Source organism: Myiozetetes cayanensis, unplaced genomic scaffold (assembly GCF_022539395.1).
Source record: "Myiozetetes cayanensis isolate MyiCay16 unplaced genomic scaffold, myiCay2020 scf16, whole genome shotgun sequence".
In the NCBI taxonomy this organism is placed as follows: domain Eukaryota; kingdom Metazoa; phylum Chordata; class Aves; order Passeriformes; family Tyrannidae; genus Myiozetetes; species Myiozetetes cayanensis.
Genome location: NW_026087270.1, coordinates 12,601,408 through 12,744,864, shown reverse-complemented (window position 1 = coordinate 12,744,864; position 143,457 = coordinate 12,601,408). Strand labels below are relative to the sequence as shown.

General features: G+C 43.4%; 3 protein-coding genes across 5 annotated transcripts; 2 read left to right on the top strand and 1 right to left on the bottom strand.

Annotated features, from left to right (window-relative positions):
- Window positions 1–24,775: 24,775 nt before the first annotated feature.
- On the top strand, window positions 24,776–49,985 carry LOC126637714 (hepatocyte nuclear factor 4-beta-like). The gene is made up of 10 exons (XM_050311121.1): window positions 24,776–25,004; window positions 31,248–31,419; window positions 33,322–33,416; window positions 40,861–40,967; window positions 42,469–42,624; window positions 43,101–43,188; window positions 43,999–44,151; window positions 45,975–46,211; window positions 47,038–47,151; window positions 48,045–49,985. Exons 1-10 carry the CDS (start codon window positions 24,890–24,892, stop codon window positions 48,179–48,181), a joined length of 1,374 nt encoding a protein of 457 aa, XP_050167078.1. The 5' UTR covers window positions 24,776–24,889; the 3' UTR covers window positions 48,182–49,985.
- A 937-nt stretch (window positions 49,986–50,922) lies between these two features.
- ZDHHC7 (zinc finger DHHC-type palmitoyltransferase 7) lies at window positions 50,923–72,033 on the bottom strand. 3 transcript variants are annotated; one of them, XM_050311124.1, is made up of 8 exons: window positions 71,892–72,033; window positions 66,192–66,281; window positions 63,665–63,987; window positions 60,511–60,635; window positions 56,875–56,971; window positions 56,508–56,589; window positions 55,192–55,322; window positions 50,923–54,189 (listed from the first exon to the last, which is right to left on the bottom strand). In XM_050311124.1, the coding sequence occupies exons 3-8, from the start codon at window positions 63,968–63,970 to the stop codon at window positions 54,013–54,015; spliced, it is 918 nt and encodes a 305-aa protein (XP_050167081.1). In that variant the 5' UTR covers window positions 63,971–63,987; window positions 66,192–66,281; window positions 71,892–72,033; the 3' UTR covers window positions 50,923–54,012. The 3 variants fall into 3 exon arrangements, with proteins under 3 accessions (XP_050167081.1, XP_050167083.1, XP_050167082.1); XM_050311126.1 differs by lacking the exon at window positions 71,892–72,033 and adding an exon at window positions 71,493–71,526; XM_050311125.1 differs by lacking the exon at window positions 71,892–72,033 and adding an exon at window positions 67,440–67,509.
- A 5,898-nt stretch (window positions 72,034–77,931) lies between these two features.
- LOC126637715 (uncharacterized) lies at window positions 77,932–88,094 on the top strand. The gene is made up of 11 exons (XM_050311123.1): window positions 77,932–78,204; window positions 80,303–80,437; window positions 81,658–81,782; window positions 82,074–82,142; window positions 82,323–82,436; window positions 83,114–83,229; window positions 83,524–83,579; window positions 85,010–85,062; window positions 85,844–85,971; window positions 86,548–86,704; window positions 87,606–88,094. The coding sequence occupies exons 1-11, from the start codon at window positions 77,992–77,994 to the stop codon at window positions 87,655–87,657; spliced, it is 1,218 nt and encodes a 405-aa protein (XP_050167080.1). The 5' UTR covers window positions 77,932–77,991; the 3' UTR covers window positions 87,658–88,094.
- Window positions 88,095–143,457: the final 55,363 nt, after the last annotated feature.

Genomic DNA, 143,457 nt, shown 5'->3' with positions numbered 1-143,457 from the left:
CTAATCCTTGCTACGTTACCAAATGATGGAAACTTGAGAGACTTCCAGGGAGAACAGGGACCAAATGAGTAAGCATTCAGTTTTTGGGGGAATGAAACTACCTATCTCATGGGAAAAAAAAAAAAAAAAGCAGCTCTCTAGCTCAGTGCTATATCTGGCTATATCTGTCTCTGAAAGGGTTTTGAGTAGACTTCTAAAAATACTCTCTGAGTCAGTTTATGGTGATGGTTTCTGAGTTCTTTCAAGTGTTTGCTTTGAAGTTCTGTGAGGATGGATGAGACAATTCACACCGAGGGAGCCCAGACTGGGAAGCAAGAGGACATAACTCAGAAAGGGCTCTCCTAGCCACTCTGCAGAGATTATTTAAAAAAACCCAAAAACATTCCTAATCAATCTGAAAAATGATACAAAAGGTTCACAACAACATCTAGTTACAGGAATGTACTTCGAAGAACACGTTGTGCTCAACTATTTTCTTTTCACTGCAAAATATTTTGAAATGAAGATTTCCTGCAGGGTTATTTATCCAGCCTGTGTGCTTTAGGAGCTCTGCAGAAGGTTTCAGGTGGTACCTCCTGCCTTACAGGGGCTTGGGATGATGAGCTGGATCTCCTAAGCAGACAATTTAGGCACTTTGGGCTGAAGCCACAAATGGAAAATGTTGTTTGATCAAGGTTTAGCTCAGCAGGTCTCGGTCCAAAGTATAGATCCTTAACCTCCCACTCTTTGGCTTGCTGCCTGGTTAGAGAGGCTCTGGAAATCCATTTCCATCTTCATTTCCACAAGGAGGTTCCTGGGGCATCAGAGTGTCTCTTTCTGGGACCCTTCTGCCAATGTCTCTGGGCAAAGTGACCGTCACTGCCCAAGGAAGTGGAAGCAGAGGAGTCCATCTCTGAGATTTGAGTGAGGATTCTGCCTCAGGGCATCTATCCAGCCATGGAGATGGTCACAGTGACACTGGGAGCCAGCACCTGGAGCACCTAATTCCCTGCAAGGGCTGTGGCTGAAGGCACATTTCTTCCCTTGGCATCTTCTCTTGGCCAGCAGCTCCTTGATTCCCATGCCAGCTATTCTGGGGCCTGGGCCAAGGTGTCTTGCTGTCTCCACAGACTGGAAAAGGAGCCTTGGCAGCAGCTGTCTGCTCTGCACCGTGGGATGTCCTGGCTGCCCTGGCTCATTGGGAGATTTAACCCTGCCTGGTTTGTCAGTGTGCAAGCTCTGTTCTTCAACCTGTTCTCAGCTGACTGGAGATGCTCAGCTCACTACTAATTCATGAGCAAATCCTTCTTGCCAACCTTTTCATCATCACAGAAATCAATCAAGACAAGACTTGCTATTCTTCTCCCCACTCCTTTATCCCATTAGTTTTTAAAGTGTGGCAAAAAAGGCTGTTTTAATTACCTTTCTCTTAGCTGATGAACTGTGAAGGAATAAACTTCAGAAAGTACAATAAGCTTAATAAGAAAAAATCTGCCTTGAGTCTAGGTGATGTGTTCACAGCATCTAAGAGAATAACTATCCCAAGTAACTGTGGGATTAATTTGCCCTGTGCCATTAATTATATCTTATCTCAGTGGAGAGAATGGGATTCTCATTACTGCAGCGAGGTTTCCTAACAGCTCATGTTAATGAAGAAATGATTGAGGAAAAGGAAAGTAAAGCAAAGAGCAAGGCCAGTGACAGAGGAGGCACAGGGTGTGATGTGCTGATCACACTCAGGGCAATAAATCCCTGAGGGTTGTTCAAGGGGCACTGGGGAACACAGCAATTTCCTGGGACTCTCCACACCTCATGGGATCAGAGGTTAGGGGTTTGTGTGCTTGATAAGAAGGAAAAGCGTGACCTAAACTGCCAGTGGGCAGGTAGATGTCGTTTCTCTTCACTGGGCTGGATGCCCACGACCTGATTTGAAAATCTGTGTTTGTTCTCCAACTCTTACCAGCCCCTTTCCTGTTGACCCTGTTGAGCAATTTACCTGCCTGGTGCCAAAGCAGAAGAGGAGGAAAGAAGATGACATTAAACCTTCCCACCTCTCCCACATGGGAGAGAAAAAAGGTCTCAGTGCAGAGAGGCTGGATACTGTCCTCGGATCCAGGGAAGGTTGTTGTCCCTGATTTTCTCAGTACTGATGAAACTCTAAAGTCTGTGAGGACTCTGATACTTTGAAGGGACTTACATTAAGGGTGGTAAGTCCCAAACTGTAAGATGTGTCACTGCATCAATGACTGAAGTACTATCCTTCTGTAGAGAAAAGGAAATGCAGATATTTCCTTTCCTTTTGTGAATTTTGACTAAGCAGCAATATGAAAAGCAGAGTAACAGGAGTGGTACCTGAAATTAGGATGCCCCAGTGACCCCTCAGTTGAAAATGTGCAGTTGGCCCCTTGTTTATGGTCCTTTTTCTGGCCTGGTGTAGATTGATTATTTTTTTTTCTACATGGTGTCAATTGGAAGAGTCCAGAACACAGAAAATTATGTGATGCACCTGTGGGCAGAAAGTGGTGCTTGTCTGTTGGTTGTGGAGAGAGCTAAAAGAAGGAGCTCAGTTTCCTGAGCGAGTCAGGAAGGACAGTGTGTAAGGCTTGCTGTTATTTCCATTATGTGCACTTGGAAAGTGGGCTTAAACCCTCTGCATCCATGAAATGAAATGAGAGACTTTTATTGACATTTCTCTTTCACTGGCTTGAGTTTTTCTCCCGAGGCTTCCATCAGGGACACCATTCACTGCTGCGAAGTCCTCAGATTTTTGCAGGGTATGTGACCTCAAAGTTGCTGTGATTTATTGACTTCTCTGTTCATGGAATAGCTGTGGGAAGTCCCTAAACCACTGACCAGTGGCCTCAGGGAGGGTTTACTGGGGAAAGACCCTGCACATCCCACCCCTTCCCCACCAGGGGCAGGAGCCTGAGCACTGAGCTGGGTGAACCTCTGCTCTGAAGCTGAAAGGCAGCTCCCATAAGCAACAAACCAACATCTGTCAGGCACTTCAACCGCAGCTCATAATACTTTTGTTTTTCCCTTTGTTCTCTGCCTTTTATCCTTTGATGACTTACCAAGGCCACCCAACCCAGAGGAGGTCCCTGGGTCTTCAGAGCAGCCTCTGGTGCAGGAGCACAGCACCAGGACAGAGAAGTGCTTCTAGAGAAAAGGGTAGGAGCAGTTCTCAGAAGGTTTATTTAAACATGGCTGTTTATTTTTGCTGGAGATTGGATTAGCTTCCTTTATAGGAATAATGTTTTTGGAATCCTCCTTGTTTCACCTGTAATAAATCACAGTTGTCTGAAGAAAATGAGCGAGGGTTCTTTGTCATTTTGCTTTGCTTTTCCTCCGTTGGCAAGAGAAGGAAGTGCCTCAAGAAGAGTAATTTATTATGAGCTTGCTTTTGGCATTGTTGGCAAGTCCTTGGCATGTGGCTACATAAATTACTGCCCTATCTCTGGGCAGGCAGAGCACAAAGGCACAGCTCTCTTGTTTCCAATTGTAGGTTGGCAGGACCTCTATGCTATCAGGCAACACAGAGAATAAAGAGGAGAAGAAGAAGAAAGGCTCACAGCTGGATCTGAGCTGGGGTGGCAGGGCTGGAGGGGAGGGGACTCCAGGTCGTGTTATGACTTCAAGCCATATTTTGTCCCAGCAGTTGCCAACAACCACACAGACAAAGTTTTCTTGCTGGTTTTGTGGCTTCTCACGAATCACGGGCTTCGTTTCTCAGAGTGGGGGAGCAACAATGCAAAGCTGCACCCAGGGCTCTCTAAGTCTCTGTGAGGGGATAGCATTTGGGCTGAGGCACAGCAGAGTGACCTCAGGGAAGAAGAGACTGATGGCAAAGAACTGAGACTTCAAAGAAGTTCTGAAATGGCTCTGAATCTTCTCATCCCTTCTTTTTTGATCAGCTTTTCATTGAGATTTGCTGCTGTGGGCTAAATTGCTTGGAAGTGTTTGGCTGATAGAACAGCTGGAACTGGTAATGTCCAGCATCTAACAGGCTCTGTTATGATGTTGTTTTCCTTGGTTTTCCCCATGAAGTTCCGAAAAGCTTTTACAAAGAATGACTATTCTTTGCATAATCGTGACCGTGTACAGCTGGAGAAACTGAGATTATACAAGTAGGACAGGATGAGATGGTGCATCAACAAGTGGGCAATAGGAGAAGGAAAAAAAATAGTGTGAAAAGCTTGGAACTTCTATAATTTTAAGTGCAATTTCCTAGGGAAATTTTTTTTACAGTACCCTTCTCTGCTGGGAAATGAGACACAGCTACAAACAAATAGCTGCAAGGTGGCAGAAATGAAGATGTTTCTTAGGAAAAACAACACCTTCCCAGCACTGATCACTGTTAGTGTGGTAGAAATGCCTTCACTGGGGAACCTGGCAGGCTACTGTTTGATTTATTTGAGCTGAGTTCTTTCTGCTGGGTAGTTTTGTTTCAGTTTCCTCTGTTTGACCCCAATATTATCAGATTTTTCTGAGTATTTTGGTGCAAAGGTGTCGTGCTTTGAATTACATTTTTCCATCATTTCTCAAAATGACGTATTTTGTTTTTTCTGTAGTAAGCTTTGAATGCAGTCGTACTGCAGAGCTGACAATATATTCTCCAGAAAATAAAAATGGCATGGTTATTTTAGGCTTTACAAGGCAGGAAACAGGGAAAGTTGTCTTTATTTTCAGTCTCTATCTCTCCTTAGTGGGGTTTAGGATTTACAAGAACTTGGAGGGTGTATAGTTCAGCAAAAGCACTTCCCTAGATTAGGTGATGCTCATTCTTTGGTCTCTTCTAAAAATATTGAAAGAAATTTCATCAGACCATGAAACTCAGACTGTCAAAGGAGAGCCTTACACAAATAATCCAGGTTTTGGGGATCTTATCATGCTAAGTGGGTTCTTTGGCATCGCCTGGTTTTATTATGGATGGAGCCACAGCAGAACCACATTAGAAAAGGATATTGTTACAACACTTTCAGTATCAACAATGCTACTTGAAGAGGAATAATCTATTCCAGATGGCTATTAAGAGCGTCTGTCCTTTCATTTTTAGAAGAGATTTTTTTTTTTTTTTTTTTTTTGTTTAGTTCATTTGTTCTAATAAAATTGGGATCATTTAGATGTCTGTCAAACAGTCAGTAAACACAAAGATAATGTGATTCACAGAACGGGCAGTCTGAGAGGCTACTTCCATTTAATTCGATTAGTTGGGATTTCATATTGGGTTTATTTTATTTTGAGTATTATAGCAATTCCTTTGTGAAAGAGAAGACAGAGCACAGTTACTGCAGACATCAAAACTGCTGGGTTAATTCCAGGGGTTTTCCATGCCACGGGCAAGTCATGGGACTGCACTTACCTACATGGGTGTAACAGCAGCCACTGATATAACAGGTGAGATTTGGAGGAGCTTGGAGAATAAAAATCTATTTGTTACACATATCACACCAGCATTTCTCACCAGACCCGTGGGCAAGTCAGGCATCAAACTGGACCTGAACTGTTTGAAATGAAACAAAAAAGGTATGAATTTACTTCTGTGCTGAACGCAGCTGAGGGAAGTGTAGGTGCTGATAGGTCAAACTAAGGTTCCAGTGAGCTTACAGGTGTGAACAGGCTCTGACCCACCCTGTCTCTGTGTGCTCCTCCTTTGGCTGGTCCTCTGACAACACCCATGGTCTGTATAACACTGAGGAGGACACTCTTAGTATCTCCTTTCCAGCACTGACGTCCTTCTGGACCAAATCATCCTGCACACAAGGAGCAGGAGGCAGCACAAGGCTGAGACCATCCCTGGGTAGTGTTCAGGAGCAGCACTGCATATAAAATATTCCCTGAGCAGTCTTGCATGGGACAGTTTTTTAATCTCACTCTGTCTCTCTGGTTTGGCAGGGACTTCCACTCGCGGTTTCATGCCTGTCCCCAGGCACAGCAGTGTGAACAAAGGCTGTGGTGATGTGCCTCAGCTTTTTATTGTCTGTCCTTCTTAAGACTTGCTGTGTTTGGGCTCTCTCCCAGCTTCTCCTTAGGCCACTGCTTAGGCCCCTTGGATCAGGTATTCACAGGCCCCCAGAGCTCTGGGACAGCAGTGGGGTTTGGGCTGGCTGCATCCAGATGCAAAGCCCTTGGTGACAACCAGTGATAACACTCAACTCACACCCCTGCTCTCTGCATTCCCAGCAGCGCCCACACATCTCTCCAGCCACTGGATTTTCCCTCTGAAGAATTCATTTTGCTTTTGAGTGTTTCTCCAGCAGGCAGTAGTTAAGCCTGAAAGGCTTTTGAAGATGTTCCCCAGAGCTGAGGGCTGCTGAGCATCAAGCAGTGGAAGAGCTTGAGGAGGTTTGTTAGTCCTGGATGACCAGAATCCTGTTTCATTTTTGAAACAGATCTGCACCGGGTTGGTTAACAAAATATTATGCTCAGGATAACTACCTGAGCCACCTTGCCAAGCCAAAGAGTCTTAGTAGGGTGCCAGAAAAGCCAGTATTAAATCCAGAGGCATCAACATTAGTGAAGTAGGACTAAATTATCTCCAGCTGGTGCTGGCTCTCGCCTGAGGCACAGAAATAAGTAGCTCCCTTGAAAAGAAGAGAAGAAGAAGGCTGTGCTAATGAGGACCATAACAAAGCTTGGACCTCAGGTCACATTCTGTTTCCAGTCCCATCAAGTTCAGTGAATGACAATTTCTCATCTCCCATCATTTGCCCATCAGTCCCTCCACCAAAGCCAAATTCCTTTGGCAGTGAGGAAGACAAGCAGTCCCACTGCTGGAGCATTGGAGACATGAGCTGCCCCTGCTTCCAAGCCTTGGTGTAGGTGACAAGCAGAGGTCCCTTGGAACATCTGTTGTTCTTGATTCAATTTGCTGGTTAGAACTGTTAATTGCATGTTAATCATGATCAGAACTCACTACCAAGTGCTTCTGTCCTCACTGACCAGCACCACTGAGGGCAAGTCCTTAAATTTTTGGGGAAAATGATGACTAAACATGGACCACTGCTCCGTGTTAAATGTGGCTTAGAATAGCAACATATGAGCAAATTAAAAATCAGCATTAACATAACCTGGATATTCAGAAAGCTTCCCTGTGTCTTTCTGATCAGTTCTTATGACAGAAGTGAAATGGGGATTTCAGACATGAACTATTTACTGCTGTGACTTATAAGCTCTGCTCTCACATGTTCCATCCAGATGCCACTGTTATTTTGAATTAAGATCTCTGGATTCTCTGGAAAACCCTACCTGCCATATGAACCTTTGTATCTGAGCAACCACGTTGAAAATACCTGTGTTTGCTGTTACCAATTTACTGTTACTACACTTATGATTAGAAATATTTTTTTTTTTCTCTCTGTGAGATTCATGAGTCCAAAAGGTCCAACCAGGGAGTTGCCTTGGGGGAAGAGCTGTGAGAGGTGTTAGTCCTGAATGATGGAATGAAGACAGCTAGGAAAACCTCCTAGAGGTGCAGAATCATAAAATGGTTTGGGTTGGAAGGGACCTTAAAAATCATCTTGTTCCATTCCACCTTCCACTATCCCAGGTTGCTCCAAGCCCTGTTCAACCTGTCCTTGAACTCTTCCAGGGATGGGGCATCCACAGTTTCTCTGGGAAAGAAAGACATAGGGATTTATTGTCGTGGTTTTGCTCAGCAGCCCATCCTTGGGGCTGAGGATGGTTTTGTCCAGGTGATTTCCGGACAAAAAACCAATCAAAAAGTTCAGTGACGCCTTTGCTAATTACATCTTTAAGAAAACGGAAGAGAAGGTTGGTTGTGTGGCAGTTGAAATTAAGAACAGCAGCCATGTAGAAGGGTAGTGGGCCCAAGGAGGGTCAAGGCCCCCTCCTCCCCGGCTTGGGCCAGGGGGGGCAAGTGCAGCACTGAAGCCTCCCTTCTCTCTTGTGAGAGAGTGAAGAAAAAAAAAGTTTAAAAGATGAACTGCTTAGATGAGAAACCGCTGCAGAAGAATTCCAGCCATGAGATAACAGGATTTTTCAAGGTCGAAACTGGCAGCACAGGAGAGAGAAGAAAAGTTCGAAGGGGGGAGAGCTGCTGTTTTTCTCCCTTCCGCTCTCCCTCCCTTCAGCAGGGTAAAGACTGAAAAATAAAACCCTGCCACCTGTAGAAGTTTGTTGGGGTGAAGAGACCCCCATGCGGCTCACAGAGGAGCTTGTGGATGCACCAGAGATTTGTGACTTTAACAGAGAGAAAGCCTTATGCTGGAACAGGAGCGGCTCAGATGAGGCAGAGTCCTGTTAAAGACTTTGTGACCCTCGAAGGGATCGATGCTTATGCTGGAGCGAGACGGCTCAGATAAGCTTGGGATCTCAGTGAGAGATCCATACTGCTGCTGTTGAAGATTTATGACCCTGACGGGTATTAGAACCTACGCTGGAACACAAAACGGTTCAGGTAGGGATGTTGGGATCCATGTGTGGGATCCGTGCTGCTGGTGCTAGAGAGAACCTACGCTGGAGCAGAAAATGGCTCAGGTGGGATATTGGGATCCGAGTAAGGAATCCAGACTAGACCCATGCCGAAAAGTCAATCAAGGACTGTTCTCCCATGGGGAGGGACCTCCATAGGGAAACAGGGGTGAACTCTTAAACCATTATCCCCTGTAACCCTGTGGAAGAAGATCCATAGTAAACAAGTGTCCCCTTGCAAGCCTATGGAAAGAAACCCTTCAGGACCTGAGCAACCCCCAGCCTTCGGTTTTAGCCAAGGAGGGGGGTAAGCCCAGCCCTGGAAACCAACACAGAATGAGAGAGAGATAAAGAAGTTCCAACTGCGACGAAAGTGCTACAGAGTTACTGGAGAGAGAAAGAAAGCTGGAATTCTGAGAACAGAAAAGGACTGCTTCTCCTCCTTGGACTGATATAAAGGGAAGTGGGGGAGAAGTATCTTTTGTAAATACATAATACCTTTTACTTAAGTAGAATATAATTCTTTAGTTTTAGTTTGTTAATAATAAATACTCATACTTTTTTTTTAATTCAGTCTCTTTTTGTCTACATAAACCTTCTCTCAACTAATAGTAATTGTATGTAAAGGTGTAAAAGTAAATTGAGCCAGGGCAAAACCACGACATTTTTTGGTGGAGAATGCGGGCAAAGACTACCCAGAAAGGCAGTGGCTGAATCAAACCCCAACATTTCTAGTACCTCATGTGAAGAATTGGTCATAATGATTTTAAAATAACTGAGAGAAGGGTCTGCAAACAAAAGTAGACTAATCATGTGTACTGTGGTTGTAGTAAAAAGAGAATAATAGAGTTAAATATTATAGTGATGTTGTTTTAATTTTTAATAGAGTAATTTTTAGTTATAGTTTGTTTATTTATAATTGTATGTTAATTGTAGAATTTAAGATTTCTTAAAATGTAATTCGCAAAGGCGAAGGGGGGAAGATGTCGTGGTTTTGCCCAGCAGCCCATCCCTGGGGCTGAGGATGGTTTTGTCCAGGTGATTTCCGGACAAAAAACCAATCAAAAAGTTCAGTGACGCCTTTGCTAATTACATCTTTAAGAAAACGGAAGAGAAGGTTGGTTGTGTGGCAGTTGAAATTAAGAACAGCAGCCATGTAGAAGGGTAGTGGGCCCAAGGAGGGTCAAGGCCCCCTCCTCCCCGGCTTGGGCCAGGGGGGGCAAGTGCAGCACTGAAGCCTCCCTTCTCTCTTGTGAGAGAGTGAAGAAAAAAAAAGTTTAAAAGATGAACTGCTTAGATGAGAAACCGCTGCAGAAGAATTCCAGCCATGAGATAACAGGATTTTTCAAGGTCGAAACTGGCAGCACAGGAGAGAGAAGAAAAGTTCGAAGGGGGGAGAGCTGCTGTTTTTCTCCCTTCCGCTCTCCCTCCCTTCAGCAGGGTAAAGACTGAAAAATAAAACCCTGCCACCTGTAGAAGTTTGTTGGGGTGAAGAGACCCCCATGCGGCTCACAGAGGAGCTTGTGGATGCACCAGAGATTTGTGACTTTAACAGAGAGAAAGCCTTATGCTAGAACAGGAGCGGCTCAGATGAGGCAGAGTCCTGTTAAAGACTTTGTGACCCTCGAAGGGATCGATGCTTATGCTGGAGTGAGACGGCTCAGATAAGCTTGGGATCTCAGTGAGAGATCCATGCTGCTGGTGCTGAAGATTTGTGACCCTGACGGGTATTAGAACCTACGCTGGAACACAAAACGGTTCAGGTAGGGATGTTGGGATCCATGTGTGAGATCCGTGCTGCTGGTGCTAGAGAGAACCTACGCTGGAGCAGAAAATGGCTCAGGTGGGATATTGGGATCCGAGTAAGGGATCCAGACTAGACCCATGCTGAGAAGTCAATCAAAGACTGTTCTCCCATGGGGAGGGACCTCCATAGGGAAACAGGGGTGAACTCTTAAACCATTATCCCCTGTAACCCTGTGAAAGAAGATCCATAGTAAGCAAGTGTCCCCTTGCAAGCCTATGGAAGGAAACCCTTCAGGACCTGGGTAACCCTCAACCTTCGGTTTTAGCCCAGGAGGGGGGTAAGCCCAGCCCTGGAGGCCAACACAGAATGAAAGAGAAATAAAGAAGTTCCAACTGCGACGGAAGTGCTGCAGAGTTACTGGAGAGAGAAAGAAAGCTGGAATTCTGAGAACAGAAAAGGACTGCTTCTCCTCCTTGGACTGATATAAAGGGAAGTGGGAGGAGAAGTATCTTTTGTAAATACATAATACCTTTTACTTAAGTAAATATAATTCTTTAGTTTTAGTTTGTTAATAATAAATACTCATACTTTTTTTTCAATTCAGTCTCTTTTTGTCTGCATAAACCTTCTCTCAACTAATAGTAATTGTATGTAAAGGTGTAAAAGTAAATTGAGCCAGGGCAAAACCACGACAATTTATAGAAGCATTGCACTTGTGCAGCACGTTGGGGCCTATTGCTGGGCAGAGCAGAGCTGGGTGTAATTGAGGCATGGAAAACATAAATCCAGTTGGCTGGGATCACAGGGTGAGTAATTATCCCTATGGGAAGACAGCAGGTGGATTAGTTACCGGGCTGCATCTGCAGTAAGCAATTAAAGAGAAACATCTGTTTCACATCATCCATTTCTTCTTTTCCAGGATACTCCTCCCGTTTGTCTCTCTGATACTGCAACCTGGAGACAAGTCATTTCTCTAACGAGGCTGTGCAAACATCATGTGTTCCTCTGTGGAAAGAAGGGGAGACGCCAGGAGCAACAGGACACAGTAAGTAACATCCGGAATCATCTCCCGACTCTCTTGTTTTATTTTCTATTCGGTTCTGCCTCCTTCCAATCCCAAATGAAACTGTTTCCAGTGATTGAGAACAGTCCCCTTAGAGGTGCAGAAAATACAGCCAGGAGCCAGCTCTGCTCAGTGACTCATAATATCTCTGCTGCCATCTTGAGTAAGAGGAAAGTCTGAGCATCAGAGCAACCTTTTCCTGTTTGATCAAGTTGTTTCGAGTGGATTCAGTTCAATTAGCCAGGCCAGGCTGATATCTGGTGTGCAGTGTGTTGGAAAGGCTCTGTTTGCCCCAGGAAAGGTTTCCATGCTCAGCAGTGCTCCGGGGTATCCATGGCTGATCTTGAGTGTCCTTGTTCTCATCAAAACTGACAGTGAATGAAATGAAATGAAATGGGTTTTGTGTTACCAGTGTGATTCCTTTATGTTTTAGGTGGATTTAATTGAGTTGAATTCAGTTCAAAATGAATATTCAAGCCAGAATAACCTAGCTTTAGGTGAACTGGTGTAGATTTACACATATATAGGTAAGAGAATGGTTTCCCCCCTAGTTTTGGGTGTTTCTCACTGGGGTAAGTCAGCCAGTAGCTGAATCTGGTTGTCAGTAGTTTACCACAATGTGCAGGGATCTGACTGCTGACAGAACATAGACAAAAAAGTAAATTTTGAAGGTGAGGACTTCATTATTTAATTTATCCATCTTATCTTTGATTTGTCCATCTTGCCTGAGCAAGTACTGCTTGCTCTGAGAGCCTCTTATCCTTATTGCTCTTGTCTGGGATTTAGTGTTCAAGCAGGGATTAGAATAAACTTCTGTACAAAGATTTAATGTACTTGATCAGAAGAGTGGGGTTTAGCCATGCCTGAGTGACATTTAGTGTGCACACAGCAAGTGGTGGGTGGTTTCTTAATACCTTGATCTAAACTCATTAATACACAACTGGAATATACATTTGGTGAAGAAATGAATCCACCCTTCTTTACTATGACACAAAAGTAACAAATCACATGCTTTCTATAATTTACAGTGCAGTGAAATTGTTGCTTAGCATGAAGTGCTTAAACAATATTAGAAACTTTTGCCTAATCTCTCTTTTATAGATTCAAATACAAATATTTCCAGTGCAACAAGAATTTATTAAAGCAGGCTGTTGCCTAGGGAAATATGCCTTTGGATGTGTTTCTATCAACTCTCCTGGATAAAAAAATGAATGTAATTAGTGTTGCATAATCTTCTAAGGAGAAAAATGGGCCAGAAACTAAGTGCATAAAGAGAATATTGCAACTATGGAGTGTAAAATGCTTATGGTTCTCAGGCTGGTTATTCCTGGGGGCCAGTGCAAGTTGCAAAGTCCTAAATGGAATCAAGCAGTGGGGCTGGAGGTGTCCTGGAGAAAGATGTGATGACCTGTTGTATAAAATTGGGAAAGCAGAGTGCTAGAGTGACAATTAATTTCTTTACATACTCCTTGTACACACATCAGTGAAATTCAGGCCAAACTGGACTGATTCCAGTCCCTGGGGATGGTGTTTCACCCTAAATTGGTGGACAGTCTCTTGGCTTGTAAGATGTTGCTAAATAACTTCCAGTAATTGCCATGTTCGTTCTTCTTTTGCATAGAGGAATCAGTTCTGTGGATCATCTCCTTGGTGCCTCTTGAAATTAAACCAATTAGATGCATAATTAAAGTCTCTCCCACGCAGTGAGATGAGTTTTGGGTGTATCTCACAGTGCAGTGACTTGATCTGGTGGGAAAGATGTGCATCTAAGACTGAGTAGATCTGTTTTTCCTCCTCATTTTTCCCTCTTACCTCTTTTCTACTGCATTTATTATCAGCAGGGATGGTTCTTTCTGCCTTTCTGAACAGCACCTGGTCTAGAAGCATCCACCCCCTAAGTGCAGCTGAGTATAAATAAGAGCAATAAAGAGCCTTTTCCCTCTGCTAATATTTCATTGGTGTTTTTATGCAGAATTCTGGCCTGGAGCAAAATATAATTGGCAGCTTTTAACAGGGGAGGCCACAGTGACCTATTTCAGCAAGAGGCCATGGAATAACAAACCCATGTTGTACTCTAAACAGAACTGAAATCAGAAACACAGCTTGGGTTTGAGGGCTCCTCCAGGATTTAAGGCTGGTTTCCCCATCCCTTCCCTGAAATATCAGGGGAAAAAAAAAAACAACAACAAACAAACAGGAGGACAGAGATTGGGTTATTCCATATATGGCAGTGGAAAAATAGCTGTAGTTTGAGCATATTATCTCATATTGCACTTTAGCTGTGCCCCCACAGATCATTCTCTTAGCACGGATGCTGCCCCTCCTTCTCTCCTGAAGATGATAATTATAGTGCTGGGAAAGACCTTCTATTTGTCTTTAATTTCTTTTTCCTCTGTTAAATCTTTCCTTCGCTCTTTCAAAATCTGGTGTAACCTTAGGAGGCAGGTTAGATAGAAAACCAAGCAAATTGGTATTAAGCATATATACAAGATATACACATGGTATATATTCTATAAAATACATCCAAACACCCATATAAGCCAGTAGCTAATTCTCAAAGCATTGTAAAATCCCAATTCCCTAACATGGAATATGCTCTTTTCTCTCTAAAACTATATTGTAAATGCCACTGCCTTTTTTTATTTTAAATTTCTTTTTTTTTTTCTTCAGATTTACAGCAGGTAAACCAGTGACACTGTTTTTGTGAGATTGGTGGGATTTTTCCAATGGAATTAAATTTGCACAAGCAGAACCACCAGCTAAAGTGTGACCTCCCTGACTGTCCAGGTAAGCAAATCAAACTTTCTGGGATATTTTCTTTATGGTGAGTGAGTGCAGGACCAAAGCTGGGGACAGGAAAAGAGGAAAGTAGAAAAAATGGTGGGGTTTTTTTGTATCGTGCTGTTCACTGTTTAGCAGCATCAACTGCAGAGTTGTTGGTGTTCAGAAATTGAAGTTTGGCCTGAGACGTAATTTTTAAATCCTCCTGTTACTTTTAGGCAAAGGCAAATGATAATGCAATGATTTACAGAAGAAATTCCTCCCTGAGGAGGTGAGGGTGGCCCTGGCACAGGTTGCCCAGAGAAGCTGTGGCTGCTCCATCCCTGGAAGTGTCCAAGGCCAGGTTGGACGGGGCTTGGAGCAACCTGGGATAGTGGGAGGTGTCCCTGCCCATGGCAGGGTCTGGAACAGAATGATCTTTAAGGTCCCTTCCAACCCAAACCTTTCTGTGATTCTATGACTCAGTTTGAGAATGGCTTTGGCATCTGGACACTTGCAGATGGTTATTTTTGAGCAGAGATCTGGCAGGAGGGGTCTGCAGGCTGCTCCATATTTCATTCAGTTCATCATTGTGGTTGTATTCATTGCCATCATAAAAAAAAAAAAATAAAAATAATCCCTTTCCAAAGAGGTCTGTGAAGAGCAGAGATGAGCTTCCTCCTTTGTTATCCCCTTCTCAAACTGCCTCCCAAAACTCTGGGAGCCATTAGGGTAAATATGGACCTCTGGAGGGGCTCAGGTCTCCAGGTTAGGAAGGATCTCGTGTGTCAGAGGATGGCACAGGGCTCAGGTGTGAATGATGGAGGCTCTTGGTTCATGTCCATGAGGTAGTTTTGATAAAATGAATATTTTTGTGCAACTTGCCAGCTAGATTTAGGCCAGATCCTAATACATTCTGAATCCATATAATCTTACTGAAATAAGTGGATCAGATTATGATCTTCAAACCCTCCTATTCCCTAAATAAAAGGAGTGTTACAGTGTGACCTCAGGTCATGTAAATTGGTATATGGTGTGAAAATGCATATCAGGTCTGTCCCTGAGACTGTGACATTTACTACACATTTGGGTTCAGCTGATTTGCTAAAAACTCTGCCCTGAGGGAATTTTGGCACTGTGGCAACCCATGAATGGATAAAAAAAAAAAAAAGGAGTTTACAGTTTGCTGGTTAACTGCAATTTCTCAATGATTCATTTGATGTCACATATTCTCTAAGATATGAAATAATTCTAATTAAAGACAGGCATGCAAAATACAGCCTATATGATGGATATAAGGAAAACATACTTTTCCATGTGAGTGGCAAAGCCCACAGCCACAAATACCTCTCCAGTTTGGTAGCCTCAAAAATGTGTCCACAAATATTACTCATCTCAGTGGCTCTGCAAGGATTTATCAGGGGTTTCAGCTTCCTGAAAACATCTGTGAAACCCAGAGGTTTGTATATGTGTGTATTTGGCACTTGGCAAACAGTCACTTACTTTTCCTATACCCACTAAGAGAGCAGCAATTATGAGGAAGGCAGTCTGGAAGGGACTGAAGTGTTCAAAAAGGGATATTATGAGGAAAATATAGCTTGATGTTTACAATAATTTCTCCAATTTAAAGTAATAAAAAGCATCTTTCCACATGTCAGTATGTCTGCTTACCACTGTTTTTTTCTTTTCTGTTTTTTACTTTTCTTTTTTGTGTGTTTTTTTGTTTGTTTGTTTGTTTTGGGGTTTTTGTGTTTTTGTTTTGTTTTTTGTTTGTTTGTTTGTTTGTGGGAGAATCTTTTAGAAAGAAAAATCTGTCTGAATTTGCCCCAGATACTTTAAAAATAGCTTGTCATTTTGGATGATGAAGGATGGCCTGGGTTGGAAGGGATCTTAAAGATCTCATTCCAACGCCCTGCCATGGGCAGGGACACCTTCCACTATCCCAGGTTGCTCCAAGCCCTGTCCAGCCTGGCCTTGGACACTTCCAGGGATGGGGCAGCCACAGCTTCTCTGGGCAACCTGTGCCAGGGCCTCCCCACCCTCACAGGGAAGGATTTCTTCCTCATATCCAACTTAAACCTACACTTTTGCAGTTTAAAACCATTACTCTGGTCCAATCACTACATGACCTCTCCAATAGATGAACTCAGCAATCCTGAAGCTCCAGGACTTGAGTAAGAGGCATCTTATTGATGAAAAACCACCACTTACTTTATGGACATTGTCAAATCACTGTTATATCTACAATTCCATGATTTCTTCATGGTCATTTAGGTATTTTTAAAAGATATCCCTACTAGGATTAAGAAAAAAATGAAAATTCCCCATGGGATATGGGACTGACAGCTTGTTAGAGATGAGAATTACATAAGAATGTGCTGAACACTTTAAAGGTACAAATATGAACCCAAAAAACACCAGCCTTTCTTTCCCACATTATCAGAGACTGGGGTGCCATTAATGTTCTTCACAGCTTTGCTTTGTGAAGGAACACCGGGAGAAGTCACTGAATGACAGTGCTGGATTAAGTATTTGCAGATGATTCTCATTTTCCATCTTTTAATGTCCAGCTGAGATGGATATTTTTTAATAATTACTTCTGGGTACAGAGCTGTAGAGCAGAGACGAGCAGTAATTCCCAAAATTACTGGGTTTTCTCATCTCCTGTTTTAAAAACAGATAAAATGGGGGCTGCTTCTGTTGCTCAGTTCTCCAGACTAAACTATTGGGCTCAATGATCCTTGTGGGTCCTTTCCAATTCAGGATGTTCTGTTACTCTTTATTCTATGATTTTATGATCTTTTCCTATTGTTTTTCTCATTTTTCTTTTTGACTTTACTCCTTTGATGTTATTATGACTCACAGATATTTTCTCCAAAACCTCATCCATTTCGACACAATAAACATTTCAGATAATCCATCACTTCAAAGAAAAATTTAAGAATCAATATTTCTTTAGGTTTGTGCCTGTTTCAGCTTTCCAGTCCCCTGCATAAATGGAAGATATTTCTCCAGAGCATTCAACACATGTTGGTGAAGATATTTCCTTCTTTTTTTGTGTGTGTGCAAGAGCTGCAAGGTCAGATGTGCAAATTTGTAATGGATTATTGCAGCTAAAGTGGACTTGACCTGGGAGTTTTTTGAAGTGTCTTCTTTCAGAGCTTTTTATATTTGCCCTTGATTTACTTAGAAGACAAGAGTGAAAGGAGTAATTTGGAGGAATCCCATTTTGTCCTGAAATTTGGAGGAATCCCTTATTTATCTGGAGAATGGCAAAGCTGGAAAATCTCAAGGATTAAAAAACAGAAACTGAAACTACCAAACAAAATGCTGCATTCTTTTACTGGTAGGAACATTGCTTTCATCTTCTCACTTTACTGTAAAGCAGATGATGATTCGTATGATGACAGCCAAAGGTCGACTCATTCTCGGTGCTTCTCTGAAACTGAGATAAAATCTGTTGTTTTTTCTCATATAACAAAATTATACTGTGAAGACACAGAGGAGAAAGTCTTACAAAAGCTTACAACTACCAAAGGTGGATTTAGGTGAAATTTGAATCTTCATAGTGGTAAAGCTGGATCTTGATTCCACCACAGATGTCTTAAAATACAGAGAAAAACCTCAAGGAATAAGGTAAATGCTTTTGGACCCAGAACTAGGAATTTCTAAGAAACAAATCAAAATCTAAATCCTGGGTTAATTTTTGAGGATGTTGGAGATTATGTTTTAAGATATAAGAGGATGGATTTGATAGAACCCCTTACAGTGATGTTTTATGGGATAGAAAAGGGCTTGTAAAATAACAAAGGCATCCCCTAAAATAGAAAGCCCAACATCAACACAAAACACTCATCATGCTTTCAGTGTGAAGTGAGGCTTTGCACTCCCAACCTCCCACGTTGGAGCTGGGTCTTGAATAGCTTTTCTGTTTCCTCCTCAGCTGAGCTAATGACAGATCTGCAGAAGTGTCAACACTGCAGCCGAGAAAGCTCGAGGTGGCAGGAACCTTGTTCAGGGGAGAGGGGAGTCACAGCAAACACTCCTTCCAAGGTTGGTGACTCCTGCCTAAACAGCATCTCATTTTCAGCCAGAAAAGCCAAGAACTTGCCCACAGGCAGTGGAGGGTTCCAGATGAGCCCCATGTTTCCTCCAGGCAGCAGTGGGTGAGGTAATGCTGCTCCCTTCTCCCTGGCTCCCCTCTCCTCTCCCGCTGCCAGCCCTGCTTCAGGCTGGAGTATTTGCTTTAGTCAGGGTCAAGAAATCCAGCCTAATTCTTGCTGGCTCTGTGTGTCATTTTCATTCTTGGCAGGGGGAATTTGTCTTATGTGACTTCACCTTCCATAAAGTTTGCAGGTGGAGTGTAACTAACTCACCTCCACTCCCCACGAGCTCTGTTTAGAGAGACTGGCATTGCTCTGCAGTTCCTCCCTGGTGTCTTGGACACCTGTCTGAGTCTGGGATGAATCACCCTCTGGACACAGCATGAGAGGAAACGGCCTCAAGTTAAGCCAGTGGAGGTTTAGATTGGATAGTAGGAAAAATTTCTTCATGGAAAGGGTTATCAAGCAGTGGAACAGGCTGCCCAGGGAAGTGGTGAAGTCACCATCCCTGGAGAGTTTTAAAAAACCTGTAGATGTGGCACTTGGGGACACGGTTTAGTGGTGGGCCTGGCAGTGCTGGTTAATGGTTGGACTTGATCTTAGAGGTCTTTTCCAGTCTTCATAATTCTATAATTCTATGGCATGCCAATTTTTCTTTAGTGGCTGCAGGAATACTGACCTTTCCAATCCATATGTGAAGTTTTAGTTTGGGATAGTGAAAAGTGGAAGAACTGAGTTGCCCATTGTGGCAGACACTGGATGATTTGAAGCAAACCCACATTTCTCTGGCTGGCATAAATCTGGACTAATACATGGGGAACCTCTCAACCCGAGGGCACAGGGAGATGGGAGGATGAGGGAAGAACTGGATTTTCTCCATTGATTTTCTCCATGTGTTTTGGTTCTCTGGACAGCACAATCCAATGTGTGTTTTCCACTTTATGTTGAGTGTTGAATGTATTGACAGTTTAGAGGAATTTGGGCTGCATCTCTCTAAGACAAAGTAACACTCAGCCCAAACTCTTGCAATTATTTGAGTCTGGATTTTCCGGTCTAAGCCTGGCCTAGGAAAAACTCACAAGGAAAAGAAGGAGATGTCATCTTTGTAGGAAATTAGTGGAAACAGAGCATTTTGCTGCCAGAGAGTGAAACGTTGCAATAAGTCTCACCTATGAAAAAATAAAAGAAGTTCATTGAAACAAATCACATCTTAATTTTGGCGAGTGAGGTGGAGCTTCACAAACGTGTTGATGCTTTCACGAGTTGATGGTGCCAGATATGACCTCCACTGAAATTTTTATATTTTGAGATAAAATATGTTGCTCCCCCAGATTTGTCAGCTTTGCTACCCGGGACATAACTTTCCTCTTAGCTCCAGAAGTTAAAATACAGCTGATTAGGACGTTTGAAATCTCAGCCACATGCACTGAGCAGAAAGCAAACTGGCAGGGATCTCAAATTTAAGTCAGAAGCTGGTACCATGAATAGCATTTGTCAACAAAAATAAGAACCAAAATATCTTGTTTCTGTCTTCTTGGTACTTTAAATTTTGTTAATTATTAAATATTTTAATGTCTTTCCTTTTGGTGACTTGCAAAGCTCAATTACAAATGAGAAATAATGTTGAAACCAACAAATATTTTTTTTCCCAAAAAGTGTTGAATGAAGCTTGTTCCTTTTCTTTTTTTTTTTTTTCCCCATAATTATTTCAAGTGTTGATCAGCTCGTCTCTTTTGAGAAAGGAAGAGAGACAAGAAGTTTTCTGAAATATCCCCGGGGAATACCCACTGATAAAGGTATTTGTTGATATGAGGGAAAAATATGCTGTTTCAAAAATATTGCAGGCATTTCTTCCTTCTGAGAACTTATTCCTGCTTATGGAAAAGAAGAGAAAGAAGAGAAATTCCAAGTGGTGCACAGAGGCATCGGGGATTTGCCAGCCAGGAACAGGTTTGTAAAGGGAATTGGACCCTGTGTAGGGGGAAATGAGGTTTTTCACTCAGGTGTCCAAAAAAAGGGGGATTTATTTCTAAACTACCAGTAACTTGTGGCTACATGAAGGTATCTTTGCAATGGTTGTTATTCCCAGTGGGAGCTCCTGTTTCTCAACAGATCTGAAATAAAAAGGAGCTCTTGGAGCTTCCGAAATTCCAGCCTTGGCCAAACGCTGCAGCCAAGAACAAAAGTTATGTGAACTCAGAAAGAACAAGTCATCAGGCTGCCCTTTGGTCATCAGAAGAATGTGAAACATCTCAGATTTATTCCCCAAATCCAATTCAGGTTTTGTCTGTGCTGAACAGTCAGCACACCAGTGAAATAACTGGGAATTTCACAGATTAGCCAACCTGAAGTCACTATTTGCAGAAGGGTCTTTGTGTGATCTGTACCTGACAATTCGTAAAGACCAGAATCCCTCATTCCAACCTGGTGGAAAAAGTTTTTTGGTGTCTTTTTTTTTTTCATTTTTTGGTTGGTTTGGTAGTTACTTTTTAAATCAACCTAGAGGAATTTTTTTTTCCAGCATGGTGACTGGAGTTTGTTTAACTTTCTCTTTACTCCAAAGGGTTTTTATGGAAGATTGAACCTAATTACTCTAGAGCCAAATGAACAAATGATAAATGAACGTTTTTGGCAAAGTAAGTTTGGAGAGAAAGGAGGTGAAAGTCTGATCTCCTGCTTTTCTCCTCTCCATCCCCCTGTATGATGGGTGATGTCCTCCCATGCCCATCACTTCATTGTCCACCTCAATGGGGACTTGAGGGATTCTTTAAACTATTTTTGTTTCATGAATAACCACCACACAGACAAAATGTTTGGTGGAGACAACAGAAGAAGAAGAGGGAGCCCCTTACTGTGCTGTGAAAGTCACAGCATGTGGAAATGTTTATTGTAATAAGAAATACCTGAAAATTTAAAGAGTGGTTTTGTTGCTGTGTCACAAATGTCAAACTGCACCCAGGAAAGGAGGGAACTGATTTAATAACATCTGGTCTTGATAACTTTGAAATATCTGCCACTGTAATTACATGCTAATGATATGATTTCACACTGCTTATAATCTCAGAAGCAAACTGTTTCTAATTATACATTACCCAGAAAAGGGGCCTTGCTGCCTTCTGTCTTTAAATTATTGTTTTTATCCAGACACCATCTCTCCAAGTAGGTAGTTCTATGGCTACTGTTGCTTCTGGTACCTGAAAACCATCTGAACACTGAGAGATTTATGCTAATTGTGTAGAAGTCCATTTCCTGAACCCTGCAAGTTCAGGAAAAAGTATAATTATTGCTGCATTTCAGTCAGAGAAAATCTTCAGAACAGTGGTAGGGCTTTTAAATGTGCTCCTATGAATAAAAGAAGAAAACTTCAGTGCCAAAAATACAGTTAGAAGCTTAAGTCTGCCTCTTCATTTTGCATAGCAACAAGTCTTTGTTAAGTTTTAGTGTCTCAGACACCTCTCCCCATATGCAGCATTGAGTTATTTTCCTTTAAAAACCTTTCCAGCCTCCAGAGATGGATGTGCAGCTTCCATGGCTTGCAGACATCTTCTTCCACCGCTTACCTCGCCAAAGAAATGTTGTTTCTGATGCCTTGCCCACAGTACTTTGTGTTCTCTCTTAATTAATCAAAGTGCTCTTATCTTATCTGCACTTCATCTTGTCCAACAGGCATTCCCAAAAGCATCCCAATTTTATTTCTAGGAATAAGTGTGTTGTCTTATTGGGAGCATGTGTTGGTCAGAGCCTGCCCTGTGTCCTCTCTGCAGCACATCTGAGAAACCACATTGATTCATTCCCAGAGCACAAACTTTGAACATTCATACTATTTTTATTAAACATAACTCTGCTTTTTTTTTCTCTTCTTTCTCCCCTTTCCCCTGTACCCTCCAGCAATACCCAGCCTTGCTGAGTCAACACAGGAATAAATGGAAAACACATTAAAAAGAGGATTGTGTCCATATGGAGGAGGGTTGCCATCCATGTTCACACTGAGCAGACTGTGTTGTACTGTGCAGTTTTGCCTTTGGTCATCCACACCCCTCAGATGCCTGTGCAGGTGAGTCAATGACTGAACACCCAAGAGAAGGAGAGACACCCTCAGTGGAAAACCAACAAGGTGTTTTGCAAAAAATATGCAGCTCTGTCTCATTGCAGTGAATTGTGCTCAACTCACCTCCAAAAGCATCACTTCTGCAGCCCAGAGGGAGCTCTTCCATACTCTTCCATAGAAGTTCATCCCCTCTTGTAGGGCTGTTTGGTAAGATTGGGGTGTGGGACCCTGTGGGGGGAATGTTTGCTGTTGTTGCCAGTGGGGTTTCTAATCCCAGTGGGGTTTCTCATCTGCTGAGCTCCCCCCTTGCATCTCCAGTAGCAGCATCAACATCTATGCTGAGCTCCCCCCTGCTCCTCCTCTGGGTGAGAAAAAGGAGACATATGGGACAGGAAGAGGCTTTTTTGCTTTCCTGTTCCACCCTCAGCGAAGCTCTGTCACTCCTCAGGGATGATTTTGTGCTGGAGTGCTTTGGAACAGGGCGCTGACATCTGTTTGAAACACAAATGCCATGTGCTATCACTCCAACACCACCTTCCATAGCAAATCAGTCCTGATTAGCAGTGTGGATGTGGTGCTGAAATCTGGTCCTGAACTGTGAAATTTGCCCTATAACCTTTTCTCATTCCCAGAATGAACAGTTGTCCAAGCACAGCCTCGTCGCCCAGATTTCCTTGGAAATGAGCCTTAGCCCTCAGATTGTACTGAGGGATCTCCCAAGCCAGCAATATCAGGGCAGGAGCCCAGATTCCTTCTCTCTGGGTCACAACTGCCCAAAAACCTGGTAAATACTGATACATGGTGATTTTAATGGTGAGAAATGAATAAAAAAGGCCTTGGACTTGTAGCAACGTGAAAACTCAGCTGCAGTAGTAGCAGAGTGCTGGGGATCAGTCAGGATTGTGCCCATAGCTCAGTTTAAAAAAAAAAAAAAGATGCCAGATTAATGGGCACAATCAAGGCTGACATTGAGTAAGAGACAAGAAGGACTAATTAGATGTGAACTTAGCTGATGCTGGCACTACTGAGGGCCTGGGGGCACAGTCCAAGGATAAAAACATAACATCTTATCTAACCAAGGAGTCATTTGTGCCCCACCAGTTACAGCACGTCCTTAAAAAAGGAAAGGAGGAAAAAGAAAATATCTATGGCACGCAAAATTATTTTATGCCCCACAAATGATAAGAAAGCAAAGCTAAGTGTCCCTGCACCCAACCTTTATAGAGTTAACCCATTGCATTGTCCACTGTAAACCCCCGGGATATGAAAAAATATGTTAAAAAGTAAAAGTGAATTGGGGATTAAATCAAAATTAGTATAAATAAGACTCTTAAAAACTCAGTTTAGGCATATTTCTTGCTGTTTGGAGCTTCATAGGATACATGGGGCCGGGCTGCTCCTCGGTTCAGTGAGAGTTCAGGCAGTCTGGCAATCCTCTTCTTTTGGCCAAGGCTCCTTTTCTGGCAACGCATTCCCCTGTTTCTCAAGACTCTTCTTTTCCTCCAGATTCAACAGGACATTGACTTGGATCTCACACAGCAGCTCATGGAAAGGAAAGACCCTCTGACACAAAACAACGTCACTGGAGGGGGAACTGTAGTGTCAGGGAAGGCATCTGGAAGACGAATCCGGGAATAAACCAGTGACTCCAAGCTACATCACTTTAGGTGGCTGAGTTTTGTTTCCAGTCATTTTCAGTACAGCTGATGAGTCTTAATAGGGAAAAATCTTCTGTGTAGAATTCAGTAAATTAAAAATCAAACAAAAAAACCCCAAACAAAACCACCACAGTTCTACAGGGGAAAAACTGGAATTGTATTTCCATCATACGGACCTTTCCCGGAAAAGCCAGGCGTGGGTCAGCGTGAAATTCAACACCACCCATCTGCGAGGGAGTTTGCCCAGTTCAACACCACCCATCTGCGAGGGAGTTTGCCCAGTTCCTCCCAGTCTTTTCCATTTTCATCATTTGCCATTGCTTGAAAACCTCCCACCATGACAACTCACAGCCACAACCCGGCTCCTACTCAATGGAAGCTTGGGGAGTTGGGAGGGAGAAGACACAGGTGGCAGGGACAGGGGGTGATGGGTAGGAGAAGTCACCTCCTCCACCTCCCCTCTGTGAAACCACGTGCACAGCTGGAATGAAGCCTCATTTTTCCCTCCCAGCAGCAACTCAAGGTGCGATCCATGTGCGGCACTGTTGGGATCTTAGGGCAATGGCTCGAGTTCTCAGCACTGGCCTGTCTTGACGGCCTTCAGCCAGTGGTGACATTGACTTATTGTCCTCACAAGCCTCAAGTGACATCACTTGCCCTTTCCCCAGGGGCTGGGAGCCCAGCGAGGTGCCATCGGCACGGGTGTGATTTGACGTGACCACCGCTCTGCCCTGGGAGAGAGACACATGTGTGTGAACACCTCTGCACAGCCCTTCTCCAAATGTTTGTGCAGGAAGAGCCATAAACTGGGGCTGTGTTGATCCCAAGATGCAATCCAAGTGTTTGAGTCTAGGCCTTATCTGCATCACCTTATCAGGAGGAGGGAGCACCGATGCACCCCGGGAAGGGAGGGGACTGTGCACACCAGAGGGAACGGCCTCGTCCCTTCTCCCCTGGCACGGGGAGGGGACTGTGGGCAGAGCTGGGTAATGATTTGTCATCGCAAGGGCCGGGGTGTCTCTCTTTGCAGAGGAAACCTTGGCCGTGATTGACAGCAGGGCTGTTTTCTGCCACTTCCCTCGCTGTTGTCAAGTAATAATGAAGCTTTGTCAGTCCATCATGGACATGGATATGCCAGATTATGTCGACTCCTTGGACTCTTCTTACACCATGCTGGAATTCGACAACCTCCGCGTGCTCCCCAATAACACCGGTGAGATTTTTATTCGTTTCCTCTTGAATAACCTCCACTGCAAAGCTGAGATCCTGGGAAAGACAGGTGGGAGGTGTGGGGCAAAGGGTGGAAGGGGTAATATTTAAGCAACTGATCTGTCAACCTGTTGCATCTGTGGTTGTGTTTGGGCTGAAATGCGACTCTTTCACTTGCCGGTCCCATTTTGAGTTGTTCTTTTCCTTGGCGGGCTGAGCGCCGCGTCCTGAAGAGTTTGGCAAATGCTGATAGAGGTTTTCATGGCACTTCTCAGTTCTGTCCCCCTGTATGGCTTATGAGAGGAGTTAATGCCAATATTTCTTCCTTAAAATGCGTGTTTCGTTTCCATCTATGACTTAGGTCGACATTTAATCCTCGGGAAAACACGTCATCTCGAATGACATTTGTCTATGACCGTATGTCCCGTTCAAGTTGTTCCTAAGGACTTGGTCTGAGAAACGACATCCAAATCATTACTTTCCTTATATTTTTAAGGGTTGCCAAGATGGTCCAACCGTTTTTACAGCACAAAAGAGCTTGGCTGCGAGGCAGGAGTGTTTACGGTCAGGGACTTCCGCTTCATTCACACAAGTAAAGCGCATTGTGTGGTGTTTAGTTTTTGTTATTTAGTTTTTGAGCAGCCAAAACTACTCTGACATAAAGTGAATGCTATTCTGTGGAATTAACTGCTCACTGTGTAAAAATAAAGGGCATTTTGGTCATACTGCATGAAACCACGGTGTAACTGAATGAGATCCCAATGTTAGCAAAGCCTTTGGAGAGTTTTGGCTGCATTTCATTTCATTTGTTAAGGAGCTTAGTGAAATTAAGATGGGATTTTCATGTTTGCTCATTAGCTGGCTCATCAAAAGAAATCAGAGTTTCAGTAGGGCTATTGTCCATGATATAAAATGATTAGACTTATTATTGTGGGACATGGAGGGATAGTAAAGTTAAAAGGCCCATAGAAATCTGAATTTAAGGCTGACTTCAATAAAGCTGCCCCCAACTAAATATATATTTTTTGCCAGCTGCAGATAGACTGCCTCTTATTTCTTATTTTTCCACCTCCTATCCTACTCCAGAAATGTTACTTAACACAGATGTTTCTCTTTGTCACTTGGTGCTGAACAACAAGGTATTTTTCACTTTTTGAAGTGGTACAGAGTTCCTCAAAATTCAAAATTGTTTTGCAAATGAACCACGAAAGCCTGTTTGGGGCTCTCTGGTGATTCATGCAGTGGAACTGACAGGCTGAGTCTTTTCTGAACTTTATCGAGATCGGGGTTGTGTTATTTGTTGAGCTGTTAATGAGTAACTGATTCTCTCGGGAACGAGCTGTTTTGAAATTAGCTTGTTTGTCTTGGGTAAGTGTCCTCTTCTACAGTAACTTCAAAATAGACCTGAAATGTCCATGCATGGAAATATATTGCCAACCAGATGAATTCAGTTCCCAGAGGTAACTCAAAATCACGCTTCCCTCTGTAGCTTCAGAAATATTTTAAAATTTGTTAGAATCAAGAAATAATCTAATTTTAGGTACTTTTACAATTATACTGGATTGTTTCAAGCCATATTTTTACCAACACTTTTGTGTATTTTTTCCCCTCCTAAATCTAATAACAGGTTTGCTCTCTATAAACATGAACAGGAAGGGATGTAATATTTATTTTAATAGATTCTGGGCAGTTTCTTACAGTATGAACAATTTTGAAAGTGAACATTAGAATATTTTCATCTAAAGCCATGCTTTCTTGAAACCAAGTCTTTCCTTCTTCAGAACATTATTTCATCAAAAATTTGGGTTGATTAGTGCTGTGGAGCCCTTTGGGTGCTGAGCTTTCTGCTTCAGGAAGCTGCTGTTGGTCTGAGACTTGCCTAGATATGTATTTTGGATTTTCCACCTCGAAGTAGCCCAGAATTTGCCAAATATTTTGAGACTAATTCAAAGTAAAGAATAAATCCATCATGGGAGGACTACAGCAAATTGTCTGGTTTAAATAGAAAGAATGGCAAAAGGAAAGGAACAAAAATCAGCGCTAATTCCCTCTTTCCTTTATAAAATACGTGTTGCATCAGCAGAAATTTTCCCATTCTGTACCAATTTGTTTCCTTTACCATGGCTGGTGTTACAAACCACATTCTCACTTAGTTTTTATGTGCTGTTAATACCCCTTTCCTCATGCTGTTGTCAGAGTTGTCTCATTTTGCTTAAAATATGAAGCATTACTGCAATTCAGCACTGATTCTTTAGTTGAGGGAGTGTTTTCTCCCACGGTGGTGCTCGTTCTCCTGTCTCAACACTCAACCAGCACACTGATCCTTGGGACTTTGGCACAAGGTTGATGAAACACCTTTCCCAGCCCTGCTGCTGACCCGATTCAGACCATGACAAAGCCACCAGAGATGTTTTGGCTGTGCTTGGCCATCCCTCAGGCTGCAGGTTGTGCCTGGGAGGAGCTCTGGCCTTTCTGGCTGGCCTCTTCGTCATTGTTCCTGTAGGACTTGGGAACACCAAATCAAAGCTATGTTTTAGACCTCAAACCCCCCTTGTATTTACTAAAAGCTGCTGCAGAAAGCAGTTGACCTGCCTGTGGCCTGGGTTTCAGTGCTAACCCCCATCCTGCCCTACATTTGTGTGCACAGGTTTTGCAATGCTGGCTTTGGCCACCAGCTTTGACTGTTGGTGTGCAAACCCACACAGGGGATCTCTTTCACATTCTAGCCCAGCACATGGAATTCAGGGATTTCTTGGCTGCAAATTATCTGCACCAAGACTGGCTTGGATTCCTGGGTAGATCAAAGCAAAAGCCATTCTGGAAAGTATTGCAAGACCATTCTGTTTATACAACGTGCATCTAGAAGGTGTAACCAGTAATACAGCTGAAAGGAAAAGCAGGAATTGCTCAGGTATCATGAGAACATCCTCACTGTCATTTCCTATCACTGCAAGACTGGCATCACGATTTCAGCCCTGATTAGGTAATGACTTATATACAGAGGCAGCAGGTACCAAAAATTGGGATGCATTTCAGTTGTGAGCTTGGCTGATCCCAAAGCTGGTGAAGCTACTGGAATACTCTCATCAGCATTAGGGATGTAACTGCCAGCCTGCACACTGATCATATATAACTCACAAAAAGTGGTTGAAATTCAGATTTTTCTGTCAGAGACCCTTGGGAACAGTCCTAGTCAGAAGTCTGGACACAACCACAGGTCCTCAGCTCAGCCTGGGGCCACACAAGGTCAAGAGGAGTTATGGCCTCTTCATGGAGAACATAATTGCATCTCTCCAGTGGAAATTCTAGAGGCATCGTGGCACGGCTTAGGAACCGTTCTGTTTACCATGGTGATGAGCATCTACAACCAATACATAACTCTCAGCATCCCTTTCTAGGGTGATGAGGACAGTTGTGAGCTTGGCACAGTTGTTGTGAGCCAGCTGGATCGTGGCCAGATCCATCCCAGTAACCCTCCAGCCCAGCTCTGGGTGGTGCTGAGCTCCAGGTAGCAAAGAGGCACAGTATGGGAAATGAAGCCCTGAGTGGGTTAGCACCTGGTGTCAGGCAGGGATGGAGCAAAGGAAGCAGATTTTACAGGCACTGGGCTGTGCTGGCAGGGATCCTGGCCTTCCTCTGCCTTTCCTCACAGCGATCAGGCAGGTTTGAAAGCTGCATCAAAATATTCTTCTGGTGTGTGCTATACCAGTTGTGCCTTTGCTGTTCTCTGAGGTAATTCTCATGTGGAACTCATCATTAGTTGGTGACAGGATTTTGTAATTACAATGTATCGTCATAATGAACATGTGCATTCTGGCTTAGGGCTTTCCTTTTCTTTATTGTGTCTTTTTTATTATTATTATTATTATTATTATTTCTGGTCACATTCAGCCAAGCTGGAAAGGACACGTGGCTCTTGAGCAGAGATTGAACTTTTAGCTGTGTAACATCCAACTCACTTGTAGCTTGTTCGTGCTTCCATGGGTACAAGTGAGGGCAAAATTTGGTTTACTAATTCACAAAGGCAGTGCTGATGGTCTTTCCTCAAGTAATACTTGGTTTAAGGCCAGATTTTTGATTTCTTCCTTCTATCAACCAGCAGCTCCTCACATGTCCTATTCACAGAAAGGAAAAAAAAGTCTTTTCTTGTGAGTGAATCCTTTCCAGCATCAGGAACATTTTGCAGTCTGGACCCCAAACTGGATGACCTTGGCTTGATTCCTCCGAAATCACTAGAGAAAGCACTAGTGGAGCAAAGAGGAAATTGGCCTTCTTATCTTTATTTTTGTTGTGCAATTTTTTTAATGGAAGCCAGCACACTCAGCACGTTTGTTTATGGTCATGTGCTCCTTCAAAAAATAGATGGAGCAACAGATGCACAAATGTTTAGCAGTACAGTTATCCTCAAGGGAATATTCTAGTACAGCTCATTTAATACTGAGTTATTACATAAAATAAAATGAGGAATCACTGAAAAAAAAAAGAAAAACAACTAAAAATCAGTGTAAATTACCATTAAACAGCTCTGACATAGACAGCATTCCCAAAGGACCCAAGTGTCACTTGCTGACAAATGTCAGAGCTGGGACCATCTTACATAGATTTTGGGAACTGGTAAATCTCAGTTTCTGTCATTATGACCTAAGAATTATTTTAATGCTGTCATTCTTTCTTGTCATGTTGCTCCCATAATGCTTCAACCTACTTATTTATTCATCCATACATCAGAAGGTGAACAAAGACCAAAAGGGGTTTTTTTTTAGGAAGTGAAGGGAATTCTGACCTTTGCATTTGTGAAGTCTTAGCTAAAAATGTCTTAGTCTCAGCCTTGCCTAAAAAACTTTCCAGTTTTTGAAAAACTAAAGCTTTATTGGCTGGATTATTTTTGAGGGGCTTTTGATTACAATTTTCATTGCATAGCAAATATTTTCACTATAAATTTTTGATGTGTATGCATACACAAAAATAGCCTTCTCTCCCTCTCTGTATATACACATGTTGTGTGTGGATTACCCAGGGCTATTTTTATGCCTTATGGATTAGAAGACTCCCTCTGGGCTGTCCAGAACAGATGACAATTCCTCCCCTTTGAGTAATTTTCTCAAAGATTTCTCATTGCTCAACACAACATCAGCTGAGCTTTCCTCATCCCTGCCCATCTCTTCTGTCTCATCCCAGGGACATATCAGGATGTCTTTGTCCCTGAGACTTTTCCAAGGTCACTGTAGCACGAGATCAGCTCCCCTGGAGTGCAGGACATGCTCCCAGAGGTGTGATAAATTCATAAAACCATCCTGTAGTGAGTGCCCGGGTCAGGGCAGACTCCCCAAATATTCCTCCTCTCGGTCAGATGTAAACACTCATCTGCGTCTTTGCAAGTGTCTCCTTATTTTTCCTTCCCCAAGCTGTGCTTCAAATTAGGAGGATTAAGAGGGCAGAGAGTGTGGTGGTTAAAGCCAAGGGAGAGGTTCAAAGGGGAGTTTTCAGCAGTGTGTACACACAGCCCAGGGCAGGCAGGGGCAGAGCTATTCCTGCCCCAAATGAGGGGGTGCAAATGGAGGACATGACAGAGGGCATTCATATGACCTAATTTTAGGTCCCTAATTTAGAAGGCTGATCTTCCTGCACACCTCTGTTGTTTTCCAGTGGAAAGCAGTGAGCTCTTCAGAGGGAATTTCAGAGCAGGAACCAGACTTAGAACTAAACTGATCCCTGTGGGAGTTGCTCTCTCTGCCTTTCAGCTGCAGAGGAGCTCTCAAGGGCAGCCTTTTATCTCCAGCACCTCTGTCATGGGCATGAAGCAGCTCATCCTCCGTGCCTCTGCTACCTCTTCCCTGCTTTCTATTTATTCAAGTTAAGGAGTTTTTGTCCATTGTCTTCTGTGGATGCCAGCTTTGAACCATGTTCTCCAGGTGAACAGTTGAGGAGTTGGCTCTCCATCCCTCAAAAACATGTGCCTCACATCCAGGTGAGGTTTCTCTATACCTATTAAAAAAAAAAAAAAAAGTAGTGATAATTGCTAAATTCTCACAAGCAGTTTGGGTTATGCAGCTTGAAATCCCTCTATCCACTGAAGCAAAGCAGCTGAGCTACTCTCAGCTGAGGTTGGGAAGAGCATGACCGTAGATTTGGAGGCTTTTCTAGCGTGGGTGGGGCTGGCTCAGTGCAGTTTGCTTGCACAAAGCAGCTTGGCTGTGCTGTCCATCATGGGCTGGGGGGTCTAACAGTCCCTGTTCTCTGCCCACAGAGGCCATTGCAGCCGAGTCAGCAAACACCAACCTGCTCCCCAACGGCGTCAGCTCCCTGTGCTCCATCTGCGGGGACCGGGCCACCGGCAAGCACTACGGGGCCTCCAGCTGTGACGGCTGCAAGGGCTTCTTCAGGAGGAGCGTCCGCAAGAACCACGTCTACTCCTGCAGGTACCCGCCCCTGCTGCCATTACAATGCAATTTATGGGCCCTGTGAGTGGTTTGGGGTGCAGATCAGGTTGGACAAAGGGGCCGCTGTGTCAGATACCAGATTGCCACGCCACGGGTGCTGGCGGCAGGGCTGTAGTTTGGTTTGTGGCTGGAGGATGGGGAGATGAGGAGTAAACTCAGTCCTGTCTCGTCTTGGACCCCCAGACCTTCTGTGGCACCGAGAAATCCCTTTAGTGAATTCAGCATCACTGCTTTCCCCATGGTGTAAATCAAGGAATCCCATAGACCCAAGGTTTGACTGGTGTGTAGAATACATAAATCCACACTCCACTGAGTGTGGGGTGACACCATGGCCCTGTCACAGCCCAGCAAGGGAAAGCCAAAGTGGCAAAGGACCAAAGCTCCAGAGATTTCATCTCCAACACAGTTTTTCTTGATTTTCCCTGTAAAAAACAACAGGCATCCAAGAGTCTGTCATTTCCAAGGCCTCCACACATCCCTCCCCTCACTGCTTCTCCATTTCTGTTTTGAAATAAAATAAATGATGTACACTGACATATCACTGATGATTTTATGATCATTCTGAGAAATGAGCATGGACCAGAGATGATTCACATCCACTTTGGCACAGGTGTACATTTGAGAGGATTTTTTGACCATGAGGAGGCTATAAATTATAAATCTGCTATCTTGGTTGACCTTAGGAAAGTGGTGTTTATTTTAGCACAGGAGAAAAGGGAAAAAAACCCGCAAACCTGAATACACTCAAATCCTTCATCGCTAATTAAAACCTGGAAGTTTTCTTTCTGTTCCAAAGCTCTTCCTCCTCTAAGGGCATTTCAGATTTTTCCAGTGTGAGTCATCCTATTTGTTCAAAATGTTCTTGGTGTCCTATCACTCCAGGGCACACCAGCCATGAAAGACACCTGGGGTGACAGCAGTGTCCATCCACATGGTGCCCATCCCATGAACTGTGGGATTTCTGAGGGAGGAGACTACAACTACTGCTGGTTTCTTTGGAATTTCAGCTATCAGTCTCCTGGGAGTGCAGTTGCTGCCCCTTCCCAGGAATCCATGAATCTCTGTGATACTTGGCAGCTCAGGGAAGATCCACAGCGCTGAAGCCAAGGAAATGGCCAAGCTTGTCTGCAAGTCCTTATTTGGTGAGCTGTGCTGCATTCAGCCCAGCTCAGAGCTCTGGTACATGAAGTACTTGAAAAGCCTTTGGGCCTCTGTACCTTTGGCTTTTATTAAGTCTGGGAAACTTCCCCAGCATTTACAGTCTGGTGATGGTCCTGGAGCAACCCACGTCATCTCCTCTCTGCATGGCAGATTCCCCTTCCATGGCTTCACCCAACATGGCAAGAGCTGTCAAGTTAGCCTGGGCCACCCCTTGAACAGCACAGAGGTTCCTAAATCCCCATTGAAATGAGGAGGAATTAGGTGGCTCCTTGCCTCAAAACAAGGCCACATACACAAGGGGCTTGTTGTCCATAATGCAGTCATTGTACATGAAATGGGAGAGATAACAGGGAAGTCAGACAAACCCCCACAGCAAACATCCAAAAACTGTCTGCCAGTGGGAGATGGAGCTCCTACAGCAGCACAACTCGAGTCACAGTCATGCTTTCACTGCCAAAACCACCCCAGTCCCTGCAGGGTGGGGGGTCTGAAGTCACTGCACTCCCACCTGGCAGGAGCAGCGCTGGGGAAGATGAGGAGCTGGGCCAAGCCAATGCCACTCCAATCCATTTCTTGCAAATCTTTGACTCTTCTCTGGGTTCATGAAGAAGATCAGGGAGGTCTGGGGCTGTGTTTGGGGCTGTATATGGGGCTGCTCAGGGTGAGGGGGTTGCAGGTACCAGGCTGGTTGCTCCATGTTTTTTTCCCATCTCCTCCCAGGTTCAGCCGACAGTGTGTGATTGACAAAGACAAGAGGAACCAGTGCAGGTACTGCAGGCTGAAGAAGTGCTTCAGAGCTGGAATGAAGAAAGAAGGTAGGTGCTGAAGACTTTTCCAAACTGCCTGTTGCTGTCTCAGGCCCTGTTCCCACTGCAGAGCATTGTGGAGAACAGCAGCAGCCCTGGCTGGAGAGATGATGCTTTTGTGTCTCAGTGAGAGACTTTTTTGTTGTGGTTGAAAGCCCCATTTCCTTTTTTATCTCAATTTCAATGAGAGCCTGGTGACATTATTCAGTCCTCCTGGGAGGCTGGGTTTTCGGGATATTTTAGTAGTGGGAAAGGGATGAGTTTCCTCAGGGTTTGTTTGGTCTCTAAGTGCTTTACAGCAGCAATTTCCTCTCTCTGCTAGTGTGACTCCTAATCCCAGCTGTGCCAATCTCAGGGAGGACCTGCCATTCTCAAAAATGCCATCAGTTGACTACCTCAGACAGTGTGATTGACTTAGCTGATGCTTGTGTAGCTTCATCCAACCCTCAGGACAAGGTACAGCCTGGGCACGATCCTTTCAGTGCCAGAGCTGGTCCTTGGTGGCACAGGGCACACGGGAAGTGCTCCTGGAGGAGATGACTCAGGTGTCCCCCGAGCAGGGACGTGAGTCAGAGCCAAGCCCTTCAGTTATTCTGTCCTTGTGGTGGTTACAGCATGACCATGAGCCACACCAGCAGCACCAGTACTGAAGGGCCAATCCAAACCTGGCCAACGCCTTTTGCTGCACTTCCCACTGGCTGTGTCGGGAAGGAGTGGAGCTTTGTAGGTCTGGGTGCCAGTGACCACCAAGTGCCCTTTCAACACACTGAAGGAAACACTGAATGTCATGGGGAGTAATGCTAAGCATGAGAAAAGCCACTCTGTTAACCTGTGCCTACTCTGGCTTCCCTGGGAAAGTCTGGGACCTATCCCAGCATTTCTGGTCTCTGCTTATCCAGTGTCTTCATACTGGGAGAGTGTCGATAACACTGTTTTGCTGATTCCAAGCTTTTTGTGCTTGTCCACTGAGTGCTCAGCAAAGTGGGGGCCCAACCCACAAAGGGTGGTACATCCCCATGACGTGTTGGTGGTTGGGTGGTGGTTTCAACACTCTCCACCCTTCATTTGAGCTGTTTTTCAACCCACTAACAGCTAAAAGATGAGGGAGGTAGAAAGGAGCTTGAGAGTTTCTTTCCATGTCACTGAGTTCACCCAAGGGGTGAAACTGTGGTCCCACTGAAACCGAGGGGAAATTTGCCACTCTTTTCTGGTAATTCAATAAGATTTCACTGGTGATGAAACAATTTTTCCAATGTTCTGGCCATATGTTTTCCTGCAAAAGAGTGTCTTGAAATTTGGCATAAGTCATGGGTGTAGCAAAAATGCCTACTGGTTTAATTCAGGAGAAACGGAGTAAATGCAGCAGAGGGAAAAATAATTAGAGTTTAAATTAATTAAGACCAAACCAAAGCTGATCTGGTCAATTCTGGATGGGGATAAAGCTGATTGCTGATGCAGCTCCAGAGCTTGGAAAGGCTGAAATCTGGTTATCAGCTCCATTCTTTGAGCTGAAGCATGATTTTTATTGGTTTTTATGGTAAAAGTTATAAAACCTTGGCTCAGGCCTTCATCACTGATTGCAGCTTGATGGAAGATGACTCATTTCAAGTTCCACATGGTCACATTCTTTGAAACTCTTTTATGAGTGCACAGTCAGGTTGTGTGCTCACAGACTGCTCATGTGTTTGGGAAGGAGGATTTTAAAGCACCTTGAGCAAGTGCTTTGCAGAAATCAGATTAGCTGAGCAGAGCTATATCCCAAGCACGTGTGCAGGACTGGGAAAGAAATTTTCTTGCACAATTGTGTGCACAAAAAGAACACAGCTGTTTGCCTTGGGGTGGTTCTAGATTAATATTAAACAGAATTGCGAAGCTTTAGGGAAAAAGAGGAGCCATGTCTTGGACAGGGCTCTATTAGGAGGCTACAAATATTTGTACAAAACCTTTTGGCAGTGTGCACCCATCTGTGTTGGGAGATGGCAGTGGGGACATTCACACTGGCCGTGCTCTGTGTCCCAAGAGCTTGACACTCTTTCCCTGGCACATCCCTGCAGAGCCAGCCCCTACAGCAGCAATCAGACTTTCCAGGGTGTGGTAATAGCATTGTTTACTCACAGCAGAGGGGAAGGAGCTGGAAATGATCCTTTTCCCAGGGACAATACACCTGGGGTGGGGTGAACCAGGGCAGTGTCAGCCTCTCACTGAGGGTGCCCCACTGACCCACTGCTTGGTGTCTGTGTGTGCAGTGTTAGAGAACTTGCTGTTCCCCAGCAAAACTAACTGATAAACTGGAATTTTGGATCCAAGGTGATTTTTTTCCCCAGTCTTCCTGTGTTGTAAGACGTGATGTGGCACTTTTGGATCTTTCTTTTTCTGTTTTTTTCTTTTTAATTTCCATTTTGGAAATAATTCTGGTGGACAGGATTTTTCAGGGTGCTATGCAACCTGGTAGAAGGGAAATTTCTGCCTAAAGAAAAATTCCTGTGACCTGAGCTAGCTTTAAACTGTGCCAGGAGAGGTTTGCCATTTGGGGTAGCTGGGTAGATGTTGTTAAGAAAATCATCAATAGGATCTTTAGATTGCCTTGTTTGTACACTCTGAGTTTGATCCTACCTTAGGAAAGAACCAGGACTGCCCCACACCTTCAAGCTTGTGCATTGAGATGGGACCCAGGTTCCATCAGTGCCAGCAAGACCAAGATAGGGCCTAAACTTGAGTCTTATGGAAAGTCCAGTCCCTAGACTTCTTAAAAATTAGCTCATTCAGAAACAGTCCTATCCCAGCTACTTTTTTGGTGCCAGGAATTCACTTTGATAACAATCGTCATAGTTGGGACAAGGGGAGAGGAAAAGGCTTGCCTGAACACACAGCCCTCCTGGTCTCCTGAAACACCTCTAAGATCAGGATTTAAGATTTTAACAGAGATTCCCTCCTTTATCCTTGTTTTGTGGTTAGGGCCAGGACTGTGCCACGAGGGAGGGCTGGGTGTTTGGGGGATTTTCTGGCTGTTCTCCCTGGTTTTCTCTCTTTGCACAGAAGGTTCGATTTCCATTGTCTTGCTCAATGCTACCGGACAGGTTTGTGGTGACTACAACACCAGTGTCTGGGGGGAACACCAGGTACTTAAACACACAGAGGAAACACCAGGCTACTATTTTTAACATCTCACTGAGATCATGTTTAACCTTGAATAAATTGGCAGGGTGTGATTTCTCAAGTGAGCCAGGTCATCTCCTCACATGGAGCTGAGTGAAAACCTGGAAGCCGTTTGAAATGCCAGCACTGCACTGTCAGGATTCAGTTTGCTGGTGAAAAAAAAAAGAAAAAAAAAAAAAGAAGGGGTTAATATTTAACCTCTCATCCCCTTCAAAGTAATTTATGAATGTACATGAACTCCTTTAGTTCCATGCAGAAGTAAAAAGAATTATTTTATCACTTACTGCCACAAAACAGTGGGAGGGGGTTTGGGGCTATTTTTTATTTATCTTTGTGAAATTGGACAGGTTTATAGGACAGTTTTATTAGTGTTTTGAAGGACCTCTGTCTTGTTTCATACCTTTTGTTTGCACACCTCTTCTGCCAGCTTTCAGAAACTGGGACTGCAGTTTATTGCAAAGAAGGATGGAAAAGATAAAGGATCTTCTCCACCTGCAATGGTCATAAATCACCCCAAAAGCCCGTGAAAGGATTAAATGTGTCTGTACCACTGGGATTTATTTGTGAATAAAACATACCACACCTACAAAATCTGAGGCAGTTTGGGGAAAAAAAGATTATTTGTGGATATAAATTAATCAGGCAGCAGGAGGAGTAAATCTGTTGGTGGAGACAGAAACACTATGAGCACCAATGAATGCCAGCACTGCACAGGGCACTCACACCTCCCTCCTCCAGCTCTCTTCCTATACCTTTTATTAATAAATTCCCAACTCTCCCAGCATTAAATCAGGATGTTTTTAGTGGAATAATAATGGAAACAGTAATTCCCATATAGGCAGGGCTTTAACCTCCTCACTTGCTGTGGAAAGTTACTGGTTTGCTGCTCTCCCCTTCCAGCCAGTGCCTGTGCCCGTATTTATTGGACTCCCTGGAGGTTCCTCATCCCAGGCTTTGGACCTTTGTGGCAAAGCAGCAAGGACACCTTGTTTGGGGGACAGGGGTTTGTTGCAATGCCACAAACACGCCGCTGTTTGCTCAGAGCCGCCCACTTGTCCCGCAGCCGCTCGGGAATCCTTCATGTGCTCCTGGCAGGAGGGTCCAGCCTTGCTCTGGACAACAAACCCCCTCCAAGGGCTCCTCTACGTCACAGGGAGAATATGTTTGTTTTCCCATCTGCTTCCCACAGTCAGGACATGCTGTAGCAATGACAATTCCCTGGAGGGAGACAAGGGCATCATTTCGTTCTCTCTTCCCTCCCCCAGGGAAAAGCCCGGCTTGGGGCCACGCTGTCCCTGACCAGAAAGTGGTGGGGACTCACAACCACTGACATCCCCACTTGGGGGGCTGCAGTGGCCCTTCATGGTGTTTATTTGCTTTGGGAATGTGCAGAGGACAAGATTAGAGGGAAACAAAAACGAGGAGCAAAGGTTTTGCCAGAAATATGCTGGAAACAGCAGCCCCCTGGAGTCAGTCAGCACTAGAGTTTTAGTCTTTCCTGCAAGTTTGCTGAGTTTTATTGGTGCAAAGCCAAGATCACACCTGAGCCCAGCACCCCCAGGGCCAGCACATCCCTTGAACCCTCCCACTGCCTCACTACAAGTAACCTATCCCTTCCTTTTTACAAATACAATAAATATAGCAATATAATTACCACACAGTAATAGATTAATTTTTGTGGCAGGTAAAACATTAACTCCTATTTGTATCTAATTCCATCACATCTTGGGTACTTTCAGAGATAACACCCAAATCACCTTGAGAAAGTCGCTCTGTACCATCCACTTACACTTGAAGATTGAGCTTATCAGAGCATGAGGGAAGCACTGAAATATGTGCCATAAAAAGATCTGGGAGGAAAAACAGGCTGGGGCTTTTTAAAGGAGTCTGTCATTGGGGACCAGGTCTGCCTGGGTCTGTTGGGCTTATGTAAAATAACGTGTGTAACTCAGCTGGAAAGGCAGAATTTGTACCTTTTCTCTAAAGCGGGCAAAAAGAGCCCCATCACCCCCTGGGAGCTACGTGGGGGAGCATCTGATACGAAACCAGGTGTAGAAGCTTGGGTGGGGACTGTCCAAAAAGTCAGTGATGACACAGATTTGGTCAGGCTGAGTGCTGGATGCTGCTGCCCATCTTCCTGCTGTCCCAGTAAAAGCCATGAAGGGTTAATCCAGTCCAGAGATTAATCATAGCTTGTGATTCCTATAACCACCTTCACCTACAGGCTGGTGAGGGTCCCTGGCTGAACACCCCCCATGCACAGCGAGGTGCTAAGGTGGGTTACTGGAGCTTCCCGAGGGCTGTAGTTGTTTTTTCCCTAAGTTGATGACTAATTGTCTGTAAAGGCTCCGGGAATATGTTTGTGTGTTTTATCTGTCACAAACCAATATGTCCATCCAGCCCCTTTCAGGTGTAACCATCAAGGCTGGTTCTGAGGTACAGAGTGGTTTTGGTGATGGAAGCCCAGCAGATCCCCCACCCCAATCACAGTCAGGTCCTGACTGACAGCAAGGCTGAGCCCCAACTCTTGGAAAATAAATACTCCTGCAGATAAGGGGAGATATCGATTTCTGTCACTGCTGCTTGTTTTCTGCCCTTTCACTTTGTTGGCCTTTCATCAGAGGCTGGTTAGGAAAACAGAGCAGCAGCTGGACACAAGCTGACAAAAACTCACCTTCCCCCTCCTTGGGCAAAACGGTGCCCACTTTCCTCCTTTGTAAGAATTCCCAGGAATGAGCCCTGTGCAGAGTGATGCTCTAAAACAAGACCCAGCAGCGAGGCAAAGTCCCAAAAGAATGATGGTAAATTGATTTTATTGACTCTGAAAAAAAAAAAAAAATCATTCTCCAGTGGCCACTTTTGAGACAAAACCACACTGTTTTACACCCAAGGGGTTAAAGCACAGAGTGAGTCGTGCTTTGACAGCTTTGTCTGAGTCATTCCTCCTAAATAAAGCCAAAGGAGTCTGGAATTGCTGGATGAAGGAGGAGGGATGTGTTGCACTATCCCCACATGCTAAATCTTCCCTCTCCCTCTGCCTTAAGGACCTGACAACTGCCTTTCTGAGCTGTAGCAAGATGTCTGAGCTGTCAGGAAAACACCAAGTCTGTATTCAAGCTCCTTTCCCCAGCCCTGCGTGCTGCTGGACAGAGGCAACAGGGCTTTGGGGAGAAACCAACACTGAAAACAGGGTGGACTGTGTCTAAATTCTCCTTTTTCTCTGCTGCTGTGTTATCTGATGGCTGCAGTGGAGGCGAGTCAGCTCTTGGAGCCTGTGTTGCAAAAATAAGCTGCTAAAGTGCAATCCATGCCTTATGTTCAGTGTACAGGGCTGATGGAGAAGGGGCTGGATGGGCTTTGTGCTTCAGGGAAAAGGAGGGTTTAAAGGGTGGAATGGGTCTCAAAAATCAGTGGTTTTTTTCAAATTCACCATGGCATGGTCATAGCTTTCTGTCTGCAAAGAGCCTGGACTGATGTTCGCTCTGCTATGGTCCCTATAGTGTGCCCAGGATCTGTGGTATCACTGTTATTAATAGTTTGGGACACTCTGAGCTGATTTCCAGCTCATTTTCCAGGGATTTGCAGAGGGTAGCAGCTGGTCTGGGGACAAACCCTGGCTTGGTCTGTTCCCCAGCTGTGTGCCAGCATTGCTGTTGGAGTTTCAGGCTCACTGGAATCAGCAGCATGAAGGGCAAGGCTGAGGGAATGGTTTTGAGGGGGAATCAGCAACTTTAAGTTTCCTTTCTTTGGACCTTCCTTAATGAGTCACTTTTCTTGCTGCCCATGAGTGGTGGAGATGTCCCCTGGGACCACCACCTGTGATGCCTCAGGGGCAGGGGACATTTCAGGGGTATTAGAGGGTGAGTTTTCCGGTGCTGCCATAAGATGAGCTGCAGCCTCAGGAGCATCCTGCTGTACTGGGAGCTCAGGAGAGGAGTCCTCAGTGCAGACATGGCAAAAGGGTATCAAAGGCCAGGGCTCCAGCACTGTGGGGGCATTGCCAAGTGAACAGGGCTGACACAAAATCCCTAAACTCCCCCTGAGCTGCATCAAGCCCAGTGGGAGCAGCTGACATCCCACAGGTGTTGCTCTGACTCCCAAATGGCCTTATCTCCCTCTCGGGCTTGGTCTTCTCCCTCCCTCAGAGCCTGCTCAGTCTTATTCCAGCATCCAACAAGAGTGGAGCGTCTTACAGGTGGTGCTAAAGCCTTATCCACTCCTGTTTGGGCCCCACAGGGAGCAGCAGCCGTGGGCTGTGGGGGAATTTTCTCTCGAGCACTGTTCACTCTCTTCCCAGCCGTGCAGAACGAGCGCGACAGGATCAGCATCCGCAGGAGCAGCTACGAGGACAACGGCTCCCTCTCCATCCACGTGCTCACCCAGGCTGAGGCCATGGCACAGCAGGTAGGACATGTGGAGACAGCCCTTCAAATGTGGCCTTCAGCTGCTCCAACCCACTGAACTATCCAGGTTTTCCACCTTTTGAGGTGGAATTTCTAATCCAGTTTTTCTTTTGCCGTGCGCCTTCAGCCTTTGCTCTGGTTTGGCAGAGTGTTCCTTGTCAGCAGTCATTTATTGTAAGAGAGAGGCAGTTAAAGAACAAAGGAACTTGTGCTTTAGGTTGTTGAAGGAAAGGGTTTCTCTTTTTTTTTTTTTTTGAAGTTTTACAATTCAAAAAAGTGAAGAGGAAGTTAAAGAACTGTAGAGAAAAAAAAAAAGAGTCCTGTTCAGAGTCAAATGACTCCAAATTAAAAAGGAAAGGAAACAATCAAAAATCCTTATCAAGTTCTTTGGGAAACAGAAAAGGAGGAAAAAGTCTAAAAAAAGCCAAAACAGCTAATGTTGCAGTTGTCAAGATTTCTCATATCCTATGACTGAGGAATAGGTAATCCTGAGATTACCTGAGGAAGCAAGGTAAAAATGAGCCTAAACTGGCCTTGGATCTTCTTTCTGTCCTTGGATGCTCTTGCACAAACCAACAGGGAAGAAAATACATTAGAGATACCCAAAAACAGACAGGAAAAATCCTTGGAGCTTTATCCAGGCAATATACCCTGTTGTCTTTAAGGTGTGAGGTACAAAGCTAAAATTCCAGGGCTTAGGGAATGTTGCAGACCCTGGATCCCCTATTCTCTCATCCTAAAATTGTTGCTAGACTCCTAAAAACTCCTGGCGTTCACATGGAAGTTTATCCCTCCTTGCTGCACACTCTGTCCTGCTCCAAACATAATGTTTCCCTCACAGTTGACTGTATCTTCTCTCGTAGCTTCTTTATCAGAGTAAGAATTTTAGAGTGGAAAAATAGTGTGAATAAAATCACTGGGCTTCAGCTAATGCTGATTGCTTTTTTTATTTCATGTTCCGTGAATTTCACCCTGAGTGTCCTTTAAATTCTTATGCAAATACCCTTTTTCCACTGAAACAGATGTTGCATATTACATGCAGCAATGAGTCCACTTCCTTTTCAAAAATGGTGATGTTTTAACCCTCTCCCTCCCACGCAGCCCTTCAGAGATCAAAAAGGGTGTTTTGTGTCCCTGGTAGTAACTTGGAGGAGAGAGGCTGGATGCATTTCATGCATTTGGCTGGGTTAAGTGGTTGATAGGAAGCTGAGCCCTGATGCTGCTAGGAATGGGAGGGAATGTTAATCAGATTTTGTCCTGAGCCAGCTTGGAGAGTGGGGAAGGAGGCAGAGGAGGGAGGGGAGTGTGTTGGGACTGAGCACCACCTCGTGGAGGCTGCACCAGGGGCTGTGCTTAGACAGGACACGCTGCTGAGCAGATGAGTGCGAAACCACAACGGGAAACGACTTGTCAAGGGCCTCATGAGGATGAATTGCTGCTCTGGAGGGGGTGGAAAATAGTTTTGATCCGGTCCCAATGCAGCTGGGTTGTTCCTCTTGCAGTATTTATCCCTGAGCCCGGTGCACAGCACGGACATTGCCATGAAGAAGGTTGCAACCATCAATGACGTGTGTGAGTCCATGAAACAGCAGCTTCTGGTGCTGGTGGAATGGGCAAAATACATCCCAGCATTTTGTGAGCTCCCACTTGACGACCAGGTAAAATGCAAAAGCCTTTTCCCTGCAATCCCACTGCCTTTGATAGGAATTCCCAGCCCTACCTTTCAGCAGGAGAATCTGACATTAACGTGCAGATCACCCTATGCAGGACAATAAACTATCAGGAGAGAAAGAGAAATAATGGCCAAGGGATCAATTAAAAATTACTTGAGTAGCCAAAGTCCCCTAAATATAATAGAGTTTGTCAGTCCAGTCTGCAAAAAGCCCCAGTCAAAAAAAGACTGGTACCTGGTAGTTGAATGTGAATGCTGTTTGTTTCCGAAGAACTCAACTAACTCAAGCCCCTCTTTGCTCTTTTAGCTGAAAGCAACTTATTTAGTTTGCTGTGAATGTAGCACTTCTCAAAGTGAGCATGTTCTAATATTTTCTAGCTTTTAATAGTACTTTATCTGTAGATCTGACAGATCTCTGCTTTTTAAATATAATATTATGTCTTTTTTCTATTCCCTCTCCAGGTTGCCTTGCTCAGAGCCCATGCAGGGGAGCACTTGCTCCTTGGGGTGGCCAAGAGGTCCATACCATACACTGATTTTCTGTTATTAGGTAAGGTAGTGAAATCCACTCCTGCTTTTGTAATTCACACCCCAAAGTTATTGCCAAGTATTCTGCCTACCTGAAACCCCTTCTCCTGGGCGTGCTCTGCACACCTGGGCTGAGACTCAGTGCTTGGGAAGTGTCTGGAGAAGAGTAAAAATCAGCAAGTAAATGCAATGAGATTTTTATAACTCTTACCTTACTGCTTTGAAACTGTGGATGAGAACCCCCTCAGTATTTAACTGGCATCACAAACTGTGTTGCCTTATTTTTGTAACTGAAATTGCTGAGCAGTGAGGTATTTGGATATCAGTCCTTAAAGACTCAGCAGAAAGATCTACTAAAAATTATAGTGCACATAGGTATTGCCTTTTCAGGCAGCTCTCTGTCACCAAAACCACAGGTGGGGTTGTCCTTGGAAAAATGAGAATGTGACCTTGAAAGCCACACACTAAAGAAAAGAGGGAGGGATATATTTGTTTAAAAAAAAAAAAAACAACACACCAAAAATAAAGGTGCAACACTGCTTACAAACAGGTGCTTGATATAAGAGAGGGTAAAGCAGAGCAGGACATGGAGCAGGCTTTGTGCACAGTGTTGGTGCCCTGACATGTGCAAATGAGATAATTAAGGACCAAAGAGTGAGATCCAAGACTTGCTTTTCAACTGGGGATCAGACTAGGGAGCTGCAGACTGGAAATCTGCTGCAAATGGGCACCAGGACTACCTGGCAAACAGGCCTGGGGGTGACTGCTGGATGAGACTGTGTCTGCAGAACTAGAGCCAACATCTGATGGGGAATTTCTCTTGTGTCCCCAGGGAATGATTTCATCATCCCAATGCACTGCCCAGAACTGGAAATCGCTCGTGTGGCCACCAGAATCCTGGACGAGTTGGTGAAGCCCTTGCGGGACATCCAGATTGATGACAACGAGTACGCCTGCCTGAAAGCCATCATCTTCTTTGATCCAGGTGAGCTTCCTCCTGATGGCCAAGATGGGCTTGGAAAGGAGTTGAGGGCCTGCCAGTAACAAGGAAAACCCCTTGGCTGCAGCTCTTGCATTTCACCCTGCCTGTGCTGTAATGGCCAGTGCTCAGCAGTGCAGTTAGAAGTGACCTATTCCTGAGTGTTTTGCTGTTTTGCAACTTAGAACACCAACCAGGCTGATGTGCAAGACTTTGCAGGCCCTGGAGCAGTTTGGCTGCTTCAATAGCTTGGCTTTGGGAAAGCCCATCAGCCTGAAATGCTGGAGATGACTATTAAGGACATATATGCCTGTAGTGAATTATGTATTAGCAAAGTGAGTCAGCAGAGCAGCAGTGGAGCTCTATCAGGGTCCAGAAAGCACCATTAAAAACCACAGACAGCTGGGCTGGTCAGGGCACCCAGAAATACCAGGGATCTGCTAATGGATGTTGCTGGCAGCCAGCAGTGACCCAGGGCAGGGCTGATCCACACAGGATGGAGAACAGGGAAACACAGAGGCAAACAACAGCTTGTATTGAAGCTTTGTTGTATCCAAATTCCAGAGGCCTGGGGGGTTCTGTCTCAGCCCAGGCTCCCTCCCCCCAGGCACTGCTGCTTCTACAGCACACAAACTACCTCTTCTTGCCACAGCACTGGGGTCCTTTCAGTGTGTATTGCCCTGGAGCTCAGAAAAGAGATGGGACAACAACCCCAATCCCAGAACAATGCCCTTTTATCCTTGGCATCTATTAGCATGGAGAAATTAGAGTATCTTCAAGTAGTTATTTGTTTTCTGCTGCATTTGCTGATTCAAAACCAAGGAGTTTTAGAAACACCACAAACTTCAGCTCTCCAGAGAGTGAACAGAGTGAGGGTGGTATTAGCAAATTGAGTTTGACAGATCACCTTCTCAGCTGATCAATGTCTCTGTGCAGCTTTAGATCAATGTGACAGTGAGGAGCTGAGGTTTCAGCTGAGAGGAAACACTGTGAAGCTCTACAGAAGTGAAGTTCATTCATGCTAACGAGCAGCCACGTCCTCAGAGCTGCATGCTGACATACAATCATTTGTTAACCACTTTATCTCATCTCTTGGCACCATGATCCCTAAAATGTGGTGCCTGTGGTTTCTTTGTAGACAGTGAAGAAAATGGTGCAGCGATCCAGAAACCTGAGTTTTAGCTACCAGCAGAGACAACAGTGGAAAGCTGTAAATCCCAGCACTTCACCCTACCCAAAGTCACATTTACTTGCTTGAGCAAAGCTGGACCAGTGACCCATGAAAAATAGGATTGACCACAGGCCATAGACAGGAGAGCAAGGCAAGAATCTGTTGCTGCACAGGGTGTGATTACAACATATACAGGCACTAAAACTGCGTGGATTTAGTGGTAGTAGTTAGGACTCAATGTTTTCAGGGGAAAATTCTGGGCACCAAAAAAATTTAACTTCATATCATTTTTTCCTCTTGTTAGTTGTTTGGTTGGAAGAATAAATATGGTTCAACTTCTGAATCTTTCTTCTTTACTAATAGTGGTAGGCAGACATATCCACTTCAAGCTTCTATTTTCTTACTCTTTCCCTTCAAAGTCTCCTCAAATTATTGTTTCCCCTCAAATTACTGTTTCCCCTAAAATTCCCCTAACTGCTTCCCTATTCTACATGAGATATGAAGCAGTGGCATCCCAGTGCTAATCTACCACCTTATCTTGGACTCTGTCAGAGGATCACTGGCATCTCATCCTTTTCCTTCTACAGAGCCTGACTGACAGGGCAACATTTCTCTGGTTACACAGGCCACCAGTTAACTTCATTTTCCCCCTCCCCAGACTGCAAAGGCCTGAGTGAGCCTGGGAAGGTGAAGAACATGCGCTTCCAGGTGCAGGTGAACCTCGAGGATTACATCAACGACCGCCAGTACGACTCCCGGGGCCGCTTCAGCGACATCCTGCTCCTGCTGCCCCCCCTGCAGAGCATCACCTGGCAGATGATAGAGCAGGTCCAGTTCATGAAGCTCTTTGGAGTGGCCAGGATCGACAGTTTGCTGCAGGAGATGCTGCTGGGAGGTAGGAAGGATGCCAAAGCTGCATTATCTGAAAGCTTTTATTTACAGGGCTTTGTGTCTGGGTTTGTGTCCTCTGGAGGGTGTGTGGTAGGGAGAACAGGGATGATTTTAAACTAAGAGTAGGCTTAGATTTGAAATTAGGAATAAATTACTGTGAGGGTGGTGAGGCCCTGGCACAGGTCACCCAGAGAAGCTGTGGCTGCCCCATCCCTGGAAGTGTCCAAGGCCAGGTTGGGTTGGGCCCTGAGCAACCTGATCTCGTGGGTGGCATCCCTGCCCATGGCAGGGGATTGAACCTACATGATCTCTAAGGTCCCTTCCAACCCAAACCATTCTATGACTTCATGAACTGTGGCTTTAGCATGGGTCCCTCTCACTCCAGTCCAATCCCAGAGCCCTTTCTTTCCAGTCTAGCTCTAAAAATCTGGCAAGTTTTGTAGCAATGGGCACTCTCTGTGGTGTGTCACCAGTGGGGCTCTTGACTTTTAGGCCCTCTACCAAGCTGAGGCAGTTTGCAAGAAGATAACACACTTTTTGTTAACAACATGCAAAAGTTATAACTATATGGGAAACCCTGATAAGAGCAGCAATTACAGGAAAATGTGGCTGGATAGTAGTTGAAAGCCCAGACATCCCAGGAGGTTGTTTCTAGACAGTGAGAGGCTGAGAGCAAAGAGGGCAGCAGAGCAGGAAGGAAGCAAAGATGAGCCATTAACCTTCACCCACAGAGGTCTTCCACATCCCCTCAATAAAGAAGATTTAGCCCAGAGCATCTGGTTTCTCAGTAACCATGCAAAGAATGACGTCTTTTCCCACTTTCTCTGCAGGAACCACCGTTGATCTCCAGTACCAGTCAGGACCTCCCAACCTCAACCTGGAACCGCTGCCAGGACACGTCCTCCAAAGCAACATGAGCTCTGTGATTCACACAGCTCCAGACCGTAGGTGTCCATCTTCACACTGCTACTGTCAGCATAACCGAGGGGCTGGGCAGGAGAAACAGTTAAGGAAAAGATATTTATTTATATGAAAAAAATTTCACAGCCCCTCTGGCTGACTCCTTTACGTGTTTCCAAAGAGAAGCTGAGATTTTCACATGGTGGGGAAAAGCCACAAAGCACAACACAGTTAGTTATTAGTGGCAGAAGTTCCCTGTGTAAAACTGGTTGTTGACAAACTGAATATAAGACTATCTTCAACCACCCCAGGCACTGCTGCCAGGCCATGGCTGTTGATTAAGGCATTTATCCACTGTAGGACCATGCTGTTAAAAAAAGAAAGTAGAGCAGGAGTTGTAATTTAACAACTGCTGCTGTGTAATCACAATGTCTTGCACACACAGTCTCCTTCTGCCACTTACAATCATATACCTCTTGTGGTGTATTTTTGTCTCTTGTAGTGTATTTTTTGTTTCTTATTTCTAGTAGTGTCTTTTGTTTCTCTGCCACATAAATGTTGGCATCATGGATTTTAGGTTGTTTTTATTTGTTTTTTTAAGCCACCTTAGAGCACAGGTTAGGGAGACGCTGTGTTCTGGAAATGGCTGCAGGTTGAGCTCTCCTCTGATGAGGAGAGGAAGGACTGAAAAGCATTTGGGGGCATTTCCCAAGGGCAAAATACTGCAAAGAGCTGGCATGTGCTTATCAGTCCACCCTGTGCCTCCTCACAAACCAGGAAGGAAGAATATGCCAGAACATTTGGGATGGATCCCCCTGCCCCGTCCCCCATACTCCTGCTCCTTGGTTCATTGTATGGTTTGCTGACTTTGTTTGGGCTCTGCTCTGTTGAACAGCATCCAAGTCCATGTTAATTCTGTTTCTTTTCTCTCCCACAGCATCTCCTGAAACATCCCTCCCCTCTCCTTCTACAAGCACAGGCAGTGAAGACTATAAACTAGGCCCTAGCGCAGGACCCAGCGCCGTGGCACAGCTCTTGCCTCAGACAGTGATGCCCAAGCAGGAGATTTTATAGGGAGAGGTGGAAGGAGAAGCTGGGAGCAATGTGGAAACCGTGCTGACAGTGAAAAGGGCCCTTTCTCTTTGCAGAGGCAAAGCACAGTACCCCCCTGCCCGCAGCCGGAGCCGTCGCTCACACCCTGTCCCGGCCGTGACTCAAACAGCAGGTCCCAGCCTGCAGCAGGATCCTCAACCTTGGGAATTCCCACCACCTTTGCACAAGGGATTGGGGTTCATGCTCTTCCCAGCAGGACCAAGACTGCAAGCTCTTTGGAGCAGGGCTTCTGATTGTATTTGCTATCACCTTGCCTGGTGCGATCACAACCCTTTTAAAGCCTTCAGCCACTTTCTTCGTCCAAACAAGTGCCTGGCACAGCTCCTGGTAATCACTTACATGTACAGCGTGTCCTGAATTGCTATGGAAAGGTCTATTCCCATCAAAAATGTAATTACACTCCCATTTCTCCTGCTGCTCGTTAAGCTTTAGGAATATCTTCATAACCTTTAGCAGGCCAAATATTTCTCATTCCACGCAGAGGTGCCTTGTTCCACACAGGCCAGCCACCATTTAATGCCTGTTAGTTATTATTTATGATCAGGAATGCCAACATTTTGTCATTTTCCATCATTCCCAGTATATGTGGAGCCCAGTTTTAAGTCACTTGATGGACCTTCTACTTTGAGAGCACTTCTAATACAGCTCCAAGAGGGCAGCAAGGAGCTCTGCCCCACTCTGTGGCTGCTGGTCTGGGAAACCCTCAGCTCAAGGAGCTGTTGACTTACCCCATCCCTGCTTTGTGCAACACACATAACAAAAAAATGCCCCAAAATGCCTTTTCCCAGTTCACAGATACGATTTTGCTGTAGTTTTGTGTTTATTTGTGGTATCTGCAACCTGAACTTCAGAGCTCAAAATTAACCAAAAGAGGAAGAGGCAGATTGTCTGTCAGCCACTTAAAAAAACCTGTTTATATTTAAAACATAAGGTGTTTCTGCATTTAATGTAAAACTTAATCAGTGGTAGATGACCAACCATTAACCACGTTACAGCTGGTTAAATAAGCCTAACCATCACTGTACAGCCTCAAGTCATCCTAAAGTGTGGTATTTGTTCTATGGAGTTGATTTCAGTGAATGGGACTTCATTAGAAAGCAGAGTTCTACAAAACTTCTGCTCATTTGTACAATGACCTCTGTCAGACAGCTCTGGAGGGAGCAGGAGTGGCCACACTGAACATTAGGACGTGATGGAAAATTCTTCCTTCTGTTCCTCTGGATAAAATCCCAACCCATGCATGGCCTTGTTCACAGTAAAACTGAAATGATGGTGCCCAGTGGTGGCTTTTTGAAGCACTTGGAGCTCCCTGGGGGAGGACACCATGGAAACGTGATCTTATCAATCAAAAGAGAAGTTGGGAGGAGCCTCTGCACTTCCACCAGAAGGGGAACACTCAGTATTCATTCCTTGGGGAGACATTTAGTGTTGCCATTCTACAGCACCAGAGAGATCTGAAAACCATCAAAGACTGGGTTGAATTTCACCTGGATCACAAATGTTTTATTTTTCTCCTGCCTGTGATGAATTTGATCTGACATTATATGCTGATAACTTCCACTTGAAATAGCTCTATCTGGAAAGCAGGTTCCCCTGCAAGCATTCCTGCTGCATGACAGATGCAACTGCACCGAGCCAACATTGCTCCCAGTTCCTCCAGCAGGTCGATCACATTCCTTTTCGAGACATTAAATGTACATTTATACTCGTTAATGGTAAGAAAATAAACCTAAGGGGGGAATAAATTCCATATTCTCATATTTCATATGGACAGTTTGCCTTTTGTCTTTCATTCAAAATCTTTCCCAAGGTTCTCTACTGATTTCTCCAAAGCAAATAGCTTTGGGAATTATTTTTCATAAAAAAGAATCATCTATGGCTGCAAGGCCCAGCTTTCACTTGAGATTGATGGAATTAACAATCTAAGACATTACAGAAGAAAATAAAGTTGTCCAGGAACCAGTGGATATCAGATTCAGCCCCCAGTGTTCAGCTGGTTGCAGCAAGAATAATTTACTTCATTAAGGCCCAAAACAGATTCACACCAAAACCCCTTTCTGGCTTCCCTGTGTCAAACCCCACTCCAAATCAAACCAATATTCTTAAGCCTTGGAACTGACTATTTCATTAGATTTATTGGAATCATGATTTTGTTCACAAAAGAGGTTCCAAGCCATTATTTAAAAATATTCCAGTGGGTGGGCAAGATGCCACTGCTTACGAGGACAGTGCATCTCAGGTAGTAAAGTCTCTCTTAAGTTATCTGCTTCCTTGCCAATTCTAATATTGGGCTTCATTAACATTGAATTTAGGTCTTATATTAACTTTATCTTGCACTACAGCATTAAAGAGAAATGGCAGCAATGTTTTGGAGGTGCAAAGTTTCACTTATGTTATTAAGACACTGAGCCTGTGATTGCTTTGATGCCTCTTGGCTGTTTTCCAGAGCTCTAGCTGGGTATGACAAGAGTGATGTGCTTTACAGTAACATGTGCTACTAGAACACAGCCAGGAAAGGCTAAAACAAATGAAGACATTCAGAATACACACACACACAAGAGTGAAAGAAGCAAAATAAAAAATTAATCTCATCAATGAAGGAGCACCAACCCACATTAAACCACAAAGTATATCACATGAACGGACCTGTAACTCTGTTCAGAAGAGTAACACTTCAAAAAAATATACAGAACCAATACTGGTGCACTTCATTTTAGTGTTATTAACATATTCCATCATCATTTTACAGTCCAGTTTCTGTATTCCAAAACCCCTTAAGCCACTTTCCTTCTCCAGTAGCATTAAATACATTCACATATGACCATGGTACCAACAGAAAGAAATGAGAACAACTGTAGAAACACAACATTTGTGCACAGCAGGGCATAACATAGCCCAGAAATGAATTGCTGCTTGCCCAGGGTTCACGAAACAATATTGACATTACAACTAGAAATTAAACAAGAAAATAAAGAGAGATAAATTGGCAGGGTCCATCTGCAGAGACGTCTGTTCCCTTTGGAGAGTAAACAAGCTCTTCCCTAAAATATACGTAAACACAGCCCAGCCCGACTGTTGTGGCACACAAACATCATCAAATCACAAGCAGCACTGGCACAAAGTCTGTGTTCATGTCTTTGGAGCTGTTTTCTCCATAGAAACAGCAGTGTAGAAAAGTGTGATATTAGACCCAGAAAACATATCAAAGTATTTTTTAGAATTACTGCAAATGGGAAATAAACTGTTTCCAGTCTCTCCATCCTTCCCTGTTGGAAACCTTGCTCCTCCTCACCCTTGTTGGGGTGGTCACTTGTGAATTGCTCCTCTCTAACCTGCACCTCAAGCTGCAGAACCAGTGTAAAAAGCCAACATTTGCACAGAGAAACCGGGGAACCCAAAGCTGTATTTTACACAAATACCTTGGAAGTGCAAAGCCTGAAACACCATGCTATGTTTTCACATGTTTTCCCACTGTCCTCAGATAAACAGGGATGGAACAAGATGATCTTTAAGGTTCCTTCCAACCCAAACCGTTCCAGGGTTCTATAACAAGGATGCAGGAAAGGAAATGCCCAAGTGCAGCTTAATCCCCTTAATAAGCAGAGGAGCATCTTCAATTTGCAGCAATATCACCTGTCACTTGATATAAACAAATACAAATCACAAGCCAAAAGATGCAAGACAATTACCCTGAAGTTGTTCAGCCTAAATACACACAAATACGAACATAGATGTGCAAAAAAAAGTGACATATAGAGAAGTTAATCAACTAAGACTTCAATTCATTAGTTTATTTTTTTTTAACATTAAAAAAATTACAACAGAAGGGTTTGAAAAGCCAAGTAACCCGGATTTCACACACACACACACTTGCTAAGTCACAGGGTTTAACCGCTTGGAGTGATATTTTCTGATTTCCATCATTAAACAATATACACATTAAGAGCCTCATGATAAAGCCAGACATATTCCCCCCCCCCCCAAAACTTTTAAGGTGTGCAACTGAATATGCACAGATTTTTGTGGCACTTCCAGCTTTCCCCTCAGCTACATGAGACACTTTTGTTCGTTTGACTGCAATTTCAGTGGATTTCCACCTAGGAACTCTCCAGCATCACACACCATCCTCCCCCCCAGCAAAGTGAACATATTCCATAGTATTGCACAGTTTTGTTCACAGGGCCGTAGATAATCCATGGATCCCTCAGGAATTTCACCCACCCAGTAGTATAAAACCTGACGAAGCTGAATCAAGCTGCCACAAACTGTTTACAAAGAGATGGAGAAGTAGGTCACTGAAAAAAGAAAGTACAGCTTGTGCAGTGCATAAACATTGTAATGCAAGATTCTTCAGCAGGTGGAACTGCTGGAGGTGGGACAGGTCATCAGTGCTACTGGCTGAGCAAAAGCAAGAACAGGACAATTTTAAGGCAAGTCCCAAAACAGGGAGCTATTTACTTTCTAGGCACGATTTCAAGCTATGCATCAAGGCTCCTGCTTTATCCTTTATATTGTCAGTGTTTATAGATTAACAGTAATACAAAAAAAATAGTCTAAATGTAATTTTTAAAGAATCCACTTTTAGCTGAATTTCATTACTTGCAGTTTGTATTTCATTACTTGCAGATTTATGAACATTTCTTAGCACTACTGTTGTTTGTCAGGCCCACATAAAGCAGTTTTAGATCTACATTGCTCTCATTTCCTCAGAGTAGTTTTGGTTGGACATGGTTATCAATTCAAAATAATTTGTTCTGTTGCAGATGTTTCTACATTTAAGATGTGTTGCACTTGAGAAAGAGGCAACACCACTCGTTTCCCTGATGTCTTTGTCCAAGGGATCATTAACAGCTTTCCTTCTAGGAAAAATCTGTACAATAAAGAAGGGGCAGAACAAGACCATACAAAGCCAACTCTTTTCAGTGAATTCCCTCCATCTGCAGGACATTCTTTTAATCTCACACAGCAGGACACAGTCACTGGTCCCACTCATCCCTGCACAGGCCTAGACACAAACTATCCACATCCAGTTCCCCTGGAATCAATGCATTAAGGATTTGGGGCAGGGTTTGGACCACAGCCAGGAATTACAAGTGTTGTTTAGTGAAGATTTGGCAGTTCCCAAAGTGCCAGAGGAGATGAACAGTGCCAAACACAGCCGTGCTTCAGTGAGCCTGGGAAGACAATGGGCAGGGGGTGCCAGTGCCTCTGCCCTGCAGTGCCGTGCCGGGCACCACTCCTGGGAGCCACTTGCATATGAGGAATGTGTGCCTGGAGTGGGACACAGGAGTACAGCTCTGTTTGTCAGGACAAGCTGAAAAATGAGAACTGAACAAAGCACTATTCCCTGAAATCTGGATTTAGAAGGCTAAGTCTCATTGGAGATTAACTTCCACCCTAATGCTCCTCCCTCTGATTGACAACTGCACCTAAGGATATACTTCTTATAAAAACACACAGGTAATTCCCCAGACATTTATCAAATAAAAAGGGTTTAACAAAAAATGGGTAAGTAATCTCATAAAATAAATTACAGTAGCATGACAACATTTGGCTTCTTTAGTGTGACCACGTGCTTTTCCTCTGGTTATCTTGCTGTTCAGACCATTACAGATCCAGTTCCTGTCTCTGAATTAATGAGATGTCTGTGACAATAAACGTAGAAAACTCTGCTTGCTACAAGCAAATGTCTGATATCAGTTTCACCTGGTCACAGATTATATGTAGACAGCCTTCTCTGGCCCCAAAATAAATATTATATAGAATTCTTGCAAGTTCCAGCATATTTAGGCTCAAACAGAAAACTCGGGTCCTCCTTTCTTGCCTCTCAGTAGAAGTCGCCTGATCCGAAATCCTGCAAAGGGATTGATCCACAGGAGTGAAGGCTGACCCCCAAAAACTGACTTCATCCCTTCCCAGCGGAGTCTCCTCTCCCATGTTGGCTTTTCACTCTTCAGTCTTTCAATCTCCTGTATAGAAACATGCACTGGTGAGCCCAAAGTTTAGCAAAATCTATTATCTGTCATCAAAAACTAATTTTGCATTTTTATTGTAGAGTTACTGAGCTGATTAGTTCCTTGTTCTTTTATTTATTTACTAAGGAAGAAATTAGAAACTTTTTTTAGCCCTGTGGGTACAGGGCAGAAGAGTTAAAATACTAAATGTGTACAAGAAGGTTTGTCTATCTATCTCTTTCCCCCTCAAGCTAGAAGGTAAAATGACCAGAAAAGCTGATGTTACAGTAAGAGAATCCACATGTAATAAACCTTCACTACAACTTGTTTACTCAGTTAATGAAACCAGACAATAAGGCTCCTGCACTGCAATTACTGAAGCCAGGATTACTCCCCCAAATGCATTATTTTGATGATCATTTTTTGTACTTCCCACTAATGAAAGCTCAATATTTACCAGCTGTTTTTCACAGTTACTCCTCAGTACAGAAATACACTTTTAAACAGCCTGACAGGAGAAAATACTAAACAGTCACAGGTTTCAAATTCCTTATGTTCCCAGTTAATTGCCCATCCCAAAACATGCTCTGAAAGTGTAACACTGCAGAACTAAGGCCCAAACTATGCTTATCCTGTAACAAAGTGTATCAAAGTGAAGCCTAAAGGGCTGAGACAAAACAGCTACTTCAAGTGTAAACATGAGAAAAATCAGACACTCCCCATGACACGTCTCAGGAGTTTGTCAGAGTTGAGAAGTGAAAGTCAAAACTGAAGTCAGAAAGCTGTGCAATCTTTGTCACTGAAAACCTAACTACAAAATGTGTGTCAGGAAAGCAAACAGAGCACTACCTTCTGTCAGAAAGCAACTCTCAAGAAAGTATTTCAACCCTTGCAACTGCAGAGAATAAAATTGAGCTATTTCTGGCTTGTAGTTTTCTCCTCATGCAATAAAACAATATCTAATCCCATCTCCCCAGAGTTACTGTTACAGGATACAAAAAAGCAGAGGTTTTTTACCGTTTCATCGTTGCATATTGAGTGGATTTGGGTGCCAAACATGACTGCAGTGAAAGTGAGAAACAGAAAACCCTCAAGGCACAAGAAGATCATCAGGATCACAGTTACAGGTGGGGAGAAGTCACTGCATTCTGTGAAAATGATACATGTAGTTATAAATAACCCAACAGGAAAAAAAAAATCTACAGAGCATGTTCTAAATATCTGACACTTGAAACACTATTTTACAATTAAAACAAAACTTCTAATTGCTGGCACTGCAGCAGCTCTATTTGCTGAGCAAGGAAATAAAGAATTTCATGGAAGTAGCACTTCTGGCTTCCTCTAAAGCACAGGGTACTGCATTTCTGGTGTTTCAAGGATATCGAATAGATGTTTGCACATGAAGTGATTTGAGTGCTCAGAACTGCACATGTGAGAGCAGCTTGGAGTTCCAGGCACGACAGCTGCTGTAAAAACCATCCCCACTGTCAGCTCTGACTTGCCAGTTAATACAGATGTTCCATTTGGCTGTGATTGCTTTATTCTCTTTTTTTTTTAATTTACCACACAAAGTAATCAGGTTCTGCCTTACATTTGACAGTGACATCTCTGGAGATCCTCTTATCAACTGATTAACTCAATTATACTTAAACAAGGAAAAGATGGGATATATACAGGAGGCTGAATGTTTCAAATAAAAAAACGGCCTAAGATTTCACTCATTCAATGGAATATTCAGCAAAAAAGGTGTCACATGGATTTCCCTGTTGCCTCAGATACCAGGAAGAACATATAATCAACCATCTTCTGTCAAAAGCACACAACCAGAACGAGCACATTGGAACATTAAAAAGAATGCAAGTCAGAGGCCTGAACAAAAAAAACGGGACAGTTTAGGAAATTTCTTTTCTACAAGAACCCCACAGTTGGCTCCAGCCACAGAATGAGGGAGAAATTTGTCTCAATTTCAGATATAATTCTCATAATTGTGGTGGGACACACAAAGCCCAGCTGGCAGCTGTAGGTGATACAGTGCTAAGGTGGCTGAGGACCAGCTCTGTTTCCTTCCTATTACAGAGGGAGTAAATTACTACTCTGTGTAAAGGGTGTGAGAATGCCCTTGACAGCCACAGCTCTTACAGTGAGTGTTTAAAGGAAAGAGGGGAATCAAGCAATGAAAGAAGAACACAAGAAAAATGTAAAATATGTTCAGGACCTCACTTAAAGAAGTAAATCCTGTGGTATTTCCTACAAGGGACTGAAATATGTGGAATGCTATGGCTTTTCCTTAATATCTGGCAGACTATGATAGTGAAAGTTAAGGATTCGCTTACCAGTCCATTGCCCTCGGACACAGGAGAAGAACTGGAACCCGCAGAGGACGAGAGCATGAGCTGAAATTAGGGCTATGTACATCTGCAAACAAGAGACAGCACCATCTCACTGACTGTTACTGCAGAGAACGCAGCAAAATTAAGACTGCTTAAAATAACAGCATTGTACAAGAGTTCAATGAGCATGAGGAGAAATATCTTCCTGTTTGGAGAATATCTGGCACAGAATGAAAAAAACACCCAACCAGAACAACACCACAATTGTGCCCTTAAACCATTAGCTGGTACCAAGCACAACCAAAATTGTTGTAATTAGGGTAGGTTCGGACTGAATGTTGATTCACACTGAATGCTGATTTTCACTCACCGTAAACAGAACAAAAAACCTCTGGTTTTTCTCCCCCACACAGTTGTTCACCCAGGGGCAGTGATGATCCATCTTTCGGATGCAGCGCTTGCAAATACTGGAAGAAAGGAAAAAAAAAAAAGCTCCTGTTGGGAAATTATACCTCACATTTTAAAGCAGAAACGAGGGTATCCAGTGGTCATATGATGATGTGCTGAAATATTTCCTAACAAACCATAAAACAGTGATTTTATTTGCATTTCTTTATAGAAACTGTTTGCTTGCTCACAACTCGGCTTTTGGTTGCTACAAAACTAACTGTAAGATATTCTTCCCAAACCCTCCCCCAGGATTAATATGAGAATTCTTCCATAACCAAATACACAATCAAGCTAATCCAGGCACTTAAGACACTTGTGGCACTGACAGAGCTCACCCAACATTCCCACTACCTCTTGTTTTATGGAGATTAAAGACAATCCATCCTCTGGTGCAAATGATTTTTTAAACAGTGCTTGTTACATCTGAAAATGCCAGTACCAGAACTAAACACTGCAACAACTTTCTGGCACAGAAAAACAAGTATCACTCAAGGGAAGACATTCAGGAGGCTCTTCAAAAGATTTTCATTTCACCAGCTGCTGCTGCAAATTCAGCCTCTCATTTTCCTGAGCTCTGTGGAAGGTGAGTTAACTCCAGGTACCACAGCCAACCTGTGCTGTCACTCTAAAGACAGTATTAATGTGAAGTGCTGAGTAAAATCATATCCAGACTCAACCAAGCCGAGCACTGGAGGATGTGAGGTGGGCAGGACTCGCTTCTGCTCATTCAGAATTTCTCACAAGCCCACACAAAGCCCTCCAAGGCATGAGATGTCTGGAACCCTGCCTTCATTCCCAATCTCACACCAACAAACCCACAGCAAGGCTTAAAACCAGTGGTTCTGCCTTCTTCCTAACCCATCAACTTGTATTTTATTCCTTCCATAGCGCAAGTACAGATGTTTATGCAGCAGGAGTTTGAGGAAGTCTGGGTCATTTCACTCCCACCCTGCACAAGAGGCAGGAGCAGAACTGGTGGTGAGAACAAGGAGCTGTGGATGAAGGAAGGTGTTCTCCATCTGGGCACTGCTGCTGCAGGAACTCAGGCAGGTTCCACTGCACTTCTGAAAAACCCAGCTAAAAATTGGTCTGGATAACAGATATCCACAGGAAGACTGATGGAAAGATCTCAGTGACTTGAGTCTCAGTGACAATTCCCCCCACACAAATGTAGGTGCTCAGAACAGGCAGGAATATTGACAGCTGTGCTCCTTCAGTGAAATCCAAATCCCATTCACTCAGGACAAGGCTCTTCCTTATGGTGAGAATATTAACTGCTCAGTAAAATCTCGGTTTAATGTATTTCATAGATACTTAGCTGTAAACAGAAGTTTCTTGTCCTTTTTCCCATCACTAATGTGTATTATGAAACTATTTTTCTTCCTTAAAAAAACTGTTGCAGTGTTGCACAACAGTTTTCATAACTACTTCATAAGAGTCTCTTCTGTTAATAATTTACTACTCAAAACATGCACTGTGGCTTTGAGTGTAAGTATTTCCCAACAGGAACCAACTTCAATTTCCATTTTCAAGTCTCTTCTATCAGCAAATTGCCACTTTAAATACTTGGGACCAGACCATCCTTTTAATGTCCTTGGAAAGGGTTTGTAAACCAATAAAAAAATTGGCAGTATAATCAAAGAACCCTTTTTTCTATTTGATAACTTCTGCAGTGATAAATCTAGGGCAAAGAATCAGATTAACAGAAACAAAGACAACTAAACCAGAAATCCAGCTGCTGAGAAAAACATGAGAGCAGCCTTTCAAAAGGATACCACATACACTGTGAGCCTCTGGCTTTCCCTTTCACATGTTTTGCCCTGAGCAAGCACCAAAATGCATCCTTTGCCCATGGAACATCTTCCTGAATATTTTCCCAAGGATTAAAACAGAACAATTCATAAGACACACAAAGCTGGGTCCCTAAAATGGTACTTTGGGAAAACAAACCCTTTGAAAGCATAAGAGATTTCCTTCGTTGTAGACACTCTCCATTCTTGCTCTGCTTTAACAAGAAATGTTGCTCAAATTGTCGCTATAAACAACGTGTTTGAGCCCCAAGCTCTCCAGCTTTTTTTCTCCCATATTGAGAGTCCCAACATATGATGTCTTCATTTAGGGCTCCTTCCTTCCAAATGAGTAAATCCTACCAGGACTGAAGATGTGGGAAACACTTTTTACAGCTACCTGCGAAGTCTCTGTGGGAACCTGCCTAAATGTGAGATGAGAAAATCAGCAAGATCCCAGATCCAACCCACGCTCAGCTGAGCTCTCAGGTGTCCCTTTGGCACATCCCGTGGACACGATGCCAGGCCATCTGAGCAGACTGCACGCAGCTATTTTGGATCCCCAGGGATTTACAGCTTCTATTCTGCCCCAAGAAAGCAGCTGTGCTGCTTCCACCCCCCCAGCACTGAGCACAGCTGTGCTCAGGAAACACTCCCGAGCTAATAAAGCCAGAGAAGCAGACTCACTGCACAGGGCAGTGTCACTGCATCCCTGATGAACCTACCCAAGGTAATTCCATACTTGACTATTTATCCGTGAAACTTCTCTCTTCACACTCCAGATACAAAAACCCACTCACAGCTGAGAGAAGCTCAAGCTCCCAGGGCCAAGGCTGAGTGTTCCTAATGGAAGGAGCTCCTCAGGCGTGACGCTCACACGGATTAGTGACACACACCCAGACTCTGCATTTACAAACCACAAACCTGCAGAACGGTCTGAGAGCCCTGACAAGGCTTCACTCTCTTCTTTTGACAGGCACTAAAATTCAATGCTCCTCACAATTCAATCCACAGCACTCCCCACACCTAAAGAGAAGCCACCAGGAACATTTACATATTTATGTAAGTCCTGATTATGCAGCCACTTCTATTTTCAGCTCTCACACAATAAACACTATAAAAGCAAATCCACAGTGCCTGAAAACTCAAAAGATTTGAGGATTAATTTAAAATGGATGCATCTACTATCTCTTCCATAGCACGTTTAGTTCAAATTATCAACACTTCTGTCCTTTTTAAAATGAATTTTCAATTTACCCAATTATTTATACAACCTTGGGGAAATAATCTGCCAATTCACATATAACCTCAAATGCATACGAAGAAATGACACAAATTAAAGTGATTGTTTAAAATTACTCTGTATTTTGTTAATTTAGGATTGCAGGAGTCATTTCTTCAATCAGCTTCTCTCAGAAAATTGAGATTCTTCTCTTTGCCCTGAATTACCTGCGTAACAGCACAGTATTGGAATGATGAACAGGACAAAACAGTCACAGATCAAAAAGCATATTCACAGATCAAAAAGTATTTAAGACACCAGAGCACAATTATTGTTAAAACTCTTTCTTGAGTCTCTTTCTCCTTTCCCCTCATTCACATTCATTTTTAGCCATAGAATATTCTATTTATAAAACACTCTGCAATGTATGAATTTGAAAGTTTATTGGATATTAAAAGGAATTTGTGGGGAGAAAAATCAACATAAATATCAGATGTTATTTCACAATTCAATATGCAGACCTGCTTTAAATTCCCCCCTGGCCTACCTGCAATGGTGTGCACGCTCAGGTTTGATACTACAGCACTTGGGACATTTGTAGATCACTTCTCCTGGTTTCAGTTGCAAATTATCCATGTATTCTTTAGTGGCATTTCCTTTGGGCACAGCCCCCTGAAATCATTTCAATTAGAGGAGAGAAAGCTTCTTAAATGGCATGAGGGCATTTAAAAGTACCTTTCATAGACTTCATCCCAGCAACCTCAGGATAATTGCTGAAATAAGTTCATTTATTCAAAGCTGATCTGCTATAAGCCACAATCAATTCCAAATGAATAAATTACCTCTGCTTGACCTCAAATTCAGCTTCATTTCAGCAAGACTCATCTATGGCCAAGTATTAGCATAATTCTCATAGAATATACTGTCACCAGCTGACAGAAATGAAGGAGACACATCTTTACCCCCAGGTACATTATTTGCTGAGAAGTTACTCTGAATGTTTATTGTGACATTTGATTATTGGGCCAAGCCATCCACAAAAGTTAAAGCAGCAGCTACTTGGAAGATGTTATTTCAAGCCTCTGAACCAGGGTTTAGCCACCTGCCCCTTGTAGACAAGTTTTTAAGAACCACCTGCCATCCCTTTTTCCTTAAACTTTTAGCTTGGATGCTGTTGGCAAGAACCACCACTGGCTTCTTTATTCTACATCTTGTACCCCTGCTACCTTCTGCTCCTCCATGGTAAAGTTTGTGTAGCTTCATGGTAAAGAGAGGAAGGAACTGAATCAGAAGAAAAATAAACCATCAGGAAAAGAAAGTGATTCATAGTGATTAGTTCTGAGCTGTTCATCACAGAGCTGCCGTTTGAACACAAGGAGGAAGAGGATGGTCAGGAATTGCTTCTTCCAAGAACAATATTAACCCAGAGCCTCCTGAGTTCAAAATCTAACTGTGGATTAGTAAGAAGAGAAAGGACAGCACCATTGTCCCCTTGCTCATTTATGGAGCTAAAGGCTTATCTGGGAGAGGAAGTGATTGTGAAATAAGCTGGGATGTGACAAAGGGCAGTGGCCTCTCTGTACCAACCCCTCCAGGTCAGCACCTCCTTCCCCCAGGGAGAGCCCTCTCCAGGTCAGCTTAAAAATCCACTGCAACGTTCTGCAGTTCACTCTCATTCAAAAAAAAACCCACTGGGAACATCCTCACTTTATACAGACAGCTGAAGGAAGTTCTGGGACAGAATTAAGAAGCCAGGAGGCATTCAGATCCCATTCCAAAACACCTCTCTGCTTAGGCAGGAATTTTTTGTTGCCTGTGGCCTGGAATAATAAACTTGTGTTTGTATTATCTGAGACACAGCCCAAGCCCTACCCCAGATGAACTCTTTGGCCAAGTGGTGCTTCCAACTTGAGCCAGATGGCCCTTGAAGGGGTACAAACTGAGAGAGTTCCTTAAACACTCATGGTGAACTCCTGAAGTGTATTTTGCAATATTAATGTTCTCACAGAGGTGAATACTTTGGTGTAAACATGGTGAATTATCTCAGAGAGAACTCCCAAAGCACAGATTTATCTTGCTCCAGGTAAATTTAGGCTCATAAAATGTCTCAAATTGCCCTATTCACCTGCCACTAAGGGTGATAACTTCAGGCCACACTTTTAGCATTTTGCTGACAAAAATATGCCCCGTTTCAAAAACATCTTTCACAGTCTCAGTCAGTCGCCAATTCCTTTCCATGAAAAAAAAATCCATTTTTGTACTTATAGGAGGAAATTTAATTCATATGTTTTGAGGCAGTTTATTCCTTTCTTCCTTCAATCTTAGTTGCTATCACACAGTTGTGTCTTCCATTCTGGGAGTCAGCAGAAAAGGAACAGAGGAAAAAAAGCAGTGACTCATCTCAATTTTTATCATGTTTTATCCATAGAGAACAACACAGGTCTAGAAAGACAGCCAGTTTTACCAGGATGTATTTTTAAGCAATCAATCCTTAAACCATTAACTTTCTTACTGTCCCAGTTTGTAGAAGTTGTAATATTTCGTCACTGGGTGTGGGGTCAGAAGTAAATCAGACACCTAGAAAATCATTAACTACAATGCCCTGCTGGTTTTTTGAACACTCCCAGAACTTCCCTCTACACTGTTACTGTCCTAAAGATCTGGAGAAAATAGATGAGGCTTCCCCTCAGCTCACTTTCCCTGGATTTATTCCCTTAAAAAAATAATAGATTTTAGTACAAAATGAACTATTTAATCTCTTGGAGAGTAAAAGTCTTATGAAACAAGCACTTTCAAGAGCTCTTACACCTACAGTGTTTCAGTGTGTGTTCAACGTAAATCCCCCTTCCCTCTGACTCCAAACACCTACAGACAATAATGCAGGAATCATGTAGGACAGTGGTTCTTACTTCATGCCAGTGTGTGACTGGGATTTTGCAGCTTGTGTACCTCTAAAAGCTCTTTCATGTGCCTTAAATGGAATTAAATAAAATGGCACATCCTTAAATGTGCCATTTCAAACGGCACAACAGGATGAAGGTATGCAAGTTTTGAAAATGTATCTGATGAAAATATAGTAGAAAAGAACAGGACAGAGAAGACTAAAGCTCTACTAGCTTTTTCAGGGTCTGGGTTAATATTTTACAAATAAACTGTATTTTTCATGAGTCTAATACTCATAAATTAATTTTATATTGACTGATCCTTTAGGGTTTCATTAACAGAACAACAAGACAGGTACAGATATCATGCCTTCAACCTTGAGGGTTTTGAACCTAACACTCCTTTTCCCAGCAGGAGAAGACTGATCCGGCTTCTCCAAACTTTTCTGCAAATCATAGAGTCACAGAACGTGCCGAGTTGGAAGGGATCCACAAGGATCATGGAGTCCAACTCCTGGCCCTGCACAGGACCATCCCCAAGAGTCACATCATGAGTCTGAGAGTATCATCCAAACTCTCCTTGAGCTCTGTCAGACTTGGTACAGTGACCACTGTCCTGGGGAGCCTGTTCAGTGCCCAACCACCCTCTGGGGGAAGAAACTTTCCTAATATTCAACCTCAACCATTCCTGACTCATCTTCAGGACGTTCCTTCGGGTCCTGTCACTGGTCCCCACAGAGAAGAGATCAGTGCCTGCCCCCCTCTTCCCCTCATGAGGAAATGGAACAATCCAATGCCAAGGAGCTCTTGGATACTTACTGGATCCGTCAGCATAGTCCTCAGGTGTGACGACAAAGCGAGCACTGCCAAGCAGTTAAAGAGAACCCCGTTGATCACTGAGTACCAAAAGTCTTTGGAAGGCAGCAACATGACAAAAGTCACTACAAAGTCTGCATAGACAACCAGGAGCCAGGTCATGATGGCACAGACCATCCCACAGCCATCCCTGATGAACCAGACCCTCTCTGCCATGTCGGCCTCCGAGGACGAGGAGTCGTAGCTCTCATTGTCGCCGAGAAGAGGGTGGTGCTCGACATCCCGGAACCTGTGCCCTGATGACTGCATGGTTTGCTGGCCTTGCCCTGCAGGAACCAAAGAGACCATTATTACTATTATTATTATCATCCTCATCATTTTTGAAATCCAGGTGGTTCTCGTCCGTTGTTTCTGGAAGATAAAACACAGCCAAGTTCAAAACAGATTACTGAGATTTTTTGGGGATCCAAACCCAAACAATCCTAGGGCTACATAAGGATGAAATATGAAAGAAGAGATTTAATTTTCAGATTTTTTAGGTTTTAGTTTTTAAGATTTCATTTTTGTTTCTCATTATTCTACTCTGCTTTCATTGGTAATAAATTAAGCTGAATTCCCCAGGTCAAGCCTGTTTTGCCTGTGACTGTCATTGCTGAGTGAGCTCTCCCTGCCCTTATCTTGATCCATGAGCCTTCTGTTACATTTTCTCTCCCCTGTCCAGCAGAAGAAGGGAGTCACAGACCAGCTTTAGTGGGAGTCCAGCCAGGGGCACCCCACCACAAACACAGAGCTTTAGTGCCTGACAAAGGGATTTTAGAACGGCTTCATTTCCACCTTGCTGTGCCCATAGACCCTTCTTCCTCCTCTGTTAAAAAACACAACCACTCCCTTCTATCTCAAACTAAAATGGCAAAGTCTTCATTAAATCACAGCTCATGTCTCCCTGAAAACAGCAAATTATGGCACCAGACTGTTGACTTTTCATTCTGCTCCAGCAACTGAGGGAAGAGCAGAAAGGAAAAACAGAATGGAAATAAAGCTGCTCTAATACGTTGCTCACAACAAACAACACAGCAAGTTAGAAAGCAGCTAAATTTGTTGACAAGAGTGCTATTGTTTTGGAAAAACCACAAGCCTGTTACAAAGATATATTGGATAACTTACAAAATGGTCTCAGATCAGACCAAACTTAAGGGAAACAAATGGTAGTGGTTAAATTAGCATGGCAGTGGATTACATGAATCAGATTTTCAAAGAACACATTAATTAATTTAATTTTTTTAAAACTCTTTTAGGGCTTTGTTGTTGTTCCAACCTGGAACAAAAACAAGACTTGAAACCTTGAGAGTTCTCATGAAAACAGAATTATTTTCCAGACAAGCAAAGATACAGAATGGCAGAACTGAAGTGCTATCAACAAACGGGAGACCAATTAAAGCTTAAACATTATGCCTCAAGAATACCCTGCTGCTTTAAAAGTATACTGTGTTCTAAAAATCATATTGATTCATGCTATTAAAGGCCACGTCTGAGAGAAACCTGAGAGCATTTATATTGATTTATGACAGCCATGCAGAGCTCTCTGTTCTTCCCCCTTATTAATGGCAGCCTATTATATGACTGGTAGGAATTATGGCACTTCAATTTCCATCCCAAGACCTTGAACATGGGATCATTTTGTTCCTCTAGAATGGTCCAGGTGACCCTTACCAGGTAAAGAGACTCACACTGAGGTCGTTTTTGATGAAGTTGTGTCTCTCCACAACCTTAAAAAAACTGTATCAGGAATCAGAGAAACATATTCTGCCCAGTAAATCCTTCTGGTCCTTAACATTAATGTTTAGAACTAGGCAGGAACAATCCACGAAACTGGAAATGAAAATAAGCATCTGCAGGTTGCAGCAGAGATCTGAGAGCAACTGCTAAAATAGCTGGGAAATTCCTGGGACACAGTGAGGTGTCTGAAGGACACATTCCCTGGTTGTGAAACAGCACAACTGAAGGCACAGCTCTGGTGCTTGGATCTGTTACAATTTCTAAAGTCAAACTGTGTTTTCTGTCCACACACTTGGGTTTTTATGGCCAAAAATCCCCCTTCTTGCCACAGTGCAGCTACTAAGCCATGGCTGAAGGCAGTCACATAAAATACCTTAAAAACTAACAAACTCCACCTCACTTGAAAGCAAGTCAAGCTTGACTTAACCTAGATAAGGTCCTCTTTTCAGCCACTTCAAATTCTCCTAATCTTTTCTAGTGTTTGTAGTTCAAAATTACAATCTATGCCAATTAAGTTCAATAGCACTTTGGGATATCCACCACCCTTTGGGGTCAAGCAAATTCAAGTTTCACAACCCTACATAACTGGCAGCTGGATATGAAGATAACAAGATAAATGAGTTATTATTTCATCAAAAATGGGTTTATACAACTTTTGAGAAATGTTTTACGAATGGAAATGGCATAAAATAACTTTATTCATTTTGTTTAACCAACAAACCTTTTAGTGAAACAGAAAACAAACCCCACATACCTCCCAAATGTTTTGTACGTTATTGTGACATCCTGTCCCTCCTTTGGGCTATCCCAGACTATTCATGTATTCAGTCATATCTGTTGTAATCTGAAAAGACATCACACCAAACTCATCAGTAAAGCATCCTCAGGAAAACGGTGTTAAATACAAATAATAGACATCAATAGTAGGACTTTACTCTGCATGTACTTACAATAAAAAAGTTTGTATTTTATTTTAAAAAGGAGGCACTTGAACGCTTGAAATTTTTAGCTGTTAGCTTTTAGAAATCACCACATGGCATTTGGAGCAGGACTGAAGCACAAAACCTTGTGTTACATTTCTATTTGGGGAAGAGAACAGAAGAGGTGTGGGCCTGAATTTCTGTCTGACTAAAGCTGGCTAAAGAAGTACTCAGGTTTGTTTCCTCAGTTGTTTTATTTTCCAGTATTTAAAGTAAATTTCTGTGACATGGAAATCACTCTCAGTTGGAAGGTTAATTCAAATTAGTATATTTTGAGGGTAACATAAGGATTCTGACATTTAAGAACTATGGAAAATACAAAGTCCCTTTCTTGCAAAGCAAAGCTTCTGAAACCAGTTTGTTTGAGAAAAATAACTCCAAATGCAACGTTTCTGGTGGAGTTCCTCAGTGTTCATTTTCAAATTTTCCCAATTCAAGGGGAATGATACAAATGCAAACTTCCCCTGAAAATGAGAAGCTTCTTGCCTTATTTAAACAAACTCATATATTCCACTGCAAGACTAAAAGGTAATGCAAGTGCTTCTTATGCACATATCAGAATTACAGAATAGTCTGGGTTGAAAGGGACCTTTAAATGCCATCTAGTCCAACCCTCCTGCAATGAGCAGGGACATCCTGCTTCCACTAGAACAAGTTGCTCCAAGCCCCATCAAAAGCTGGTCTTGAACATTTCCAGGGATGGAGCATCCACAGCCTCTCTGGGCAACCTGTGCCAGGGCCTCACCTCCTTCATTAAAAAAAAAAAAAAGCTTCTTCCTTATATCTAACCTAAACTGACCCTCTTTTAGTTTAAAAATACTTATATTACACAGAACTGCACGAAGCTACTGATTGCTTTCCGGTTTGCTTTACAAATAAGCTTTTACATCTTTGTTAAACTTCACAATATTGTGAAATCCCCAACCATTAAGTTGTCAGTGACATGGCATTTTGAGGCAGCTGAGCAGAAACACAGCAGCAGCCAGGGTGAGTGTATCACATTAATTTGCAGTGTCACCCACCCATTCTGAGCTGGAGATGACAGGCAATAGAAGATGCCACCGCTCAGCCTCTGCAGGTGAAATATTCCAGTCATAGCAATCAGCTGGAATTGCAAACAGAGAATTTATTGACGAGAAGGGGACGTGATTTGTTCACTCAGTTCCCTAATCCCAACTGCAATCCCGTGCAAAAGCTGGGTTTATCACAGCCCAGCCACTTACAGCTTATGTGGAAGTGTCACCCCAGTTCAGCTTTCGCAAGAATAATAGATTTAGTCACTCTCATGTGATTTTCCCCTCTCCTTCCACATCCCGGGCTCCTCCCCAGCTGCCTAAACCAGAACCCCCACCTTGGTTCCTCCAAGGGTGGAGGATCAATGTTTGAAAGCACTCAGACTTGACCAAGAGCTCAGCATCCCCACTGAGATGCTCCCAGCTCTCCGCCACTGTTAATTTGTTTGGTATTTTGTTATTTATTTGCTTCAATGCCTGTCCTAACCAAATTTACACCGAGCCTTTGTTGTGTACTTCCAGCACAAAAGGACAAAGCATTACTCTTCAACCTAATACTCCAAGCAATAGCTTTTAATTTGACCTTTTAAAAATCTTTATCTAGCACTTGAAGATAACACTAAATTATTCAATGCCTCATGCACAATGTCATCTGCTTGCACAGATGGTTATATTAAACCTGATCCCATCCAGTTCCACTCTCAAGGGTTTCCCAAAATTCTCAGGTTGAGAATGTCTCATCTGACCCACACCTCACTGCAAATGAAACATAAGCCTGAAATGCAGACACATTATTGGAATAAAAAATAAAAACTCTGAAGAAGTGGCATTATAAACTCATGATCACTGGGAACATGGTCCTGCAAAATGACTGTGCCTAGAATGTGTTTGCTCAAAGCTTACCAAGGGCATTGGGAAGACAAATGGCACAACATAACTAATTGTATCACGAGGCCCCTGTGCTGATAATTAAATTTTTAAAAAGGCACTTCAGGGTTAAGCACAGTCCTTTTCCCTGCTATTTTTTGAGGAAGAAAGGAAAAGCACTGTTGCAAAACCCCCCCACCCAGCTTATCTGTATTTTTAAAAGAGATACACAGATAAGAATTCATGCCCAGGCTAAAAATCCATCAGCTGCCAGAGCCTGAATCTTTTTTGGTCGCCTTTTCCTTCAAGCAACACAACAGACAGCTCCTAAGATTCCTCACATTTCAGGGACAATGCCTTTATTTCAACATTTCTGATTGTATGTCAGTAAGCCAATAACTGTAGGGACACTAGCAGGTATTGCACAGCAGACTAATAATCCTGCTTACATACATAAATCCTACCTAAAAACCACAGGTAAAAATTTAAAAATCAAAATTACAGAACTGACTAAAAGGTTACAGCATAAACATTAACTTAGGTAACTGCAGAAAATTCTAAGTAAGCCAACCAGGCAACTCTTCTACTGCATCCAATTCCATGGGCAATTTGGACCATTCACTGCTGACAGATAAATATCCATCAGATAATGACTGTACACAGTCACGCCTAATTTAGATGAATAACCTCCTTTTTACTACAGATCCAGTCGAGCCAAGCTGCAAAGCCATTTAACAAGTAAACTGTGGCTTGTTTCAATTCTTTCCCAGTGACTGGTCCGGCAGACTCCTCCCAGCAAACAAACAAACTACTCCAATAGCTCCATCACCCAGTAAATGCACTGGAAGCCCTTTAGCTCAGCCCCAGCAACAGCCTCCCCTGTACCAGGACTGCCTGCTACGGTGCCAAACTCTGCCAGGGGAGATTTAGGTTGGATATTTGGAAGAAATTCTTTACAGAGAGAGTAATCACACATTGGAATGGGCTGCCCAGGGCGGATTCACCTCCCCTGGAGGTTTTAAGATGAGATTGGATGTGGCATCAGTGCCATGGTCTGGGAACCACAGCAGGGTTGGATCAAGGGTTGGACTTGATGATCTCGGAGGTCTTTTCCAAGCTGGTTGATTCTATGAAATCTATCCCATACCCTCAGTGGTACAGCTTATCAGCTCTCCAAATCCGTGTTGCTTTTGCTCTATTTTAACATATTTTGTACTGTATTTCTCTCTTGAATTTCCCACTTATGCCTTGTAGTCCTTCCCTTGTACTGGTCCATATCTGCTCTACTGCAGGCACACAGGGATACTTTACCATGGGAACATGGAATTCATGTGATGCTGTTTACATGCAACACATTCAACAGAATCTTCAGTAAGTACGTATTTAACACAGTCAAGTTTCCCCTTATGCCAGTCTCTTATTACACAGCCAGGGCCAGCCAATGGGGAAACACTGGAATTCTTTCTTTTCAGCTTCTAAATAATCTCAAAAAAAAAGGGTATATAGAAGCAGTGAGGCATAAATATGAATGTCTTACTGGGAAGCTGGTCATCTAATTACTCATGTCTTTTTTCAAACTCAAAGAGAGGAAATGTAGTTTAGGTAATAAATTCTTCCCTGTGAGGGTGGTGAGGCCCTGGCACAGGTTGCCCACAGAAGTTGTGGATGCCCCATCCCTGGAAGCATCCAGGGCCAGGATATGGAGCTCTGAGCAGCCTGATCTAGTTGAAGATGTTCCCACAAGGGAGTTGGAATAAGATGATCTGTAAGATCCCTTCCAACCCTAACCAATCTATGATTAATGCCAGCAGCATCTTCATAAACACCCTCAAAAACCAGCAATGGGAATTCAGGGTAAAACAAGTTATGAAAAATTAAAGAAAAAAACCCTATGCATGTCTTCAGAACATATATTTATACAAAGTATTAGAGAACCTTGCTCTAAGAAACAAAACCAATAGATTTGTGATACCAAGTCACTTTTCCAGAAGCACAAAGTAACAGCAGACATGTTCAGGAGGACATTTTCTCAATAACATGTTTTTCCCGCGTGAAAGAAAATATCTTTCACGAGACTTTGGTGCCAGGCAAAGAAAGACACTATCTGATACACCAAGAGTTCACTGAGGTACAACAGCAAGGACAGAGCACTTCTGGACTGAACAACCTTCACCTGAGAAGGACACAAACACAATGCATGGCTGGGCTTTGAATCCGACCTCCTTTGGAACAGGGCCACGGGCTCAAATTCAGATTAGACTCCAGAAAGCTCACAGCAATATCACCACTGTTATGGGAAAGCTGGAAGTTTTACTCCTTTGCCAACAGCAATCGGATGAATCGCACTCTACTTAACAGTATAATTTTTTTAATTCCAATTTCTGCCTTCATCAGTACCTGCTCTACCCTTACACTCAACTGAGACAGCTCAGGTATCACATACACTGATTGCACTGGGATATCAAGCTGGTAAGCACATTTTTATGCCAGCTATTATATCCACACATGACTCTTCCTTCCAGGTTCCAAAAAATAACATTAGAGGTCAAAGTTGAACTCTTTTCACTAGCAACTTTCAATATTGATTAAAGGAACGTTTAAAGCCTTTGTTTCAATAGTTTCTCATATCAAACACATACAAAGTCTCACATTTCCTCGATGTTCCTCCTCTTCAGCTTTTCACCTGCTGCAGAATTCTATCAATTCACCTTCCTTATGAGTTCCCTGCCCTCACAAAAGGCATAAAAAAGAAATCCATCAGATCTATACGATACAAAATATACTGTTAAAGAGAAACCAAGGAAGTTTCAGACAGATGAAAAGTATTATCAATTCTTTTTAGCCACTAAGAGCTTCTAGCTATTTAATCTCAAACAACTAAAATTTCACATCAGTGTCATCTCCTAATGAATCAGCGCAGCTCCTTTTTATCTGTAAATGTTCAAAGTTGGAGAGCATCCACTTCAAAAGGTCTAATTTAAGTCTGTTAATGTGAACAGTCACGGCGACTTCAACCTAATTATGTCTCCAGCAAAGCAAACAGTTCCATCACTGCAATTCCGCATCCTGATACCACCACACACGTGTATATTCAGTATAAAAATTCAGTGCAGAAAGCAGCCAAGGTTCTCCCAACCCCTTTTTTTTTTTTTCACGGCACACAGATCGCACTCACGCCGCGCTGCACCAACCTACCCTCTCATTTAGGAGCTATTTGCATCCCCACTTCCCGCAAGCGCCGTCCTTCCCCCCTGGAAATCAGGAAAACCAGCACGGCGTAAATCAGCGAAACTGCCCGGAGCGAGGGCCGGGGAGGGCAATGAGGAGCTGCTCCCTCCCCTTCCAGCACGGCCGGGCTGGTTACAGATTATTTCAGTAAATAAATAAATAAATAAATAGCGGTAGGACACCCCAAAGCACCCCACTAACTGACCCCAAACAGCACTAAAACCACCACCAGCAGCAGCAGCAGCAGCGCGCGCGCCCAGCCCTCAGCCCGCCGTGAGGCGAATCATCCCCGGTAACCTTCCGCGCTCGCCCTTCGCGGGGCCACCGCGCCGCCTCCCGCGGGGAAAGCAGGGGGAGCGCAGTTACCTCAGCATCAGCAGCAGCATCGACAGCAGCAGCAGCAGCATCAGCACGAGGAGCCGCGGCGGCGGCCCCGCTCCCTGGGCGCGGAGGGGCGGCCCCCGCCGCTGGAGCCCCGCGCCCGCCGCCGCCACCGCGCCCGCGGAGCCCGCCGAGCCCGGAAGCGGCAGGGGAGGGGCGGCGCTTCCGCGGGAGGCGGAAGGGGCGCGCGCGGCCGCCCGCGCAGGCGCGGAGGGGAGGGGAGGGCAGGGCAGGGGCGGCAGCGCCCTTGAGGCGCCCGCCCTGAGGGGAGCGGAGCCGGGAGAGGCACCTGCTGTGCTCCCGTGTGTCAAATCGCAGAGTCACGGAAGGGGTTGGGTTGGAAGGGACCGTAGAGCTCATCCGGTTTCACCCCCTGCCCTGGGAAGGGGCGCCTTCCATCACACTCTCAAGCCCCGTCCAACACGGCCTTGGACGCTTCCAGGGATGGGGCTGCCACAGATTCCCTGGGAAACATGTGCCAGAGCCTCTCTACTCTCACAGGGGAGAACTTGCTCCTAAATATCTCGTCTAAACTTAGCCTTTGTCAGCGCAAAGCCATTCTCCTGTCACTCCGTGCCTTTGTCCAAAGTCCCTCTCCTGTCTCCACCTCCCTTCAGGTACTGGAAGGCCACAATTAGATCCCTCCAAAGCTTCTCTTTTCCAAGTTGAACAATCCCAATTCACTCAGCCTTTCCTCATAGCAGAGCTGCTCCATCCCTCTGATCATCTTGGTGCCTCCTCTGGACTCACTCCAACAGATCCATATCCTTCGGACATTGTTCCCCAGGGCTGGAGGCAGCTCTGCTGGGGGGTCTCACCTGAGCAGGGCAGAATCCCCCCTCCCCTGCTGCCTATGCTGTAGGACCAGCCCAGGATTTGGGGTTTCTGGGCTAGGTTCACGTCCAGCCTCTCACCCACCAGCACCTCCAGGTCCTTCCCCCAAGGGCTGCTCTCCATCTGTTCATCGCCAGCCTGGATTGATCCCAGAGATGCCCTGACCCAGGGGCAGCACCAGTACTTGGTCTCTTTAAACTACATTAGATTCCCATGGGCACGCGCACAGTTTGAGAGTAAAATAGGACTTGCAGGCTGCTGAGTGTCTCCTCATGGTGTTACTGCTTCCCTGTGTGACCTGTGCCCGCATCCCTTTGGAGTCTCCATCCACAGCAACAACGCCTCTATCTGCCCCTGCCATAACTGAACACAGATGCAGTCGGTTTTACTTCAGTTCCTCTATGAAGAGTTGTTGCTTTGATGTCTAAGCATGTTTTCGTGGTCATATTTCATTACAGTCCCTCATTACCTCATTACAGGGATGGAAACCTCATCCCTGGACAGGTTGGACAGGGCTTGGAGCAACCTAGTCTAGTGGAAGGTGTCCCTGCCCATGGCAGGGGGTTGGAATGAGATGAGTTTTAAGGTCCCTTCCAACCAAAACCATTCTGTGATTCTACAATTCTACTTTAAGGAGTCTCAGGAAGGAGACTTGGCACCTAATTCAAGAGCATGTTCAGCAGTTGTTCACTAACTTTGGTTAACCCAGGCTTCAGCATCAGTAGTTAAATTGTTTTATATGGAAATAATACTACATGACACTCATTCAGAATCTTCCACTGCATATCAGGAAAAATATGTACCCGGTAGCTTTAAAAATTAGATGTAAAATAGCAAATCCTGCAGTGTGTGAGTTGAGGATGTTTTTATACACAAAAAAAAAGCTGAAGGATGACAAACAGAAATGATGACAACTCAGGCACACTTCTGCATGTTTTTTTTCCTTGTAGCATGACCACCATCTAGTGGGACACGGGCAGCCAGTGCATAAGGGCTTGTGTGTGCCGGTAAGTGCAATAAAATCCAGCTGCTCACGTGCCTGTGTTTGTCTCTGCTTCTGTGCTGAAATACTGAGGACTTCAGAAAAGCTTGGGTTTATGTGTAGTCTTCTATTTCCCAGCAGATGGGTTTCACATGCTAACAGAAATCACTCAATGCCAGTGTCTCTGCTATTCAAACATGTCAACATCTATAGATGCAAAATCATTAGAGCTGATCTTTTTCTAAAACTTCCTTTTCCCTTTGTGTTTTCCTTAATGTAACTAATAAGTCATTTATTCAGGAATAGAAGTGAATATTATATTATATTCTAATTATATTATATTCAATTATATTGCACTATATTATATAATATTATATAATATTATATTATATATAATGTAATATTATATAATATTATACTATATAATGGCCGAAATACTACAATTACCCAGGAGTTACAAAAAAAGTTAGGTACTGTGCTTTTTTTTTTTTAGCAGTATCAACAACACTGTTGAGGTTCTGGAGTGTGTCCAGAGAAGGGAACAGAGCTGGGGAAGGATCTGGAGCACCAGGAGTAGCTGAGAGAGCTGGGGGGGCTCAGCCTGGAGGAAAGGAGGCTCAGGGGACACTTTATTGCTCTCTGCAACTCCCTGACAGGAGGGTGGAGCCAGGTGGGGATTGGTCTTTTCTCCTCAGTAACAAGTGATAGGACAAAAAGAAACAGCCCCCAGTTGCACCAGGGAAGGGTTAGGTTGGATATTGGGAAAATTTCTTCCCTGAAAGGGTTGCCAAGCCCTGGCACAGGCTGCCTGGGGCAGTGGTGGAGGGATTTAAAGGCCGTGTGGATGTGGCACTTGGAGATGTGGTTAGTGGTGGCCTTGGCAGTGCTGGGAGAATGGCTGGACTTGATGATCTCAGAGGACTTTTCCAACCTAAACAATGCTATGATTCTGTGGCAGGACTGTGCCTGTTGTCAGCAGTTCCCACACCTGCTCCATCAGTGAGAGCTGCTATTTCAGTGTAAGTTTTGCAATCAGTTTTGGTGGAACTGATGTTTAAGAACTCCTCTCCTCAGTGTAAACTCTGCCTTCGGCCACTGGATGGTGCATCGCTTGTTTCTGCAGCCCCGGGGCAGCCTAAAGAGTGTTTGTCATCCTCAGCGTGTGACACTGGCAAACAGTACCTCCAGATGCCAATGCAGGGAGGTAAGGTGTACAGAGAAGGTGGTTATTCGGCAATTTTTAAAAGAAATATCAATATAATGACATATAACTTAGATACAGACTGAAACAAGGAAATTCTCTCCCAGATCTGAGCTTTCTTGAAGTACAGGCTCAGCTGGGGCTCACACTACAGATGTGAGTCCAGCTGTTAATGCTGGATGTTCTTTCTGAAAATTCAGGTCACGATGCATTTTTTCTTCTCTTGGCTCTGATTTCTGCTCAAACACTTCTTGAGAGATGTGACATCTTTGCACAGCAAATACAGTCAGTGCTCACCACACTGCAAAGACCTTGAGAACCAGTTTGGACCTCAGAGCTAATCTGATTCTGCAGGCCTTTGGTTTCTGAGGGTGACAAGGTGTTTTTTCCTCCTGGAATATGGTCCTGACATACCCATTTCCTGTGCCAGGCTGCTGGATTTCAAAGAGGCAGTGCTGTTTGAAATGTTCACGGTGCAATGAGAAGTTTGATGGCCAATATTGCAAATGCTTAGGAGCAAGGCAGCAAATTTATGCTAACCAGAAATTCTTAAATTCAGCTTGGTTTTTCTTTGTATCTTGGTAGTGTGCATCAGTCACAGGTTCCTCATTTCCTCCTGATCTTAAAAACAAACAAACCAGTTGAGCATTTTCCTCCCCACGCTTTTGCTAAGCTGTGCAGCAGCTCTTAGGCTTGTTGTAATACACACAGTGTTGGTATTGCCATGCTAAAAACATTCCCAGACTTGTCAGGACTTTGGTTCCTCTGCAAGTCCTGGTGGTTTGGAACCCATTCCCCCCACAGGCAATATTGCCAAGATAAATTGTTTGCCAGAGATAATTTCAGGTCCTCAAACAAATTACCTAAGAAATGTTGAAACATAACTGCTGCACGAAACAAATTGTTTCCATGCTTCCTGTCCTCTTAGGAAGGAACAGGAGCTTATCTCTGTTCCAGATTCCACAGAGACACACACAATGCCTTCACGTGGGTTGGATAGACTCTGGGAGTTTTGGAATGTTTCACATATCAGAGGAACATATGAAATATTCACGCCCCATTTATCCTCCCTTCAGAAATGCAAATACTGAAATTCAAATGATTTGTGTAAGGACTCCCAACAGTTTGGCAGAAGGCAGCAAAGCTGCTCAGGGGCTGCACTGAGAAAAAAAGGATGAGTTTAGAGGGATCTGTCATTTGCCATAGCCCCTTCCATCTCAGGCAGACTGTAGATGCTGAGGGTTTAATTATGTGCATGTTTGTGAAGTCCCAAAGGTTTGTCATTTGTGTAGATATTTCCCCACTGAATTTTGACACTGCTTTGTGTCAATAATGTGTTTAAATTCTAACTAATTCTAGCTAAAAAGAAAAGCTGTTTTTCATAATCCATTCCCGTTGCAGCCTTTCTCTAGACTGAACCACATCTGCAGTGCTGCAGGTGCAGGGTGATAACATTGTGACACATCTCCTATTTTTAGACCATTTTCAATCCCTCCACAACAAAATCTGAAGTAAGAAAATAACCTTATTATCTCTGGCTCTCTGCCTACCCTGTGTGGTTAACTTTAAGATGTACCCCTTTGATATTAACTGAAGCAATGGTGATTTACAGAAATTAATTTCTGAATCTCATTGTCTGAATCTCTGGTTCCTTCTGCCCTTTTCCTTTTGAATCGCTGTGGTCCGTGGGCAGCAATAAACACAGAACAGTTGTGCTTGGTCTCAGAAAAGGGGAACTGTGTAAAATTGAGGAAACCTTTTAAGGTTTGTGTAAAAAGAACACATAAGAAGCTAAAAGCTTTTGAAGAAACAATGTAAACATGATCACCCAGGCAATTTAAGTGCACATCGGTATCAGGAAAGACTAGATAAAGGGCAAAAAGGAGCAGCAGAGCTCAGGAGGTTGTTAAAACCAAGTTACATTCAGAGAAGAAAATCGAAAGAACCATAAGCACTGATCCGTGAAACACAAACCACAGCAGAGGTTGTTATAAAACCAAACTGAGGGACAATTGAAACAAGGCATAAAAAGGTACAATAAATGCTTTTTCGAGTAACAGGGAGTCTGCTGAGAAGTCTGTAGAGTTAAAAGGGAGTCAGAACACTCAGGAGACAAAGAAATCGTGGGTTCTGAGAGTGCCAGCTTTCTCTAAAGTGAGATCAGCTGCACTTCAAACTCTCCTGAGAGGCTGAGTTTGTTTCAGTATGGGGAAATGAGGACTAAATGCTTGGTAGATGCAAAAGGAATACAAACTACTCTTGTGCAGCCAGCCAAAATATAGCTTCTAGAAATGGTAACTGCAAGAGTCACTGAAGGTGACTGAGGGTGCTGTCGTTAGTGAGGGTTTTGATGCCTTAAATGAAATGGGCTGCTGAGACTTTTTCCTGCCTGTTGGCAGGACCCATCAGTGGGAGCAAGTGAAGGACCCACTTACACTGAGACCCCAATAAAACACGATCAGAAATCACAGAATCGTGGAGTAGTTTGAGCTGGAAGGGTCCTTTCAGAGGTCGTCTAGTTCAACTCCCCCCTGCCACAGGCACCTTCAACTGGACCAGGTTGCTCAGAGCTGCATCCAACACAGCCTTGAATATTGCCAGGGATGGGGCATCATCACTTCTGGGCAGACAATGCCAGTGTTTTACCACCCTCCGTGTAAAAAAACCTATTTCGTCTATCTAATCTTAAACTGACTCTCCTTCAGCAATCCACATCAAAGAGCTGGGAACACCCACAGCCTTCATCCTCGGGGAAGAGATCCCAAAACCTGCACCCGAGCACTTATCCCGGAGAGTTTCCTCGAAACTCGGCCGCCTCTCTGCCTGAACTTCCCTCGGAGTGCGTAGTCAATAAATAAAAGGAGCAAATGCGACTTCCCGGGGTGAGCTCAGCGGCCGGGACAAGCCCCTCGCGGAAATGAGCGATGCCGGGACGCGGCGCTGAGCGGCCCCGGGTTGAGGCGGGGTTTGGGGTCGGCCGGAGAGGGAACCAGCACCGCTGCTCGTCCCGCACCTCTGCTCATCCCGTCCCGCCGCTCCTCCCGCGGCGCTCCCGGTGCCTCCCGGCGATGCCGGCGCTGCCGGCCGTGCTGGCGCTCTTGGCCGCGGCGCTGCTGGCGCTGCTCGGGGCCCGCCGAGCGGCCGCCCCCGCAGCCTGGTCCCCGCTGAAGCGCTGGGCCCTGGGCTGCCTCCTGCTCTGCCACGGCGCCTGGAGGCAGCGAGTGGCCGGAGGAGGCACCGCCGAGCCCCGCCGGCCGCGCCCGCTCCGCCCCGACCCCCACGTGAGTGTCCCCCGATGCTGAGACCCCCTTCTGCGACGCTCCGTTCCCACTCCCTGGCACCTCTGTCTCCCCCGTTCCCGGCATCCTTATGTCCTTGCAGCCCTGGCACCCCGCTGTTTCCCTGGCAGCCCATCCCCAGCATCCCCATGTTCCGCCAGTCTTGGAACCTCCATCCCCTGGAACCCACGTTCCCCCAGAACACCCGTTTGCCTTGGGCCCATGCTTCCCTAGATCCAGGCTACCTGCGCCTCTCTACATCCCCTGCATCCCACCTGTGGAACCCCCCCAGTCCTCAGGTACCCCCATTCCTGGCATCCCTCACAACCCACCCCTTGAACCCTAGGACCCACATCCTTTTCCCCCCATTCAACACATCCCAGGGAGGGTGGGGGATGTCACCTTAGCTGACCCTTGCAGGGAGAGGGGTCACCTCTAGTCAGTCCAGTTGGTGTCCATGGGAAAAAGCAGATGCACTCTGGAACACAGGAGCATTTTAATTTAGCACGTTCAGTGAATTGAATCTAATTTTGCAGGTGTACTTGTCTGCTAAATAAACAAAAAACCCTCTATCTACAACCTGTACCTCGCCTGTGTCCATGGACCATTCTGCCAAAATACTCCCTGTGCCTAAAAGGGAGATCTGGGTGGGCTTTGCTGTGTTATTTGGTGAGAGGGGGAAGCAGAAAGGCTCATGAGACAGGATTTCCCTCGCTTTTCTTTGCCTCATCAAGATTCAGCTTGCAAATGCCAGCTGACGTTTTGGATCCTGACTAATTTCTGTGAAAAATCAACTTCTTGCTAACATTTCTTAGAGTTTTCTTGGAATTCTTAAGTCACTTTATTTAACAAATGCATCAAGGCTTCTGCTTGGCCTTTAAGAAAAAGGAAACTGTTTTCTCCAGCTTTTCCTTTCTGCTAATTAAACTGCTGCTTGGAGCGTTTGAAATGTTTTGCCAGTCTCTCAGATTTGATTGGGCTGGAGTGACACCATCTTCCAAATCAAACTGACATCCAGGGTGGCTTGAGATTAGAGCCAGGGGGTCTGTGCTTTCCTCTCTGCTCTTTTGAGCTGGAATATTGGAGAAATACTTCCAAGAGTGGCCTAAAAACGGATCTGGAAAATGCTTCCAGGAATGGTGTCTCTGAATCTTTTGCACTGGAGACCTTCTCTGTGTGTATTTGCAGACTCTGTGCCCTCAAAATCCCCCCCTTGCCTCTATGTTAAATAATTTAATTTTAGTATTTCAGGGGATTTTACAATAGCTTATTTTTTAGGAGGAGAACTTAATCCATTCCCAAAAATGCATACAGAAATCTTAACTTCCACATTCCAGCTTTTAGAACTTTACTTTGAGCGACTTCTCCACAAATATGTGAAAACACACAGCAGAGTTTGAACTTGTGGACTTCTGTTCCAGCAGTTTTAAAAATTGCCATACATCAGCCCACCTTCTAATTTTGTTGAAGTCCAATATTTCCTAGTTACTTTCTTACATTTCTTTCTGATCCCTTTTCCTTTTTAGTTCTGTTTCCCCTATATGTAAGTTGTCCCACACAGTTTGGAACTAGATGGGGAAACAGCATCTTCATGGTTGAATTTCATCCTGAGAAACACTTGTGAGGACACATTTTATAAGGATTTTGGTCAAAGGAGCTTCTTGTTACAAAATTATCATCTTAATTCAGGATAATATTTCACCTTCTCCATGGCTATCATGCAATAATTATGTTCCCTCTCTAAAACTGCTTCTCATCTGCTCCCTGTCTGCTTTCTGAGTTTGCTTTGATGAGGAGATGGGCAAAAAAGAAAGGAAAAATGCTTTTGTGGCAATGAATGATGTTATTACTGCATACCAGATTGTCTGAATGTTGTGGATCTGAGTAATTTTTGAGCTGTCCTGTCTTATGACTGAGATTTCACTGCTGCTTGCAAAACTATCTGTTTGCTGGGGTTCCTGCTATGAAATATAAAAGTGAAAGTAAGATTTGATTCCCAAGAAGTCTGTGGGAAAAAAACAGAAAAAAAAAAAAATTACTGACCTTTTCCCCTCCCTTTCCTGCCTCCAGCAGGAACTGAAACCCATTTCCCTTTCCCCAGGCTCTGGATTCCATGTACTTCACTGGCTTTGCAGAGACCAACAAGACCTTTGTGATCGCTCGTCTTGCCAAACGTCCTGCTGGGATGTGTGAGATGTGGCTCTTCCTGAGGGTGGAGGGAATAGGGGACTTTGAAGTAAGTGGTGGCTGTGGGGTGACATCCAGCAGCAGTGCTTAACTCCTCTCTTGAACCTCTGGTAGGATCCCAAGCAAGAATTAATGTTCTCTGTGCCTTCACCCTGTTGACATCCCACCGGTAAGACACCGGTGCTGTGTCTAAAGGCAGTGGTAGAACTGGCCAGAGTTATGATTATGTCCCTTTTTTTTTTTCCCAAGTAGGATCTGACACTCATTCCCTTTTTCCCATAATGTGCAAATCCCAGCATATTTTATTAAAAAAATAGCTTGGTAATTCTCCCAGGAAGAATTAGAGCCTCCACACTTTCCCATAAGGCACAGCACGTGGTTAATTGATTACATTGTAGGGCCATAGTTGATTTTTTCCCTCTTTTTTAATGAGTGAATGCCATAAAAACCATTGTGAAATTGCCTCTTTAAAAGAGAAGAGAATGCTTTTAGGGAGTTATATGTACATCTGCTTCATTCTTGCTGCAAAGAAAACTGTATTAATCCTATATCTTGCCTGTGGCTTTGGGTTTTTTTATTAGTAGTGACTACATAGTGAAGAAGAGAAGGTCTGGCATAAATCCCTTTGCACTCAACTATCTCTATTCACAAATTTGTTTTGCTGGATAGCCAAGACCAGAAAAGGCAGGAGAAATCCTATTTGCAGAATATAAAAAAGTAAAATAGAAGATTGATGTACATTATTTTGGTTTTTTAGTAATACTTAGTATAACAAGATAATTTGTGACTTTGTTCCTCTGAACTGCCAGACAAGTTCTGGACCTTCTTAGATCCTTCTCCACAGCAAGAGGCATAAACTGCCTTTTAGAGAGGTGGCAGCTTTAGGGAACAAGACATATTTTTCAACAAGCAGATGAAGGGTTTGGGGAGCTTTCATGCACTAAATCGCTTCTGAGTTTCATCAGATTGAGACTAAAAATAAATTTAGCCCCAAAGCTCCACATGACTTGGCCGTAATCTTGACAGTGTAAGGAGCTGAGCTCATGCAGGGACCTCCCTTCACACAACTTGCATTATCTGAAACAATACTGTGTTATACCTCAGGTGTTTTAGATGCAATTTTCCCTCTCTAGTAACCTGATTACCAGAGAACAATAGAACTGAAAGTCCAGTTCACCCACAGAGGACCCTGAGAGCAGGAATTCACCCACGGTGCAGCCTCACAACTGAATTAAGCAAATGTTTGCCTGAAATGTTTCCTCTCTTTAGCACCCACAGCATCCCAACATGATGGTGCCTGATGAGTCTGAAGAGATCTGGAGTGGAGGAGGGCTCACTATTGAATACTTGGAGTCCCAAATGTGCTGGAAAATAAGCTTTGATGGATTGCTCAGGTATTGCAGCACTCTCTAGTTCCATTTATCTACACTTCAGACCAAGGCTTTTTCAGCACTATCTGAAATTATACTTAACCAACTTGAACCAAAAGCCATTTGGTGACTAACACATATTGATTTTTAAGGAATGAAAATATATCTGGTAATATATAGTACGACCACTCTACCTTAGCACACAAAAATATAATTCTTCTGCACTGTCTCCTATTGCCTCCATTTCCAAACATGTAAGAAACATTTTGTTGTTTGTTTAGGAGTGATATAAAATTATGGTGCTTTTCCTTACAGGAAAGGACCCTACAGGCAGCAGTGGAGTGAAGAGGAGGGTGAACTTGTACCAGTTAAATTCTCTTTGCAGTGAGTGTTTCACCTTTGCTTTGGGATGTAAAGTGGGTTCATGTTTCTTTTAAAATGGCAAAAATCAGTATTTTCCAATAAAATATTAACATTGCCATTATCAGAGTAGCAAGTACACAACTTGGCATAGTAAGAGCTGAAAGCTAATAATGTCTTTTATTTTTTCCCCTCTTTTCCTAGGTGGGAGAACTTCACAGAAGTTTTTAACTTTAATGTTGACAGTCACCCCAGCCCATTTGCACGAGCTTTTGCCCAGGAACCCTGGACCATCGAGTTCTTCCAGAGGATCAAAAAGTGAGAGGCAAGATTAATGTCTTCTGGGGTTAATAGTAATTTCAGGTCTCCTCAGGTTTTATCATGTGTAATGTTTGATTTTAGAAGCTGGGTTTAATTTGAAGTGCTCTAATCAAGGACATGGCTCCTGTCGGGCGTCTCCTTATTTCAGTACCACACCAGACTTGGCAGATTCTAAGGAGGGTCCTGCACAGAGACAGGATCTTCCTAATATGTGGATGAACAGACCTGCCCACAGTTTTGGTCTGTAGAACTTTAAGCATTAGGAATATTTCTTATTTTGTCTTTTTTCATTGATTTGGGCAGCTTCCAAAGTCAATGGTCCGGGTATAATTAAGCAAAGGATTGAAAATAATCATGTGAAAGAAGAACTGGGTGTTTTAATTACTCTACAAGCTTTGGAAAGCTGAAAAAATGAGAAGAAAATATCAGTGTGTTGTCTAAATAGAAGTAGAAAATCTATAGTGTGTGGTCTTTGGTGATACCTACTGATTTCTAAGCAACAACTGTTTGGCAGCCCAGCATCTTTTATAGTCTATTAAATCTGGCGTAGCCATGGTCCAGATGCTCTGAAATCCCCTTCACTGTGGGATATAAATCCATCAGATTGGCATTGAAGCTTCTTGAGGAGACTTGGTGATGTTGCCTGTGCTGATTCTCTCTTTTCTTTCTTCCAGACAAAGGGAACAACATTTCCGACACGAGCAGTGGGGTCAGTCCGTGGGAGAAATCGAGATAGAAGATCGTGAAAAAATTGAACTTTCCCTCAAAGGGGTTCGGAGCCACTCTTATGGTAACAGCACCAGAAAGAATTCCCACTCCTGGGAATACCTTCCCTATAGCTGGTACTGCCAGGGCACTGGGACTAAAGATTATCTTTAAAAATGACAGGTTTCATGGCTGGGCATGACGTTCAGACATTTCAGAGGAAATACCATTAACTATTTTGGGGCCATGCATATTCTTACAAGGCTACCAATTACTGGATATTTCTTTATCCAAAGTTGGTGTCAAGTCAGGTACTGTTAGTTCACATTTTCCAGCAATGGTGAACTTTAGGTTGGGTGATTTTGTTCTTTTTTTGCAGGTATCAGGAACTGGGCTGAGATTTACCGTTATGTCATGATTTTGGCACGCTTTGAAGTAGGTATTAATATATTAACAATGTGCTACTTAACCATGACATTGTTTCTGAGCTTGTCAGGCATATTTAATATCCAGAAATAAGGTGTTGGGGGCATCCCCAGTGTGCAGAAGTGCTCACCAGTGCCATCACCAGCACATACCAGTGTTGGGAGCAGCTCTCAAAAGCAGAGCTGTGTGTGTAAAAACTGAGATTTTACAACACTGTTGAACCAAAAGTTGTTTTGGTGACTTGTAACTGTTTGTTTTGGGTTTTTAAAGGAAAATTAAATGGGCAGCTTTACAGGAGAGATTCTCAGCCTGCTGCAAGTAAACCAGCGCTCAGTGGAGTCACTGCAGTGCTGATTCACTCTAATTGGGAGCCTGAGGTGTTTGAAGCATCCTAAGCCTTTGTGACAGCACTCAGCAAATATTTTGGCCTGTGCTGAGCTCTAATTCTCTCTTTGCCCTTGTGGCTGGAGGAGAGTCAGGGCTTCTGGGACAGCACAGCCTGGGGAAAAGCTGAGGGCTGGCCCTGCAAGATGCCAGCCAACCCCACCAGATGCTTCTGAAAAGGCATTTCCTCTGCAAAGCCAGGCGTAAAGAATTCTAAATTCTCATTATAGGCAGCATTACAGGAGTTCGGACTGGATTCAGAATAAAAGTTCTTTTCTCAGATATGTGCTGGCTGGCACAAAAGCACAGCTTGGAAAATCCCACCTATGTGCAGATCCAGCAGCTGCTGTGATTTAACATGTGCCTGTGTACCTTTTAATAAACCTGTGCTACGGCACCACAGTGTGTATAATCAGGTAGCAACCTCTCCCTTTTTATCATAGCTATTCAGGACTCAAAGTAACTGTGGCTGTTCTGCTCCTAATTAAAAGCCATCTGACTTTGCTAAGAAGTTTATTGCTGTTTGAAGTTTGAAGTCCTTGTACCCCGAGTGTCTGTACATTTACAGCATCACACAGTAGGCTTAAATTTGCCTCAGAGCAGCCCAAGTGGAGCATGAAGGGATCCAGGCTGAAAAGCAGAGAAGAAATTATTAAAAGCACAAGATTCCAACTCTGTCTTATTTAACATTTTTCCTGTATGCTGCTCTCGGGCACAGAATAGAGGTTAGAAGAGGTGTCTGGTCAAAGAAGGGCCCATCAGTTTTGTACACCTTTGCAGGTATTGTTTCCCTCCTCTTATGTCCACTTGCTGTGGACTTTTTGTTGTCTTTAATGTCCTCAGTTATTCCTTAATGGTTTTTTGTTTACATTCCTGTACTCTCATTTGCAGCCAGACTTTCATGGAAGATGTCCTGGGAGGATTTTAAAGTATGAAGTCATAGCACACTGCATGGCCTGAGTTATATCCAGTGTCTTCTTGGTCAAGCCAGTGAATAACCCACAGAAATGAGTCTGCAGAAATTTAACTGCTTTTCCTTTATTCCTCTCTTGCAGGATGGGACTGCAGCACATTTAACAGTTATTAATATTCCAGCTACCACAACTAAGTAAGTAGCCAAAGAAGTTTGTGTTGCTGAAAATACACATCTTAAAGGTGGCCAAAGCTGCTCTCCAGGACGTCTGTATGCACATCCTTGCTTTGAACCTTTCCATCCACACCCTCTTGCTCCCTACTGCCTTCACCCAGTTTTCCATTTGCAGTTAGTCACAAGGACAGCTTTTACCTTCCTTTGCTTCCTTTCCACTCAATTGCTGTTGGGCTGATGCAGCTGCCTGTGTGACTGTCAAGATAATTTAGAGGCACCAACTGAGCACTTTCCAGGTGTTTAAGAAGGTGTGTCCAGCTGTAGTGGGGCATTCCACAGGGAGCCCAGCCTTACTGACTGATGCTCTGTGCATCCAGAAGATTAAAGACCAGAAGAATTTATATTCATAAATCCAGAAGATTTATGGCCCTGGGACCAAAGTTGCTCCAAACCCCATCCAACCTGACCTTGGACACTTCCAGGGATGGGGCAGCCACAGCTTCTCTGGGCAACCTGTGCCAGGGCCTCCCCACCCTCACAGGGAAGAATTTTTTCCCACTATCCCATCTAACCCTGCCCTCTGGCAGTGGGAAGCCATTGCCCCTTGTCCTGTCCCTCCAGGCCCTTGTCCAAAGTCCCTCTCCAGCTCTCTTGGAGCCCCTTTAGGCACTGGAAGGGTCTGTAAGGTCTCCCTGGAGCCTTCTCTTCTCTGGGCTGAACAATCCAAATTCTCTCAGCATTTGTGCTGGTGCATTTGAGTTTTGGTTGAACTTTAAATCTGCTCCATTTCTCTCCCCCTCAGCCTCACTGTAGGTTATGTGTTTTTCCCTGATGGGAGGAAGGCTGGCATTGAGTGGTCCAATGCCTCTCTGGCTGAGATGGCTGAGGATGGTGTTATCAAGGATGAGTATGGAGTCAGTTTTACTGCTGGTAAGCTAAATGTGCTCCATCTGCCTTCAGCTTTTTGGGATGAAGTTGACTTAGTGGAGGAAAGACTATTCAGTGAAATTCCATGTGATCCCGGGGACAAATTCGAAAGCTGAAAGCATCATCTTGCACCTTAAAAAATTTACTTAGAATCATAAACCCATGGAATGGTTTGGGTTGGAAGGGGCCTTAAAGATCATCCATTTCCACCCCCCCTACCACGGGCATTCCTGTGCCAAAATTAAATTATAGGTGTGATGTGTCATGGCTGGAACGGTGTGTGTCCACTGCAGGATCAGGATCCCAGGCACCTGAACCAGAGGGAGAGTTACAGATTCTTTGTGCTGACTGTTGCTTATGCTAGTCCACATCAGTTATTTGATTTTCCATTTTGGATGTTCTGAGGTGGATTCAGCTGGAAATATGGTTGATCAAAGGTTTTACTGAATTCACGAAGCAGCAGGAGAACTGTTACTCTTTAAGAAGAAACTGTACACAAAAATAGTAGGTATTGGGATTTTTTGAGGTAAAATACCTCTGAAGGTTGGAGACATTCTTCTCTTTTTGCTCTTATCCAAGGTGGCAAGGACTTTGCTGTTTCTGCAGTGCTGGATAAGCAGAGCTGCCCCGTGGTGTTCAATGGCCTGGTGGGAAGTGGTGTTTTCCACGAGTGCATTGCAGATTTCCAGCTGGATGGGTCAACACAAGGCTGGGGCTTGGTTGAGTTTTATTACAGGTAAAATAATGAGAAGCAAGAAGAGGCAAAGAACTCCCATTCTCCTATATTGACCTCTGTGGCTCCATAGATATTTGAAGCATAAATGTGCAGATTTTTTTACCTGATGTAAAGAAATATCATTCCTTTAGTGCTTAATATATTTATTAAATTGACAAACAATCCATATCTTATAAAAGGAACTATTGTTCCTTTTATAGAAGTGTTCATGCAGCACTGCATACATGAAACCAAACCATGGGAACTTGTTCAGTTGTTTGTTATAAAGGTTTGTGTAGGATCTTATATAGGTCTCCATATAGGTTTATGAGTTGATGATCCATTTTGGACACTGCCTTATTCTGCCCCATGATTGTTAAAGTCTTTTACTGGAGTCTTTTTTCCTATGGAGTCTTTTCTCTCATGAAAAAAAAAAAAGGTAAATTTTGTTGTTTACATTTATTTTGCTTTTTAAAATAAACATGAGTCCTTGGCTGTCAGAGGAAATGCCATAGATGGCTTTCAGGAGATGCAGAGCTCAGCTGCTTCTGAAAACCAGAAACACATAAAGCACATAAAACAGGCCACTGAACTGCCAAACACCCCCTGGCTGAACTAGAATGTGAAGTTGCTGCCAGGTACCTGCTCCCCTCCCTTTGCTCGCTGTCCAAACCTGCACAGGGGAGGAAATGACCCAGCACAGAAAGTCTCTGATAAAACCCAAACAGGGCACATTCTGCAAGCCCAGACAGTCCTGGGTGTTTCTGAATCCGCCTCAGGAAGGCTTAATTTGGCAATGCTGACAAAGTTCCCATCTCATATCTGCTTCCAAATCAAAACCATGTTAGAAATGAAAGGGTGAGTGTCTGGCTCTTCCTCTTTGCCACGAGACGCCAACTCAGCATCGCTGCTCTTCTTACAGGGACAAGGCCGCCCAGCTGGTTCCGAATTTGCAGCTTGGTTCCAAAACTTAAGGACCTCACCCTGCCACTGATGCCTCTCCCCCATGATCATCTACAAGCTTGTCCCAGCAATGTTAGCGAGCAGCAGCTTTCCAAAAAAGTATTATTCTCTGCAAAACGCACTGTTCTGAGTGTGGAACTCGTCACCGGATGCTGTGGAGGTCGGGGGCATAAAAGGATTTGGAGAGAAATGGGATATATTTTTATTAGTGCAGTTCTTAGTGGTTGCTAACCCTGGTGGTCTGGAGGCAGTTTAAAGGAGAGCTCTGAGCAGCTGATTGCAGGAGGAGTGCTCTGGGAGGGATCACCCCACGCTCTGTCCCTTGGTATTGTTCCTAAACTGCAGCTGCTGCCCCCCATGAAGCCCAGGACCCTGGGCTATGTGGATCTCTGACCCAACTTAGCACCTCTTCTGTTCTTTCAGATTTGTTTTTGAAATAAAAGCTGTATCTTTCTGAATTCTCTGGTTGTTGCAGTCATTAAAACATGGGAAAAATGCTGTTGCAGGAAACTACATTGATTTGCCAGTCTTGTAAAGGAGATGAAGTGGAAGAAGCAGGAGAAAGCACATCTAAATGAGGTGTCCTCTGGGAATAGCATTAATGGTCAATGAAATAAGTGGTACAGACACGTTTTCCCCCTGTCTGAAGGGAAGCCAGGGTCTGGGAGTCCAATTTAGAAAGTGATCTGAATTTCTCATCATTCGTTGTAGCTGCCATAATAATCCCAGCACCCACGTTAGTCACTGAGAGCTGCTGGCCCAAGGCAGCCTGTAGTGTATTCCCTACCCAGATGCATCTTGCCACTAGGTACTGAAAATTAAACATACTTAAAGCATGTCAAAAAAATAGTTAGATGGAAGATCTGGAGGGAAGAAATTAAGCAAAGGTGCCTTATAGTGCCATTTAAGTTATAATGACACCCCATTTAAGAAAATAGTGAAACTTGGGTGCATACATACATATATATATATTTATAATCTACTCTTAGGTTGACACTGGAGGAGACTTTAATAAAATTTAAAGAAGACTTTCTCCTTTCTGATAGTTCCTACACTTATTGCTACAACAAAATTTTATGGACAATAGGTGCATGAATATAAAATTATTCCACCTGCATACACCACAGCAGGGACTGCATGTTCCAGCTTGGGATGCATCACTGGACAAGTGTGATGACGCAAGAAACAGCCTGATATAATTTAACAGACTGATTTTATCAGTGTCTCCAGCGGTTGTGCAGTGGGGTGGAGAGATTCCCACTCCCTGATTTATAACCTTGTCCCTGTTCTGTTGTGCCTGTGAGCTGGACCCCAACACTTGTGTCCCTCCTTCCACCCCAAACCATCTCTGTCTGTGCCAAGCTGACTTACAGTTGCATTTCTTCTGGGATAGTCATTGGTTTAGAGCTTTGGATTTTAGCTGGACTTCTATAAACACTTCTCTAGTTACAGTGGTATTAAGAACCACATTCTTGCAAGTCTTGCACAAACTCAAAGATGTCTTAAATCTGTCTGTGCACTCGTGGTCTCCGTGTGCCGAAAAGGGGAGCTTCTAAATTACTTGAGACAATGGTCCTTTGACAGGAGGGAAGGCCTTATGCCTCTTTTTACACATAAGAAATCAGTCAAATAGGTAATTTTAGAAAGGTTAGAAAAATAACTATGTTATACATCACAGTTTGGTCCTACTAAGTATGTGGCTTGTTTTGCTATGATCTCAGGAACATCTGTTCCTTTTTTCTGTGGAGTTCTTGTCATCTCTTTCCCTTTCTTTTATTTCTTGAAGACTAAAACATTAACATTTAAAAGGAGGAATACAGGCACATCATCAAGCAAAGTCTTTGGAGGTGTCAGAGAATGTAGATAACGAGAAAAAATGTTAATTATTACTCTGGAAGGATAGTTTGAGAAATTGCTGTAAAAAAGTTCCCTGTCCAGGCCAAAAATTAAAAAAGCATCACATCAAGAAAGACATTTGGTGTGGCTGTTTCCTACTTGCAGAAACTGGGCTACAAACTGGGGATGCTGCAGGTTTTTCCCCCAGATTGTAGGCTCTGAAGTTCATGTTCCTGCAGTGGAGGAGGCAGAGGAGGATGACGTAGCCTTCATCACCCTCCTTTTGTCCTCTTTCCTTGTTTCTTTTGGTACCAGTGGATGGAGAATTAGAGCACCCCTGAGTTCAGTTTGGAAAAGTTCAAGCAGGGTACAAAAAATGATTAATAAAGTTTGGAGCTGGCAGGTTTATTTGCCAGGTGATGAACTACTGGGTCGGTATTTCAGCTCAGAGGACTGAAAAAAATGGACTGTCGGGGGTTTTCTCCCTGGATTTCAAATTACTTTATAGAGAGCTCGTGTCCAGGACACATGGAATAACTTATTTAATTTAAAATAAATCTACCAAGCCCCACGCTTTGACCATATGAAGTGGTCCTTCTCTTGTGGCCCCTTTCTCGGTGGAAAAATCCATCTTGGGAAGTGCTTCTGCAGCCCGAAAGCATTAATTTTGAGCATTAAAAAAAAAAAAAAAAAAAAAAAAAAAAGCAATAAATGGAGGCAAATCCTGGCCAGAAGTGAAATGTAGCATGTGATCTGCTCTCATGCAGCATGAAGGGAGGCAGCTGGATGAGCTGCTTTCCAGCATCTGCGTTTTGTGCGTCTGGGAGGAACTGAACACCTGTAATTCCCGCTGCTGTCAATGGGCCAGCGCCTGACACGGCAAAATCCCTGCACGTCCCACTGGAGCTCCCATCCATGTGGAATTTCAAGATTCAGGCCCTTGGAAAGAGGTCGTTTAAAGGCTGTCACCCCCAACTAAGAACTTCTCATCAATCTGCCCTTGGCTACTGATGTCTAGAACGGTAAATATTTTATTACACTTATTTATTCTCCTTCCCTTCTGCAATTTTTCATGTGTTCATAGTATAGATATAAAGGCCATTTTCAGTGACATTATATTTCACTGGTAGAAAGAAAGGAAGGAAAAAAGACTTTTTTTCTGTTGGATTTATGTTTGTAGCTTTACAGTTGGTGAAGCAAAGTGTAGCCCTGGGAGCTCTGTAATTTATCAAAAAAAAATGCACTATGTGGCCAAATTATCTCTACAAAGCAACTAATTATTTCAAAAGTAGACTTTTCCCTCCATAAGAACGTGCTCAGCAGTCAAATAACTCAAAGACATTCCAGACAAAGTGACTGATAACCAAGCACTCCCTTCTCCCATTTACTGGAACCTTGACTCCCTCACGCTCATTCTTGTTTACCATAAAAAGTCACATTTCCATCCAAAATAACTCTTCCCTAAACTGTGGCTTTTTTACTGTTGCTCTCCTGACAGACTCCAGGCTGAGGTGCCTGAAGCACCTTTTTGGGTCCCCTTCTCTCGAGGTACTTTCCTTCCCTTGTTAAAGCTGTAATTAGTCACAGCGTTGAGTTTTGCTTTTATTCCACATAAAAAAAATCTTTAATAAAACCACAGTGCAAGTGAAGTTCATTCTAATCTGGCCATAAAATTTTACGAGGGGTGTAAATCAAGGGGAGGAGTGGCAGCTAATGCTCTGGAACAGAGTTGGGCCCTGCTCAAGCTTTCTCAGTGGAGTTAAATCCCTCCAGGAGCAATTAGACCAGCAAGCTGTTTGGTCCACTTGTAAATAACGTCACCGATGGAGACATCTGGAGGTGTCTGCTCCGTGCACAAGAGGCTTTCCAAGTATGCTGAATGGTCAATGACCTGTTTCTTCCTAAATCCACAGGATGGGGGTGGAGATGCAGATCTGACATGTCGCAGCAGCTCCGCTCATGGATTTGTCGTGTTTTCCAGGAAGGATGGAGAAGGGAAAGAAGGAGTGCCGTGATCAGCTGGAGTGTCCTCTTACAGTTCTTGGTAGCTTGTCTTAAGTGCTGATCCCAAATGCTTTGGTCAAAGTAGCCTAGAAATGGCCCTGGGCACAATAAACTTGGGAATGGTTCATGGCTGAGGTTCTTGTCCCAATCCCTGGGACTGCTGAGACTGCTGAAGGACTTCTGGCTGCTGTCGGTGTTAGAGATGGATTTGCAGAAGGAGATCCATCAGATGATGATCACAATCTTTTCTTTCTGAAAAGTGACCCAAATCATGCACACTTTCTACCTTTTGAGTAACCTTCTTTAACCTTTAAACCTCCCTTTTGGATGAAGCACAGGAAATTCCACTGTTTGTTGCTTTTGCTGTCAGCCCTAAATGTCCTTCAAGTAAGAGTTCATAATTGGTTGATAAAGACTGAAAAAAATTGATTACAGAGTTTAATAATATTTAATAGTGTTTTGCACACATGAGGAGTGGGAAAAGCTCCGAGGTTACACAATGGGCTGTGCTGCTGGGTGTCTTTACTAAAGCATCCAGATCTCAGAGTTTCCTTTCCCAGTCTTGTTTCTGCTGTTATTCTAAGGCCTGTAGGCTTCTACCACATGTTTATAAGCTGATAAAACCATAATGCCAGGAATGTTTTCCTTCCTCTATTAGATTAACAAAATAAGTGACTTTTCAGAGATAGCTTTATTTACCATACTCTCCACACCAAAACAATAGTTGTGAATAAATGTCATAATTCATGGAGAGGTGAGAAAATAAGAGTCTCTTGGCCTAACTGCTGATGTATCTGTGCATCTCTGTATGATGAGAAATGTTCTGCTCTCCCAACACACTGTCCTTTTGGGAGCTCTGGTATCACACCACTGCTTTGCTGGGCTGGCAGACCTCAGCAGTGACAGGAGGAGTGACATCATATTCAGCCCAAATATCTAAGAATAAATCCCATCAGACACGACTGAACCCTCTGTTGAGCAATTCATAATTGTACATGTCAGGCAGCTTTCTGATGACACGAGGTTTGACTCCTGGTAAGGCAGAGCAGCCACACAAAGTGCTTTTCATGGTGAAGAGGGAGGATTTTAACTGATCTCTACTGAGATTTTCCCAAAGCCATAAATATGCTCCTCCTTTTCTGTCGTGCACTCGGAGGAGCCGTGTGTTGTGTGAGGCTTTCAGAACAAACACCGACAGAGGGAAGTTTTGGGGATGGGGAAGAGCCTTGAGCCATCAGAGCCAATTACTCTAAACTCCCAAAATACATAAAGCATTTCATCAAGGGAGATCAAAGTGCCTTTCATGGGAAGGAAGAGCTATGGTCTGTCTTTTACCCACGGGAAAACTCTGGGGAAGAAATTGTCTGGCCGATTCTATAGCAGCATTCTTTGAATGTTAACCCCAGAGTTTATGTTCATCACAGCCTCCTGTGAGCTCTGACCAGACCTACAGCAGCCTTTATGGTTTTTTGGGGTGGGACATGAAGCAGGCAAGAGGAAAAAGGGGGAAAGTCTGCAAAAAAAACCCCAAAACATGGTTGAACCTGTAAAAGAAACCTGTAGATACCAAGTGGGTGATGTGTTGTGTAAATGCTGTGCAGTTGCCCCCAGTAAAATAGTTCAAATGGTGACTGCAAAGAATGATGAAAGGTTTTTTGAGGAAATCATTTTGCAGGTTGGAAATCATTGTGTTGGACTATGAGGAATCCTCAGTTTTAATACACATTATGAATGTACCATAATACCAGGGGTTTTCCTTCAAACAACTGCTACACTTTGGGTTTCGTGGTGAGGACTGTTCAGCTCAAGCAGCACAGCTGGCATTGTCTGGATGTTTAGTGGTGGAGCACTTTGTTCCTGGATAATTTGGTATTCTGGAAATGATGGAAAAGCACTGAAATGAGTGATGATTAGCTCAGTTATCCCTCACCTTAAAGAACCGTGGATAAATTGTTCCTTAAACATTGTTTCCGTGTTTTTACATTTGCCTTGGAGGGAAAGGAACAGAGTGGCAAAGCATGGAAAAGAATCACAGAATCACAGAATCATGGAATGGTTTGGGAATGGTTTGGGTTGAAAGGGACTTCAAAGATCATCTTGTTCCAACACCCTACCATGGGCAAGGACACCTTCCACCACAAATCTGGCTCTACACACAAGCAGGAATGGAGTGATGTTCACAAAAAGACTCAGGATCTGCATTCTCACATGATTTCCAGCACATGATGGTTTCCCATGGACAAGCCAGTCCTGATATAACCAGAATGCTAAATGTTTCTGCTGTGGGAAGGGATTATGGAGTTTGGTTTCAGCTGGATCCTGACTTCAGTCAACACCAAGCCCTTCAAAGGCTCATGTAACATTTGGGACACCAAGGAGCACAGAGAAGCTCTGCTGATGCTTGAGGCTCTGCTGCAACTGGTATAAACTGGATAATGAAGACCCATTTCTAACCATCTCTTTCTCCCTCAGGCTTTCTCATGTTTATTGATGAGCTGTGATTCTGCACCCTGTTTTACATGACTTCACCTACTCTGTCTCAAGAAACAAATATCAAATCATTGGATGGAGATATTTTTCTGCATTTATTTTACTTGAATCCTTCCTCATTCACACCAGACATCTGATCTAAATGCTGTTTGTTAGCATTGTTTACAATATTCCATAGAAAAGATATAATTGATGGTATTTTATTATCTCACACTGGCTGAGGAGTGAGCTAATCACCCCGGGTGATTTTGTGCAGGTCCCAGGAGCAGGAAAGCACCTGGGTGGGTTTTGTCCCTTCCACGTTAGCGGGGCTGTGCTGACACATCACAGGCAGTCCTGGTGGAAAGCTGCTCTGCATCTATGAATGGATGCAATCCCAGAGGGAAACATCGCCCTGTCCATCTCTTTGCTGCCTCCAGGATGCTGCTTTTCCTTTCATGAGTTCAGGATGGTTTTGCTGTCTCTCCCCTTTCAGTCTGCTGGGACTTGCACTTCCAATTTGTCTTCTCGAATGACTCCAGAGGGTGTTTCCGGGAGGGTCTTGTCTCTTGAATTTGTTTCCCCTGTCTGATTCACAGCCCCCGAGTCTGTTTGATCTCCCAGGGCCGGCATTTCCAGCAGCTCCCTGGGGCTCCATGAAAGGGGAGCAAGGAAGAAGAGTTCACATGTGCTACACAGAAATCTCCATATTTTAAAGGGTATCCTGTATCCCCACTGGAACATTTTTAATGGCCCACAAATCAGAAGGAAAAAAAGAAAAAAGAAGTTGAAAACCACACTTAAGGCATTCATTGTTCAAAGCCCAGATCCCTGGGAGTGCCGGATTCAGGGAGGCTCCACAGGGCCATGATCTGAGGAAGTCTGTCCTGAGATCCCACTCGGGGACCCCACTCACCCAGGGCTGGGTGGGGGTCCTGCTCTCAGCACACACTGTTTGTCTTTCAGGGATGTGTTCCCATTTTTGGTAAGGGGAGCAAGCAGAAAGATTTCCAAGGATGGGTATGCCAAGGCATTAGCTATGGAGATTTATTCCCTGCCAGTGGGGATTGGTGAAGCGTGTGTTAAGAGAGGTAAAGCCTTATTTTATTTCTCTTTGCAAAACTCCTAGAGCAGAGTTCTGCTCTCCTCGTGACATCCTTTGATGACACTTAACAGCCACCAGAGCTGACCAAGCCAAAAGTGATAGCTGGGATTTTCAAAAGTGGTAAAACCAGCATTAACCCAGCATGTTCCAGCTTCTGCCTTCCCTTCAGGTTCTCCACTTGTACCCTCTGTGATTCCCAGTCACTGTGACTGTCACAGGGAAATGAAGAGTCTGCTGTCTTTAAGTGAGTTGTTTAATGTGTCTTCTGCTTCAGTCTTTGGTCATAGGGTGGTAAGAGAAATCCCCAGGTGCTGAGAATGCTCCAGATCTTCAGCAAGGAGATATATTTTGTGGGAATGATACATGGAGTCTGGATTTAATCTTACCTGGACTCAGAAGAGCAGTAACTGAGACTGAAGAAACAATATTGCACAAGAAGTAAACGATGGAACTGGCCAATGACTTGCAACTTATTGTTTAGACAAAAAAAAAAAGAAATACAATCATGTGAAATTGTGAGAATAGATTCTCCAAATCTTTCTCCAAATGTATCCATTATCACCTGTAAACACTTTCAGACAACCTTTGTTTTATAAAGACTTCTTGGAATGGGATTTACATACGAAACTGTTTGTTCTGTAAACATTTGGCAATTCTTCTGCTTCCTGGTCAGTAAGTGACTAAAGCAGAAATAGTTGTTAATTATACTACTAAAATGTAATTTTGTTTGATTTCTGAATCAAAATATACTTTCTATAACTATTCTGCAGTAGTTTATCACTCTCTACAACTCCCAGACAGGAGGGTGGAGCCAGGTGGGGGTTGGTCTCTTCTCGCAGGTAACAAGTGACAGGACAAGATGAAACAGCCTCCAGTTGCACCAGGGGACATTTAAGTTGGATATTGGGAAAATTTCTTCAGCAAAAGGATTTCCAAGCACTGGCACAGCTGCCCAGGGCAGTGGTGGAGTCACCATCCCTGGAGGGGTTTAAAAGCCATGTGGATGTGGCACTTGGGGACATGGTCAGTGGTGGCCTTGGCAATGCTGGGGAACAGTTGGAGTTGATGGTCTTAAGGGATTTTCCAACATAAAAAACTGTGTGTTTTGTAAGGAGGTAAAAAAATCAATATTAATGTTTCAACAGTGAAGTTGTGCAAACCCTTAAAATGCTGACAATCTAGAAAGGTTAACAGTAGGAAATTCCCACTGTTTCAACAGAGAAATTGCTAAAGTAACCTTTCATTTCTGGGAGAACAGCTTTTGCAAATATCCAGCACACAGTAGAGCTCTTCAGTTAAAACTGTGAACAAAGGACTTGGCACCTCTCCATCCTGCAGTGCCAGCAGTGCCAGCATTGACTGACTGTTTGGTACTGGATGTCTTCACCAGGCAGAATTCCTTTTCCCTATGGGATAAGCAAGCAACAGAATCACAGAATTATGGAATCATTAAGGCTGCTCTTTGCCGTGGGCTAATGTGTATTTTTTCTGCTCAGGAAGTGCACGGATGCAACCCCTTCCTGTCACAAATCACTTCTTTCTCCTCTTTGGAGACATTTTCCCACCCCTCCTGCAGAGGCTCAATCCATCCTCCTCCTGGGCCAAAATCTGCTGGATCCAGAGGGGGCACACATGGAGATTCCTGGGAGTTGGTGAAGGGACGTGAACATCCAAACATCCATCTCATTTCAAAGCAGGAGAACGGGAATACATGGAAATACCCTGTGATTATCAGGACTCTAGAGACCTCTCGTGGACAAACATATTTGTTTCCTTCATGCTACATGTTTGTTTTAGAGATAGGTTGTGTTTATTTACAATTATCATTATTATCAATAATCACTATATATTATATTATTGTTACACATTCTGGGGTGAAGCAAACACGGATTCTGGTCCTGTGGTGATGAACAAGCAAATAATATCTTGAATATTATTTATTCACTTTCTCACTTTGCTTTGTTCTTCAATTAATTTTTATTTGGGGATCTCTGTATTCTGAAGTGGTGAATGGTAGTGAAAATCATTCCAATTCACGCTGTTGCCATGTTGCTCTTGACCAAAATGGGTTTGTTTTTTCTTAATATTTTAACTTGTCAGACAATATAGGTGCTACAGAAGGAAGAATTAAAAGAGCAACATTAAATTTCATTCCTTTTTATTTATTGCTGACCATAAATTATTTGGGATGTGGTATTTTTTTTTTGTAACCTGAAAAACATTTCTAGATTCACCAGTTTTATGGACTCCTTTCCCCTTCACTTTTTACTGGCCATTTTTTGTCCCAAAGCAGAACATTTCCATCAACCAGAGAGAAATCTGGGGTTTCCTGAGCATTTCTCAGGCTGGCAGGGGATGTTCAATGGTTGAAAACCATCTCTCTTAAATGAGCAATAAATCAGCCATTGAACTTTTATTTACTGACCGGACAACTTCAATTTTTTTCTCTCACCTGAGGAATGTGTTAACCCCGTTGGGCCCAGCAAGGTGAGTCCTATGAGATGAGTGTTATCCCACAATCCCTATGTTTGTAGCCATCTGCCAGTGCAGGGATAAATTGCTTTTTCTACAGAGATTATTCGATTTTTTCCACCATCCGCTTCATTTTCCAGTTCCATCCTTTCCTCACTTTGGTGAATTATTGGTGACCCTTGATGTTTTCACTTAACAAAAAGCACAGGGAGAAAGGGCTGTTTTCTTCACTGCCCTGGCTTTGCATGAAAGTGCTGTAAAATTAAAGGCAGACAAAGAGTTTTATATTAAGGAGATATAATTAAAGACTCCTCGGTGCTTATCTCCAGCCCCCTGAGCAGCCCACTGGGTGCAAGGCAGAGGCAAGGTAATTCTTCTTTTTAATATTGCAATAAACTCTGAGCTATTTTAAGAGAAAACCCACTGACAATTTTGGACCAAAAGCTACATTTCAAAAATAAATTAAAATCTTGGTGAGAAGCTCTTGATTTCACAGGAAAATTTCAATGTGCTGGAGTGCTGAAAACCAAACGATACCTCAGCTGAATACACTTTGATTTTTGCAGGGGAAAAAATGCCTTTTAAATTCTTTTCTCCCCTTTTTCAGAAGGGCAAAGGATGAGCAGTGTTTTTTCATCGTCCTCGTGGACTTGGTTGTAGGTGCAAACACGGAATGGGGAAATTGGGAAGAGAGAGATAAAGTTGTTGGGGTTCCAAGTGAGCTCCCCTATTCCCAAACTGTGCTAGGAACACTTTATACACCGTGCTTTAAGGAGATTTTAAGTGGATTTTAAAGTAGATTTTAGAGGAAAATTCTGCTCTACTCAGCTCCTGAACCTGCCTAATTTTGACATGGCTTTTTAATTGTTCTTATCCTTTTGGTCTCTGTAAACCATCATATTTCCACAATAAAGGTCTTTTGCACACATCAGGGAAAGCCTGGAGCAATGTGGTAGCAGGGTTTTTTTTAATTCCTTTTTTTTCCCCTGTTTCTTCTCCCTTTTATTGAAATCCTGGATATCAGGATCTGGAATTGGAAAATGAGGTTTTATCCAGGTCAGAGGTAGATCTGGAGTCCCAAACTCATGCCCCATTTTGCTCCCTATCGTTACCTAAAGCTTTCCCATTCCAGTTTGACAAACCACCAAGAAGTTTGAGTCTGGATATTTATTTTTTGTGGTACATCTTATCACCCAATTAGTGTTTTAATTTAAATGTACAAGTGCCTATCTCTCAGTTCACAGTTATTCTGCCCGATATAAAACAATTGCTTGGTCACAGACTCCATGAATCAATGTTATCACGACTCGTGAAGTATCTTATTTGCTTTGTGATAGGAATGTTGAGCATATTTTTAAATCCTATTTTCTTGGTTTCCACTTTTATGTGCCATGCAAACCAGAGTGATCTCAGCAGGCTATTTTCCTGTTGTTAAGCCCTGAACCCTAATCTGAAGGAAACAAACCCAGCTCCTCTTATTTTCAAACAGATAAGATTTGCGAGGTTATTAATCACAGGTTCAAATGGCTGCACTGGGAATTGGAAATGATCTCCAGTTTTATATAAAACTTGTCAACATTTATTACAGAGACGGACCATCCGTCCAGTGGGAGCCTTAGAAAGTCATTATGTGTCTGGTGGATGATAAAGGGAGATTTAACTGCACAAACAGCCATGACATCATGCTGAACTTACATGTTCTTTCATCTGCCCCTAAACGATAGCATTTCTTTTTGGCCATTGCCCTGAGCTTTGATTTTGGATGGGGGAGCTCTTTCTCCTCTCATGTATCCCTTCATCTATTTTACCTTCTTGTTTTTTTTTATTTTTTTTTTTTTTTTTAGTAGAACAAATCATTGGTGTTGGGTTTATTTTTCTCAAAGAGCTTTAAGGCTGGATTCAGAGGATTAGCTCCTGGGCAGGTGTAAATCAACAGCAAGTTGGCTTCCTTCAGACAAGGTTTAATCTTGGTGAATTTGTACCCTGGAAAACATGGAATTGTGTCCTCCTCCTTTTAAACAGATCCTGGTAGGGCTGAACACACTGAAAGGAGATAATTTTCATATCACTTTATTTCCTTTCTCAGCATTGCTCCTCAGACATTAAACCTATTTCATGGGTGACTGATACATAGGGCTACACAACCCACTGATAATTAATGACACAGAAAGCTAAAAAAGGAGATTAATTTCTTTTTGCTGTAGCTGCCACGAGCACCACGAGTGCCCAACAGCCTTTAGCTGAAAGAGCTTTCAGTGTGTGGTGTAAAATCACCCTCACTTTGACAAAACACATTAAAACCCTCATAAATATCCCATCAAAATCTTCCAGTGACCATTTGGTGATGAAATAAACAGCCAACATTGCTTGAAAATAATAAGATAAATATAAATATATATATTTTTTATATAATATAGATATAGCTGCAGTTGTACTTTGCAGAAAATCCTGATGGAAAAGGACCCCTTGCATGGTGCAATCCCAGCCACCACGGGACACCCCAGTTACTGCCAAGGACTGTGCTGGAGTAGCTGGTGATAAGATCACAGTGTGTAATAAACCTCTCAAGCCCCTTGCAAGGGATAAAAGATGGGAAGCAAAGTGTTTTAAGTGCAGCCAGATTGCTGTCCTGGGCTGGGGAGAAGAAAGAAAAAAGCAATGAAACTGGTATTTGGAACAAGTGGTCTCTGAACTGTGTAGAATTGTGTTTGGCACTGAGAAATTAAGCTGCGTGGAGACCAATAAATATAGATTTTTGTAAGTAGTGGTGCTGCAGCCTTGAACAGGCATCCCTGGGGCTGTGGATACTGAAGTGGAGAAACTGAGATAAGTCCTGCAGAATGACAAAAAATTCTCTTGTCCCTTCCTGTGATTCCTCACTCAAGAGGAGAAGATGCAGGAAGACTGCTGGAGAATTGGTGGATTTTTCCTCGTGTGCACAAAGAGGTTGTTGTTAAAGCAGAGAGAGGAGCAGTGTGGCTTACAGCAAAGGTGTCAGGGTGTTTGGGTTTTTTGCAAATCACAAAGAAAATGTAAAAATAGATTTTTAAAAATCTTCTATCTAAAAAAATAGTCTCTGAGCACTGGCCATTCTTCCCTTATAAGTTTATTTCTTAAACACTGTTTAAATTGCTGCTTGGAGCTCCTGTGCTCCACTCCCACCCCAACAGGTTTTGTGTCAGTTCTGAGTGGAAGCTTCAGAAATCATCCTGCATCGTCCTTCAATGCAAAGGATAGACCCCATTTTCCATTTTTTTCTGGATAAAACAAGCTGTTTCCCCTTGCTCTCTGAACCTGATGAGCACCTGGTCCCTCTTCCCTGCAGTGGCAGAACACTCTCGTAAGGCTGACTGTAATCAGGCAGAAAATATCCCCAGCCTTTAAAAATCTTAAATATTGGTAAAACCAATACAAGGAGAAGGGGAGAAGATGTTGCTGGGATCTCCCCAGGGCATTTCTCTCTTTTCCATGGCATCAGGTCTTCCAAGATCACAGTCACAGAAGTCCTTGCTATGTGACCATGGTGTAATTTGCAGCAGCTGTGTCAGCCTTGAGTGGCTGTTAGCTAAACTCCAAAATACCTACCCTACACCTCAGAGGGGTTTTAAAGCCTGCCCTGTGCTTTGCATTGGGACAGGTAAGTGTGAGTGATCTCCAGGTGTAAAACACTCGTGCAAAGCCCTGCCAGCAGGGTGGATATCCAGTGCAGATCCTCCTCCCTGCAGCCATCAGCTGAGATTTTCCTGTTGTTAAATGATTTTCCTGGCTGTTATTTGGAATTCTTCATGAGCTACCTGCTCGTGAAGTCCCTGGTGGTCATGAGCAGCTCGGATGGCTGCATGTGTGGATAACATTTCTGGGGAATAGGACTGATTTGCATGCAAAAAGCATCTAAAAATGGGTTTTATCAAAATCCACACACTGTGTGTCAAGGGGAGAACATCTGTCTCGGAAGAGAAGTTTTGTTGAGTCTTTCCCTGTTGGTATTTTAGTCTTACTGTAGGTATTTTCCCCTGAAATGTGCACATAATTTTGACTTTCACAATTATTTTATCACAAAAGGCGATTTGACGACTGGCTAAAGCTGATGCTGTAAAACACTCCACTCTTTGTGAGGAAAAGCTTCACTGTTTATGCAATTCTAAATTCTTCCTTTTGAAATAAAATTTACAGCCTCCTGAAATGGCTCACACAGACCTCCCAGGCTTTGATTTCTCACAGAGTTTTCGAAATGCGTATCGACCCCGAGACTGGAGACACACTGAAATAATTCCACCTGATGGGAGGTGTTAATGCCTCTGACACTGCTGCCACTTGTCTCCATGTCTGGGAGAAATTTATGTACCAACTGGCCAGTTTTACTGCCAAGCTGTATCCTCTCCACTCCTCTCAGGGATTACCCTCCATGCCATGAATCTACTTGCTCGTTTATCACAGCAATTCTTCGAGTCAGAGTTATCTCAAAGAGGAAAACAAGGACTGGGCTACAAATTGCTCAGATTGTGGTGAGGTTTGCAGAGGTTAATGCACAGTACTGGGCACCCTGTGTGGGCACAGCATGGATTGCAGGATTGAGGAAAAGGTGGTGAAGAGAGATGGGATGTACTGGAAATATGTGGAAAAGCAGCCCCCAGATATGGATTTGGGAGGAAATCTAACAAGAAGAGTTTGGTAAACCTCCACCTCTCAGTCTTTATCTTGGCTAGGGAAGATGCCACTGTTGGTTTTCCAACCCCCTGGGTTAAACATTACCTGTCCCACTGCAAAACCAAAATGGAGATGGGAAAATTCAGTTTTTCTGGGGTGCAAATTTAGCTAGAGTGGAACCTGGGAGATGGACCAAGGTGGAGCTCACAGCCAGCCCACCTGGAGCCTCATCTCTCCTCATTTGGTCTTGTGAAATCCATTTCTCCTCCCCACAAAACCTACTCCCTCCTCCACTTCCATTTTGGACAAGAAGAGGCTCAAGTTCCTGTGCCAGCACATGATGGTCTGGATATGTCTCTCCCTTGTGGAGATCCTCTGTTCCCAGACCTTCCTGGTAAGAACTGGGGAATGTGATGCTGAAAACAACTCAGAAAGTGGATTTTCACAACTTTTCCTGAGCGTGTGCACCGTGGTGCAGGAGCGTGTTCAACCTGCACACATCATGTGATTTGGTTCTCTTCTCAGTGCTCTCACACTACCTTTGCTTCCAGAAGGCAAATATTCAAGTGCACTGGAGTTAATTCCCAGTTGGGCCATCTAAAGAGGGGCAGAGAAGTGATGTGTTCACCTCACTCCCCAAAAATGACATTTAACGGAGGATTCTTCATGCAGGTAAATGTTTTTCAGAATAGACAAGTCCCCTCACTTGGAGAAACCAGACTTGATGAGCTTCTGAATTGCATCCTGACTCCAGAAAAGTTGGAAAAGCTGCTTTTTAGACCAATGACAACCAGCACTGAGACGTGGAAGCATCTGCCATCCTGTGTACCAGAGCTGCAAAGTGCAGCACAAGGCACTAATATCTCTTCAGGAAATGCTGATTTTTATTGGATAGATTTCATGTGGGCTTTATTTTTCCAGGTGGCTGTGGAAGAGGCTGGTTCTGCACACTGTGATGGATGCAGCAATTTTCCCATCAGGCTCTGACAGGTTGAACTCATCTGGGTGCTGCTGAGGAGTCTATGAGAGGATTTAAACACCTAAACACTTCTAATTATCTGCAGCCAACACACTGATCTGCCAATATCGATGCTCAAAGTGGAAGTGTTGAGTGAAAACTGAGTGACCAGTAGCCAAAAAAGAGGCATGGAATAGGAGGAGCAACACCCTCCACCTTCTGTGCTCATCAGAAGGGATTTGCTGGGCATGTGACCCCTAAAGCAGCACCTGCAGCCCCTGTTTAGTGCTCTGGTGTGTTTGAAGAGATGTCTCCAGGAGCCTCGGGCCAGCCACGTGTGGCACCCACAAATAAATAAATAAATACAAAATAATAAATACAAAATGCAAAATAATAAATACAAAATGCAAATAATAAATACAAAAGGTAGATAAAAAATACGTACAAAATACAAAAGGAAACACAAAATAAAAATAATATATATGCAAGGTAAAGAGAAATAAATAAATGATGGAGCATTTGTCAGCTTCCACAAGAGTTTCACTAACTGTTTTACTCCTTGGTGAGATCATGTTTTGACCATGATCTTAAAGAATCCTGATGCCTTTTCTATGCTCAAAGGGCATGTTCTGCTCTTCAGGGTTACACTGGTTATTTTTCTCTTTTTTTCCCATACAGGGAATTTTCCTCTCTCCCTGGGATTTAATTATTTCAGGCTCTACCACTCGTGTGCCATAGGTAAGCCAAACAATATTTTTTGTAGTCTGTTTCCAAACTTTAGACTAAATTTGAAGTCCAAAAAAATTTATAACCAGCATTTCATCGCTCTTGCTTTTAAATTGATCAAAAGTGAGGAAAGGGAAGATCAGGGGAAAGTTATTTTCCTTTGGTTTAGGGAACTTTGAAGAGTTCTGCTAAAAGTTGAGTTCTTAAATAATGTTTTCAGCTACACCCCATCAAATATCATGGTTAAATAGGGAAATGGCCAGACCTTTGAACTATTTTTGTGGCTCCTCATCACTCACTTCTGCACAGGCTCTCTCATAACAATGATCCTGAAGAGAAAGGCAGGAGACTTCACACGTGAGCAGAGCTTCCTGCCAGACCTCAGCTGATCTCAAAAAACCTGGAAATGATCCTACCTCTAGGCAGAACCACGGGGTTTATTTTCATTACTGCCTTAGCTGGGTGTAAACCCCGAGGAGGTCCTTTGGCTTAGACCTCTGCGAAGGATGTGATACAGATGAAACCTCCCTATGTGTTGAAAGAGACCCTGTGAACCAAAACCTGCGGGTTTTATGTGAAAAAATGACAAGTATCCTCAGAGTAATTTATCTCTCCCTGCAGTGAAAGTGCTGCTGAGATTTGGTTACTTTGAAGTCTGGATTAAGAGAGGAGTGGGAGGTCGATATCTGGGGGATGACACTGATCCAAAGAGTCTCTCCTGGGCTGAGAACAAAAAAGCAAAGGGTGAGCTGGCAAGAAGCAGCTCTTTTTGGACGTGGGACGTACAGGGTGGTCGCCAGACCTCCCATCTCTGTGCAGGAAGGTTGGGTAGAAACCCACAACACCCCGGCATCCACCTTCCACCTCCTCTGCCAACTTAGCATCTATCTGTGAGCCTTCCTGAGTGAAGGAAACCCAGAATATTACACAATTAGGGAGCCTTCAGCGGAGTTTACAATCCTCAGGCTGAGGCTGGGGGGTGTGAGGTCCCTTTTGGGCACGTGGGAGCTGGAGGGTGGGCATGGGGATGGAAGAGCAGGTGATGGCTGAGTGTTTCAGGCCTGGTTGTTGGCTGAGGGTGGGAGATTCCATCTCCGTGTTTAATACAAGATAATCATCTCGTGTGTGAGGAGGACTGAGCTGAGAGCAGCAGTTAGCCGCCGCTGGGGCGAATTTCCTCTTGCCGATTGAAAGCCCTTTCTGTAACCTCAAGCGACACCCTCTGCCAGCAGCATTGTTTTACTGAGTGCTGTGGATGCTGCCCATTAAACAGCAATTAGTCCTTGCTGCATGCAGAGCCCTCCCTCTCTCCCAGACGGCTTGTTATTAAGATATTTACGGTTAATATGAATTTCCCCTGCCATAAATCAGCAGCCTTTATACCTGCGGGGAAGTCACGGCAATCAGCGACCCCGCTCAGCCGGCCCCGGGCAGCGAGCGCTGTCTTGTAAAAGAAAGACCGTAACAACTTATCGTCGTCGTAAAAACAACAGGAGAGAGAAAAATCCCGGTGCTGGGATCTGATAACGGGCCGTAATCAAGCGCTCGCACATCCTCTCCGAGGAGGCTGGGGAATGGAAAGTTACACGGGTTCATTTGTCACTCGGGGACTTCGGGACAAAGAGCCAAAGCTTGTTGGAATGAGGCGGGTGGGAGGATGGAGGAGCAGGGATGTGGAGCCGTGCAGGGGGACTGGGTGCCGGCAGGAATGGGGTGCCCCCTCACCCAGCATGGGAAGATATGGGACGTGCCACATTTTAAGCAATTCCACTGGAAACTGGGACAACACCCTCTGGGACCTGCTGCCTTGGGTGCTGCAGGCTGAAGCTATTCCTAAATCAAGGTTGTTCTGAGACATGTAGAATTATAGAATCATGGAAAAGGTTTGGGTTGGAAGAGATCTTAACACTCATCTCCTTCCAACCCCTTCCACTAGCCCAGGTTGCTCCAAGCCCTGTCCAACCTGGCCTTGGACACTTCCAGGGACAGGGTAGCCGTAACTTCTCTGGGCAACGTCTGCCAGGGCCTCATCACCCTCACAGGGAAGAATTTCTCCCCAATATCCCACCCAAATCTCCCTATTTCCAGTGAGAAGCCATTCCCTGTGTCCTGTTACTCCAGACTCTTGTCCAAAGTCCCCTCCAGCTCTCTTGGAGCCCCTTTAGGCACTGGAAGGTGCTTTAAGGTCTACCTGGAGCCTTCTCTTCTCCAGGCTGAACCCCCAGCTCTCTAAGTCTGTGTCCAGAGCAGGGGTGCTCCAGCCCTCAGAGGATCTTTGTGACTCTCTTCTGGACTTGTTCCAACAAGTCTATGTCGTTCTTCTGTTAGGGGCCAGAGTCCATATTTTCTGTGCATTGTATGTGCTTTGAAAACCTGGGTTATATGTCCTAAAATAACACCCCCCCCTCCCCAGTAGCATAAGGAATGCCACGTGGCACATTGTTTCGCTCATGTGTTTGGCATTTGGATGTAGAGTGGCTGTGAGCAAAGAGAAACTATGCTGAGTATTTCTACCTTTGGGGGCAATCACATTTTTACCTTGTGATTTTGGTGTTATCAGAAAATAATGTTCATATAAACACTGACCCGTTCCAATCACAGATCTCCAAAACAGGGAAATCAGGCTTCCTATCCCCCTGTTTTTAACCCATCTGGGAAATGTTAACTACGTGAAGTAACTTTCTCTAAGGCACCTCAACTGACAGTGGGTGACAGGAGATGTCACATCCTCCCCTCCACAGGTGTGCAGCTCCCAAAAGGCTTTTTTTCCCCCCCTATATAAGACACAGGTGGCCCCACAAATGTTATTGCCTCAAGCTGCATCTTTGCCTCTGGCTCTTCCTTTCAGGTGTTTCCTCTTGTCTTAAATACAGTAACAAGGGATTTCATGTTCATCTTGCACAACAACATGATTTTTGCTGAAAACAACTCACTACTTTTGCATTCCCCAGGACACCCTCCTGCGTTTCACAGAGGAAATTCCAGAGCTGCACACCTTTGCCTTTTCATTTGGGACTTTGCACTGACACCAGGAGGGTTTAATCCCTTGCAACAGCTCAAATAGAATGAGTATATTTTCTTCCAGGATGAGTTTGCTCCTGCTTTAGTACCACTGGATTAGCATTGTCTGGTTAGAGAGTTAATAAAAAGATGAAGGGATAGAAAAGTCAGCCTTCAAAGTAAAATCAGTATGTTTTCAACAGTAAAATCAGCTTTCTGAGCACACAGGAGCTGCTAAAATATGATGTCAGTAGATGGCACTATTTTCTACTGTATGAGGACACGCGACAGGTAGGGAGGGAGCAGTAAAGCTCAGGAGATGCTGTAAACACAGATTTCCTTTCTCCTTCAAAAATGCTCCACCAAGGTCAGTGCAGAAGAGGTGAGGGGTTTGCTCTGTGTGGTTTTCACTCTTCTCTTTCCTTGTTCTTTGGCAAAGGTTAAGGTTTAAGGACAATCTGTCATTTTTGGTTCTTGGGATGCTAAGGCAGAGATGCCTCCGTGTGCTTATCAAGCATCTTGAGCTAACCCTGTTCAGAAAACACTCAGATCACTTCAGATGGTCTCCTTTGCTCCCAGAAATTTGCTAAAAGGGGATTTTATTCCTCTGAGGCCCAGAGTTGCTTATGGAGTGACTGAGAGCAGCTTCATTTTAAGCTGGGCAGGCTTTAGGAGTTTCTCTAATGTCAAATGGCTCTGGGTGTTTTATACCTTGGCATAAGTTGTTCTGTGGTTCATGCAGTGTTGGAATCTCACTCAGGCAAACTGGAGGAGGGAGAAAGATTGCAAGCTGGGCCAAAATGTGACTTTTGTGGTATCTGCTGTAAAGCAGAGATAAAACACTTTGCCTCCCTAGCCCAATTCTTTAAACCACTGCCTGGAAAAATCAGCCAGGTGACCCTGGCTGGATGCTGGGATGCAGGAGCAGGGTTTGGTCACTGTTTGTCTGTCTGTCCATCTGTCCACAGGAGCTGCTGCCACCACAGTGGTGCTGGATGCAGCCAAAGGCACCTGAGGGACACGCTCTGCTGTTCCTGTTTTTTCAGAGTTGGCCAGGATTTATTTTGGAGGCTTTAAAGGTCAGAGAGTTCAAAGTTCAAAAATGCTCGTCAGAGTTAAAGTGTATTTTGCTTTTAAGTAAAAGAAAAAAAGGAATCCGTCCTTCACTGCTAAATCCCTTCTATTAGGAATTCCTGTCATCCTCTGACAGTGACCTTTTTATTCCCTTTAGTAATTGATTTTTTTTCCTCTCCCCAGAGACTCCCTTGTTTTGATTCGTGTCATTTATTACTTTTCTTTCTGCTTGGCATCTCGGGGAACTGTCGCCATTCCACTGATGTGCTCCTCCATCCCTTCACACAAATATTGCCTGTTTTTCTGTGCTAAACCCAAATAAAAGATGTGCCTGAGGAGCAGCAAAACCTCCTGTTTTTTGCTAATGCCAATCAGCAGAAAGATTAAACTGTGCCCATTTACACCCAAGCCATTCCCCCCTCTCTGCCCTCCCTCCTGTTCCGTTGCTGATGCAATGCTAGATTTGTAAAAACCCCTGACTACTATACTGTTTTTATCTTGAGGAACATCTAAATCACTTAGAAGTCTGTTGGCTGAACTCAATAAATAAATAGCAGAAGGCTCACTGGTAGCAGTGAGTTATGGCTTTGCTGTCGCTGCTGTGGGTTGTGTCCAGCAGCTGCACCAACAGCCACCCCTCCATCAGCACATGTTCCTTTTAATCCAGTTCAGAAGAATTAAAGCACTGTTCCCCACGATGGGAAGTGTGGGGTTTTATAAACTATCCAGATGAAGGTCAGCCCAGGCAGAGTTTTGCTGCTGGTGAGCAGTGACAAGGGTTTGTTGGAGATCCCCTCGTGCTGCAGGAAGAGGAGATGCTCAGACCTTACTCCAGGGAATCACAGAGTCATTAAGACTCTGTGTAAGTCAAAGGACCTCCAAGATCATTGAGGCCAATCTGTGAGCCATCCTCACCTTGAAACCCAGACCAGAGCACTGAGTGCCATGTCCAGCCACACCTCCAGGGATGGGGACTCCACCACCTCCCTGGGCAGCCCCTTCCAATTCAGTCCCGTCTGGATTTGATGGAGAAAATCATCCACTGTTGTGAAAATCTCCAAGGATCTGCCAAATTCCAAAAGTAAGCAGAAGAAAAGCCATGCAGCTTCAAGAGAAAAGGAGAGTCATGCCTGATGCTCTGGATTTCTCTCCTACTTTGTGTCAGTAGACAAATACGGGTCAGAGAGGGACATTTTACAAGAGCCTGGAGTGACAGGACAAGGCTTCAAATTGACAGAGAGAAGGTTTAGATTGGATATTAGGAAGAAATTCTTCCCTGAGGGTGGTGAGGCCCTGGCACAGGTTGCCCAGAGAAGCTGTGGCTGCCCCACCCTGGAAGTGTCCAAGGCTGGGTTAGACAGAGCTTGGGGCAACCTGGGACAGTGGAAGGTGTCCCTGCCCATGGCAGGGAGTGGAACTGGATGATCTTTAAGGTCCCTTCCAAACCAAACCAGTCTGTGATTCCATGAGTCCATATAGATGCAAATATTTGTTCAGATGTTATTAATTCTGTGGGATAAAGTGAACACAACATGTATTTATTTACCCTGCATCCACACACAGAATAAGATCATATAACAATAGGAATGATCTCTATCCTGGCATATCCACTACGCTCTAAGTCATTCTGGACATGTCTATGTATGATAGAGGTCTAGTGTACCTTATTTTTTTATTATATATTGTATCAAAAGTACTAATGGCATCTGTGATTTAAGGAAATATTAGTCATTTGTCTTCTCTACATTGTTTGCAAAACCGTTTTTAGTTCTCTATATTCTAAATATGTTCCCTGTGTTACTGAACAGTAGTGGCTAATTATTTTTTAAAATATTCTGAATGCAAAAATCATACTAAGATATAAAATATCCTCCCCCCTTTTTTTTTTAATCCAGGATTGCAGCTTGGCTCAGTCCTGCTCTCGGCTTTTGACAAAGCTCACAGTTTCAGGGTCATTTACAGGGGTTTCTATTACAACCTCATAAAAGTATTTACAATATTTCATTATATTTTAAACCAAAAGCACTAAGAGAAAACGCTTGAAATAAAAATGCCCATAATTTTCCAGTTCCTTGTCACTGTCTGCAAACCTTATCAGGATTCCTCATTACTTTAATGGTACAGGATTAAGGGTAATGAAGAAACATTTAGGGTTCTGCAAATCACTTTGATTTCATTGTATAATGTAACAGCACTTCTCTTTGATTTACTACTCAGTTGTTTGAAATAGCCTGTGGTATTTATCAGTCTTGGAGGAAACTCTGTTTCCTTGAGCAATTAACTGCTCAGACTAAAGTTGCATAACTTCTTTTTATTAGTCTTTTTTTTTTTGTCTTTTTTTTTTTCCCCCAGAGCATTTGTGGATGGGAAACAACAAACCCTCCACTGGGTCCTACCCCGATGTTTAGTGGGGTAGAGATGAGTATTTTTATTGCAAACACTTTGATTTTCTAGATGTTTCTCCCTTTTTGAATATTACATTATTCATTGATATATATATAAATTATTCATTGATATATATATATAAAAATCATTGATCATTGTTAAATCAGGTTTTTGTCTATATTTTTAGTGATTTTCATTTCTTCATTTTGAGTCTAATTTTTCATTTGGTTTTCAGTTCAGATCCATATTCTTCATTGCCCACATGGATTTCTCCCTTTCCTCACTGCAAGGGGTGTTTTTCAAGGTGAAAAAATGTTTTGTCATAAAGCACTTGCATTCAAACAGAGCAATAACCTTTCTGACTATTACAATACTCACAAAACAAAATCAAAATTCCAAAGAACTTTAAAAAATGGAGTAATTTTCATGACAATTAATGCTGATCTTTCATCTTTTCCTATTTATCGCCTACTGAAAAAAAGAGTCATTTCTCAATGGAAATTTCCCAGCTTCTGCAGGAAGAGTGAATACAGTGGTATAAACCCAAAAACAAGTGTCTTCTTGGCTTATATTCCTCTCAGCTCAACCCCTGGCACATGGATTTCATCCACTTGGGATTCAAACTCCGAGCTGCTGCTGCATGAGCCGGTTTTTGGGAAGGCTGAAGCCACCCCGAGTTCAGGAGCAGTTCAGTGCATGTGGCAGCACGCAGGGCTTCAAAGAAATTGTTGGCATCGTGTCTAAAATGCTTCAGAGCTCCCCAATGCAGTCAAATCCTTTAAGCAATTTAATAATTGAGGATTAAAGTAACGGAGCTGTGGGTTTTTCTTTCACTAGAATGGGATGAAGGTGTAGCTGGACCAGTTCATTAATTCCCTTCGAGGAATTTTTCCCGTGGTTTGCACGAGCCAGGTCAGATTCACTGGCAGTGTGGAAAGCCTTTGTGTCAAGCACAGCCTCCCTTGAGGTTCAGCTTTTCCCAACAGGATGATCAGGAATTGGCCAGGACATAATTATGGTCACAGAAAATGAATAGTGTGGGATATCCCCACCATTAAAGGTTTGATCAACACCACATCCCTGGGGCTGGAGATGACCAAGTGGAGCAGGTCATTTTTCCCAACACCCAACCTGAAACTCTGCTGGCACAACTCAAGACCATATTCCCTTGTCCTGAGAGATCCAGGAATGCCTCTGAAGCCTGGAAAGTGGCGGATATCACTAATAAGGCAGGTGTGTCCTAAGAGACACAAGAAATTTGGTATGGAGGAGAAGGGGCTGAACACAACTCTCTTGCTAGTCCGTTTTCTCAGGGCATGAGCTCATGTTGCAATTCCTCCACTTCCACGTTGTGTGGGGAAGGCATCCATCACCCAGCTGTGCTTTCAGTCCTAGAAATTCCCTGAAATGCCAGCGGGATTGAAAGACAGCTGATGACAGTGATCTGATGGTCTGTCACCTGGCCAAGGTACCGTAAGGAGCAGCCATCCCAAGCTTTGAACCTCTACAAAAGGCATTACAGGCATCTCATGGGAAGTTCTTCCCTTGAAAAATAAGGAATATAGAGCATAGTCTTCTATCCAGCAAGACCGCTGTCAAAAGCATATAAACAATGCAAGATCTGATAATCTACACCAAGTTGAGCTTTGAAAAACTTACAGAGGTTTAATCCCATGTTTGTTGTTTGGAAGTCTCTTCCCTGAATTCCCTGAACTTGGATTAGTGTCTGTTGGTCTCTAGCTACTTGCTTTATAAATTTGCAGTGGCTTTCTTTTAATATCCCTGGTCTTGTAAACAGAGGAATTTTTCAGCATGTTTTCAGTGCTACCAAAACCCCTCTCCCAATATTTTTTTGGGGAGGTGGGCAGGAGGAGGGGGAGATTTCAAGCTAATTCTTTCCATCTGGGCTTCATTTACGGATTATGTGGGAAAGGGGGAGATTAATACACGGGAGGAATGAGCCTGCATTGATTTGCCATCTGGGGATGTAAACAGGAAGCCCAATGTGCTGTGCTTATTGCTTTAGTGAGGAAAGATGAGTTGACGCCACGGGTCTTATGCTGAAAATATTTTAGTAAATTCTAATAAGATATTATAAACAAATGCCAGTCCAAAGCTTCTCTGAAAAGGGGAAAAGAACATTGTCCTTGGATACAAGAGCAGCTGATAGGAGGGAAAAAAATATCCTTTGAATGAATTTGGCAAGAAAATCTCGCTTGTTTGAGATTATTTTTCTTGCAGACTGATTTTTTTTTTTGTTACATTTTCTTTGAATTGAGTGTGTAAATGATCCCCCTGTTCAACTCTTGAGCATCTGCTGCTGCTCCTTGTAAAATTTAATAACTGACCTCGAGGACTGACAATGCTTTTAGAGCATAAGTTTAAGAATAATCCTTTTGTGCTGTGATGGTTGAGTGAAAGAGGGATGATTTTCTCCTCTGGCCTTTTCCTTTTGTTTCCCATGCATTCATTAAGCCCAGCCCAGACCACCTCTGTGCGGTGGAACTGGGAGGTCTCCCTGCTTTGCTCCCAGGTGACAGGATCCCATCTCTTTCCACTTTCTTACTCCCTGAAATATATATCCCTATCTTTCCTGAACCTGTTCCTCTGGAGAGGTGAAAGCTGAGTGTTTAAACAGAGATGACACTGATTCTTCTTTCCCAAGACCTGGAGCTTAATTCCCACCTTCCTGTCCTGTGGCAGGGGTGGCTGCTCCAGCCCCACCACCCCTTAACTGCAAATGAAACCCCCCAGTGTGGTTTTCCATCATCTGCACGTGCAGGATTCCAACAATACCCCTTGGCAGGGCAGGAATGTAGGTTCAGCAAGATCCCATTGCAGCATCACTATACAAAACCGTGGAGGAGTCCCGTGGGCTCAGCAGTGTTTCATTTCCCTGAGGCTAAAAAAGCCTCTCTCAGGCTGTGTTTGCTCCTGGATTATCCCAAGGATGATTTCTGCCTGTCTGGGCAGCAGCTCTCACACTGGGGCTCAGAAATACTCCCAGGGAGAAGCACTCAGGTCTCTGCAGACAAGTGATTCTCTCGAGCCAGGAGTGTTTATTTGCTGTCCCTGACTCGAGACAGTGATGGGACTGTGGACAATAAAGGTCAAGCCCTGGTATTCATCACTTTATACAAAGTTCTTTTGAGAAATTAGGGCAGGTCATTTTTCTGTCTGGCTACAGAAATGGCACAGCCCCTCCTCATTTTGATTCCTCTATCCAGCTTTTGGGATCTGCTGTGAATGGGGGGCACTCCCACCCAGCAAGCTTTGCAGGTTGGGTCGCTCCTCTTCCATCCCATGCACCCCACATTACTCCTTGCCCAGGAATCTGCTGCAGGGATATGCTTGGTGGTGGTACAGCAGGAATTTTATTTTTAAGAACTGTATGAGGCTCCTCAAGACTGTTAGAACACCCAAAATCAAAAGATAACTCCTTTAAACCCCAGACCGGTGTCCTTCTCTGTCCAGATTATCTCATCTTTATAGCACTGTTTTTTCAAGCACACCTGTGTATGTGTGTGTGTGTGTGTGTGTGTGTGTGTGGACTCATCTACCATTAATTGTGGGGTTTTATATATTTCCATTCCTGTCTAATGACTTTTTACAGGCAATGTGATTACCAGTTCTTTTTATTGCTATTCTAATGATTCAAACATGCACACAAGAAAAGCATAGTCCAGCTAAAGAAATGGCTCCTGTAAAATTCTCTATATATTTTCTCCACATAGCTTTAAATTAATCCATTTTTATTAAGGTGCTTGGCAGAAAAATTAATTGGAAATTGAGTCCAAACAGATTAGGATTTATTGCAGGTCTATAACTCTGAAGAGTGACTTGATTGATTTAAACCTTTTTTACAATAAAATAAAATAAAAATAAAGCTAGCAAATTATCCTGGCTTAAAAGTTGGAAAACCATTCTCCCTTCTTGTGCTCTGCAATTTGAACCAGCTGAGACGATGAACTCCAACTTGGCTTTAAGCTGAAAGAGGGTAGATTTAGATGGGATATTGGGAAGAAATCCTTTCCTGTGAGGGTGGTGAGGCCCTGGCACAGGTTGCCCAGGGAATCTGAGTGTCCCATCCCTGGAAGTGTCCAAGGCCATGTTGGACAGGGCTTGGGGAAACCTGGGATAGTGGAAGGTGTCCCTGCCCATGGCAGATGTGCTTTAAGGTCCCTTCCATCCCAAACCATTCTGTGATTCCATGATTCTTTAACTTTGAGGTTTCCAGCAAGGAAGACCAAACAGGGTTTGAAAACTCGACTTTCAGCAGCTGTGAGGACACCTGATCACCCCACAGGTCAGTTTGGCTCCTTCTGGACCTGGGTGAATAAATTGGGGGCTGGAGCTGAGTCCAGGAGGAGACTCATTGATTTCAATCTTGAAGATGATTTTTAATCAAATATGCAACAGGAATTGAAGTTTAGCCATTGGCACTCTAAGCCTCAAGGATGCTGAACTGTTCCTTCCTCCTCTCTTCAAATATGTCATAATTTTGTACCCCTTTATTTTCTTTCGAGTTCTTTGTGCAGAAAAGCAAACCCAGTAAAGGAAGGAGATGTCATTGTGTCTGTGATGTTGTGTGAGATCCAGGGCCTGTCTGCACCCTGCCTTGATGAAAAATTATCCTGGTGGCAAGTCAGTGGGTGCTGAGGGCTCCCAGCACCGCCTGTGGTCACACTGGGCTGGGCAGGTGTTAATTAATCCTCAGCTCTTTTGGAGGAATGTTTTCCAAGACTCATTTTACATGCTTTAAATCAAAGCACAGAGAGTTTCCTTTGGAAGTTTTGATAAATGCCTTAGTACTATTTATATTCCTGTGGTGTTCAGAGGCATTAGAAGAGCTTGGGGTCCTGTTGGACAAAACTCTCTGAAGAGCTGACAATGCCAGCAGCTAAGGCAAAAAATTGGAGGTATGGAGATACGGGGAGGTGATTTGCCAAATATCTAGGGAGCTGGGAGCAGCTCTCCTTCCCCACTGCTTTGGTCACCCAATGGTCCAGCTAAAGACAAGACCCAGCTGCCACAGTTGTAGCCATGGACAAAATCATTCCTCTTTCTTAGATGTTGATTTTAATGTTGCTTTGGAGAAAACAAGGTCTTGCAACGTTGTCCAGCTTGAGTGGAAATTCAGGAGCTGCAGGGACAGAGCATGTGGAACAGGCTCCCCAGGGAAGTGGTGGAGTCAGCTTCCCTGGAAGTGTTCAGAAAAAGAGTAGGCATGCCACTTAGTGCTGTGGTTTAGTTGGCAACATACTGATTGGTCTAAGGTGGGACTTGATGATCTTGAAGGTGTTTTTCAACATTTATAACTCTATACTGGCCTACAGCAAAAGGAGAAATGATTTACAGCAGACTGGGAGCCACTCTGGTCATTGCATCCCTCTGAAGATCTCTGAACATCAAGGTGGTGTCGGGTCATATGTTGATGATCCCAGAGGTCTTTTCCAACCTGGTTGATTCTGCAATTCTGTGATCTCATTTTGGAAAATGAACTTCAAGATCACTTCCCATCCATTTTATGTATTCTTTGACCTTTGGAGAACTAGGAACTCTATTCCCCCTGAGCAGTCCTTCACCCAATAAATAGTCACCAAACATTTTCTTGCCCAAAGGCAGCTACCTGTCCCTTGTTCCTTGTCTGTAGCAGTGAGCCTTGGACTGTCACATGCTGTCCTTGCTTTCTCTCACACAAACATGCAAGTCAAGCCACTCAGCCCTCACTGGGGACTTGGTCTTCATAAAGCAGCACAAGGTCATTTATAATAACCAGCAGGGGCTGACCCCCGTGCAATATGTGAGATCCCAGTGCTGATGTACATCTGGCCATCCTGGCTTATAAATCATGGATTTTTATCCTTCCCCTGCCAGTGTTGTCCCTTATCCTGACCAGTGTGGACAAGACAAATAGCCCCACACCCCAGTGTCTCTGTCAGAGGACAGAAGCAGTAATGAAGGCTGCAAATTCCTTCTCCGAAGTCACTGTTGACCTTCCTACTAACCCAGACGGTTCTAATTCAAGAGGCGACTCCCCCTGTGCTCCTATGCATTCCCAGTTCCTGTATTTGCTTGGTTATTTTTCTTTATCTCCCTGCTTTTCTCTGTAAACTTCTTCCACTGGCAATGGCCATCACTCACTGGGTCACCCCAAGTCATCCTGAATCGGAGCATTGGCAGCACTTCACTTATTAGTCAGCCAACTCATGGGATCCTGGCAACCTTTTTCTCTCTATAAGGATAAAGTCCAAGCTGCTCTTTGATGTTGTCAAACCATGACTTCCACTAGTCTCCCCGCTGATTCCTTTGCTCTTTCTCCCTGGGAGTAGAAAGCCACAGGGAAGCACTGAGTGTTGTATCAGGCACCAGGCCAATCTGGTTTCAGTCTTTGTTACTGTGTGGAGCAGACAGCCTGTCCAGTCCTGGATCTGTGTGAGGGGTGCTTTCATCTTGTAAGAATGCTGTGCATTTCTGTCCTTCAGGTTGTTCCACCTATAGAGCCCATCCAGGCAAGCTCTGTAACACCGAGCCCTCCTGAAAGCTGAAGGAATAACAGAATTCCAGGTCAAACACAGAGGTCAAAGTTTGCCCAGAATTTATGTTTTATGGATTCAGAAACATAGAGGACAAGGTGAAATCTGCATTTCTGGTGGGATATTGATTTATTTCTGTTCCATTTGCCTCCTAAGGCTTGAAATATGTGGACTAAAAGGAGTCATTCACCATGTCTGAGGCAACACGGGTGAAATTCTGGCCACTGTTAAAGCCAATGGCAAGACTCCCATTGACTATGGTGGGGCCAGAATTTCACCCCATGATTTCTCATCTTGCTTTATTTTACTGACCTCTCTCTTGAATACGAGCAAAACGCAAATATTTTTTTTCCAGCACAAGTCTTTGTACTCTATGAACTCTGTTAGGTCCAAAGCACTTCATATGTATATAAGAAAAACAGTTAAAGGCAAAAGAGAGAGCAGTTAACTGTACAAATAATGATCTCCACAATCTATAAAAAAATGGCCATGTTCAGAAGGAGATAGTGGTTTAAATGGTCAGGATAAAGAAAACAGGTTTATGGCTAACTTTTGGACCATTAAGAGCATTCTTAAGCCTGCATGGTACAGACCACACATCTTGGGAATGCAGATCATCTCTGAGGCCACCTCAGCATGGCTCCGTGGTGGCCATGAAATCATAGACACTTTAATATCATTTTAACATCATGCTGATGTACAAAGCCTCAGGAATCCAACAGTTCTGATGTGAGACAATGGGTGATGCTGATTTCAGAGACAAAGAATTGCCCTCTGTGCTTTCTCCTAAAACCTTCTCTAATCCTTAAGATACTTTGGAATAATCCTTTTTGTGATGAGATTGTGAATCCAGGTAATATCACAATTGATGAAATTATTATTTTTCAGTTTTGGGGAAAATGCAAAATTCATAGTACCCACTCCTTGCCCTCCAAATCCAGAATTCCATCCCAAACCTTTCAGCCAACATTGCTCATTATACTAAAGGGCAGTGATGGATGGGAGATTCAGGCAGCAGGATTGGAAGAGACCTTCCAGCAGCATCTCAGGGCATTTGCAGGTGGTTTGCATGGTTTAGTCAGTCCTCAAAACAGTAGAAGGATGTGACCCTCAATAAAACAATCCTGGTTTTACTACAAGCAAATAGAGGCAAAAGAAGTCACTTAGAGTGACAAGCCGAGTACCAGCAGCTGTGGTGGGAAGAAAGCAAGAGCTCTTGACTCCCAAAGCAGACACAGGATTATAATCAACACCTTGATATGACACAGAAATGAGAAATTGTATGACCCATCTATTTGGAAAGCTTGCTGTCACTCCCAGAAGGAGAAGGTTTCACCCATTCCAGTCTTCATCTGCTGCCTCAATGTTTTCAGCCACCGGGTCTATTGGAAGGTCTTACTGCCCACGAAAGGGGGATTGAAACAAAATGATCTTTAAGGTCCTTTCCAACCCAAACCACTCTGTGATTCTTTAATTCTTAAATCCACAGACAACCTCACTTTTGCAGGACTTAAAATCCAAGGGACCTCTTGGGTGGTGCTGCTGTGAGGGCTTTCCTTTATAACTGGATAAAGACTGGGGTAAGTTTTAAGTGCTCTGGGCTTACATTTCCCCCCCTTCATTTATTTTTGTTTCAGAACATGCCTTTTTATTAGAAACAAAAGCACAACAAAGACATTTCTATCATCTCTTGGGCCATGTTCTGATGCCTCATGGACCACCAATGGTTCACAGACCACAGGGTGAGTAATGATGCACGAGAGCACATTGCACGTTAAATCCTCTGCTCTGACTCCTTCTGCCAGAGCAACTCCGTTCACACCGATGTGTTTGCCCGTGCTTTGTCAGGCCCAGTTCTGTCTGATTTGAGTTATGAAGCTTCCATCACATCTTTGGGGAAAAGTATTTCACTGTCTACCAGGTCTCTCGGGCCAGAATGTGGATTCGTGGAGCCCACAGTGTGTATTTAGTAGAAGAACACTTTGAAATTAATAAGGTTGAGGAAAGGGGGCCAAAATTCTGTCCTCAGCTTCCCTAGTGTGGTGCTTGTTAGAGCACAGAGGAGCCAGTTGAATGACAAGGGGTAGAGGATGGGGGTCATCACCAAATTTTGAGACCTTTGGGAAATCCTTTGACTTTAATCACCCCAGAAGGGAAACTGTAGAAACCATCAAACCCTTGCTAAAAAGCCAAATCTGCACCTAAATCGGTGTTATCACTTACATAAATATCAAACAAAACCTATGGTTTGGGCTCTGTTTCCTGGCTGAAAGGAGTGTGAAGACTGATCTCTCACATAAAGCAAATTTTATACCATTTTTTTGCTTTAGAGCAAGTGTTGTATTGGACTTGTGAACAGGGATTGACAATATTGTTCTTTCTGAAAACCTTAGTGTTCACTGACATGTTTCAGACAAACATCCCACGAAGACTTAGTGGCCTCAGCTTGTTTGACTTGGAATTAGACTTGATTTCCAATTAGCCAATCCTCAGCAGGCTGTCAGAAAATGCAATGAGCTGCCAATTTTCACACCTTAGCCCCAAAAAATATCCCAATAAAAGTCCTAAGAAAAATGGCCTATCACTTCTGCTGCAAGGAAATTCCCAGTATGTCCAAGTCTCTCCTCCTCCATTCACACACACACATCCATGCATCCATATGTGTTTGCCTACACACTTATACACGACCTCCACCCAAATCTCAATATATATAAGCTCAGAGAGTCCAAGGTAGGAACATTTTTTTAATTTCCTACAATTTTCCATAGAAAAGGGAAGTTCTATGTAGTTAAACAAGCCTCAAGCATTTAAAATAACCAATGTTCACCAACATTTTGGCTGTTTAAATCAAAACACGTGCACTGATGTTTTTATAACAAAAATATGTAGGGAAGTGAGAAAAATGGAGAGTGGATAAAAGATTCTGAAGTATAAACTATCAAACAGCTGTTTGGGTCAAGGATAAAAATGGTATCAGTTGTGTAGCTCAGTGGAGCTGAAAGTGCACCCATCATTATTCTAAAGGTCTTTAAAAGATTCCATCACAATTCCCAGTTGTATCTACAGCCTTTCTTACCAAATTTCATTCTTTTGGATTCATTATTGATCATTTTCCATAGCTCCCAAATCTCAGATGTGAATGTCTTCCAGGGAAGCATCAAACTACAGCTGCTTTCAGAGAGGAAAGAAGAAAAGCTTGATAATTTTCAATCTTTTCCCTTGTTTGTTTTTTTTTTAGGATTTCTCCTTGGTAGACATTTCTTGATGAGCTTTCTTTACTTTTCAATTGCTGTTTATCCTCATGCTTTGGATTTAGAGCCTTCATTTACAAACATATAGCAGCACCTTGCTTCCAGAAATGGCTGTGAGTTTGGCTCCATCATAAATGGATGTAACCTTGACACAGAGGGAAGGGACTGAATATATCATGGACCTCACACACTGTCCTCTTCTAGAAATGTGCCTAAAAATCAGCAATCTGTGCTCAAGGGAAGCTGCCTTTGGTACCCCAAGGAGCATAGGCATAGCTTAGCTCCCCTGTATCTCTGACCCTTCTTCTTTGAAGACGTTGTTTGGAGAAGTAACTAAGAATTGGAAAGCCCATTAAAAAAACCCGAATGAAAGTGTTACTGTCCTTGCTCTTCAAGTGGTAGAATAACTTAAAATGTTCTCCAGAATAACTTGAAATGTTGTTTTATGGAAAATTAGGAAGAAATTCTTCCCTGTGAGGGTGGTGAGGCCCTGGCACAGGTTGCCCAGAGAAACTGTGGCTGCCCCATCCCTGGAAGTGCTTAAGGCTGGTTTGGACAGGGCTTGGAGCAACCTGGGCTAGTGGAAGGTGTCCCTGCCCATGGCAGGGAGGTTGGAATTAGGTGATCTTTGAGGTGCCTTCCAACCCAAACCATTCCACGATTCTATAAAATGGTAGAAATAGAGATGAAACAGCAAAACATGTGCTCTTAATGGTGTTGGCAGGCCCAGAGATGTCTCCATGTAAATTTTTACTTGTGCTTCACATTTTTAAGTGTGGTTCTGTCTTCTTTTCTCTCTTTAATAGTCTTCAGATGCGAGGGAAAATATTGTTCACTGTCAGCCACAGGGGTTGGACAGCTTCAAGCCCATATACTTGGGCTATAAACTGCCTTGTGGGGACTTCTTGACACTTAATCAGAGCATCTGGTACAAGAAAGGGCAGTGGGGTTTAGTCCCGGAGACTTTTCTCAGCTGTTACGGAGCCCATAACCCAGGCAAATTCCAACTGACTTCAAGAGACATTTTGGCCAATTAAGGTCTAGGTGAGAACTCCCAGATTTGGCCAATACTAATAAAATTAGAGAAATGTGACTCCCTTCCTCAGCTGGTAGTTTCCTTAAAGGCACTACCAGATGCTGCCACATTTCTCTCATCTCTCTCTGCAGCCCAAGCTCAGCTCCCTCTGTGCAATTCCTGCTCCCATGGATGCCAACGGCAGCCATGGCTGCTAGGGATTATTTGCATTCCTTAAGCAAGCATTCAGCCCATAAATTACGACAAGAAAGGCTCTTCTTTGAGCCCTAATCATTAAATTCCTCTTCAGGAAAGTTTTCACTCCTATCACGACCCATTAACTGAGCCATATGTAGGATCCTCCATCCAGAACCATTCCACTCCCAAAAACACAACTGCGAGGGAGAAATGAATATTTGGAGCCATTCTTGTTTTCCTTTCTGGCTGTTTATTTAACAGTGGAAAGATTATTGAAGATGTTATCTCAGAGAGAGTTCACTGGGGCATGTTTCTGTGACAGTATTATTGCAAGAGCAGTCTCTGGCTCTTCTCTTCAGCTAATAAAGGTGTGTTAGACAGGAAAAATTGATCAAATGTGTGTTGGCCATTAATTCATTTGAGATTTTTTTAAAGTAAATATTATATTTCTTACATGTTTTGTTCATTTTTTAATGGTTCTGCATTGCTTCCCTACTGAAGAACAGGAGGGTCTTCAGTTGGAAAGGAATATTTGGGTGTCTGTCTCAGCTCTTCACAGCCAGCAGGACCTATGGAATAGTTTATAACCCCAAAAAGTCCTCATGTTCACTGTGGAAAAGTTCTTCAGCACCTACACCAAGCATGACATGTTTTTTAGGAGAAGAGCAGCTTATTTAAAAATTAAGAAAAATGCCCAGATGGGACTAAACCATCATTTACAGTCCATCATCCTGCAGAAAAAAATTGTCTTTCTGGACCTCTAATCTCCATGGAAGCTTCCTACCTGTTGAGGAGAGAGAAAATACATTTCCATTTGCAGATCTGGCCATTTGTAATCACTCCAATCTGCCCTGGATTTGTAGGCATTTTTGGTGCCCCACAAAGCTCCATCACAGCCTGGTCTAGCTTTTCTGATGCTTCATCAGAATCCATGCAGTAAGGAAACATGGGAACATTCCTACCAGTGTCATATAAATAACACACAAAGAAAGCCCTCAACATCCCCTTTGGTGCAGATGAAGTTTAACTTTTACTTTTTACCCCACATTTCCAACGTTTTAACAGACTGAAGCTGAATTTCACGACCTGTTGGTAATTTGTGTGCATTGTTACCACTCAACAGTCTTATTATTCCATCTGACCCCACTTGAACTTGCTTCCCTCGAGTCCATGGCAAGTCCAGGAGGAGGTGAGGGCTTGGTTTGCTTCAACAAGCCCTCGGTGGGGCTACACCTTTGGACCACCCAGGAACAGCAGCACAACTTGGATCTGGAGCCCACCTGTTCTCCTTGACCTGCCTTGGCTTCCCCTTCACTGCTGGTCTCATTTAACCCCACTGTGCCCTGAATGGTTTAGCACAAGGTGCCTCAGAGATCTCATCTCTCTCTCCCTCCTTCTCTCTCCTCACAGAATCAGCAGCAGTGGTGGTGGTGACTTGATTCTCCTTGACTGAGAGCAATTGAATCTGGAAGCCATGGGAACTCCCATGCCAATTTGCATCCTCTAGGAGGCTGGCCCAGGATGTTTTCTATTTTAAATTTTATGTCTGCACCTACCGTTCCAGTTGGATGTGTTTTAAAGTAAACAGAGCTGATAAATAAAAAAAATTGTTTGGCGTTTCCCAGCCATCTCAGAATATTTCTGTTCCTCCTTCCTTGCCTGCCCTGTCCTAGTCTTTTACTGCCTGCACAAATACAACAATTAAATATTCAGCTAGCATGCCAGCTTCCTCTTGCTTGGTTGATTCATCCTGAAACCTGGTTTTTGAACGGACTTCTTCTAAAAGAAGTAGTGCCAGAGTGGAGAATTTAATTTCTTGGGTGGAAAACTCCTTATTCAGGACTTTTCACCTCAAATTAGTCATCAATCATCAGCAACCAAGGATGTTTTACTCTGATCTTGGGCTTTGCCAGAGCCAAAATGCAGAGGCTTAACGAGGAGAATGGGAACAGTAACACCCAGCCAGCAAATAGCCCTGTGATTCCTTCTGGAGCTGGATGGTGGAAATGAGAGGGGAGCATGCCCACTTTCCAGGTGAAGGTGAAGGGGGTGTGGGGATGGGTCTGTGCTCCCCATCAGCTCTCCTGCTGCTCACCTTCCCTGGCCTTCTGCAGCACTGTGTGTTTGGGAGCTTTTCCAAATCTGTGACTTAAAGAGAATTTGCCTTAGATTGAAGCACCAGCCTTTGATCCTAGAAACCAAGTCTTTATTAGGTTAAGATGGTGATTAACTGAAATTAGTAATGGAAAGAGTTTTTTTAGCTTAATGAGCCATTAAGAATTCAGAAAGCGCTGTTGGATATATATATATATATTAAATATAAATCTCACCCTTTTCCTACTTTGTGAAACTGCTTTCTGTTCATCCTTTTCATTAAAGACCTCAGGGGTAAATGCTGGGGCTTGTGGCTTGGGCAGCGTATACGGATTTTAGAGTCCACATGATGCAAAAGATGAGGATTCACCTGCACAGACCCTTTCCTGTTTGTTTATTGTCCCAGCAATGAGACTTCTTGGCTCTGCAGCCATCAGAGCACAGGTTCCAGACTCTTGGCTTTTCAGGTTCTCCTTGTGTGTCCCAGCTGCATCCAGACCCTGGCAGGTCTAATTCTTCTCCAACAGCCACCTTCCTTCACTTAAAACAAGCCTGGGGATCGTCAGGCCTTGGGTCATTTCCAAAGTCTATTAATGGGACCTGTGGGGCTCAGTTCTGCTAACACAGGAGCCCAACTCCTCGTGCAGCTGCTCTGCCTGTTGCAAATGCAGAGCACATGCCAGCCTTCCATCCCTGCGTGGGAAATCAGGGGCTATTCCCAGCCTGCAGGAAATAAAAGGAAAAAAAAATAATAATTTTTTTACAATGAAGGTCTCATTCACAGTCTGTTTCCTGGCTATGAAGGAATTATTCCTGCACAAACATTGTGTTCAAACAGAGCCGTTTGGAAAGGGTGGGATGAGAAAGAAGCTTCCTCAAAGGCTGGCTGAATAAAGAGAGACTTTCTCACACCCTGACATCTGCTGCCCAGAGTCCACCCATCCCTGCCCACAGCCAGGGAGTGCTTGGGGACCAGAGCAACTGCGGGAGGGACAGGGACTCTCCTGGCCTGAAGTGATCCTTTTGATGTAATGTGAGACATCCCAACAGCCAGCAGAGAACCTCTGGAGGCTCCTGAGCTGCCTTGCCCACTTCTCCAGAGCTTTTTGTAGAGTGGTCTTCACTGGTCTTCAATTTTTTTTCAGACAGATGTGAAAAAAAGAAGAAGAAATTCAGGTTTTGCATTGCACCTGATCTGAAACAAGGGGTTTATTTTGAGGCAGAAGAGCTGCAGGTTTCTGCTGAAGGATGACTGAGCAGAGCAGTCTCTGACTGGGGTCCTCACCCTTCTGAGGAGTCTTCATCTTTGCTGATGAGAGCAAACACCTCCTGCCTCTGAGCCTCCTTTGCTTTTTCCTCTTTTGAGCAGTGGACAAATCTCTTTTCTGTTTGTCTTCTTCAGCTGTGGTTTTCTGAGTCTCCACATTTCCAGCCAGTCTTCAGGGAGAGGGTGATTAAAGAGATAAAGTTATCAACCCACATGTGGCTGTTAAATGTTGTTTGGGGTGTCCTCAGGGGGTCTCTCTGGCCTTGAGAGTTACTCCCAAGGATAAGGGTCTCCCACAGGTCCTGTACTGAATCTATCAGCCCCCTGCAGGTGCCTCAGACATTTGAGGATGTCTCAAGGCAATATATTCAAGCCACCAAAAGTCAATGGCTGGGTCACAGTCAGTCCTCCATTGCCCTACTTGGATGTGACTACTCCATGCCCATGACCCCTCGCTTCAGCTTCCAGCTTGCTTGGCTCCAAAAAGCTGAAAGGTCCCATCACAACAGTTTACTGAATGAAAAGGGGGGGAGAGGCAGGCACATCTGGTGAAGGCAGGTGAGCCACCTCCACCAGCCTTTGGCCAGGTAGAACCAGATCCCCCGAACAACTGGGCTGGGGAAGGCAGAGAGCAGAAGGGAGCGAACGCACAGAAAGCCATTTGTCTGAAAACTGGGACACACATTGACCGAAAATATTTTGCAGCGTTCACCGAGCCCTAATAGGAACTCACACATTCCTTGAAACGGGCTATTCATTATACAGCAGCTTGTAAAAAAACAAGGGATTTTTTTTTTTTTATCCCCCCCCCCCCCCAACCCTTAAACACACGACTTTCAGCTCCAACAAGGACTTTACGAAGTTCACGTGGAGAAACTTCACCAGGGGCAGCCTGTACCGTGTGCTGGGCTGGGGCACTTGCTCGGGGCTCTGCAGCCCTGGTGCAAACTGGTGTTCATGGGCCCCCTGTGCCTGGGGAGCTGTGCCAAAGCCATGAGCTTTTATTAGCACTAACTTTCCATTGAGTCGGGAGGGACCTTTCCATTTGCTTCCCCGGCAGTGCAGCACTGGCTCCACCTCAACATTTGCACCTTATAAAGTGTTGTCATGACCCGACTAGAGCAGTTTATACAAGGCCCTTCAAGATCCCCGGTAATGAAGAGTAAATAACCGAGGAAAGCTTTCTCTCACTTTGCAGCTTTCTTTCGGTCTCAAAAGAAATAAAACAACTTACTTAACAGCATTCTTTAATCTTTTGCACCAGTGGCCTCCTTTATAGGGTGTTATACAGAGCCAGTGTAAATCCAACCTCTGTAATGGGGTCAGTGTTTCTCAACAGGTGTTGGGTGGATACAGTGTAAGATGTATTTTTTCAATAAATGTCAAGCCAGAAATCTTGCTGTTCATACACAGGCAACGTGAACATGTGGTTCTCTCACGCGCTCGCCCTCCCCTCCCCGCTACCCCTTTCCTAAGCTTTTTTTTTTTTTCCCAGCAGCCCACCAAGGTCTCCAATTTAATGGAGGAAAAGCAGCAAATGCCCAGTGCCCAGTTGTGGGAGCACAACAGCCACTGACCTGCCGTGCTTTGGGCATGGTGGACTCCCAAAAGATCAGAGAAATCCCTAATTTTCTGAAAGAAATCCTTCCTTCTGCCCTCTTTCCATAAGAGAGGCTGCAAAATGCTGATGGCGCTGGGAAAGTACAGTAGACAGTGACCCAAAAAAGACTCATGTTGTTTGGGAGCAGCCCTGGTCCTGATCCTGACATTCTTATTTATCTTTTTCCTAAGGCAAAATGCTCTCTGGAGCCAGCAGAAGGCTCACCTGAGTAAGGATGACATTAGTGAGCCACGACCATAAAGTTTGGTGACCATAAGTTTGTTTTTTCAGGAAGGGCAGAGTTTTATGTCTCCTGTATAATAGTCCAGGAAACTGGATCATAACTGCACTTAAAAATATCTTAATTAGCTATATAATTTGTAAATGCAAGAAGAAATGCCCAAGAGAAGCAAGTTGTCTAAATAATGCGAATTTTTGCTCATGCATATGAACATTATTTTAAATGGATCTTCTGAAGTATTTGAGGTTTAATATAGAGAGAAATCTTTCAGTGAAAAATACTATGTGGTCTGTCAAAACTGAGCAACAAAATTCTAATTCCAGCATTTCTGAACAAACTTAAGGTCTGATGAAAGAAAATCTCCTCAGGGATTGTCATCAAACAAAGCAGGAGAACAAATATATTCAAGGGTATTGCAAATTGCTCACAGAGAGTCCACAAGCCAGTACAGAAACACATCTCAAAATGGATTGGATATTTGTTTCTAATTTTTATCTGGTGGTGGGTATAAAATTACCAGTGATAATAGCAAATAAAAAAATCTTTGTTTATATCAGATGTGATTCTAAGGGTATTTTGTGGCCACGAACCCAGTTTTGTCTGGCTGGATGTTGGTCAGTTAAAACTGACTGCTTTGTTTTTGTCTGGTAAACCAGAAACCAACTTACTCATTATCCATTCTGAGAGCAGTTTAATAATCTGAGTAAAATGCTGCAAATATTTATGTGTTTGGTGAGGAAGAATGAAACTGGTGCAATATAGGAACATGTGGGCTGGTTGAAAGTGGCATTTGTTTTCTTTTCTAATCTGGTTTGAATAGTCAAACTACCAAGTGAGTTGGTATCTACCACTGTTTTTTATACTGCTCAATTCCAGTGGGTTTGGATTGTGACTCTACTGTTTAGGTGACAGAGCTACAACAGAGTAGAATACAGAACATTACACTTTCTAACTAGTTAGGAGGGGGAAAACCATGTGAACAGGAGTAGTTTTAAAACACAAATAAAAAGTTGTTCTGTGCTTCAGAAATGCTTCACTTGGAATTTCTGCAGTGGTTTAGTTTATAGGGTTCACTTTCCCCAGCGAGAAAGAATCATTTTCCACCAAACCACATTCTTGTTGGGTCTTGATGAACTTAATTCTTTTTGAATGCTCACTTCTGATTTACAGAGAAGAGCAAGACACCAAGGCCATGTGTGCCATCAGCTTTACCTCAAAGCCAGCTAAAGGAGAATTCTTTAAAAAATAAGAGACTGTTCATAATCATAACAAATTCCACCACATACCAGTGTTTAGCTCAGACCAATTAAGGTTGAAAATCAAGTGTGATGGTAACGTGGCTGTCCCAGTTGGACAATGAGAAAATTGCCTCAGAGCAGCTCTTACTGGAAGAAATATTAGTGAAGGAGTTGTAAGAGAGAAGGAATGAGGTAATTAACAGCTGTGGGATCGAGTGCTTTACTGGTAACTTCCAAGAATGATTAGATGACATCAAAATCAGGAAGGGTCTCCATCAAATGCTTCCATGGTTGAGTAATGATCAAAGTGATTCATTTCTCGTGAACACACAGTCCCAGATATTTTGAAGTCAGGTGGGGTGACGAGGCTGTCTTGTGTGCTGTGGAAAGAATTTATTTTTCCTGATGAAATGATGTTTGATTGGAGAAGCTGGTCTTGATTGGGAGACTTCAGAGCTTCAAGAGGCATGAGAAAATAGAAGAACTGAAGATGCAGCAGAATGCAAGTACTTCTAATTTTAAATTAAACATGGATCATTTGTAATAATAACAATCATCATCATCATGATGCTCTATTAGCAACAGACTAAGGTTAAGGAAAAGAGGTTAAAAACAAGAACAGGAACAGAATGATCCTTTCTGTGGTTTGTCCTTCCAGCTCCCAGCAGCCCAAGAATAAAGTAAACTAGATATTGCATCCAGACTCCCAAGTTTGGTAGCCACCAGTGAATTTATCCACCATTAATTGGTCTAATCCATTCCTGAACACATTTTTTTTTTGACCCAGAATATTCTGTGGCAGAGATGCTGAATAAGTATGGTCTCTGGATATTTGTTCAGATTTTGCAAGCATAAAACAAATAGTACCAGAGGATTAAATCATGATTGTGCAACCTCAGCCCTGGTGTATCTCGATGGGAGTTTCAGCTGTTCCGTTTCATTTGCAGTTTGGCATTTCTGTGGGACAGGATCTGAGTGTTCCTCTGGGTTTTGTTCCACACTGTGGGAGCTGACAGCATTGGGAAAATAAAACTCAGCTTGTTTCAGTACAGAATTTGGACAAGGGCACATTATCATCCCAGGGATGTGTCTGTGAAAGAAAAAAAAAAAAAAGAAAAAAGAAAGAAAGAGAAAAAAAGTTAGTTTTTCCTAAAAATTACTCATGCATTTACAAACTTTTGCCACCAAAGCAAAATTATGCAAAAAATTACAAAATGACTAAGAGAGTCCACATCTCTCAGTTTTCATTGGAAATGTTGCAGAAACCTTGCAAGCTCTTAATCAAAAATGAAGGCAACCAAAGCAGGCACCTTTTGGAAAAACTCACTGGACTAAAGCCTTTTGGTTAAATAATGGTTTGGAAAAATGTTTTCAGGCAACCCAGAGAAATGAGTAACTTTCATTTCTTTACTTCCTTGCAGGGCTTCAACTCTTAGACAATGTCTTGGAAGTTTCTCTCAAGGAAGGGAGTTATATATAAATACTATATATTTATTCCTCCAGTTTGCCTCTTGTAGTTCCTTGGTCTGTTGCTTAAGGAATATCATGTTATCTATCACCGTGACACAATGTCAAGCTCAGATCAGTGCTATGTTTTTAATTCTTAAGCAATTGTTCAGATTTCAGGGTTTGAATAAAGATCTGAGGTCTTTTCAGACAATGTAACACCACAAGGAATTATTTCGACATGAGACACATGGGAGGATGAACACCACCAATAACAGCAAGTGAGAGGTGATCACCAGTAGATACCTTGACCATAAAATCACAAAAAGTAAACAAATTTGAAGCCTTTTTCTTTTGGCACTTAGAGATTATCTTCTGAAAAAGGAGACTGAGAATCAGGAAAAAACTTCAGCCACTGTGATCACTGACACACAGCAGGAGAGGAAATAAAAATCCCCAAATTTGTAGCTATGAGGGCTGTTTGCTTGATTATTTTTAATTCAAAGAGTGATTTTATTTCAAGGATTGATTATTAAAGGCTCTGATTAGGGCAAGCAGCTCCAGCTAAGCTTTTGCTGCCCTGTACTTTCAGGATGTTTGAAAATTCTTTGCACCACAAGTGGAAAAGCAATGTAGGACTCACATTGCAAATAGGAAAGGAAAAACCTGAAGGGTTTGGAGCTCACTGGCTCATTTCATAGGGTCTGTTAGGGATAAGGGTGGAAAAAGAGATGAATCTGCAAAGGAAGCTGCATTTTAGAGGTCAGCAAGCACAGGGGTAAAGTGAGAATTGCCAAAAGTCAAGCTGAGTTAGACCTTGCAAAGGATATTAAAATAAACAACAGAAGTTCCTCAACCAGAAGAATAAAAAGAGAACCAGAAAAGAAGGCGTGGGTTTGCTATGCAGGAAGGATGGTGCTGAGTTTGATAGAAACTGAGTCTAATTCCCAAAATTAAATGAATGCACTGAATGTGTTTCCTGCAAGGAAGAGTGTATGGAACACGGAGGAAAGGCTGGATGGCTCAAGAGTGAATGGGAATGGAAGTTACACATCTGAGGTGGAAAGAAAGCTCAGAGGACTCTCTGTGCTGAAATCAGTGAACAGAGGGGGGAAAATCAGCCAGGAGAGTGGAAAAAATGGCATATTTCATGAGCTAGGATAGAAATAAATGTATCCCCTGGGGTGAGCTGAGCAGCTACAGATGCTGCAGCTGTCCCTGCTCACCTGAAAAGTTTAGGAAAGAGAGAATGAGGGTCATTGCAGACATCTAGGTAAAGAAAGAAACAAAATGTGGTGTGAGGATATCTGTGGTAATTTTGGCATTAAGTCTTTTCCTGATCTTTTTCTCTAAGCAGAACTTTAAAAAGCATGTTGTGCTTCTGAGGAAGACTCTGGTTAAAGTGAAGAAGGTGGAAGCCTGCAAATTGTAACCCAGTAAGAAATCCAGTAGGAAACATGCTTAAAGAGGGGTTGATCCCATTGTCTGGAATGATTGGGTTGGCAGGAGGTTACAGGCAATTCCCTAAGAGCCAACTGGAGACCAATTTTAAGTGGTGTTCTCAAGAACTATAGTAACAAAATTCAGACAAGATTAGACAAAGAAGCAAATGTATCCTGAAGACCAAATCCTTACATAAGAGGCTCAGAGTAGCACCTGGAAAGACCTAGAGGATGCTGAAGGCTGAAGTAATATATGACATTATATTTAAGACTGCAAGGTATCAAGTTGAGGGGATGAGAGAGAGGATTTCAGCAAGTCAGAGTCCTATTCCATTCCATTCCATTCCATTCCATTCCATTCTTATGGGTGGGGAAAGAGAGGAAAAGACAGAGCTGATGTGTATATGGGAAGGCATGGGAGTGTTCCATGGAATAGGGACCTTGCTTCCTTTAGCTCAGCTAAGCAGAGGTGGGGCAGGGACACAACTGTCTCCTGAAACTGCATCCAGGGAGAAACACTGGCAAGGAGGGAGAACTCTCTGGATAAAGAGCAATATTGACATGTACAGCACATGCTGGCCAGAGAGGTATTTATGGGTTTAGAGGGGAAATAAATGATCTGAAAATGTCTAGTTTGCTGGATTTGGTGGTCTCTTTAGACAAAGTCATTTCCATTGGCAGCAAAAGGCTCTGGAACAAACTTCCTGCAGAGGTAGCAGAGCAAGGAGCAAAGTAATTAAAAAGAGGAAACAGACCCCAGAAGTTCTTTACGGTTCCTTATTTCTGGACCAGTAAATTTGAGGCTTTGTCCAAAGCTTATTAAACTGAGCAGAATTCTCCATCAAGGCCAGCATTTAATGCCTGTCCACAGAGCAGCCCTGGGGGATCAGGAGGTACTAAATATAGGTATTAAATAGGCCAGTGCTCTGTTACACTGGGTTTCCATTCTACATGAAGCTTCCCAAGTCCTCTCCTTCCCTTCCAACCCTACGTTTCAAACAGACCCTTCTACCAGAGAATCAAGACAGAGCCATAACTGATTTTCACAGTTTCTAGGCCAGTTGGAACAGGTCATGGCCACCAAGCTGCTGACCAAAAGAAGCATGTATTTAACAGATAATTTTTGTGTAACTTAGTGACAGTTACAGTTTTACAGAGCCACATAATTTTAGCCTCTAACAAATATTACAAGGCCGGCTTTATGCTATTAAACCCTGAGTCACTATCAAGGGCTAATTTTTAATGTGTTTTTCTCTGTTTACTCCCCTTCCTAATGTCATCACTGACATTCAAAGAAGTTTGTAGAGCACTGACATGTGGAATAATAAAGAGAAGATCAGCTTATAAACACAGGAAAGAATCTCTTTCCATTCATATGAAATATTTTGAATTTAAATAAAACAGTTTACTCTTCCCAAGTTTGGATTTGGTTTTTCCCAGTTTACATTTTATGAGCAGCACCTTTCAATGTTTTAAAACTCATCCTCTGAGTAGTTTTTAATTGAGAAAAAAATCTTATAAAATTAAGTGAACTATGAATAAAATCTGAGGTTTAACTGATTTTTTTTGGCAAGCTCTGTGCAAGTCAGGATACGGGATAGTCGCTTCCTGACCTGAAAAAGCAATGAAACACTGTCCCAACATATATAGACTTAAATGGTCAGATATAATGAATTGCAGTCCAATATTAAATCTGTGCAATTTCCCAAGCCCCAGATATGCTGACCCAATCACATGACCAATAAATAAAACGTTAAAAACCCAAGGAGGATTTCTCAAGAGAAAGCATCTCAGTCCTATTTTAACTGCAGACAGGGTACAAGGTGCCTCTTCATGACTAAAAGCTGTGATTCATTCTCTCAGGCTAAACTCTGATAGACACCATACACCAAATTCCACCCAGAGCCCAAATTCATAAAATTTAAGACCAAGAGGGACCATTAGATCATCCAGCAAACAACCCAGACTTGCATTTCACCCTGATATTCTGATATCGAGCCCTAAAACCTGAGCTTAGTTAAATCATATCTGTGCTCAGGTTATCCTGACCCTGGTGTAAGATCAAGGAGCTCATCAGTTCAGGAGATAAAACTGCCCTTTGGACTTGAAGCTCTTGAGGTGGTGACTTTCTGCTTTATGGGATGACAGCCTTAACAAGCCAAACCCACCATTGGCTCCGAGGGAAGTGATGGGGAATGGTGATGGACACGAATTCCAACCCCTGAGCCAAAGATTTCTTTATATGGCCAGTATAAAGATCTACAGGTCCCACAGCTTTGGGACTCCAGGAGTGTCCTGATCCTTATCTCTGCCTGGGAATTAGAAATGCTTAACGCAGGGCATGGAAATGAGATCTCCACACAAGAGGACGAAGGTCGCTTGTTCCATGGTGGCAATCTGGGGAATGTGCCTCACATTCTGCAAGGGCAAGGGACATCATTAACCCTTTTCTTTTTTTTTTTTTTTTTAAATAAATCTGTAATTAAGAATATCACTCAACTTTCTGTTTTAAAACAGTGTGTTCTCATGAGAGCTCCACAGGTTGTTTGAAATCTGGGCCTCTTCCCAGTATTTTTCAGCCAGTTTCCTGAGCTTGCTGACAGAGCTGTCTGGACGGCCACTGGCTCACATTCCTCGCAGTCTCTGCTCCAAGCCAGCTTCTTTGGGCCCAATTTCAACAAATACAGACGGACCACCACAATCCAGAGCTCAACGTGGGACTGGCACCACATGCCTTTGAGATATTAACCATAAATCAGCTGTGGGGAGCTCAGACAGATGTGGGCGTTCAGAGAACTGCCAGGTCCGTGCACTAAATATGGAGCTGGCCAGGGAATGCCAAAGATTGCAGGTCTTTCTTTAATGCAAATTCGGCTGGAGGAGCAGGGACAGCAGCCAATTAAGCAGCTTTCAAGAGAAAGCAGGTATTTTCTGTTGAATTTGCAGCTGGGAGGCCTGGGTGCAAGTCAAGAGGGGGGACAATGTCATAATGTGGGGTTGCTTCGCTTGAGACCTAGGAGAAAGAAGTCAAATTTGTGTTACAAGAGATGACACTGGGAAAGCATCACTGCTGGGGACCCTGGTGGCCCTCCAAGGGCTTCCATGCCTCTGTCCTCTGATCTGGGAGAGCAGTTACTCCTTTGAGCCCTTGGAGGAGGCACAAACACAAACCTGATTCCAGAAACCTACCTGAAAGGACATGATTTTGTCAAGTATGACATGAAACTAAGGTGGAGCACAGCATCAACTTGATCATTCCTGGAGGTTTCACTGGCCCAGGGAACAGCAAGAATTCCTGTGGAAGCCACTGAGTACCACACTGCGGGCAGCTGAGGCTTTTGGGCACATCTATTGACCATTCATCCTCCTTCAGCCTGCAAGAAGCAAATGCAAATACAGCCTTGTGGTTTAGGGTAACCTGGTATTCCTGATCTTTATTTTCAGGGGTGTCTTGCTCACATCTCACCCCTGTGAACACCAAGAGGTCAGGCTGGGCTATGCCATTAAATACCACTCTTCATCAAACAGCTTGCATGTCTCCCAGTAAAATGACTCAAAAAATTGTGCCTAAATATAGTGCAGGGCCACTACATATTTCTGATGCTGCTTAATTATGACATCACTTATTGACACTTAGTGACAACAACACTAAAAAACATCACCTGTGAGCACACTGAGGGGCTCATTTGCAAGTATTTATGCATGGGAATAACATTCTCCTGTGCCTCAGTCCTGCTGAGGCTGACAGCTTTCTGGCATTGAAATAACCCAACCCAAAGCTATGGATCTGTATCACTAGAGCTCGGTCTGAGACACTGCCGACGGCGATAAGGCTGAGATGCATTTTGGTTCCAAGATATTCCAGCTGTGCTGGCTGGTCTCTATTTGATGTCTCACCTGCCAGCTCCATCCTGTTTTAAAAAATGTTAGATGACAAAAAAAAGATTGGAAACTGCTCTCATTTCCAGAGCTGTGGCTAAAGCAGGGCACGTTATGCTTAGAAAGAAAACAAAGCGCCGAGTGCTTTATTCAGGAATCAGAACATTCCACCAGATTTTGTATGGGAAGTTTACACTGATTACAGACCAGAAACATCTTGTTAAAACTCCTTGAACCAAAAAGGGATAGAGCAGCCAGCAGCTGGCAGGTTCCAGAGGTGGACTCTCGTGTCAGCATCCTATTACCGTGACATCAGGTGGGTTATAAACACAGAAATGCTGCCACACTCTCCCGAGTGCCGCTGCAGGCTGACAGCGCTCCACAGTCACATCTCACTTGCTGGATTTCTCCTTGCAGGAAAGTGTTGTTACTGCAAAAGAAGCTGCAGTGAGTTAAGCTGACACAGTTTTAGAAGAGATCTGTGCTCATAAGACGGGGAGCAGTTGGGGAGAACAGTCTCTCCCCGTGGCAAACATTTCTGGTGTCTGGTGTCACATTTATTGAAAGAGTATCGCTGCCGGTGTCAGCTCCAATCTGTGTCAGAGCAAAAGTTGGCGCTGGTACCAGTTCCTGCCAGAGAGGGAAAGCTGAGACCACGAGGAGTCCACAGGGGGCTGAATATTGATCCCCCTTTTAATAAGACAACAAGGTCAGGGGAAGGTAACCCTGCCCCTGGTGCTCCTGAAACCTCGCACAGCCCTGTGGGTGCCTTGGCTGGAAGCAAACGAGTCCCCTTCAGGCTTCAGCATCAAAACCCAGCTGTGAAAACTGCCTGTCTGCATTACAGAATTCCCAAATTTTCCATCACATTTCTACATTATGGCATAGAACACAATAAAAGAGAAGTCTCGTGAAATGCATTTTCCCCCATAGGCAGATATATTAAAGATTTTTGGGTGTGAAAGTGTTGTCTTAATTTCTAAAATAACTCTGCCACTTCCTCACCCCATTTTCTCTCACCTCCAGAATAATTTATCTGAAATATTTGATTTCTGATAGGAAGCACTCTCCTGAGAATTAAAAAGAAGGTGAATTTGGAACTCCCTCTCTGTAATTTTAAGACTTACACAGTTCTGCAGTTTAAATCTGTGACTCTCCCCTCAGCAGTAATAAGGTTTCTTGAATTCTCAGCAAGTGAGCAAAAAAACATTGGAGGCTTGACTTTAATATCTCTTAGCAAAATATTTTTGTCTCTTCTAAGAGGACAGCAACAAAGAGCAGCAGAGCAAACTTGGTGTATGGGACACACTTTGCAGTCTGGGGGGGAATTGTTATAGATTATGATGTTTCTGACATAACCGTAATGCCTGACAATATTTCCAATATTAGGCTTATTTAAATAAAGAATTGTGGAGGGGTTTTACGGTGTGGAATTATGACAGTGGACAAAACTTGTTTTCTACTATTACTGCAATCATTCATGTCCGTTTAATAGAAGCCAAATTTTGTAGCCAAGGACTAAAAAATAAGAGAACAGGATGTTGTTATTGAAGGGTTCACAACAAAAGGTGAGGCTTGCAGCATAATTTCTGAGGAAATACATGTTTTCACTAATTTTATTTCTTGAGAGGCATCACTCTGCACTCTTGATAAGGAGAAAGAAACCAAGTTGAATTTTTGACTGGAAAAGGTGAAAGAGTGGAAGTGGCAGCTCCTTCGTTCTTTTTCACACAGGGAGAGCAGTGACTTGGCTTTATCCTGCTGCAGCCTTGGGCTTGTACTTCTCTGCAGCCTCCCCAGCAGACACTCCACCTCATCTCTGTCCCCTGAGCACACTTATCCTCCTTTAACTTTTAGCATGTTCCCTGAACTGAAATCTCCCTCCAATAACATATGTGTGAGACACAAGGGATAAGATAAGAGCTGTGATATATTTGTCTAATTACTTTCCTTCCAGTGAAGATGAAGAGATACAGCTGAATTATTCCCTCATTCCCTCAGCTTCAAAAAAAGAAAATCTTGGAGGAAAAAAAATCACTTTTGAAGAGGTTGTTGGTAATTAAAGGATTATTGAAGTGTTGTTGAAAGACAGAGAAAATATCTCCACAAAAATAAAATCTGAAAATCAAAGCTTCTGAAGTTTTAGTTTTTCCTCATTAGGATCATAAAAAATAAGCTACTTCCTTGGAGACAGCAAACAGAAGGGATTTCCTTTGTCAGAAAGGAAGAAAAGGAGAGTAGAGCTGTTCCCCCTGCTTCCTGAGAGCTGCTTCTCAGCTCAGCCTGGAGAAGGTACCCGGCACCAGTTTAAGGGTAATCTCAGACAAAACCGCCCAGAAATAGTTAAGGTAACTCTGCAACGGCCTAAATTCATCACAGCTCTGTTGTGCAGAGGCACAAATCCAGAAACCTGGAAATTATGGAGAAAGCTCAGAAAACGAGTGCCCTGTTTTCTTTTTTTCCTCTTAAAGCAGCAATGCACAGGGGGCAATTATTTTGCAAACCTCCCTCCCTGCTCCTTCAGTTGGTGCCAAACTGCCCTGTTTGGTGCCCTGAATTAGTCTCAGGGATGGTTTGCACTGATATGGGCTGGAAGCATCTTTGTTGTTACCAGGGTTGGATCTACCAGTGGAGCACAGGGGATGGACCATCCTCCCCTTCCTGCCACCTGAAGCATTTCCAGGTGTGAGTCTGACACAGGGACTGGGGAGCCTTCCACAAATAGAAGGGTCTGCCTAAAAGCTCTGCTTAAAAGTGAAGTTCTTGTGCTGAAGAGTGACTGTTTCACCACGGTAGAAACAAAAAGCAAAAGGGGGGGGGGGAATAGACAAACTTATAAATAATGCTAATTAGTTAAACAAGGATGCCTGATGAGCATCCACTGCCTCACCACTCTGGTGTTTGGTTTTAGTTTTAATGATTTTTACAATTATCAACGATTTTGTTAAATTGGTTATTTCTCATTACTGGATTTCTACTGGTAGCAAACAAATTTCAAACATTATGACTATTTTTAAAGCTGTTGGGGAATCAAGTGTGAGGTATTCGAGGAGCTCAGTCATATGATGGATTTTACAGGATGAGATTCCTATCTAACTTAGGAAAGGTTTTCCTAAACTATGGCTACAACAGAACTACCTACAGTCTCAAACACCCCATATCTATCAGTAAAAGCTAAAAGGGGTCCCTCCTTGGTCTCTGTAATAAGGCAATTCTCATTTTGAATATGCTTGCTTCTCCCCATTGTTCAATTCATATTTATTAACAGCAAAGTTATGGAAAAGAGATGAAGAATATTGTCCTCTCCTCACATTTTGTGTTTCTTTCTCTTCTTTGTCCCGTTAAAACACCATTGAATTTTTTTCAGCAGCTGCATTAATTCAGCTTAAGTCACAAAGCATTTTGAATTATGAAGGCTAAGGAGTGATTTATTTTAGCACCATTTAGGAGTATTAGGGTGTGCCAAGAGATTATGATGTGCCAAAAAGTTGCAAACATCCAGTAAAAAAACTAAAATCTGTGATGTTGCTGGAAGTCAGGTTAAATATAGAAACCAGGTTTACTGGGAAAAAACATTCAGCCAGAAAAATGAATGTAATTTTTGACTAGTCCATATAGAGACACAGGTGCTATGAGGAGAATCAAAATACAAACCAGGTTTTGGAGGTTAATAAGATATCCTAGATTTAAATGCCCATCAGGATTTAATAATTGCATTTTGGTTCAATATTTAGTCAGTGTCACTGCATTACTGCCAATAACCACGAATTTTGCATCAGAATTAATTCCCAGCCACTTTGTTTTCACCAGCTCTGGAAGCCAAACCGCTCATCTTTTTCTTTTGGTTGAAATTTTAGCAAATTAATTATCTCCTTTAATCCTGGAAAAAGCAACATCACAAGAAGACTTTTCCTTTACCAGTTCTCAATGGCTCAGTCAGTTTGTAAATCAGATGCTCTGTGAGCTCTCAGCTTTACCCTTTCCAGGTTTCAACCCTCTGGCATTTATAAAGGACACTCTTCTTCAATGAGATTCCTTGATTTCTGCAGTTTAAGTTTCCTCTCCAGTGTTTTTTGGTTTTACTGGTGGATATAATGGATGCTGAATTTACCATGAGCACAATATTTCCAGCTGGAGCTGCCCTTGGTTAACTGGCACTCCAGTCACTCAAAATGCTCTTGCACCTACCAGACCTCTGGCAGCTTGTGCTGGCTGCCCATTTTTCTTGGGAGCATTTGTGGGGAAAGGAATTTAATGTTCACTAAAGCCCCTGATGGTGAAAAATAAAACACAACCCCCATGAGAGGTCAAGAGGGCAACGAGAAAAGCCCTGACACCACCATCCTTTGGAGAGATCCCCATGTGAGCTTGAAATCTGTGCTCTGCTTCTCTGCATCTCCAAAGCTCCCAGTTCACAGACTGCTCGGAAATTGGGTGAGTGTATTTTTTTTTTCTTTACCCAAACTTGAGTAACCACTTTTAAATGTATGGTTGGAAAATCTGGCTTGCACAGCAGACCTCACAGTCATTCTCCCAGTGAAATCCAATCCTCTTGGTTTCTTTCATTTTACCTAAGACACCACTGAAGGAAAAACGGGTTTGGAGTAGATAAATCTCTTTCCATCCATGTCTATGATTTTTTTCACAGAAAATCTTGGGGGGTTATTTTCCTTTTTTTATTTTTTTTTCCTTTTCAGCTGTAATTCAGTCTGTTTTCTCCTCTGTTTCCCACTGAATGCAAGGAAAAAGCCCCTTGTGAGGAGCAGGTCACTGGGTGTGTGATTTCCGACAGCTGTGACTGGGTGTCTTTGCTGTATTCGATAAGTGATCCAGACAGGCAGGAATGATTTGCTGCAAGGCTCCCTTTGCCCTTGTGCTGGGATCACAATCTGGGAGGTTTTTCAACAGGCATTCTCAGCCCCCATTTTTAATCATCCTTTCACCCAGTTAGGCCAAGAAAAAGTTGTAAAGTCAGAAGAAACCCTGGCATGGGTTCTGTGACTCAGAACAGAGCAGAGGTTGTCTCCCTTCCACTTTCTGCAAACTCCCTTTTTTTTTTTTTTTTTTTTTTGTTGACCACACACAAATGGTTTTAATCAGCTTCCAAAAAGACTCTCGTTGGCATTTTAAGATGTTTGCTCTTTACATTCTTCTCTACATCCCCCTTTCCTTTCTCATCTGAAAGCAAAGAAGATGTTGAAAAACTGGACCATTTTTTTTTTCTTTTCTTCTATTTTTTTTTTCCCCTGACCATTTCGGTTTTCCATTAGCTGAACACTTCTATTGAAGGGTGTTGTGCAACGAAAGTGCAACGGATATGGAAACCTCTTTATTATGCTTGGAATGTCAATTTGGACATTTGTTTGAGTTGGACCGTGCAAAACATGGTCATGGCAAGAACAAGCAGTTTGCTTCTTTAATGACCCTTCCTCTGCTAATGGGGCTCAGGCTGTCAAGTGATGCCTGTTCCTCGATGGCAGGTGAATTCAGGTGCTTGTCCATCCAGCTGGGAGCTCACAATGCCCCTGTCAATCAGCTCCCCGGGAAGGGTAAATGGCGATTCCTCTTCCAATGGAACATCCTTCAATCACACCACACAGGAAGCAGCTAAAGGCCTTTCTCCCCTCTGGTGGCACTGAGCTGTTGAAGACACTGAGAAATGCTGAAAGCTCCTCAGGAAGGAGGAAAAGGAAGATGGTTGTTGGCACGAGAGCAGTTGTGACTTCCCGTAGTGAGAGAGCACAGAGCTGGCTGAGAAAGAGAAAGCAAGGAAAAGCAGAGGATATAATGCCCAGAGACTGCACACATGTGTCTCTTCCAAAAGATTTTCTCCTCTGCTATAATATTGACAGTGAAATATATTCCTTTATATAAACAAAAATAACCACCCAAAAAATGAGCCCTTGGCATAGGCCAGTAAAATCACACATTCTGAACAGGGCTAGGCCAAGATGGAAAAACACTCAGTCTATTTTTCCTAAAATCTGCCATATTTCTCCACTCTCCTTTTCTTTTTTTTTTCCTCTTTTTTTTCCTTTTAATTTATTTTCTTTTTTTATTTTTTTTATTTCCTCTTTTATCCTCCCTGACATGAATGTGTCAGCAAAATAGCATGAATATGTCAGCTCAGATTTTACAGGCATGCTCCAACCCTTTCAGGTGAAACCACAGTGATCCTCAGTGGATTGATTTCCATGAAGTAAAGTCCAATGGATCTTGTTTTGGCTTGAGGAACATCAGATGTTAAGTGACAAACACCCCCAGAGAAAGGATCCACCATCCCTCGGAGGCCTGGGAAGGATTTCCACAGGTGGCACCATGGATGTCACAGCCCCAGGTTTTCTGAAATAATTTTTTACCTGAAAGATCCAGCAGGGTTTTGATTAGACCTTACACGTGAGCTTCTACAAAATTTGACAATCTCCAGTCAAAAGTCCAGAAAACTCATGAAAATTATTAGATTTTTGTCCACAACAAGACACCACAGATTGATAAGACAAACAGCTAGAGAATCTGGAGAAGCTAATGGCTCAAATCAGAGTAATTCACAACCTTGAACAGAGAGGAGAAAATTTAAAAGTAAAATATTTGTTTTCTAAAACTTAAATGGATTATTTACACTTTTGCAATTCAATAAGAAACTCAAACAACAACCTCCCCTGTAGGACCTAATGGGCTAAACATACACTGTGTGTCACACCTGAAGGGAAAAAATGATGGAGAAAAACCAACAATAGTTCTGGTTTTGGCAATTCCCTCCTCTCTCCATTTCCCAGCACTACCCTTTATCCATGCCTGCTGAACTGAAAACCCTTTTGGAAATATCTGTGTAGGGTATCCAGTGTCCTGGTGCACCAGCCTGACCTGGAAAGTTTGCATGTGTTACTAAAATTCACAAGAAAACATCGAGTTCCTGGAGAAACTGTCTTTTAAAAACAATAAAAATATGAGGGTTGGTGTTCTGTTTGTGGTTTTTTGTTTGTAAATACAATCCAAAAAAAGAAAGAGCAGGGAGAATAAGACCTATTTCTCCTTGTTGTCTGTACAGATGGCTTTTTGAAGGAGATAATAAAATGATATGCCATAACTCTAGATGTAATTTATGCACCAGCAGATAAACATTTGGCTTCTTTGGATTATCCCAACTGGACAGTGTTAAATAACACCTCCACAACAAGGAAAATCATCAGGAAGAAACAATTTTATTGACTGATATCCCCCAAAACCTGTTGATCTAATGTCCAACAGTGACAGTTAATGATCAGTGCAAACTGTTCAAAGTAAAGAAGTTGTGAAAATTATCAGGACTTCCTTCTCATACCTTAAGGAGCATCTGCTCTTGTGTCTTCCTGAGAGTTGGAGAAATCTGGTTTATTCTGCACGAGTCAGCATTTTCTCCTCAGGACACAGAGAGGGTTTGTGAAGTGACCACACCAACCAGGGGCAACCCTGTCCTCTATTAATCAACTTTAGCAAACCAGATTTTTCCCCTTTGTGCAGTTTTTCCATCTCAGATGGGACTTGGGATGAATCAAAGATGAGTTGGCAGGATGGTGATGGGGCAGACTGCTGTCCACCCACCCCTGGCAGGGGTCAAGCATCTCCATCTGCATCGTGGTTCTCCTCCTTTAGACACCCATGTGATTTTAGCCTGGGGGGACTCAGCAAGGCAACAAACAAATGGAAATGGTGACATTTCTGGGAAAATGGCATAGAATTGTCATTTTCTCTGAGCAGTTGAGCTGAGGTGTCTGAAACAACTGCTGTACACATAATAACAGAAAACTGAAACTTTGCCCCAAAAGGTCTTTAATATCTATATTCTATTTCCAGTGTCAAGCAATTTATATTTTTAGTTGATTTTTTTTCCTTTCCCTCTTCCTCAGCACTCAGCAACAGCAGCGTAGGGAGCACCATAATATAATGCTCTGCTTTCATTATTTTGAACTAATTTTGCTTTGCTATTTTTAACTACTGTAAATGCTGCTGCCACAGGGAATAGGTAGAGTTATTTTACCATTGTAGCAGGCTGGAAAGAAGTGGAATGAACTTTTGCATACAGTGGGATGTTACCCCTGCCAACACTTAAACGAAATGGGTTTGCCTGTGTTATTATAGGACCATAATAATGTAATTACGTAGGACTAGCAGAGTGTTTTACATCTCTGCAGTAACCTGACATTAATCTGTGCAGTAGCTAAATATTAAATCCTTTTCACAGACTAGGAAAGTAAGGAGAAGGGTAAATCTCTGGGATCATAAAGAGTGTTAGTGCTACAATGCAGCTGGAAGGAGGCAAAGGACTCCCTGCACGACTAAAAGACAAGTTCTAGGGGTGCTCCACTGCCTTATGCAATTTTTAAGGTAAAATACTCTCTTGACTTCTCTTTTTCTCGTATCAACCCCCTTCAGGATTTTACTGCCCATCGTGGTGAGTTCTCTACACTCTGTAAAACTGGGCATTGATGACTTGCCTGTGTTTAATGCATTTATTCTAACCCAGCTATGTTAATGTATCTGTTCTTGCACCACTGTATGAAGAGACACCAGGGCAATGAGAGACTGTGTGGGTTCCATTAATCCCTGAGATAGTTCATTATGGGGAGTACTCAGCTGCAGCCACACTGCTTGTGTCCCTCCTCTTCCACAGTCCTGGCAATTACAAGGTTGTTCATGACAAAGCAGAGGGGTTTATTCAGTTTTCAAGAACATGTATTAAATTCCTTTCATGGTCAGCACCCCTTCAGCCACCACAGTAGAAGGCATGTGGGTCAGCAAGACCATAATGAAACTCCTGAAAAATCATCCTTTACTCTCCCCAAATTCACATCCCATTTCCATGGACACTGTCTTCACTCCCTAAAAACAGCCACCATCCTTGAAAAGCCTGTCTGTGTTAATGCTAATCAGCCTCAGAGGCTCTGGGGA

Coding starts and splice junctions, on each gene's coding strand:
- LOC126637715 (XM_050311123.1), top strand. CDS start 77,992: ATGCCGGCGCTGCCGGCCGTGCTGGCGCTCTTGGCCGCGGCGCTGCTG. Junction 80,438..81,657: donor AGGGAATAGGGGACTTTGAA/GTAAGTGGTGGC, acceptor TCCTCTCTTTAG/CACCCACAGCATCCCAACAT. Junction 82,437..83,113: donor TTCTTCCAGAGGATCAAAAA/GTGAGAGGCAAG, acceptor TCTTTCTTCCAG/ACAAAGGGAACAACATTTCC.
- ZDHHC7 (XM_050311124.1), bottom strand. CDS start 63,970: ATGCAGTCATCAGGGCACAGGTTCCGGGATGTCGAGCACCACCCTCTT. Junction 60,636..63,664: donor GGACTATGCTGACGGATCCA/GTAAGTATCCAA, acceptor AAATGATTTCAG/GGGGCTGTGCCCAAAGGAAA. Junction 54,190..55,191: donor CAATATGCAACGATGAAACG/GTAAAAAACCTC, acceptor GTTTCTATACAG/GAGATTGAAAGACTGAAGAG.
- LOC126637714 (XM_050311121.1), top strand. CDS start 24,890: ATGAAGCTTTGTCAGTCCATCATGGACATGGATATGCCAGATTATGTC. Junction 43,189..43,998: donor CACTGATTTTCTGTTATTAG/GTAAGGTAGTGA, acceptor TTGTGTCCCCAG/GGAATGATTTCATCATCCCA. Junction 47,152..48,044: donor GATTCACACAGCTCCAGACC/GTAGGTGTCCAT, acceptor TCTCTCCCACAG/CATCTCCTGAAACATCCCTC.